This window comes from Macrotis lagotis, chromosome 4 (genome assembly GCF_037893015.1).
Source record: "Macrotis lagotis isolate mMagLag1 chromosome 4, bilby.v1.9.chrom.fasta, whole genome shotgun sequence".
Taxonomy (NCBI): domain Eukaryota; kingdom Metazoa; phylum Chordata; class Mammalia; order Peramelemorphia; family Peramelidae; genus Macrotis; species Macrotis lagotis.
The window spans coordinates 178,055,917-178,200,095 of NC_133661.1; the positions used below are offsets into that span (position 1 = coordinate 178,055,917).

Below are 144,179 nucleotides of genomic sequence, written 5' to 3' on the forward strand. Positions count from 1 at the left end.
TGTTTGGTGTCATTGTATCAAAGAATATGTTTGGGGAGTAATAAGTAAGAAGGCTGGAGAGGTAGGAAAGAGCTAGGTTATGGCACTAGACAATTGTAATGGTCCAGATGTGAGTTGTTGAAAGCCAAGGTGATGGCAGTGTCAGAGAAAAGAAGGGAGTATATTTGAGAGACCTTATGGGATCTTATAAAGTCTAAGAGACACAGAGAGGACTCTATGGGAGTTCAACTTAATTTAACTTGCAGTGAATCTATCCATAGTATTGTATATGATATTTGAATAAAGCCCTATGCTAGCATAATATAAGTGCAAAGAAGAAATTGAGAGCCAATAAATTGGATATGGAGGGTGAGACACAGTGACAAATCCAAGATGACTTCTAGGTTGAGAAGGGTGTTGCCCTCCATAGTAAAAGGGAAAGTAGGATGGGAGGGGAAGATGGCAGGGAGGATTTAGGAGAAAAATAGCAAGTTCCCTTATGGATATGTTAGTTTAGACTATCTTTTGGACAATCTAATTCAAGATATCTGGCAGCTGAAGATGTCAGTTTGGAGGTCAGCTGAGAGGTTCAGGGAGGATTGGTAGTTCTGAGAGTCATTGACAAAGATTAAATCCACAGGAGCTAATGAGATATAGAAGTGAAGTAATATAGAAGGGGAAAATAAGAGAACCCAGGACAGAGTCCTATGGAACACCTAAGGAACACCTAAGGATAAAAGTCCTGATCTGAATAAAGAATCAACAAAGCAGACAGAGAAAGCACAGTCAGTTAGAAGGAAAACCAGAGTTATCCCAAAAGCCTAAAGGCAAGAGAATATCAACAGGGAGAGGATGATCAGTGATGTCAAAGACTGCAAAGAGGCCAAGTAGAATGAGGACTGAGAATTTGGTAACCAAGAGATCATTGGTAACTTTGGAGAGAGTAATTTTGATTTGTGATAAAGTTGAAAGACAGATTGTAAGGAGTTAAGAGAATGAGATGATATTGTCCTTCATTCCCAAAGAAGATCATGACATCAGAGAAGTGATACCATGACAAGCATGTGAATTAAATTTGAGGAGGTTTGCTGTGCTAAATCACCAGCCTCACTTTCTCCTCCTGAGTCATTTAGTTCTAGTGGCCAGATATGAATCAGGATGACTGGAGATGACCCTGGATGTGAGGCAATCAGGGTTAAATGACTGTCCAAGTCACAAAGTTAGTAAGTTCTAAGTGTCTGAGGTCAGATTTGAATTCAGTCCTCCTGACTCCAAGGTCAATGCTCTATTCTCTGCCCTACCTAACTGTCACCAAGAGAATGAGAAGGGAGAAAGTGAAAGACCTTTTCAAATGGCTTATCCACAAAGGCTAGAAGATGGGTATAGATGGATCAAGTGAGAGTTTTTCACGATATGGGAGACATAGGGATGTTTGTAGGGATTAGGGAAGGAACCAGTACATGGACTTTTGCTGGTTGGAGGAGTTAGCCTTGGTAAGGAGTAAATTTACTTCTTCATGCATTACTACTACTACTAGTCCTTTGGTAGAGGACCACACCTAACAACTAAGTGATTTGTGACATGAATTGCACAATTATGTTTATTAGAGTGAGAGGCATGTTGGATCAGACATCCTTCTTATATGTCTTTATCAGAATCATTTCACCCCATTCATTGATAGGAAACAAAACTATTGGGGATGGACTGACTGCTACAGGAGTCTCTTGGCCTTAAATTGCCTCCTGTATCAGTGAGGCATCATGACACTTCATCAACACTGGGCAAGCATCATCATAAAAGACAAGGGTGAAGGAAGAGATAGTGAAGGCATCTAGATGAAATGAGATGAAAAAGAGTAAAGAAGTTCATAATCATATTAACCAAAAGATTTGAGACAAGATTCTTTAAGTAGGAGAGTAAAATCCATGGGAAGTTTGAGATAGGTGAAAAGGTTTGGAAGAACTGTGGAAAGTGGGATAGTGAGTTGACAAGGTAAGTAGAGAATTGACTAGCAAGAGAGAGAACACAATTGAAGTTAGGAAGCAAGTTATATTCTTACATAATCCAAAATCTCTAGTTGGAAAATATGCAAGTATAGGATAAGACTGGAAAGGTAGAATGGTACTAGTTTAAGAAAAACTTTGAATGACAGGCAAAGGAATTTGTATTTTATTCAGGTAATGTTTTGGAGCGGTAATGTGGCATGACCCAATTCTAAGTTAAAGTCTTTTTTGACATAGTAGCAAAGGCAGTTAAGAGTCAGGAGAAAATAATGATACGGAGATATGTTTAGGGTTGTATTAGAATAATCCAAATAAGGTTCAATAATGCATGCTATGTTGGTATCAGTAGGAATTTAAAGAAAAGGACAATTGGACTAACCCCTTATTGGGTTGTGTCAAACAGGCTATTCTACTTTAAGTGCTGCAATGTGTCTTCATCAGACATGGCTATTGCTGCTACTAGCTTTGTGACTTCAGTTGTTAGAGGAATCTTGGAAGTCTTTGATGTATCTCACCTTCTCACCAGAGACTTAGGTGTCCTATCTCAAGATGCACATTCACTTAAGTGCAGGGCAAAAGAAAAATGCTATGAACCATGGCAGAATGCATTCACAGACACATGGCACACAGATGGGGAACCAAAGCAGCTGAGACTGCTGTTCTTTCCACAACTCTGCCATATCAATTCTTCCTCTTCAAAAGCCATCAGGAAAGAGATTTTATCAGCTTTTCTCCTTTTGTATGGACACACAATGCCAGGTAGAAGCTATGTAAAAGGCTTCTTGTTACCATACAGTAAACTAACCAAGATATTTGGGCATACTTTGAAGTAGGGGAAAGGGATCTTCAATATTCATGCTTGGTATCGTACTCCTTCCATGTGGATAGGGCATATCATACATTCCCTAAGGAATGGATCTTCATTAGTCATTCTCCTCATTACATTTTATTTGAGTGTGGGCGCTACGCCATTATATGAGATATCATTACCTGTATTTATAGTTAAGGCCTATGAACTAAGATAGAAGAAAACTCAATATAAATGTGGAAAAAAACAGCAACATTTTTGCTTCTTGCATTTACCTTTTTGGTACACCATCCAGAAGTCATGTGAACCTCCTGTGGAAAATATAACTACTAAAAAGAAAAAAAGGGCACACTACATGACTTAATAGTTTTAAATTTTTTGAATATAAAAACACATATTATGTATGCTATAATTACAAAGTGTAAATTTGTGTGGGGTGGGGATGATATAGACAAAAGTATATGAAAGAATGGAGAATAGATACTCATTCTGCTATCAAGTATATATATTCAATGTTATATAAAAATTGATAATGATCATGTTGTCCTTTATTCTCAAAGAAGACCATCAGGGAGGTGAAGCTATGACATGTACATGAATTGGATTTGAAGGACTGCTGTCCTAAGTCACCTGCCTTACTTTCTCCTTTGGAGCCATCTGGGTTCAGTGGCTAGATATGAATCAGAATGCCTGGAAATGACCCTAGATGGGAGGCAATCAGGGTTAAGTGACTTGCCTAAGGTCACACAGCAAGTAAGTTTTTGAGGCTGAACTTAGGTCCTCCTGACTTCAGGGACAATGCTCTACTCATTACATCATACAACTACCCAATATAAAATTAAACAATTCATCAGTGTATTACTGAGCATCCACTGTATTCCCCATGTGTTCTAAGCATTGTGGAATGATGTAAAGAATAAGAAACAGATCCTTGCCTCCACAGAACATTTGGTTTAGGGAACATGATTAATAAGATTCAACACATTTTTCAGAATGTCATATCATTGTTCTTATTTTTTACAAAGTATTTTTCAGTGTTTGGAAAATTCACAAAATAATTTATTTCCTTGTAAATTCTGAGAATTCCCAAATGATCCTCAGATTTCTATGACAAAATCAAGGCTCCACTCTTCTTTCTCTCCATTATCTCTGCCTCGACAGTTTCTTACTTTGTCTCTCTTGCATTTCTTCTTGAAATTCTTGTCTTTTTTGGGCCTCCATAAATTTAGAATAAATTTGAAACTGCTATAGGAAAGTTTATGACCAAAAACCTTGTGCCGGAAGCATGCTCAATTTTTAGTCCCTCTTCTCTATATAGGTTATAGTCTGAAAAGGGGAGAATGAGAAGACAGTGATGCAATCAGCCTCCCTCACATTTAGGAGCAAAGACAGTTGCTTTACTTTGTTATTTGAAAAGGGAAAAATTGAATGGAAATTAACCTGCTAAAGAAAGCTTTGTAACTGGGGCAGCTAGGTGTGGTAGTGGATAAAGCACCGGCCCTGCAGTCAGGAGTACCTGGGTTCAAATCTGGCCTCAGACACTTAATAATTACCTAGCTGTGTGGCCTTGGGCAAGCCACTTAACCCCATTTACCTTGGGAAAAAAACCCTTAAAAAAAGAAAACTTTGTAACCTCCACGAGGGTATAGACTGCTTATAAGACAAGTATAGACTATAAATGCATAATTTCTCAAAGTTTTGGGAAGATAGTCTCCATTATATACTGTTATATGAGGGGTTATAGACTCTCAAAAAGGAATATCCCAGAGTCATGAGCAAATTATAAAATGTAAGAAGAAACTAATAGTCATTAGCAGAAAATAAATAAGATTGAACACTTGCAGAAGTAATACAATTTATAGATTTTACATTTGACCATTTTTGAAAGAAATAAAAACTAAAGGTAAATGTTAGAGATTAATATTAACCTTGTAAATTCCAGAACATTAATGACAAATGTAAATAAGAGACTGATAGTTTACATAAGGACCCAAAGCAGCCCCAAACTATGAAATTGTCAGTGTTTATCCAATGTTATCTAGGGGTTGAAAATACCTTCAATATTGAGTTGGAAAGATACATCTGGCTGTGATGATTTGCTTCTCCATCCAAATCCCATTACTTCAATTTACTCACAAAGTAACCTGATATTAATTGAATTTCTGAAGTCTATTTTCCTTCCTGCTGGGAAAAGAATGCTGATCATCTCACAAAAACATTTGGATCTACTTGGCAATTATGTTTGTGTTTTTTTTTATTGATTGATAAAGCCAGATGCCAATTTATTCATTTGCAATCCCTTATGAATTTGGTTGCTGTGAATCAGTTCTCTAGAGTCAAATAGTCACTCTGTGAATTGATAAAGATTATCATCACTAATCTGCAAAGCTACATGGGAGGATGCAGTAAGGCATAACAAGAAGACTTGCCAAGAAACTTTCAGCATCTTGGCTACAGTGGTCTGGGCTATTATGCATGTTTTCCATGGACCAGGTGCTGGACTGTTGATCTCATTTGAGTTGCAAATAATATCAGCTGTCATCAAGGCAATAATAACAATAGCAATAATTATAATAATAATGATGTTAAGGTAATATTTATATAGAACAATAAAAATTATACAACCCTTTACAAATATTATCTCATTTCATCTTCATAATAGCTCTATTCACATTCAATTATAAGTCCCACATAAATCCAATTTAGATTACGTTGGTTTCCTCTAGTCTGAACTAGGGTGTCAGAAATGAGGTTAGAGGGAAGTAGCTTTAGATCATTATGTCATTGATGCCCGTCTAATCACTACAGAGTTCCATGGGGACAAAGAATAGGAGTTAATAGTTATTCTGGTTCTTCACATTTTCCTCAATGTATGTCTAAACTATTGACCTTTGTTGCTCATTATGATAATAGACCACATTTATAGAGAAATAATAATCTATGAAGTAGGTCTATGGACAATCATAATTATGGTGGATTAATCTTGGCAACCAATCCATTTCCTTTTTCTAAAGATGTCTTGCAAGTCCAGGTACTCAACCTCTTTATGGCAGCTTGCAGTCCTTAGAGAGTTTTCTGAAGTTTCTTATACCAGGTGTTCTGCACCCTGTTTAGGAAAACTGCACTGATCCAATCTCATTCAATAAATGTAATAGTTTCTATTTAGCAATGATGGTCCAAGGAGATTATGATAAGAATGATTTCATAGTACCTTAAGCAGCAAATAATTGAGTAATCATTTTCTAACTTTATTTTTTCCTTTGAGCCAATAACATGTACATATTTAAAGCATTGTAAGTTTTTTTAGCAGTGACAATTGATCATGTATGTGCTCAGAACTTATGGTATTTGTTCAGTACTTACACCAAACTGGCAAATTTTGATTATGTAATGTGTTCTTGCAGTATCTTCACCTGTGATCAAATTGTTTCCAAACCACCACAAGGATCTGACAAATACAGACCAATTTCCAGAAGTTGGTAAGAATACCCTTAGTTGTTTTCTGTGCACTGATTAAATCACAATAGCTACCTCAACCTCCTCTTTTACAGTGTAATCATACATCAACAGCTGTATAATCACTTTTAAGATTTTATGAATGTTTTGTGTTCTTGATGAATGAATGAATGTTATGATTGATGGACACATGTTTCATAAGTCATCTTATATCCATAGATACTATATATGATCTTAAAACCATCCTGGACTATCACAAATGTTCTGCAGGACATATATTGCTTATTGTTGAAATATTAAGATTTTTTTCCTGACTTATCCTCTATGTTACTAATTAGTAAGTATTCCATCTGATGTATTCTCAACTTAATAGATTGGCAACAATAATCATTAAATAGTATATTGTAGATAGTAAAAGAGAAGGAAGTCATGTCTGAAGAAATTCTTTCCTTACAAAGGTTAATTTATGTACAAAAATTGTAAAAAAAACAATAAATGCAATTGAACTTTAAGTATATTTATCATTTTACATAATACTTGTTATTAACCCATAGAAAAATAATTTGCATCTATTCATTTTCTTTTAAGTGATTAAATTTTTTTTAAAAATTTTAAATGCGGGGTGGCTAAGTGATGTAGTGGATAGAGCACTGGCCCTGGAGTCAGCAGTACCTGAGTACAAATCCAGCCTCAGACACTTAATAATTACCTAGCTGTGTGGCCTTGGGCATTCCACTTAACCCCATTTGCCTTGCAAAAAAATTTTAATGCTACAATTTTTCTAATTACATGCAAAATTTGTTAGTATTCACTTAAAAATGTTTTGTTTCAAATTCTCTCCATCCCTCCCACCCCCTCATTGAGAAGGTGAACAAATTCTAAATAAATGTGCAGTCATATAAAACATTTCCATATTAGAAATGTAGAAAGATACATAAATACATATATGAAATGTTGATGAAGAAAAGGAGAGGCTTGTTTGTTTGTCCCTCTCTACCAAATATAAGTTCAGAGAGAGAAACCCCTCCAGAGTTCAGCCAAGAGAGATGACCTGAATATCTTTTTTCCTGTTTTATTTTATTTTTTTTACTTTTAAATGTATTCATTTTGAATTTTATAATTTTCCCCCAATCTCGTTTCCCTCCCCCACCTCTCCCACAGAAGGCAGTCTGTTAGTGACTAATTTTTTAAAAAATCTCTCTGCAAGATAGCTTGCAAAATTTGCCTTTTACTACCATATATTTGCGTGAGCAAATATTTTCAATTTATTCTTGTTTTAAATCAAAATACAAAAATGAACTCACTGCAGACCCTGATTGAAGACTATATTTGTCTCAGTGAGCCAGATTACAAACTTTTGCTCAAATAAAAAATACAGCATTGAAATTAAATTAAATGTGATTATTATATTATACTAAGCATCTTTCAAGTTATAACTCATTTCATTAAAATATTATCCAATTTAACAAAATTTTCATAGATGTACTACATAAAAATATTCATAATTATTTTATAATTAGCTTTATAATTTTATGCTTAAAGTTTTAATAATTATAGGTAGAACAAATAATTATAATTATATAAGTACACTTTACTTGGGAACTTTTGAATGCAAAAATTACCATTGTAGTTACTGTAAGTCCTTAGGGAATAAATATAAAAGAATGTTGAGTAATATATTAAATTAGCCTGGGGATTTACAATATTTGTTGTTTTGTAAGAGTTTTATGGAATTAAAAAATAGAAACCACAAATTAAGGGTATTATATGATTATAACCACATCAACTCAAATTCTACTTTTGACACCTTAATATTAGTATTTCCTAAAAATGTTTGTGTTCTCTGTCATTTGCTTGGCAAATAAGGACAATGGTTTCATAAAACTACTAAAAAAAATCTTAAGGGTCTCCCCATGGACTCTAAGATAAAATTCCAATCTTCATTTAAATTTTACATTGATAATTAATTTTTGAATAATGAAATGGAAGCAGTAATGCCTGGGGTGCTTGCTAGGAAAGTCCATGGCAGTGGGACATAGAATTGTAATCACATTTTTAAAAACCACAGAGGGTTTGGGGTCAAACAGCACAGGAAGTACAGATGAATAGCTAAATGGGTGCAAAGGCAGACAGTTTGGGGTCAAGTGAAAAAAAAGGTAGGCAGTGGTAGGGAGAGGACAAGAAGGGGAAGAAGCAGAAACAATCACTCCTGCAATCATGGATTAGAGTTGGGAACACTAGACAACAAGACCCTGATAGAGAAGGAAGAGGGCTAGGGGGGAGGGAAGGGCAGGAATTTGAGGCTTCATTTTTATGGGATTTTAAGGGGAAAACAGACTCTCATCTGTGCCACTTTGGGGTGGGTTACTAACATATTCAGAACATTTTAGAATTGTAAGTAAAACTTTAAAATTAACATGTTCACATCATCTCAAAATTATCTTACTATTTCGTAAGACGCTTTCCTGACTGGAATTTGTCTATGATTTTCATATCACAGGACCAAAAGACCCTGACAGCAGTGCCCCATATGGCTTCCCCCATTTTAGCACATATTACCAAGATGTGAATTTTGGTTAATATATGATTAAATTTGTAAATTTAGCTCTTTTGATCTTTGGGATGGTTTGTCCATGACTTACCTGTTCCCCTTTGCTATTACCCCCTTTATACTGGTTAGTTATGAATTTATTATATTAACCAGAAGTGAGGGAAGGCCATGGTTAGGGGTACCAGAAAAAGATAAAAATTTAACACAAGTGAATTAAAGTATCTGCTTTCTCCCCATTGTGTGTCTCCATTAAACTGCATACTCCATTGGCATCTTAAATATAACATGTCCAAAACATAACTCATTATCTTGTCCCCTACATCCACATATTTCCTCCAACTTCTCTATTACATCTATGGGCACCAGCATCCTTCCACTAATTTGGCTTTATAGCTTCAGTGATGCCCTCAAATCCTTATTCTCACTAAATCCATTCTATCAGCTATTTCCCCCATAAATGTTTCCTTTGGACTACATGATCCAATCTCCAGAGAAGACCCTTTGGAACAAACTCCTGTTCCATGGCCCAGCTATCTAGATTGGTGAATCAAGGAGCACAAACTTCCATAGTCAGTCATAATTGACCAGCCTCAGATGATTGGACTATGCATCTAATTGTGCACCCCAGTCACTCTTGTCATCTATTCTGCTAATATGCACATATCCCTTTATCTCTTGCTCAGGGAACTAATTAAATCAATATTATTACTGCTTCTGAAAAGGAATAGCTCCCCAATGACACCATCTCTATGGTTTTCTAGACCAAAATGCCTTTCTCTAGCTATGACTTTCCTATGTGCTGTCTCCTACTATAAAAATGTAAGTTTCTTGAGTATAGGGCCTATTTCATTTTTGTATGTGAATTTTCAACTCTTGCTACAGTGTTTGGCACATGTTGAACACTTAATACTTATTCATTTATTCTTTCTCTCTTCCCACATAGCTTATCATTTCTACCTCAAAGACATTTCTCATTTATCCTGCTCTTACTTCCCACAAAATTGCCATCCTGACTTTATCCATTATCACCCATCATGTGGACTATTGCAAGTCTTCTAAATGATTTTTCCTACCTCAAACTTCATTCCATTTCAATATATCCACATAACTGCCAGCATTTTCCCTAAAGAGCTAATGTGCTAATGTAATAAAAATGACAATTCTACCTAAATTAAACTACTCATTTAGTGCCATACAATCAAACTTCCAAAAAAATTACTTTAGTCAGCTAGAAAAATATAGTAATTAAATTAACATGGAGGATCGCAAGGTCAAGATATTAAGGGAATTAATGGGAAAAAATGCAAAAGAAGGTGCCCTGGCCACACTAGAGCTAAAATTATACTATAAAGCATCAGTTATCAAAAATATCTGGTAATAAGAAAAAGAGTGGAACATCAGTGGAATAGATTAGGTACAAAAGAGAGAGCAGGGAATGACTATAGTAATCTACTTTGATAAACACAAACAGTCCAACTTCTTGGACAAGAACTCACTCCAATAAAAACTTGGGAAAACTGGAAGATAGTATGGCAGAAACTAGGATTAGACCAATGTCTCATACCCTATACCAAGATAAGGTCAAAATGGTTGCAGGATTTAGATGTAAAAGACAATATTATAGGCAAATTAGGAGAACAAAGAATAGCTTACCTGTCAGATCTACGGAAAGGGGAGTAGTTTCTGACCAAATAAGAGATGGAGAACATTATGAAAAACAGATTTTTACGGATTATAAATATTTTGGTTGTTTTCTAATTATATACAATAGTAGTTTCTACTTATCATTTTTGGTATGTTTTTTAATTTTACATATTTCCCCCTTCCTCCCTTTCTTCCCCCTACCCCACCATAGAATGCAGTCTAATAATCTTTACATTGTTTCCAAGCTATGTATTGATCAAAATTGGATATGTTGAGAGAAAAATCATATCCTTGAGAAAAAAAAATAAAATATTACAGAGAGCAAAATTATGTAGTAGATAAAACACCTTTTAAAAAAATTGAGGGTTAATAGTCTTTGGTCTTTGTTTAAACTCCACAGATCTTTCTCTGGATACAGATGGTATTCTCCATCACAGATACCCTAAAATTGTCCCTGATTATTGCACTGATGGAAGGAGCAAGTCCATTAAGGTTGATCATCACCCTCATGTTGCTGTTAGGGTGTACAATGTTCTAGTTCTGCTCAACTCACTCAGCATCAGTTCATGCAAATCTTTCCATGTTTCTCTGAAATCCCATCCCTCCTGAAAATAAGACAATTCTTACTGCATTAAATTAAAAAGGTTTTATACAAACTAAACCATTGTAACCAAGATCAAAGGGAATGTAGTAAATTGGGAAACAATTTTTACAACTAGTGTTTCTGACAAAGAACTCATTTCTAAAAAAATAGAGAACTGAGTCAAATCTATTTTAAAAAAATACTGAACAGCTAGATGGCACAGTGGATAGAGTATTGGCCCTGGAGTCAGGAGGACCTGAATTCAAAACTAGCCTCAGAAATTTAATAATTGCCTAGCTGTGTGACCTTGGGCAAGTCACTTAGCCCCATTGCCCTAAATAAAAAATTAAAAAAAAAACACGTCATTTCCCAACTGACAAATGGTGAAAGGCAATTCTTGGGCAAAATCATAGCTATCTATAGTCATATGAAAAATTGTTCTAAATTATTATTGATTAGAGAAGTGCAAATTAAAGTATCTTTGAGGTACCACCTCACACCTCTCAGATTGGCCAATATGACCAGAAAGGAAAATGATCCATGTTGGAAGGGATGTGGGAAATCTGGGACACTGATGCACTGTTAGTGGAGTTGTGAACTTATCCAACCTTTCTGGAGAGCAATTTGGAATTATGCCCCAAAGGGGAATAAAAATGTGCATACACTTTGATCCAGTAATACCACTACTGATATGATCCTGAAGAGATCATGAAAAAGGGTAAAAACCCCACAAGTACAAATATAGCAATTTTTTTTTGTAGTGGCAAAGAATTGAAAATTGAAGGGATACCCATCCATTGGGGAATGGCTGAACAAACTGTGGTATATGAATATGATGAAATACTATTGTTCTATAAGAAATCATGATGTACAGAATTTCAGAAAAGCCTGGAAAGACTTGCATGAATTGATGCTGAGTGAAATGAGCAGAAGTAGAAGAACATTAGACATACTAATAACAACATGGGATGATCATCAATCATGATAGACTTGCTCATTCCATCTGTGCAATAATCAAGGACAATTTTAGGGGACTTCTGATGGAGAATGTCATCTGTATTAGAGAAGGAACTGTGGAGTTTAAATGAAGACTAAAACTTATTACCTTCAATTTTTAAAAGTTATCTATATAATATGCAATTTTTCTGTATCTAATGTTTTCTTTCTTCCTTTTGGATCTGATTCTTCTCTCATAAAACATTCAATTTTGATCCATGCTTATCATGGATGCAAATGCAAAGCCTATATCAGATTGCCTTATGTTGGGAGGAGGGGGGAGGGAAGGGAGGGAGGGAGAAAAATTGTAAAATTCAAAACTAAAATGAAAATGATTGGTAGAAACTACCATTGTATGTAACTGGAAAACAAATAATATAATAATTATAATAGAAATAAAAAATAAAAATAAATAATAAATATTTATAAAAATAAAAATAAAATAAAAAACTAACATAAAATGGGAAAAAGTCAGGCAGTCCATATTATTATTATTATTTTTTTTTTCAAGGCAACAGGGGTAAGTGACTTACCCAAGACCACACACAGCTAGGTAATTATATTAAGTGTGTAAGGCTAGATTTGGATTCAGATACTCCTGACTCTAGGGCTGGTGCTCTACCCACTGTACCACCTAACCACCCCAAGGCTGTCCATATTATTTCCTTACTTAATAAACTTGACTTCCTCCCCCATTACCTCTAAGAATAGACATCAACTACTTTATTAGGTATTTAAAGCTTTTCACACCCTGTGTTTCCAGTTTCTAGCCATTACTCCCCTTCTCACATTCAGTGGCCTTGTAATACCTTAAAGGCACTCCATTTGCTATCTCTACACCTTTGGCTAGGGTATTTCCCATTTTCAGAAACATTCCTAATCTCTGCCTCTTAGAATTCCTAGGTTTCCTCACATATCACCATATATGTGGAACCTTTACTAACCTTTCTTAACTCCTAATTCATTCCATCCCCACCCTATCATCTTACATCAGTTCTGTATATTTCTGTCTGGGTGGACTGTTGCTTCCTCCAGTAGAATGTAAGCTCCTTAGGGCATGCAGAAATTATTTAGTTTTGCCATTGCATTCCTAGTGCCTACCAAAGCCCAGGAAGAACTTTTTAAGTTGTGCCTGTGAATTGACAGATTGAGTGTACCCTGGAAGCTCATCCTTAATATTCTTGGAGTCACACACCAAGAGACAAGGACCATCAACTTAAAGTCACATGAGGCTTTAGAAATCATCACCTCTTTTTAACATATAGAGAAATCAAGACCTATGGCTCAAGGATGCATGGGTTAAGTGGCAGAGCCTTGTAGCTAAGACCAGAAATCTTTCTTTTAGAGCATTTAGTGAGTCTTGGAGTTCAAAATTCTATTTTGGTTTTTAGTAAGAAGGAAAAGCAATGTTCTTGGAACAGGGAGAGGGAGCAATAGCTTCCACTACCATTCTATATGTAGAGTCAAAGAATGTCCTCCAACCTCTATTCAATAATTAAAACTCAATCACTCCCACCTCTTTGAAAATAACTTCCAAATCTTAATTCCACAGTATTTTGACCAGTTGCCTAAAAATACCTTGCATAGAAGGTGCTAACCAACAGCTGGTTTAGGGAGTTTCTTCACTTTATCCAGGAACCTGTAACCTGCAGGTCTAGTGCTGCCAAGTCAATCTTGCAGGCAGGACTTGAAATACAATAAATCTCATAGCTTTAAAAAGGGATGAATTAAATGTTTGACCAAATATAGCCCATGAATGATGTTAAAAAAAATCCAAAAGGCCCCTGGCAGGAAAAAGGTTCTTGTTCTATACCGATGCTATGATAGATCCAATACTAATCTATAATCATAGTAATTGAGTTGAATATTTAGAATTTCTCATCTGCCTAGAAGATACCTCTACCTAGATGGAATATTCACAGGAATCCAACCTACCAGCTATTATTTTCAAAAAAATGTGTATGGGAATATCAAAGCATCAGTCTCTCAAAATATCTCTAAAACTACATCCATGTCTTATGATTCACTATAATGCTTTTACATATATTTGACTTAATTAAGGCCTCTGAACAAAGTTACACATACACAGAAAAAGATATCTCTAGAGACATAATGGTAGGTCAAGGTGGCATTCATTTAGCATGATAATAAATATTTATAGTTAATGAAATCTTTGATAAACTCTTTTTAATATATGCATGGTTAAACTGACAAATTCTGTTTTTGTTTTAAAGAACCATTTAGACCAGATCAATTACAAATATGTTTGTTAATAACCGAGAAGCAGTGTAGGATAATGGACCAAAGAAGGCATAGGTTGAAATCTGGTCTCTGACAAGTATGACTGGAAAAGTAATTTAATTCCACAATTCTGGGATCAGCTCCCTAAAATGACTTTGAAGAGAAGGTGCTGGCCAACAGTTGGTAGAGGAGTTTCTTCACTCTATACCAATAATATCATAGGTCCAGTCCCTATCCCCTATAATCATAACAAGCAGGATGTGATTGAGTTGAATATTTTATTTTGACTTTACATGCGGTGTTAAAAACCCAAAGTACATAGTATTTACACATCCACAATACAAGTTTACAAGATATCTATACATGTTAAAGTACTCTATAAAACAGTATAGAGTAACTTCAATTTAGGGTTACTTTTCTTATGCCGTACCATTAAAAAAGATACAATCTGTGTTTACCTTTGCACAAATGGATAAAGCATTTTTAAAAAATTAAATTAACAGAATTGAGACTAGATTGAATGTTAGAAATTTCAACATAAATACTGATAGAACTCACATTACACTCTACAAGGCAGCACAATGTTACAGAAAGTTATCAGGGCTCACGCACAAGTATTGTTTCAGTTTTACACAAGTCAGGATTAATATTGGTAAAGTGAATTCAAACAAACATTTTTCGTGGGTGAACTGAGCAGTGTTTGTTGGTGGTGGTTGGTTGATTTAATTCATTATTAATCTACAATAATTTAATTGCGCTATTGAAGTGCTTTAGGAACAAAGACGACAGCTTTGGGGTTGCAGAGTTCTCAGGAAATAATGCTCTTTATCAAGCAATATCCTTTAAGGAAAAGAATAATTGCATAATTCTATGGTGTGTTTAAAAAACAAAAACCAAGAAAAAAAAATCTTGGCCTTCAGCAAATTTTCCTTCCCCAGCCCCCACAACGTATTAGAAATCAACTTTATCTCAAAATACCAGTTGAAGATTTTTTCTTTGTCCTAATAATCTAAGAGTGCTCTCTGCCTTGGTTCTTTCTACATTAGTTTCAGTAAGCAATGTGTTAGCTAAAACAGTCATTGGTGAGGCACATCCTCAATTGCAAGTGGTTTCAGTAAAACCACATAAATGATCTCTTAGAAGATCTCGGCAGGTGTCACATTACCCTGGAAACCACATTTAATTTCACATTCTCAGTGTTTCATCTGGAGGAAAAAGGAGTGGAATGTTCATCATGGCAAAGGATAGGCCGCAGCCATATGGTTGAACTGGTTTCTGTGTGTTTGTGTATAACTTTTAGTCAGTAATTGTTCTGGATCATTTTATGATTTTTTTTATTGAAAAAAATTGTTTCAGGTGCTGGTTGAGAAACGTAACAGAAAATGATGTGCGATAGTGAGAACACCGGATAGATTCTAGTATTTTTACCATTCTCATGAATAAGGCACAAAAAGCACAGATTCAGGTAAACCCACACATAATATTTACAGCAAATTGTCATAACCTGCATGACTTTGGAGGAAAAAAACTTCACATAACACAACATAAACAAAAAAAAAAAATGATTGCACTACTGTTAAATTTTCCAGACTGCTTCTGTATGTAGAGCCAATTGTTGCTGACTTTCTTACATACTTTAAAAAAAAAAAGGAAGAGATGGGTGGACATGACTGGGGATACCAGGGAATAGGATAGGGAAGAATTTTTCTACAGGATAATATTGAACAGAACCAAAGCATAACCTTGCCTTGGTATGTCCAAGAATGTTCTAGAATGACTGGGATTTGGATTCACAGTGGACAGGTAGCTCAAGCTACCAAATACTGGTGGAAAAACCATGTACTCTTCTTTTAATACCTCTATCCCTCAAAACTGGCAAGATCAAAATTGAAGGTTGGATGAATAGCAGCACAAAGTTCCTTAGGATTTTTACATTCTGGCACTGGGTCCCATATCATTCCAGCTAATCATCTGAAACCTGGCTCCATTTTCTATCTCAAAGCTCAACCCAGTGGACTGCTGTACAAAGACAATGGTGTCTGTTGTTCAGTCATGCTCAATGTAAACAATTCCATAGCATAAGATGCAATGGGTACCTAAGTAGATCCTAGTGTATACACAACATACACACACACACACACACACACACACACACACACACACGTGCAAAAGCACGTGCACAGCCACAACACAGTCTGTTGGTGGCACAGACAAAATGCCACACATGAAAAAAAATGCTACAGTTGGGCCAGAGACTGAATTTTCAGCAAATTGCTTGGTAATGTTCATTTCTTGGAGATATTACCATCCTTTTTTTGACATTTGTGCAAGAGGCAAGGTGAATGCATACATATTAAATGTTCACATTTAATGGGAAGACCACACATCACGGCAGTCTAAAATTAACCCATTTTCAAGTATTTGCTTACAGATTCTTCCAAGTACTGTATTTACTATTTATAACATGGTAAAGTAGCCCCATTGCTACACCTCCTTAACTCCAAACAAAAGAAATGGAATGACCAGCACCTTCCTTTGTTTTTTGTTTGTATGTTGGTTTGTTTTAAGCAAGTACTTTGAAGCCTTGCGGTAGCTACATGTGGCAAGTTCTGATGTTGCCAAAGTCAAGCAGTTTCTTTGGCCACTTGGTTCTCTTTAAATACAAGTGAGTCTCTTGTCTTAAGGTACCCACCCCCCGACATCATCCCTACAACCAGTACAGGCTAAAACACCCAGGAATAGAACACACAAGTCTTAGTAGGTGTATTTGTTCAGTGGTCTGACTGATGTAGTCTGAGGAACAAATGAGGGTTTTGGTGGCACATCAGGTTTTAAGGATGGTGTCCTCTTTATTCCCGTCCGAGGGAGGGTGCCATTACTGGTATAACTGCTCTGTCTGGAGAGAGAAGGCTGCAGATGAACACTGACTGGTGTTCCCTGCATGTAGTCCATCTTTGCACCTCCTGTGGTAGGCATATATCCACCACGACTAATACTAGGCTGTCTCGATAACAAAACACCATTTGGTGAGTTTAAGTTTTTAGGCATAGCTGATATGGAGTGCCTCTGGGAGGAATTTTTATGATAGCCCCTTTGTCTTTCCAGAGAGGTCATTGGGACCCCAGGAGTGGTAGGCACATCTACCCGTTTTGTTGGGCTATTCCTTGGGAGAGTAGAAGGAGGGGAATACAATGATGCCTCCCGGTTTGGGACCTTGGGTGGAACCTCGGACATATTTCCCATTGGATCCAGCATTAGGGTCTGATGAGCCATCTGGATATCTCCCATGATGGCTTTGGGGTTACTACTTGGGTCACTAAGATGTTTCAAGAGATCATTGAGAGTGTTTCTGGAATCAACAGAGCGCCGGTGATCTCTCTTGCTTGATTTGGTTAATGGGTGATCAATATTTTGAAGCTTTTTCTCAGCTTTATGAGCATTAGAATTTGAGAAAGATGTGTTATAGTCATGAGTAGCATTAGGAAGAACAATAGCACTAGGAATGTGTCCGTGACTTAGTGGAGAGTGGGGTGGGGGACTAGAAGGGAAAAATTGAGGAGTGTCTTTCCTTGAAGCGCCATGTGCCTTATCAGATTGGCTTTTCATGGACTGTAGGGTCTTCTGCTGGAGCACAGGAGTGGACTCAGGTGTAGGAAGTGCAGCTAGCTCTGGAGGCTGGCCTCGATGGTCCATGATCATGGATTTCGTATCTCCATTGGGTGGTAACTCTTTACGACTAGTCAGGAGGTTGGTGTACAGTTTGGGTGAATCAATGTTCTGCTGATACTCCTTGACAGGGCTATCAAATAAACCATTCAGTTTGGCAAAGCTCCCACTGGAGTCTGTACAGGACTGGGCAGATTCAGCATCTTTGTGGATCTTTCTGGATTTCCGAACAAACAAGTCACGGTAACAATAAACTGCCACACCAGCGATGAAAGCACCCAGAACAAAAGCCGCAAAGACACAAGTGATAAGAACATTCATGTGGACCATTTGGTTGGAATCTCCAGATTGTACTTCCCACCTTACACCTGTAATAGATATGCAGGAAAGAAGTTAAGGATCTAGCAATTCTTCCAGCAAGTAGCTTTGAAAAAGGATTAACATCATGCTTCAAACAGAACCACTGCCATAGAGTTAATAAAGTTGGCTTGGAGTGATAGCTCCCATAATTTTTAATCTTTACTATGGGATTCCCAGGTGAAGGGATTATGCTAGCTGTAGTAAGGACCATTATCAGAATTACACATCCCTGCCAATTCTTAGTTATAAGGCATCCCTAATGATCCAATGCCTGTCTGTCTACCATTTTCCAACTCTTTATCACATAAGCAGTTTATGTAAACTTAGTAATTTTAAGGATTTGTGCCAGAAAATTAGGGTTAAAAGATGTCTATTGTCTAGCTAGGCAATTAGTGAATTATGAATGGAATATTTTCACGTCTCTCTTCCTAATTCCCAAATTCATACAAAAAGGCAGCTAGTATTAAGAAAAACAATGTGTGAACTAACATAAATGCACATACCATGCTAATAAAATCATGATAATTTATCAGGATATTTTTTATAAAGTCACACATATTTTGTTCACACAATAGAAGCATTCATTGGGCAGCTGTGAGTCACTAGTTTCCCCGAGTGCGTTTGCTCTAGCTATCTTTATTTTCCCCCCTTCCTGCTTGAGGAGTACTCTTTAATAATACACTCCTTAAAAAAAATCCACAGAATTTAGTGAAAGGCACTATCTACTACTGAGATAATAAAGTACAAGTATCTACGAGAGAGATATTTAACTTAGACCTAGAAGAAGAAGAACAGATTAGTTGGTAATTGTTGGAATTTTTAATGCAACCACAGACATCCCACAGTCAAAACAACGTTAGTTTAAGGAGGAACCTAACTCTGTTACATGCAATAGACACAACTATCCCAGAGTAAGCGAAGATAAGAGTGAGATTTTAAGATTTGTTTGCTTTTGGTTAGTTGCCAAAGTCTTTGAATATTAGTTTAGGGAGTCAATGTTCATGGTTATTATAGATCTCAGTGGCATTGTGTAAAAGATGCAAAGAGAAGGTAGAATGAAAAGATTACTAAAACAAGAGAAAAAAAGAAACTTGAAAAAAAGAAAAAGAAATTTATGAATGACAGATTAAAAGAAAAACAAAATCCAAAATCAACAAACAGAAATCATAAATGACAATGTACTGACAAAAAAATAAAAAAAAACTGTTTGGAAACCTGATATTATGTTAGATAAATAGAATGGTATGAATTTTTTTCCAATACAATTGATTTAGTAAAAGGATCCAGCAAGCATATTTTTTATTATTTCTTGTAATCAAAATGACAGTCATGGAAAAGGAGTTGCTAATTTTTGCTGATTTTGATAGCCTTACTAGCTAATGCTTTATAGAAACATAATTATGCATATATGTATATATACACATATAGTTATTTAAATAAATATATATAATAGTATTAATATTTTTAATTCATTTCTATATGACTAACTTATAAATATACACATGTAGTTTATATATTTATATAAATAAATATACTTTATGTTTATTTATACATATTTGTTTTTGCAAATCATTAACTAATATTGCTATCATAAGCAAGGAAAATACTTATTTATATATGTGTATGCATGTATATATGTATATCTATATGTCTACATATATATTTCTTTCTTTCTAAAAAGCATTAACTAGCATGGCTATCATAAGCAAGGAAAAGTGTGTGTATATATGTATATATGTGACTGTCTGCATGTGTACATATGTATATTATGCATGTGCTCACATACATATATTTCTTTTTTTTAAGGTTTTTTTTGCAAGACAAATGGGGTTAAGTGGCTTGCCCAGGGCACACAGCTAAGTAATTATTAAGTGTCTGAGACCAGATTTGAACCCAGGTACTCCTGACTCCAGAGCCGGTGCTTTATCCACTGCACCACCTAGCCACCCCCATATATTTCTTTCATTAAAGCATAACAAGGAAAAAGAGTTTGTGTGTGTGTGTGTGTGTGTGTGTGTGTGTGTTTGTGTGCCAAAATAAATATAGCAAGAGTCTGGGCTTCTGGATACAATCTCATAAATGCCTTTAACTTAGTGGTTATCAGTTGGTGAACATTGTTTTCTGGTGTTACTTGAAGGGTCTTACAATTTCTTGCCAGATCTCTCTCAGACCATTATCTCCTTCAGGGAGAAATTCAATGTTTCAAGACCATCCCTCTCTTTATGTGTCATTTACTTCTTTCATCTGTTAAAGAACACATTTAGATTTAACCTAAATAGACCTAAGGACCTGAGAGTAATAGCAGTGGAAGCAAAGATATATAAAACTTTGCCAGTGTCACTTCTCTGGGCCATAAGAGTAAAAGGAATTAAGGCACCCTCAGGATCCAGTGTCCCTGAACTGAGAGTCATAAAATGTCAGGTTTCCACTCAGTTTGTAATGTATTCCCTGGTAAGGTCTTACCCTTTGGGATACCTGATAAAGGATCAGTAAAATCAGAAGTGTTTGGTTCATCTTGAACTACAAATTTCCGGGAGTTCGTCAGTTTGGGTTTCCAGGAATCAACCACTTTAGGTGTTATTTCTGGGATACTTGCCATTGTGGTAACAGAAGATGAGGATACCTCCATGTCTGTGGTGGCAAACAGATTTTTATTAATGTGTGTGATGTATAGGGGAAAGAAGAATACTTCCCCCCCTCACTAGTCTGTGGCATTTCTTGGTAAATTGTAAGTGATATTCAAAGAAAACTTCTAGTTCTTCATACAAACGCATCTGAGGAAACTAAGTCGAATCCCTTCCTTTCAAGGGAAGAACAAAAACAAAAAAGCAAGTATGAAACACCATTAAACAAGTTTAAAAAATAAACAAACACAGGAAGTTCCCATTGAATACCTCGTGGCCATTCATGTGATCCCAGGAGAGAGAAAAAAATCATAGCCCTCTTTCATTTCTATTTACCTTCCCTTGAGAGAATTTTTTAAATTTCCTCCTGTTTTTTTTTATTTTTAAAAGCATATTCATGGAAGATTTTAAAATGCATATTATATGTCCCAGATATGGGCTTATGAAAGCTTAATATGCATTTTTTAAAGCTCAGAAATCTTAAGCAATAGTATAATCAGCTTAGAAAATAGGTGGTTAGGTAGATTTGAAAAATATATTTTTGACCCAGGAAATGAAGGACACCCATAAATTCTGGTTATGGTCTTCTTAGATGTGAATAATTCTTGTTTCTGTAGCTCATTCACCCCTCCCTCCAGAGTGATCAAGGTGCAGGGCAGAACCCTGAAGCAGTGGATGGATGCACTTTGTTCAAGGTTCTCCCCAGATCCCCGTAGATATGTCTTCAGGAGAGTCAAGTGATTCATGCAAAGAGAAATGGAATCAACAAGCAACAATGACTGCTTCCTTATAAAACATGCCCTCCTGGATTAGGTCTGCCACTCTTTACTCTGAGAAATGAAGATGTCAAGGAGTTTTAGAAGTGCCAATAAAAGTAAAAAACTACTTAAATGTTGTAGCATATATAGAAGAGAAGGCAGCTAAGTGGATTTTCTGGAAGTTTAGAAAACAAAACAAAACAAAAGATTGGACTTCTTTTAGGTGAAGACCTCAAGGATCACATTTCAGAAGGGTACATATGGTCCCAGGTCAATCCACCATGACAAGACAAAAGCAGGTGTAGAAACAGCCCACTGATATCCTAATATATCAGGACCTGGTTTCTACCATAATCCATTAGCTAACACCCTCATCAGTCCTTGTGGCACTGATGAGCAACATGATCACAAAACATTATAACATTTCTAAAACTTGTAAATACACATTTTAACAAATGTGTATTTGTTTTATAAGTCTTGAGAAAGGTGAAAAGAGAGAGAGAGAGAGAGGGGAAGGCAATGAAATTCTGCCATCCATTGGGCATAGATGGCCAAGTGAAACATTCACAATGCAGGATAAGGGGGGAAAAAAGCTAGGTTGACTTGCGTGCAGTTGAGATGCAGTCTATGTTAATTAGGCTTCTTTAAAAAAAAATTTTTTTAAAGGATGTGTCTTGGTCAATGATAAACTGTTAACATGCGGCTACGAGGGGGTGAGGTATCCAGAAAGACAAAAAGTCTCTCACTACCATCAGTGGAATTATGAGTCAAAGCACAAAAATGAAGGGTTGCCAAACTGCGCAAAAGGAGGGAGGGGGGGGTTGAAAATGCTGAACTGAAGGAAAGAAAAAGTTATTAATTCAAAAAATTAAAAAAACTAACCAGATGTTGGACCGCCAAATATTTTGTAATCTGGTGTAGTTGAAGTAGGCAAAATTTCTAAAAGAATTAAAGGAACAAGTAATCAGTGCAAAGCAACCAAAAGAAAGCAAAAATTTATAAATTCTAAGTAACTAAAAAAAGTCAAATTAAAAGACTGCAAATTCAAAAAAACAAAAACAAAAAAACAAAAAACAAAAAACCTATTCCAATACTTTTCTGTAGCTTTCCCTAGCAGTTTTAAGAGGTGAAGAGAAAAAAAAGGAAAAAAGAAAAACTTCCCTATTGAATCCCCAAGACCAAATAACTCGGCTTTTGCGAAGTTTTAAGTTAAATGCTAGGTGGTAAGGTGAACAGTGTTTTAATAATAGGTTGATCATCAAGGAAAGTCCACATGCGAATGTGGCCATCGAGAGCTGCAGTAAGAGGCCTGAGTGATCTCGTCTTACCATGGCAGTCCCCAAGTTGTGCTGTGTTGCCGTATTCTGTATCTTGCTCATATCCTCCAGCACTGTGGTTATGGGAAGCAAAGAAGTCCTCAGTTAGCAACCTTCATAGGAATATAAGTGACAATCAAAGCAGAATCAAGAACATAAAACTGGTTAGCAAATATAGAATAGTTTTTTAAAAAGCAAACAACATTACATACAATTTTCCCCTTGCTACAATGATTATTTGTGCTGAAGAGCTTGTTAATGAGAATGCTTAGGAAAATGGAATAGTATTTAATTTTTTCTCCATACCCATATATCTTTTCTAGCTATGGTTTTCCTACCCTTATCTTCATGTCTATGTCCAGTAACAATGGAAGAGAGGGGTTCTTAGGACTTTATTAGAATTCAGGGCTTCAAACACATCATCAAAACGAACACTTAAAAATACTGTAACAATGGGCACTTACAGCATCCCTGGTTTCACTCGGCCACAGGCTCCCTGGCTTAACCAGCCACAGTAAGGGTCACGAGATGCAATGCAAGATCTGTATAAAAAATGAGAATAGAAGATAACGTGGATTCTTCCCATTCCCCAAAGGTCTCCACATGGGCAGTTTCCACATTAAGTAGAAAAAAAGAAAAATCAGCTTACTTTTTACATGACCCATAACGCTCACAGCGACTGAGGGGAATTCTAATAACGCAGCTGGAGAAGGCTACATACAGGGCATGATGATCTGGATCCAGCTGCAGAGATATGACCTTTCTCTCCTCTTCACTCTCAGCATTGCACCTGTTTGGAAGGAAACATTTTGATTTTAAATCAGATACCATATGAGCTGGAGAAAGAAGGCATTTGGAATTTTAGCTGTCTTCTAGAACTGAGCAGGTCTTAAGAATAAATACTTGCTGCAGAAACCTAGGTATATGTCTTCTCTACAAAGTAATAATTCACATATTCTCACTTCTCTGAGAATGCTTGAGCCCAAGCAAGTCAAGTTTAAGGCTGGATAATAATGTTTGAAAAGAATATTTTTGAAAAGAATATGACATGAGGGAGGTGATGCCATGACAAGCACATGAATTGGATTTGAGAGAGGGGGTACTGTACTAAGTCACTTTCTCCTCCAGAGCCATCTGGGACCAGAGGCCAGATATGAATAAGGAAGACTGGAGAAGTCCCTGGATGTGGGGCAAACAGGATTAAGTAACTTTCCCAAGGTCACACAGCTAGTAAGTGGCAAGTGTTTAAGGCTGGCCAGTTCTCCTGAATCCAAGGTCAGTACTCTATCCACTATGCCACCAAGCTGCCCAAGGCTGAATAAAGCAGTTCTAAAAACGTTTAGGAGAAGTTTCAGGATTTAGATGATCCATAATAGCTATGGAATCAGAATTTCTACTAGAAAATAGTGCTTTGGAACAAATTTGTCTTCCTATGTAAAAAATATGAAAAAGGGTCAGATTTAGGATTCAGAGGCTCTGGGTTTGAACCACAGCTTAGCCACTCAATCAGAGTCAACAATTTGGACAATTTACTTAATGTCTCTACTGTGTCACCTAGCTGTTCAATATCTGTGAAATGATGATGCCAAGGTACGTGACATCTGAAGTAGCTTTAAGGTCCAAAACCTATGAACTCACCTCCAGATTTTTCCTTAAGTTAAGTTAAAAGAAAACTGACTCCTCATTCATTGGAAAACTCAAAAAAGATTCCACATAACAGATTAGGAAACATATTTTTACCCATACACCAGAAATGAAACAATATCATCTGCCTTGTCTGCTTGGTCATAGTGTCTGAGATTTTTGCTCAGTGATTTTTTTCCCTCATTGGGTTTCAGTGGTGGTGATGGTGTTGGGATGTCTGTGTGTGTATGTGTGTGAAATAAATGATAATAATTATTAAAAAGATTGACAAAATTTAAAAAACTTGCTTGAAGATTCTTAAAGATTTTCAGTTTTTTCATTTTGGATGATGTGTAGAAGAGAAACACAACTTTTAAAGGGAATAAGAAAAGGAGTTTATACTTCAATGCATATTTAATCTCCACCTTTGGAAGTGAAGCAATGTGAGAGTAAATTGAGTAATGGTTTTGAAGTTTGAGGATCTGGGTTTGAATCCCCATTACTGCTATGGTAAAGGCATCTTCTATCATGCTTTTATCCAACTCTTTTATTCTGATAGTTCCAAGGATCTTATTTCATAGGGTGTTAAAGAAAACACAGAAACAGATGTGTAAAAATTCTTTTCTTGTAACTGTTGGCTAGCATGTGGCATCCTAAAATATCTCAGCAATGTATAGAGGTGGTGTGAGAAACTTCTCCCTTTCCTCGGGTGAAAGCTAGAATGGATCCATTTTTAGCCTGCTCAACAATTTACCTTTCCTGCCTTCATGTACCTAATAAAATGACAACTATTTTTGTTGAAAGAACACTCCCATACCAAAGACTAATTTAGGGGCCTAGGAGGACAGGTTTTCATTTTTCACTTGATTCTTTTTGACCCTATTTGGGCTTTTATTTTATTTTAGGTTTTTGCAAGGCAAATGGGATTAAGCGGCTTGCCCAGAGCCACATAGCTAGGTAATTATTAAGTGTCTGAGACTGGATTTGAACCCCGGTACTCCTGACTCCAGGGTTGGTGCTATATCCACTGCGCCACCTAGCCAGCCCCTATTTGGGATTGGGATTTTCTTGGCAAAGATACTGGATTCTCTCTCTCTCTCTCTCTCATACACACACACACACACACACACACACACACACACACACACACACACATATATATATATATATATATATATATATATATATATATATATATATATTCCAGTAATTTTACAGATGAGGAAGCTGAAGAAAACAAGGTTAAGTGACTTGCCCAGGGTCAAAAAGCTAAGTATCTGAAGCCAGATTTGAACTCATGAAGATGAATCTTCTGATGTTGAGTGGAACTCTATCTATTGCAACACCTAGCTGTCCCCAGAAACAAAGGACTAGAGGGAAAACACTCTAGAAATAATTGATCTGTGTTGGAAAAGAGTTCTGGTAAAATATACCTACTTTGCATGGTTGTAAGCATCAATCTCTTCCAGTAAAACACTGTCATTCAAGGAGAAAGGACTGGTCTTTGCCAAGATCTTAAGTACTACTCCAGCTTCTGAGCCAAGGAATATGACTGTGTAGTTTTGGTAAGGTCCAGCTGAATGATCAACTGCAATTGCTGTCAACCTATACCTAACAAAGAAGAGAGGGAAAATGATGTGGTAAAATTGAGTGGAAAGCCAACAGATAAAAGTAGACAAAGGAATAATTCATTGAACAAGCCTACCTGACCCGAGTCTTTGTGAACCAGGGCTCCTCAATGATGGAAGGGACAGCAGAGTCCATCAAAGGATGCGATTTGATGAAAGCCAAGGTGTCATCAGGAAAATCAATCGAAGTTTTGAAAGTCTCTGCAAGGCCATGCTTTGCACAACAACCAGGCCTGAAAAGACCAACACCAATTAATTTTTCTTCCATTAAAGTCAAAATTCTGGCAAGATAAGGGGTTTAATAAGAGAATGCATAATAGAACAATGAGGATATCATCTTTATTTGAGAAAATATTGCTTTGCCTGGCCTCAGAGGGCAGAACCAGTAGCAATGAGTATGTGAGGCAGAGAGGCATACTGAGGCTTGATACAAAAAAATACTTTCTAACCACTAACACTGTCCAAAAGTCAAAAGGGATGCCTCAAGAAAGGACAGGTTCTCCTATCCCTGGAGATTTTCAAATAGATCCTATATGAATATTTGCAATAAAATATTGGGACCTAGGTATTGAATAGAGTGGATCAGGAGTAACTGACCTGGGGCTCATGAGCTCTGAAGTAGTTTGTCAATAGATTTCAGAAGGTGTGTGACCTTATATTAGATCTAAACTTTAATATAATTGGTTCCCTTTGTAACTCTGTATAATTTATTTTATGAATAGAACAAACATTCAGAGAAGGGGTCCATAGGTTTCATTAGATTGCCAAAGGGGAATATGACTCAGAAAAATAATAAATAACAATCCCTGGACTAGAGGGATGGCTTCAAAAGTCCATTCCAAATGAGAGAGTGTGTGATCCTCTGATTCTGAAAGGACAACAGAGAGAGGAAGGGGAGTACAGAAGAGTCACAAAGGGGAAATAGTATTCTCATTTCTGTGATGATCCTTTTTTATTTCAGTCTCTGAAGATGCAATTCACTAACTAGTTTTATTGACAAGTTATTAAGAATATTATAAAGGAAATTCCAGAACTATGTGGGAAGTTGGGATTTGTTGGCTTCATTTCATCTCTACTGGGGCTAAGATTCTACAATTCTAGGATTCTTTACCATGTTGAAACTCTGAGCATCTTCCCTCAGATTGATTTTTTTTGATTAGGTAAAAGTGGTCACTCTTTGCCTCATATCTTTCTTACCTAGCCTAATCACTGACTTTGCCTCTGTCAAATTGCAGACCTGGGAAAGACCTTAGCTTTAAAAGGCCAGAGTCTCCCAATGTATCCAGGGCCATCTCCAGTTATCTTGATCCTTATCTGGCCACTGGATATATTGATGGCTCTGGAGGAGAGTGAGACATAGCCCCCACTCAAATCCAATTGACTTGCATGTCATGGTTTCACCTCTCTGATATCATGGTCCTCTTTGAGAATGAAGGACAAACAACTGACTGTATCAGAAGCAAGATCCTACCTCAGTTATTTTTTTCTTTTCTTTTTCCTTTTTTTTTTTTACCTTGGCTTTGGGACTTTGTCTTCAGGGACTGCTGTCCAGACAGAGTCCGGGGTCTTCTGCTCTTTAAACCTTCCTTTGAATACTTTTTCAATGTCATCCATGCTGAAAGCACACACAGCTGAACCAGGGATGCTGTAAGAAAAGAAAGATAGATAAAAAAAATCACCGGGAGATTTTAACTAGGAAGTCAAGAACTCTGAAGATCAGAGGCTGAATCCCATACCTGTTAAGCTGTGTGGTAAACACACCAACCACAGTGGGGATGCCATTGATTTGTATGATATCAGTAATGGATTGAAGGACATCAAAGTAGAAAAATGAATCCCCAGGGACAGAACAGTTGAGCCGGGCCTTGAGGAAAGAAGTCCAATGCTTCTCCAGGACTCGTTGGGAGCCACCCATGTCATTTTTACATATACGGGCCACTCGAGAATATACAGCCTAGCCAGGTGAAAAAGGAAGAGCAGAAGAGATATGAATGCAGGGGAGAAAATCAGAAGAAAGAAAATTGTTTTTCGAGAGATCAACACAAAATGAGAAGACTGGTTTAGAGGGAGCATTTTTTTTTTAACAAAACAAATTTGCATCAGAATAAGCGAATCAGAAAGAAAATATAGTGCTTTAAAATTACAAAACATTTTCTAAATATTATTTCATTTGAATCTCACCATAACCTTGGGAGGAAAGTGCTGTTATTATTCCTCTTTTATAGAGTGCAAACTGAGGCAGAAATTAAGTGACTTGCCCAGAGTCACACAACTAGTAAATGTCTGTCTATGGTCATATTTGAACTCAGGTCTTACTCATTCTAGATCCTATACTCCATCCATTGAGTCATCCAGCTGCCAATCCTGGATCCATCTCCTAATTTTTCCCTCCAGATTTTCATACTATTCATGGAATCTAATATCAGCAGGGAAGTGTGTGCATATGTGTTGTTTGTATGTGGGGGTGTAGTGAAGAATAGTAACACTTAAAACTCTTAGTTATTATAGAAATCCTTGTTACTAGTCTACTTTCGAAATAACTTTGTTGTGTCATTCAGAACAAAAGATTGGGTCTAGAGAGTTAAGAAAATAGCAAAGGTGGGGCACTTATAAAAAGGGACCAAAAGAAATAGAGAAGATAAGAATTTCAAAGCTGCTGTTTTCAGTTTGGACATTGTTCCAAGTCTTTCTAGGTGTCACTCTCCTAAGATGGTAGCTGTCTAGCTTGAAGAGACCTAAAGAGGTCAAGTGAGCCCAGTGCTTTACCAAGGGTCTCACAAGTAGAAAGGGGAAAGGTGACTGTGACTCCAAATTCAATACTCCTTTCTGGAGAACCAAAAATCCTCTATGGACTACATGCAGTGCACCCATACAGGAGGAAGGTGTCATGACCATGTCACTAACTCTCCCATATCAGCCTCTCATTCCCACACGGTGCCACATAATATGTCTGTTATCATATACTTGCCTTGCCTAAATTATTATGTTCTACAGCAATTTCTCGAAAGAAGAAATACACATAGTTTCCATATTCTATGGCATGAAGAAAGTGGGGCTCTGAAAGAAAAATTGAAGAAAAACTAGAATCTAAAGGAGAATTCAATTAGTATTAGACACTGAACACTATGAATGACTGACAGATGTCCCTTAGTTACAAATAAACAATTCAACAGGAACTCCAATGTTCTGAAGATTTTAAGGAGTTCAAATATGGGTATATTCAAGCTTCAGTGAACTTGGAGTCTTTAATGTCAGCTAATGGATTGTAAAAAGGCCTACCGGGAATTATAATACAGCAAAAGTCTTTGTTTCTACAGATTTATTCATTAACCTATTTAACTAGGAAAGAAAAAACTTTTATACTAGGAATAAACCCTTGAATTCCAGTTCCCAAATAACAAATACAGCTATATCAATTCTGATGTCTCATAGACATTCACCAAATTCATCCTTACTAGGATTTTCAGCAAGAATTTGCTAGGAATCATATTTTTAAAATTTGTCTGACAGAGGCCAGACTCTTGATGTGAATTCTGGTGCCATTCAAGAGTTCTGCTTCCCAGGAGCAGATTGTGATAGAGTTAAATAAACAATGATCTGTTATTAAACTGCCTCCCTCCCAGGGCCTTTGGCTGGGTCATCTTGGGCTCTAAAATGCCTCCATTGGTCAAAGGTACCTTTTATCCATTTAGAATCATATTTTATGGTTCGTAGGGCAGATCCATCGCCCATACTCCGATAAATGACAGCATCACTTGCCAGGAAATCAGCTACTGTTGCAGAATACAGTTTGCCATCTGAAACAAGAATTTCAGATTTGGTATAGCAAGGGAACAAAACATTAAGCATTTACTATGTTCAAAGTTCAGAGACAGGAACAAAGGTCAATACAAAGATAACCAAGAAATGCTCCTGTTTCAGGGTGAGTTTATGATCTCATAGCCACAATAATGCATGTCTGTCTTGTGGGAAAAGTCTCTTGACTTTTCTATGCCTCAGAGTCCACATCTGAAAACAGGGAATGGCTCAGATGGTTTCTAAGCTATAAATTTATGTTTATACACACAAAAATCCTTTGAGAAAATCAGGGCAAATACTAATAACTAACATTTACTTAGGGATTTGACATTTGCAAACAGTTTATATGTATTATCTCATTTAAACTTCCCAACAATTGTTGGGAGGTAGAGGTTTGTTGTTGTTTGCTTTTATAAGAATTATATGTGGAAAAATCATGGTGGGGGGAGGAACTCCCCCAACAGATGCAAATCAACAGCTCCTCCATAACTTAAAGTCATCTAATATACATCAAAGAGAAAACTTGAATTCAGTCTTCCTGGCTGGATTCTTTTGGTCACTATATTTGCTGCCTCTCATGATGTAAGTCCTGACAGTATTATTATGTCCATTTTATAGATGTGGAAATAGATTCAGAGAAGTTAAATGAGTTGTCCATGAACACACACAGCTACAAAAGGTCAGAAATCAGATCCAAATTCAGACTTATTGAATTCAAATCTGGCATGTAAATCTAGCAAATCTATTCACCAAATCACATCAGAGGAAGCATAGTTAAGAGAATTACTTTTCAAAGTTCATATAGCTAATTAAATGGCAGATCTAGGATTTGAAATAAGACCTCCCAGCTCCACATAGAACAGTCTTTCCATTATAATACAAACCATTTGTTATCACCTAAATAGCCTCTTCTCTTTAAGAATTACTATAACTTTCATTGAAAGGATTTCTCTTTCCGTTATTGTTTTTGGGAAACCTATTTAAAGATTTGACTTTCAGCACACTTGTGTCAAAGAAGTTATCCAAGTGACTCTCAGCTTTCCTATAAAAATCTTTGATCCCTTTTAATGTCAACTGTCATTTGGAATCATGACTAGAAAAGATCTTACCAGCAAAGAGGGCAACATTGGTTTGTCTGGCATCAAACGGGCACCTTGCCAAGCCACTAATTTCTTCCCCATCATACTCTAAGGTATTCAACTGCAGAAGAAGAATAAAGAGCAGACATCACATCTGTTCTGTGTACCAGTGTGAAGGCAACTGTGTTTGACTTCTGTTGTAATTCTATATGACAAATACTGCCTGTCTCTATTCTTCCATAGCATTAGAGAGAAAACAAGCCGCTAGGGTACACACTAGAAAACTCAACTCTGACACTGAAATAGTAAAGTTTAAGAGCCTATAACAATAACAGACAAATCACATCATATCTAATGTACTTACCCTATAGTATCTGCACATGGGATTAAATGCATTTGTGCCACAGACAAAAACCATCTCATCGTTTCTTGGAACAAAAACTTTAATAAAGTTGTGGCACTCATCCTAAAAAAAAAAATCAAGTTACACATTAACAATAGGTTTTTCACATGGCTTTCTGACAACATATGCTTCTAAAAACTTGAACTACTCCAAGTTTTCCACAGCTGAACTCACTTTGTGTTTGCCTTTCATAGCACAGTTTTCTCGATCCTGTTGCCTTGATCTCCATGTCAATTTCTGTTTCAATAAAATAAAAAAATAGATTATTTTTAACCTTGAAAATATTTTCTTAGAGAGGGAGGATGTATGGGGGGGGTGAGATGAATAAATTTAAATCAGTTTCACTATAAAAAATCTGCTTACCTTGCTTGGTATCACTTCTGCTTTGGGAATTTCATTTAAATTTACAGTATAAACTTGATCCCTGTTGGAAATAAGGAAGTAGACCATGTTATCAGAAGGCATAAAAATAAGAAACTTATCTTATTTTTTTAACAAATATGTCTCTCTAATATGTTGCAAAAGCTTTAGTGATTGCTTACCCTCTGAAAAAAATTTGTCAACAAAGGTCATATTTTCATTAGTAAGATGCTTTTGATTAGTTTCATTAGTCAGGGAAAGGTACTGTTATGGTGGTTCAGAGTATAAGGCTAAACATACTTATGATATTTGGTTGGTTCATTCCAAGTTAAGAAACAAGGAAGAATTATTTCCCAGCTATTCTCAAGACTTTTAAGGAAAAAAACAAAAAACAGTCAAGTGTGAGACCTTAATGACTATAGTAACAAAGTGCTGATGAATACTTTGTCTCTGGATGTTGTCCCTGCTATAGAACTCTGGGAATTTTCTGGATAGCTTAGTTTTCCACCCTTTTTTCTTGTCTACTTCTGATTTTTGATCACTATCTACGTATTGCTTTTTCATGAACTAGATGCATTAAAGCATGCACCACCAGAGAAAAGAATTTTAATCTAATAAACCAATGAGAGGAAAATTACCTGCCAGCAATATAAAGTGTGTCTCGAATTTTCAACATCAGCTGAAAGTCCAGCCTGTGTTGAGATTCATTGCCTGAAGGGCGTCCTCTAAAAACTGGATATTGCCTTGAATCTGCAAGTAAAAATGGCCTACACCATCAGTCAGGATTATGGAGTTGGAGGATCAATAGACAGCATTGATTAGCTGTATATACTAGTTGTAGAAGGGTTTTAACTAAATTCCTCTGGTAACGTCCTGAATGTAAATGAATAAAATATGAGAAATGTCAGCAAATGGTCTTTTTTTATAAACCAAAATTACACAATTTATTTCTGATTGCTTTATAAAAGAACACCTGAACAAACTGTCTGATTTTGTGGTTTAAAAAAAAAAGAAAAGAAAAATCTAAGAAATTATCAGGGATAAATTCAAAATTCAAAATGCCTTTTAAAAAAGTAAATAAAAATGCCTATCTCTACAAAGCATGCCGAGGAATTGCGAAACAAAGTACCTCTTTCTCTTGAAAAAAAGAAATCATTCTATGGCATACTTACAGTGGTAATCAACAGTATTGATAGGTTCATCATCCTCAGGAAAGCTGACTGCCCTCAACTGGGAGATGGTTATTAACAGTATATATGCACAAAGCAGGGGGGGCCTCATGGTTGGCCAAGGGGGAGAAAAAAAGAGCAATGCCTCCTCAGAAATCCTGGTTAGCTACCTGCAAAACAGAAACAGGTTGAAAAGATTTCTGTGCTGTGATAAAACTGTTCTCATTTGTAATCAGCTCAGTTTCATCCCCCCTCTTTCCCTCCCCATAAAGGCTGGCAGCTCTGGATGAGGCACCTTTACAAACACAGGGAGAAGGTGGCAGCATTCCAGAACTGATTAAATTTAGCATCTGGGAAGCGTATGGATGTTTGCGAATTTTTTAGGCAAATTCACAGGCTTTTTTTTTTTCTTTTTGAGGTAACTATGTATGTCATCACAGTAAAGTCACAAGAACCACAGACAGAAATGCAGGCTGCTGACTTGGCAAGAAGACAGTGAAAGTTGGGATTAGAATTTTAATTAAACTGCAATTTCTTTCCCTTCCTCCAACTCCCCTGAAAAGCATCCAATACAGAATTTCCCTCCATCCCATAAAATGCCTAAACTGCCCTTACAGATATCCAGAGAGATAATGATAGCTATCACCCTAGTAACCTATTGGCTAGAGATGATGCTATACTGATGCTGTAAGCATAATGAGGAGTTTAAACCCAAAGTTTGTGAATAGTTTTTGTTGTTGTTTTGCTTTGATTATCCTGGATTTGGAAGTAACAAAATATGGCAGTCATGAAATAGATGGGCTTGAGTATAGGTACAGGTGAGATTAAAAAAAAAATAGTTCCCTGTACGATGTAGGTGGAAACGGGTAATAGAAGGAGCAGCTAGGTGACACAGTAGATAGAGCACTAACCCTGGAGTCTGGAGGACCTGAGTTCAAATCCAACCTCAGATATTTAATAATGTATTACCACCTAGTTATGTGAACTTAGGCATGTCACTTAACCCCATTGCCTTGCAAAAACAAATAAAAACAGGATGATAAAGATTAGATAAATGAGTTGATAGGAAGATCATCTAAATATAAATATTTTTTAATGAAAGTCCTTGGATATATGCCATACTAAAATATACTAAATAGAACTGGCATCTTATAATATTAGGACTCCAAGCTTTGAGATCATCTCTTCTGGTTCCTTCATTTTCATATGAGGAAACTGAGTCCCTGAGAGAGTAAGCTACTTGTTCAAGGATACATAGCAAATTATACAGGATCATAGATTGAAAACTAGAACAAACCTTCTTCACTTTATTTTTTTTTCTTGATAGAGAAAATGAGACACCAGAGACATTAGGTGTCTGAAGCAGGTTGTAAGATGTAGAAGAGAGATTTAAATGCAGGTCTTCAACACAAGATCCTGTGCTTTTTCCATAGAAACTAATTAATTAATTTATTGTGGATTTATTTTCTCCTTTTACAGCATGAGGTTGAATGACCTGCTGGGAATGTTAGAGAGGGGAAGCATGTATTGGGCAGGGGCTGACCCACATTTCCCCTAAGGCCCTTGAGATTACAATTCACCAAGTGAAAAATGTTTACCCTGGAGGATGTTATTAAAGCTTAATTAACTTTAAAAACCAAACAGCAACAGAAACCCAAGGGCCCCTGCTCTATTTTTGATAACTCTCAATGGGAAGGATGGGTACATATGCAAAATTCCAAAAGCCCTACTTTGCTCAAATTATTCTGCCAAATTGGACTGCCAGCTACTATTAAAAAAAACACCTGGATTTTCTCCCTGCTGAGAGGCCAAAATGAAGGCATGAGATCATTCCAAACCTCTTGGCCAGAGGCAACAAAATTGCTCCTTACATGATCCTTATAATAATCATACATGTAAATGTGAGTTTGGGGAGTGCTATATTGTAAAGAGAGAACAATACTGGAATGAATATACTGGAGCCCAGATGAAAGGCTAGCCTCCAAAAGTTTTTGCTAAATGGAAGAAAGGGATGAAAATAAATAGGAAAGTGCTTTAGAAAAACTGGATGGGAGTGGGAGTGGGAGTGGGAGTGGGGGTGGGCAGGGAAGGTCAGAAATCAAGATGATTATTTGGGTCTACTCCAAGAATAGAGATTTAGGAAGACTTGAGAAGGTGGGCAAAGATTGGCAAAGACCAAGAAAAGGAGAAAACTAGACCGGAGATGTCTGTAAGTGAAAGGTTAGGGAAACAATACTGTGCAGAACTTGAATTCAGTCCAGTCCAGAATCTGAATATAATGTGTACACAAAGAGAATTTTACTTATATAACATGACAGAGACCTTAAAGAGAGAACTTAATCTGAGCAAAGAGTATAAGTGCTGGGGGGAGAGACACAAGAAGGGAAAACATAAAAATAAATTTATTTTAAATATAAAGATACATTTTTATATAAATAAATATATTAAGGTATTTTAATAATATATATTTAAATATAAAATGAATATTCAGCCATCAAAATATTTCAATATATTTTAAATATAAAATAATTATTTTAAACATAGTGAAATTTAGTATATCAAATATAAAATTCATATGCTGGAGGAATTCTAGGGTTGCAGAAAATAAATATTTTATTTTATGTTTATATAATAGAAATATATATTTATGTATATGTGTTCTATAATTATATTATATATACTGTGACATATTACTTATATATTAAACTGTTTTTAATATATTTTAAATACAAAATTAATAAAATGAAGATGATAGTCTCTGAAAAATCCTACTTAGAATGTTAAGTTAGAGTTAAGTCAAACTGAGTCAAAAAAGACAGGTGGCTCCTAATTTGTCTATCTAGGTATCTACCTCTCTTATATAAATGTGTACCTGAATCTTCTGTAAGGAGAACTAAAGGGGACCTTGGTAGCAACATCTAGGCCTCTCTCTCCTCATTTGATAGATTAGTAAACTGAGTTCCAGAGGACGAAGCTGCTTGCCCAAGGGTTACACTGGAAGTGAATCAGAGAGGTAGGAATTAAATAAAGACCCTCTTACTCCAAGATCCTCTTCAAACAGTTTTGTGCACCTTAAGGCTGAGTATGAGTAATGTTGAAGACATTATGAAAATTCCTACTCTGCTAGGTACTGTGGTAAGCCTTTTCTAATATTATCTTATTTAATCTTCATAAAAACCCTATAGGAGAGAGGTGCTATTATTTTGTAGTTGATGAAACTGAGGCAAACATGGTAAATAAATTACCCAGAATCATATAGCTAGCCAGGTATCTGAGACTGGATTTGAACTTGACTCTTCTTGACTCCAAGGTCCAGTGTTTTATCCATTTTGCCACCTAGTTGAGAGATAAAAGGCCATACCCAGTCCCAGGATGGAGGTCTTTGGTAAAGAACCAGCTCAGCCCTTAAATGGTGGTTGAGCAGTTTTGTATTGGGGGAGCCCAGAATCTTTCATGACAATTCTCTAAAATGGTTTATTTGCTAGGAAAGCTTACTCAGTCTTGCCTTTAGGGTCTGAGGAGGGTTTTGGCTTCATCTAGGGAAAGCAAAAATCACTGCACTGCTCTGGGGCTAATCTAAGTTTATAATACTGCATGAGTCTAATGGTTTGATCAAAATGACTAGTGAAGGTCTTTTACTTTTACTGAGATAAGTTCTTCCATCCTTGCCTTCCTCACAAGGAGTTATCAAATTTATATGGCCTTTTGAAAAGATGAAGCATTATGTAAATATGCTCTGGTGATGATTTAATTATGTTAGGGCACCAGAACTAAGACCTTCTCAAGTATTGATGGAAGAAAGGGGGGAAAAAAGAGTAAATCTTTATGCTGTGTTTTTTTTGATACACTGAGATTAAAAACTGAAAAAAAAAACCTTTGCAATTATCTGCTAGTTAGGAAAAACTCTTTGATAGCATGAGGAAGAAGCTCATTATGGGTCATCATATGTACTATAAGCTACATTCTATTTTTCTCCTGTGTGCTAGTGTTTTATCAAGGAACAAACCTCTCTAAGTATAAAGTATATACAGATACTGTTGAAACATAATTAAAATACATTATAAAGTTTCCCCAAAAAACATAAATTTTAAATAATGAGATAAAGATGAAATAATGTTTGGTCCTAGAGTCTTAGGGAAAAATAAACAAGTTAAGTACCACAGTATTTTTCCCAGGAATCTATTGATATCATGTAGACATGAACCTGCTGTCCTACAGAGAGTCCAACTGGATACCTGCACCTTCCTGGAAAGGATGTCTTTTCAGCAGTGGTGACCCTAACATCAAGGTTGAAGACTGAGTCATTGCTGACTCATAGGAGAGAGGCGAACTGCCTAGTGAGCTATCATTTCCTGTAATTCATTCCTCTGACACTGCATAAAGTGATTTCTCTTCAAATTACAACCCTCCCTACCCCCCACAACAACCACATTCTTCCCCACAGAACCAATGTTTCCTGTCGGTCACAGCACAAAGTCATCTTTCTATCTCTCTGTCTCTCTCTGTCTCTGTTTCTGTCTCTCTGTCTCTCTGTCTCTCTGTCTCTCTCTCTCTCTCTCTCTCTCTCTCTCTCTCTCTCTCTCTCTCTCTCTCTCTCTCTCTCTCTTTCTGTCTCACTACCTCTGCCTATCCTTCCTCTGTTTCTTTTTCTCTCTTACTCTCTGTCTTTCTCACTTTTCTTTTTTTCTTTCAGTCTCTCTCATCTCTCTGCCTTTCTTTTTTCTCTTTCTCTCTCATCTCTATTTCTCTGCTTCTCTCTCACACATCTCTCTCTGCCTTTCTTTTTCTCTCTCATCTCTCTCTATGTCTCATCTCTCTGCCTTTCTTTTCTCTCTCTCTCTCATCTCTCTCTATGTCTCTCATCTCTCTGTCTGTCTCTCTCTCTCTTTCCCCATCTCTCTCTCCTTTCCCCTTCCCCTCTTTTTCTCTCCCTTCCCCTCCCCTCCCTCCTTTCTCTGTGGGCCCTTATTTCTTTGACCTTGATTCTCTTCCAAAATAGTTCAATATATCTCTTCAGAGGCTGCAATGGCTGTGATGGGAAAAAAATCAGGGAAACCTGTTAAGAGATAGAATAGGTTCACTTTTGAGAATTTCAGAAGCCCTGAACAATAGGCTCTTTGAAGAATAACAATAATAATAACAATAGCTAACATTCTTTGAGGGCAGCTGGGTGGCACAGAGAGAAGACTCAATCTTCATGAGTTCAAATCCAATTTCAGATACTTCTAGCTGTATGACCCTGGGCAAGTCACCTCAACCCTGTTTATCTCAGTTTCCTCATGTGTAAAATTAACTGGAGAAGGAAGTGTCAAATGACCAGAGTATATTTGCCAAGAAAATCCCAATTGAAGTCATGAAGAGTTGGACATGACTTAACAACTGAACAATAACAACAAATATTTATATGGTATTCTGGAGTTTGAAAAACGCTTTACATATATGATCTCATTTAATCCTCACAACACCCCTGAGAGGATACATGCTATTATTACTGCTTCCATTTTACAGTAAAACTGAGACTGATTTTTCCCATTGGAAAATGTTTTTCTGTAGGAAATAATAAGCTCTATTATTATTCTCATTTTGTAATAAAACTGATACTGATTTTTTCCATTGGAACATATTATTTCTGAAGGAAATAATAGAAGGTACAATGATTATGTCCATTTTATAATAAAACTGATATTGAAGCATCACCTATCATGATTCTGAGAGGTTAAGCATTTAACTTTTTAAGTTTTGAGCATTAAGGGGAAAACATTCTCTGTCCAAACTCATTGCAGATTCTTCCTATGTCCCCATAAACACTAGCCATGAAAGTTCTGTGGTCGTGGTGAGGAAACAGTCCAGCATGGGCAGTCACATCTTATTTCTACACTGTGTCCTAGTGTTTCATAAAGAAAAAAAAAACCAAAGTATAGAAAGGAGAAAAATCCAAACCCAAGAGCATACCTTATATCCATTCATGATAGGTTTCCCTGGCAGGGAAAGAATTGGGTTTTCTTGCCAAATGTTGCCACTCTTAGGTAGCTATAAGTCCCTTGTAAGATGTTCTCTAAACATAGGATCATTTTTCATTATTTATTATACTTTATTATCTTACATGTACTCTTTAGCCCAACCAAGTTGGCCACATCTCCTTCAAAACTCTGATGAAATGCCACTACCAAATGAGAGCCTTTCTGATCCCCCCCAACTGCTAGTGCCTCCCCTCCCACCTAGAAATTTATTTGCTATATATTTTATATATTTCAATGATTGCATGTTTTTGCTAGTAGAATATAAGCATCCTGAGGGCAGATACTTCATCAATGAAAGGTTAAGTGATTTGTCCAGGTCTGATAGAAGTTATCAGATAGAAGTTATCAGAATCTCAACCCTCACAATCCAAAATTCCAGTCAATGGTCTACAAACTTTTCAGTTCAAATATTCCAACCAAAAAAAATTTTTTGAGCATAACTTCCTAATATATGCAAATTTATTTTTTTATAAAATACATCCATATACTACTGTAACTAAGGAATTAAACACATTATAAAGCTTCCATCAAAAGGGAATTAAAAATAATAAGATAAAAGTGAAATAATATTTGGACCTAGAGTAGCATTTTATTGAGCTAGAATAGCATTATAGTCAAATCTGTTCTTAGGAAAATCACAAGATGGAAGCTGGAATGGAATATAGAGATGAGCTATGTAGAGCAAGCAGCAGGATTCTGAAAAATTCTATACAAAATTTGATAAGATTTTGAACTATCGAAGTTGCTGTGGTGAATAGATATGGGTATGAGAGGGATAAGTAATGGTGGGACTGAAGTTGCATATTAATTGGAAAAAAATGGTGTTATTCTTGATTAATGGAGAAATTCAGATTAGAAATGGTGGTATTAAATAATTTAATGAAAGCTAGAACATAGATTGCAACAAACCTATGCTTGCTTATCCTGAGGAAACAACCATGTCCCCATAAAAAATAAAAATGGTGGGGGCACTAACCAACCACATCCCCTGAATGCAGGGCCAGATGAAGGTTCCTGTTACAATAACAAAGGTGATCTGTGAGCAGAATATGGGTGCAAAGGAGTACGCTATCCTGGGGAAGGTATGATGAGGGCTGTTGTTCATCTCAGTCTCTAATTTGCTGATCTTATTCCTCTTGGAGTCAAATCAAGGCCTCCTAGGGGGATGGGACATCATTCTGTAGACCACTTTGCTATATCACGCAGATTCTTATCAGAAGATAGAAAAAGACAACAGTTTGTCATAGGAAATTTATGTTTTGGATCAACTATATATGGATGGTCTCACCTTCTAGTCTCTTCTGGGATGCTCCAGCTATCATAAATAACAACTCACATTTATAGAGATAGTATTTGGGGAAAAGAGGGATGAGAGATACCTAGACTTGTGCTTTCACTGGGATAAGAAAATTCCTTCTACAAGCACAAATGAAGACCAGCTTTGCAATCTGTAATCTTAAAGGGCTAACCTGTGGCACCAACAGGTTAAGGGACTTGTCCTGGATCAGCCAACCAGTGCATGTTTACAAGGTGATTTAAGATAAAAACAACATATCCATGATGTCAAAATATTTTATTATTAATAACAAATTTAATGCTATATAAGTTTATCTGTTATATCAATAATAGTACTAGTAATAATTATATTGGTAAAATTATTAACAATTGATACATGTGCTTTAAAGTTTCAGATACATTTTCTTATTTTATATGGAAATATAAATTATCCTCATTTTACAGAAAAATGATGCTCAGGAAAATTAAATGACTTGCCCATGGCAACACAATGAGAAGACTTAGTAGTTATAACTTGCATCTAGGTCTCCATACTCCCAAACCCAACACAATTTCCATCATGGCACCCTGGAGGCTTTCCAAAATATCTGTAGTGCATTTGCAAATCTCCTCCCATGCTTATAAATGGTTTCTTACTGCCTACCCACAAAGTCCTAGATATCCCCCAGGTCAGTTATAGCCTCTGGATACTGAAAGAAGCACCTTGATATCATTAAGGTTCTCTATCCACTATAAAATATGTGGTTTTGAGAATCACTAGTTGTGAATAGCCACAATGCTCATACAGGATTATATATGCCAGAAGGAACTGCAGTGCACCATCAGTATTTTAATCTACATTCTTTAAACTCCCATTCAATAATTTAATTCGACAAATATTGATTAGGCATCTGCTATGTATGTGCAGGTGCTGAGGGAGATATACAAAGACAAATAAGACATCTCTATTTGAACCTCTCTTACTGTCCTGTCTCTAGATCTTTCCTGCTCCTCCAAATGAAAAAGTCCATGGTGATAAGGTACTGTATCCCTTATAGCTCTTGCATAAATTTCCTGCTGCCTCTGATAACACAACTGTGGCTCCCTGGGATGAGGAGACATACCTGGAGGGCAGTGCAGAGACATTAGGCTATAAGAAGCATCAGTAACCCTTCTCTTGATCATATACTCTGCATATCTTAATGTGATGACCCTATTTCAAACTTGAATGAATTCTGGTGACTGATGATTTCAAACAGGACCCTGATATTGCCTCAGACAAAAGATAAGCCTCTTTCACTCATCAGAACACTGGTTGATCTCTAGTCAATGTTAACTGAATTTTAGCCTCACTTTTGCATCCTTAATAACCTAACTGTACCTTCCATTCAATTAGGTACCTGGTCTAGCATGGTACAGAGCAGCACCATAAGTATTTTTGCTCTATTTAAGAGCAAGTATTTAAAGAATCAGTACTGGTATATTTATTGTTTCTTTTCAATTTTGGAAGCTATATCTTACTATAATTTGAAGAATTTCCTCAGTATAGTATTTAGAAAAAAATTAAGGGCCACCCTTTGCCTATTTGACTGACAAATTCAATGACCACATATTTCATTCTATTTTTCAAATTAACAAAAATTGATTTTTCTTCCCCTCAAATCCCTTTTCCTTAGAGATAAAAAAAGGAAAAACAAAACCCCTGTAACAAATATATATGGTCAAGCAAAACAAATCCCAGCATTGACCTTATCCAATAAAATAGATGCCTCATCCTGTACCCTGAATCAATTATTTCTTTTAGGAGATGGTAGCATGCCTCATGACCAGTCCCTATGGAGTAACTGTTGGTCACTGTGTTGATCAAAGTTCTTCATGCAAACCCAAAATCAGGAAAGTAAGCCTGCTCAGACAAAGGATTTTGCTGCTGTTGTGGCAAAGCCTCCTTAAAAGTATACTTTATTTTCCTGAATTGAGACTGAGTCAGAAAACCTTATTTATCTTTGAGTATTTTTTTAAAACACTTTTGCACCAAGATTTGCCAGTGGTAGGCTTTTAACAAATATTTGTTGAATCGATGTACCCAACATAACACATACAAATCAATAAATTGCTCATTTGCCCCAAACCAAAAGGCAACAAAAGGAAAACACAAGCTATTTCTTGCCACCCCTTCTGAGGTGCCTTTCCCTTTTCTAGACTTTCCAAGACAACAAAGCCCAAAGCAGCAACATATGTGGGGCTAAAGTCAGTCTTTTGAGACATCAGATGTCTAAAGAGTTGTGATTTCTGGGTTCTGGCCAAATAGAGCCAGCCAACTCTCCCAGATATTAGTAAATTTTTGGAATTGAGATTCATTTCTTTGATATAAAATTCTTTTCCTTTGTTAAAATAATAATATCCCTGGAAAGTTGGCATAATTAAGGCACATCTCAGTTGAGGTATCAATGTTTATTTGCAATTTTCCCCCAGTACAGGAGGAAAATTCTGAGAGGTAGCTACCCTCAAGGGGGTAGCTTTTTTTTTACCAACTTCTAGGAAAGCTAAAACTGTACACAGATAAATATGACACTTTAGAATATAAGTGATTAAGAGAAGGGCAAAGTACATAAGATTAGATTGTAAAAAAAATCACCAAACAAGAGGAATAAGAGGGAAAACTTTTTTGATAGTTCATTCTGAAAGGGTTTGAAAGATCAGAGGAAGATGAGGATACTGGATGCCATAAAAAATGTGGAAGGAAAAATACTATAGAACAGAGATTCTTATCTATTTTGGTATCACGGGATCTAAACCTGTTTAGTGGTCCACTGAACCACTCAGAATAATGTTTTTAAATTAATAAAATAAAATGTGTAGTGATATAAAGGTTGGTGAAAACATATATATATATATATATATATATATATATATATATATATATATATATATGTATATATAAATGCAAGATCCAGGTACTCCCTTAATCTATTTATGAACTGCTTAATGGGGTTCATGAACTCTAAATGCAGAATCCATGCTGTAGGTGAAGGTCTGTTAGGAAAAACTTTGCTTATTTCATGGGTCTGGCCCAGTTTCTACATTGTTTTTGTAATGAACGGGTTTCACAAAAGTTGTGTATAAACTGAATTTTTCTTAACTCATATTTTAAAGAAATTATAGAAGTTGCATATTTAAAGGAACTGCAAAATATTCTTTGTTATATGGAAGGGGTATAAGGGAGTATTCAGGTGATGTAAAAACAAAGGATCTGAATAAAATTTACTTAAATTGAAGAATCCATTGGTAAAGTGAATAAACCTACCCTACTCCCTAGATTTTTGTATCCTGGATTTTCTTAAAGCAAAACACCTACACATTAGAATTATCAGTCCTTAAAGCAAAACTGTCAGTGACTCATTGGAGAACAAGTTTGAATTTAAATGATCCAGGCAAGATTCGACTAGTCCTCTCTAAAATGAATATAAACTCCAGAGGACCCAAGGAGCTAAAAAACTCTGAACAACTCCAGAGAGAACATACACACACAAACACACACACACACACACACACACACACACACACACACACACACACACACACGTACACACACACCCAACACACAAATGACATGGCTCATACAAGTTTCTGCCTGTCCTCCCAAATTCAGGTCAGAAAACGTGTTGAAGCTAAAGTGTCCTGAAAATGAAATTTGATTTAAAGTGAAAATAATGTGGGAAACTAATGAAAGGATGGTCCTCATCTAAGATGGCCTTATCATTTGAAAAGCACTTCCTATTAGGGAAGGAGAAAAAACAAATTCATTTCTAGGGAGATCTCAGGACTTAGGGTTGGTTTTATATGAATATAAGCATTAAGAAGCAGATGTAATCTCCCCCCCCCCCCAATAAGGACACAATACATACTGTGACAGAAGTGAAAACAGATTTATCTGCTTCTTTCTCTGTGAAGGACAGAAGGTCTTTCAAGGTTATTTATTGACTACAGGAATTAAATTCTCTCTCTCTCTCTCTCTCTCTCTCTCTCTCTCTCTCTCTCTCCCCGTTCTCTCTATCTTTCTCCCCATATTTCAAGACAAATCAGGATACTTCTTCACTATCACCCCCATCCCCCATGGACATTCCAAGCAACTGGGTGAATCTAGATAATGAGCTTGAAACTCCAAGGTATGAATGAGATGCCAAGAGATTCAAGCCTGTCTTTGGAACATTGCCTTACTGGGCCAAATGACCTGCTGGGGTTGCCATATGGGCCAAAGCTGACATTCTGTTCAGGATAATAGGGCTCTGGTGCCATGCCTGGTCTGCTCTCTATGCTGAGATGACAGAAGTGGTGTCTGTGTCTGTACCAACTCTGCCAGATTGACTGGTGCAGTCTCTAAGTGAACCCTTAGCCTATCTCCCTCGTACTTTTCTCCCAGGAATTTAAATTGCTTTCAATATACTCTTGTAATAGCAAAAGTTGCAAAATGAGATAATGATATTATTCTCAAGGAATAAAAGAAGACAGACAGTAAGGATATCAGTTGAGTGACTTGTTCACTTAAGTGTGGACTCAAGAGCATGGAATCATCATTTTAGAGATGCAAATTCCTGACCCAGAGTCCAATGTTCCATAACTTATGGTTTATAGTTTACCAGCATTAGCAAAGGCTAGGTCTCCACATGTCAAACTCACCACCCCCTTCTGTTGTTAATGAACTCTCTTCCTTCAAATTATCTTGTATTTATTTTTCCTGTGAACATAACTCCAACCAAGAAGGTAAATTCCTTATGGGCTAAGATCGTTTCATCTTTGCTCTACTCTCAATGACTAGAATTGTGCAATGGTCATAGCATGTATCCAATGAATGCTTGTTGAACTGAACGGCTTTGAATAATACAGAGTCACTTGATTTGTCAACCACATGTGACTTTTCTAGAGAATGATGGATATTAAATCCATATCTTTTTGTGCCACTGAAGGAATAGAATTACTTCATACTATGTAAAGATATTATACTCCTAACTAGAAATCAAGAATCCAGGGTTTAAGTTTCAATGGTACCAATTCCTATTACTGCCTACTACTATTACTACTACCACTAGATACATTGGCACTTTATATGTGTATGTATATATGTATATGTATATATATATGTATACATGTATGTATATATAGTATGTATAATCTTATGCATATATATACATACATATATTATTATATAGTGCTTTTAAAGGCTTACAAAAGTGTTTTTCATTTATTATCTCATTTAATCCTCAGAACTCTCTGAGATGGAGGCTATTATAACTTCCATTTTACAGTTGAGAAAACTGAGGCCAGGCAAGCTTTAGTGCCTTGCCCTGGGTCATACAGTTAATAAGTGGTTAAGGTAGGGTTTGAATCATTAGAAATGCAGTCTCAGATGAAAATGGTCATCCAACTCTATTTTCATATTCCAATAAATGGAAATGGAAATGACTGCCTCCCACCTACCTTATAGGAAGGTCATGGGGGAAACAATTTTCAATAGAAATCCAAAATATATAAAGGATTTGTTTCTAGTTGTCCATAATGATTTATAATCATCAACACTGTCCTTTCAAAAGGAAAACTCACTGAATATTCATTAATAGGAGACTGTCCAAAGTAGTCAGTGAGGAGTAAAGATTGCAATGTACCCGAAGTCAGGAAGAACCCATGTTCAACATTAGCTATGTAATTCTGTTGAAGAAAGAGTAAAAACGCCATCTTAGGTTCAGTCCAAATTGCAGGTTAAAAAATGGAGCCTTGACCAAAATTGCTACAGACTGAATTCTATGACCAGAAAAAAAGCTTAACCTCCCAGAGCCTGAGAGCATGTGCTTCTGAAACTGAATTTTCCATCATTAGTAGTAATGAGACCCAGGATCAGAAGCAATAGGGTTTCTTGAGCTACCCTTTGGATAGATTAGATGGATTTTACTGTTCTGCACAGGAAGAAGGGTGAACACACTAAGGAGATCTGCAAGCACTCCTTACTGGGAGGTCTTTAGTCCTGATGGCATCAAATTTGGGTGCCCTGGTAGTGGAAAAAGTAATCATATTGTATCTTTATCTGTATTTCTTCTCAATTCTCCCCATAAGTCTCCTAAGGCAACATTAATTTTAACTCAAATACTGTATACTCAAAACAAAACCAATTTCAGAAACTCATTGGCTTGCCCAAGATACAATAGTTCAGACTCAATATGTATAATCACTTTCATTTCAAACTTCTAATTATTCTGAAATGCATGAGTTCTCTTAAAAAACAGAGATATCTGTTCTCTATCTTAGTTTTCTTTTTCTTTTTTTAAATTTTTTATTCTCATTTTGTACAAATGTTTTCTTACATTAATAAAATATTCTTGTTTAAGAGTAAATGAAATACCCCCTCCCCCCATGAATATAGAATTGCTTGAGTGATAAAGGGGAGAGAAAAAAATTAAAATAAAAAAATAGTAATAATTGTAGCACAACGAACAAAGCACCAGCCCTGGAGCCACGAGCACCTGAGCCTACATCCAGCCCCATAGACCCAACGATCACCCAGCCATGTGGCATGCAAGCCACCTGATCCCCACTGCCCTGCAAAAACCAAAAAGAAGAAAAAAAAAGACCCAAAATAAAATAAAATAGTAATAATAGTAGGGGTGGCTGGGTGGTGGACAGAGCATTGGCCCTTGAGCCAGGAGCACCCGGGTCCAAATTCAGCCTCAGACACAACTAAGATCATTCTGCTATGTCATCTTAGTTTTCTAAAACAGGAGGAATATAATACCAAAAGCCATAGAATCTCATTTCCAGTGCCAAAATTCAAAGGGGTTTTACACTCAAATTTTACTTGATAGATCATCTTTGAAGACAGATGGTGAAGTACTGGGTCCAAAGTCAGGAAAACATCTTCATGAGTTCATGTCTGGCCTCAGACACTTACTAACTCTGCAATCCTGGGCAAGACACTTAACCCTTCTTGCCTCAGTTTCCTAATCTGTAAAATGAACTGGAATAGGAAACAATCAACCCACTCTGGTATCTTTGCCTAGAAAATCCCAAACAGGATCACCAAGAGTTGAACACACCTTAACAACAACTCCTCTTGTATGTTTGGGATAGGATTTTGGCATGGCAGTGTGATTGGCAGAAATGTGGTTAGAAAAGTACAGATGTTTGAGTTGGTTTTCCTTGCACTGTTGATTACATTGAATGATGACCCTCTTAATTTATTTACTCATCTGTTCATTCTTTCCTTTATTTATATATTTCAGAAGTTGGACTCTCCCTAACTCACCAAGCAGGGAAGAGTAGAAGATTATTATTGACTTCCTTCAAGTCCGGGCAAAAGCCCATCTTATATATGTCTAGATTCTCCTTAGTTCTTATGTCATCACCAATTTATCCTTCTTTTTACAAAGTCATTTGTATGTTGTCTCCCCCCAGTAAACTATGAGTTCCTTAAAATTAGGGGTGGCCTTTTAATCTTCCATAACCATAAACACATATGGATATATACATATATTTCATTTGTGTAATTTGTTTCTTGTATATTTATGGATATGGATATATGTATATTGTGCATGCATGCACACATTGTGTATATACACAAACTTTTTTTTTGTACATAATTATTTGCATATTGTTTTCCCTGAGTTCCACGAGAGCATGGAATCCCCAATTAAATTAAATTAAATCCCCAATGCTTAGTACAGTGCCTGGCCACAGTAGGCACTTAATAAATGCATGCATGCTGACTAACCAGACAGGAGACTAATAAACAAAATGGAAATATTCTCTAATTTTATGTTGCTTCTTAGTGTGACAAAGAAACAACTTTCCCCCAACCATAAGTTGTTTGATTCCACAGTCCCTCCAAAATAGAGGTTCTTAACCAGAGGTCTATAGATAGATTTCAGGGTGTACATCTTGACACCTATATTTCAATATTATTGTTTCAGCTATCAAGGAAAATTCTAAAAAATGTATGATGGAAAATGTCATCCACAGTCAGTCTGAATGCAGGCCAAAACATGCTATTTTTCCTTTTTTAAAACTTGTTTTATATATATTTTTTCTCTTTCTCATGTTTTTTGTTCCTTAAGTTCTAATTCTTCTTTCACAATGTGATTAATATGGAAATGTTAAACATGATTGTACATATATAACCCATATCAGATTACTTGCTGTCATGGGGAGGTGGGTGGGAAGAAAGGGAGGGAGAAAAATGTGGAACTCAAAAGCTTTCAAAAAGATGAATGCTGAAAATTATCTTTCCATGTAATTGAAAAAAAAGAAAATAAAATAGCATTTTTAAAAAGATGATTATAGGAAGCATTTAAGCTACAAGATTTAAGTACCATGGAGGCCTTCCACTATTGGTACCTCTTAGATCGAATGTTCCAACCACATACCCCTACTACTTGTAGCTAATAGCTGAATGGTCCAATCAACTTCATATAAGGGAAAATCTCAAGTTCATAACCACTAATTATATACCTCAATTACAGCTAGTCATCTTGCAAATAAAATGCCTGATAATATTGTACAATCTTCTCCTGAATGTTCTCACCTTTAGTCTCTACCTCTTCCAATCTTTCATGCTGCTACCAAATTCATGTTCCTTATAGTGGGTCATACCTATTACTCTACTAAAAATGATTTAAAGGCTGCCTATTCTCTACTGAAATTCAAGCTTCTTGGTCTGCCATTCAAGGTCCTCTACCATCTGATGCCATCTTATATCTTCTGTCATTATTTCACTCTCCCTCCTTCATAGTTTACTGCTATAATAAAATAGATTTTTTTTGCATGCTTCTAAATAGGATTCAAGCATTTCTCCTTTTGTATTTTTGCTCACTCAATTCCCTATACCTGAAATTTCTCCTCTAACCCTCTCTGATACCCTATCCACCCTTGAAGCCCTAGTTCAGATATCATATCTTCTGTGAAGCCTCCAATGATTCCACCTCCCCTCCACCATAATGATCTTTCTCCTCTCTTGCAGCATCTTTTTTGCATCTCTAATGCAATTTTCATTTATTATAATTATTTATATGTCATATCCAAATATTAGAATGTAAGTTTTATGAGCATAGGAACTCTTGAACTTTTAAAAACCTTGAAACTTCCTTATCTCAAGAGTACTTAAAATATCTATTTATTTGAACTAAATCATAAAAAATAATCTTTTTTTTTTTTAGTTTTTTGCAAGGCAATGGGGTTAAGGTGACTTGCCCAAGACCACACGGCTAGGTAATTATTAAGTGTCTGAGGCCGGATTTGAGCTCAGGTACTCCTGACTCCAGGCCCGGTGCTCTATCCACTGCACCACCTAGCCACCCCCTAAATCATAAGAACCTTAAGGCAAACATTCTGGTCTGTATTGATGCCTAAAAAAAATTGGCTGAAATTCTGAATATCTGCAAAATATCCTAGACATTTTAATTGAGTACAGATACATGAGGAACTCCTAACAGTAGTGCAAGATTATAGCTATACAACAGAGAAGGGTCAACTGGTCCACATTAGATGGAACCTAGGAATACAATCTTGAAAGCTAAGTAGCTCTAGGCTAAAACCATCTGCCCAAATTCCAGCTAGGAGCTTGGTACTTTGCTGGTTGTCACCAAGTTCCAAATTACTTCTAAGGTATATTGCATACCCTCATGATTGTCCTTCTGTTCATATTTACTGAAGAATAGGGTTCATGATTAAAATAAAAATGGAATGGGTTCCTTCTTTCAATTCCACAATCTAGTAAGGCATCTAGAATAGAACCAAGAAAGTCTTTGCGAAAAAAAAAAAAATAGAACTATGAATGCAACGTATGCCATAAGTGAACCTTGAGGGCAGGGGTGCCTTGGAGGTGAAGGACATGACAAGATTAGCTTAGCCTTTGAGATCTTTGATGGGGCCTCATACACACTGAAACCAAATCTAGAGAGGTGGTCACAGCTACTATGTTCCCCTGACGTTTTTGAAATATGTTGCTACTTCAAAATGGAGCTGGGGTATGGGGGTTGAATGTGGAGATAGCACAGGGTTAAGGTCTTACTTTACCCTCCATCCTCATGAGAGACAGGTTGTATAGGATAAAGGCATGTGGAGGCTACTGGGCTAGGCTCTCAACACTTCTTATTCAGTCTGGTCTTAACATTTAAATCCAAGCTCCTTAGAGTTTTCCCATGCCTCATCCCTTCTAGTATTTTCCAAATAAATTTTTGTTTTGTTTTGTTTAGTTTTAGGTTTTTGAAAGGCAAATGGGATTAAGTGGCTTGCCCAAGGCCACACATCTAGGTAATTATTAAGTGTCTGAGACCGGATTTGAACCCAGGTACTCCTGACTCCAGGGCTGGTGCTTTATCCACTGTGCCATCTAGCTTCCCACCAAATAAATTTTTAAGAGTAGAGTAGTTGCTGCTCAATGGAAGCAGCTAGATGATTCAGTGGATAGAACACTGGATCTAGAATTATCTGAATTCAAATGTGACCCTGGATATGTCACATAACCTCTATTTGCCCCCTAGAGAAGAAAATAGCAAACTACTCCAGTACCCTTGCTAAGAAAACCCCACAGACAGTATTGGTGAAATATGGCCCATGGGATCATAAGAGTCATATGTGAATGAACAAGAAGCTGCTAAGACATACACCTACCAGAGAGGGTTAAAAAGCAAAAGCAAGGAAGAAGGTTAAGCATCCTTCCTCTGAAAGCTTCTCTCCTTTTTTAAGAGTTAAAAGAAAAGATGATACCACTGGACACACCTCAGTAATTCAATTCAGAAAAAATTCATCAATCAACTACTACACATATATCATTACATTAGATTTTAAAGAATATTAAAAAGTTTAGTTAAGAGTGAGGAAGTCATGATCTAAGTGACCTTAGAGTCTAGCAAAGGCACTTGATACATACCATTGTCTTTTTGGTTTGTTTTGGATCAGATTTGTGATTTCAGTGGTATAAGGAACTCCCTTTGCTAATGAAGATCTACAATACAAGGGGTAACTTAATGATCTCAGAAAATTGCAGAAAGCAGGAAGAAATTTGGTGACTTGCCCAGGGCCGCAGATCCAGCATGCAGCAGAAGTTAGAGGAGAACTCAAGTCTTTCTAACTGTGCTTCAGTTCACTAGCCATTATACCATGCTGCCTTATCAGAAATGTACACTAATAAATAATGTACAATAATAAATAATAAATACAATAAACATGGGGTAGTCAGGAAGCTGCAAAAGAAAGGCTTGATGAGGCCCTTGGGTAGACAATGGTTCTTTCTCAGCATGAAATCCTGATCTTCAACACTTTTTAGCTGTTGGTTCTTACATCTACCCAAATGGACATTACCCCATTTTACAGATGGAAAAAAAGAAAACAGAATGGATTGGAAGGTTTTTCCAGTGCTAATGGCAAATAGCAGAGTCAATAAGTACTGAATAAAGATACTGTGAGAATGCCCAGGGAGACCTTCCACATCCAAGAACTAATGCTTTTCTCTGACTCAAAGGTGAAAAAAGAGATATGACATATTTCATTTTCATTACTCTTCATTGGAAGGACAAATATTGAAAGTGAAGCTTAAATACTTTGGTCACATAATAAGAAGATGGAACTCATTAGAAAAAACCGCTGATGTTGGAAAAGATTGAAGGCAAAAGGAGAAGGGGATAGCAGAGAATGAAATGGATAGATGGTATTATGGAAACAATGAACATGAGCTTGGATAGGGGCAGATAGAGGGGCCTGGTGTACTATGGTTCAGAGGGTCATGAAGAGTCAGACATGTCTCAACAACATCTACTCTGCAATAATTTATCTTACTAAAAATGTTGGCTTCCTCTCTTAGGGTTTCAGTTTCTCATCTATAATATGAAAAGGCTGGACTAGATAATCTCTAGGATCCCTTCCAGTTTTAAAAGTCTAGTTTTCTATTATTAGTTTTCTTCAGTCCACTCTCCATTCAATTTTTCTCTTCAGGAATTTATGGCCTCATAGCACTTTTACTCTATTCTCCAAAAAAAAGGCAAATCTGGATAGAGAGGTGACGATTAAGTGGCATGTTTTTGGACATGGTCAACATGATAATTTGGATTTTGTTTTTGTTTTTTTTTTACTATGAAAATAAATGAAATCAATGGAAGAATTTTAAAAAGAAATAAAAGACAAAGAAAGTAATGGTCCTTCTCTGGCCAACATCCCTATTCCTGGTTTTAGATAAGACACACTCAGTTTTCCAAATCAGTAACCAAGCAGAATTTTCCACCATGGGGTAGCCTATGAAAGAAAAAAAAATGGAATTTTTTGACAAAATATAGCTAGGGAGATTGTTTTCCTTAATATGTTCTGTACATATACCTTTCCCTGCCTCTAATATTGGTACTAATATAGGAGAAAGATAGCAACAATAATTATAAAGGATAGGGTACTGGACGCTATGGTGTAATAGAGGATAGGGAACTTGCTGGGGTCAAAAAGGTGGTAGGAAAACTAGTCATGGGGCAGGGGTGCATGGGTAGAATATTGGACCTGGAGAAAAGAGAGCAAGATTCAAATCCAACTTTGCCTTGTCTATCTTTCATTAATTATCCTCTGTAACCCTGGAAAGTGGTTTCTGAGTCTCATTTTCTTTAATAAAATGAGAATTAAAGCATTTGTAACTTGATTGTACATGAATAACCTATATATAACTTGCTGTCATGAGGAAGGGGGAAGAGAAAAAGGAAAGGAAAGAGGGAGAAAAATGTGGGACTCAAAAGCTTACAAAAAGATGACTGCTTAAAACTATCTTTATATGTAATTAGGAAAAAATAAAATAAAATGACATTTAAAAAGCATTTCAACTAGCCACCAAGTTTGCTACGAGAATTGAAATGAGATATTGTATGTGAAAACATTTTTCAAACCTTGAAGTAGTATATAAAGGTATATATTATAACATGTATTTTACATCATGTATAATATATGTATCTATGTAGGGAAAAATTATCACAGGATCATGGACTTAGAGTTAGAAAGACATGAAAAGCTGTATAGTCTTTACAATGAAGAAACTTAGGCCCCAAAAGTTAAGTGACTTGCCCAAGGTCACACTGGTACTGAACCTCTGAGGTAGAATTTTAACCCAGTCCAGAGTTCTTTCCTCTATTCGCGTATTGTAGTGTAATAAACTGAGGAGTGGCCTTGAAATTCAAGAAGACCTGCATTAAAGTGTCACATCTGTTGGCTTCATAATCTTCGACAAATCAAGTTCTTATTGTCCCAGGAAGAGCTCTCACACTAAAATTTGTACCTATATTGATGGAAGGATTTTCTTCTCGAAGAGTTCCATACATGAACAAAATATATCTGGTGCAAAATATATTTATATAAATGCCAACTATTAATATTAATTCTCTATTGCTGGGGGTGGTCAAACAGAGACCAGATGACCACTCAGAAAAGCTAGTTTAGATTTTCATGACTTGTAAGTTCTCTTCTAACTCTTTTAAGATTATGATTCTAGAAGCCATTGGCTATATAGGGGATGTTGAATTTGGACAATTAATTACATGTGGTCAGTATCATCAGGGCAATGGGCTGAATCCGATTCTGAACCCTCCTGATCATAGGAGTAGAGAGAAACTGCCCAAATTTTAGAACATCCTCCTGGAAAAGCAGAGTCTAGTTTTCAAGTCTCTTATCAGATGGAAGGACCCCTCTACCCCTCCAAGTATATCCTCTACCCTAGTCTTCTCCAGTTACACTGTCCTGAAATTCTCCTTTTATCTCTTCTCCTAGCTAGACTCAACAGTGGCTCAAAATTAGCTGTCAGAGTTAAGCATACCCAATAGCCACAGGGAGCCTTTGATTAAAAGGCACAAGTTCTAACAATTCCCCTTTGTCTTTATATTGTATAAGTGAGTGTCAAACAGTCCAGTAATTGTCCCTGAAATGTCTGGATGGACCAGTCCAATTCAGCCATTAAGAAATCATAAAAGAAGTCAAATGAACTGGTCTGTGATTTGCAAGGGATGTGCTGCCTCACTATTCCTAACATCCTGTTATTCATCCAGTCTATTTTATACAAGGCTACTCTTGGAGATCCAAGCTATCTCAGGGCTAGAGGTAAGAATGTCTCAGAGAAACAAGACCTCTGTTATAGGAGAGCTCAGTATTCACATGCTGACTGCTCAGTGATCAGTCATGTAATTTAAGATGTTTCTGTTTAAATGAAAGTAGTGCCATCCTGTTTAGTGGAGTCAGAAAATCTGGGTTCAAATCCCAGGTCCCCTGTGATCTAGGGCAAAGAATTGTTTCCTCATTTGCGAGAGGAGTTACTAGATGACCTTGAAGGTCCCTTCTAACTCTGAATCTATGATCCTAGGAGAACAACAAAGTATGGGTTATTATTACTTTCCTATCCACTATCTTACTTCCTTCTCTCCTCAACAAACACCCCTTCCAATATTCTCATTACTAAATTAGACCCTAGCAGCAGAGATTTCTATCATCAATGTCATATTTCTCTCCTCTTAAATCAAGTCAAGGGAGCAATGACTTTTTGCTTCAAAATGAATAGAGTAGGCAAAGAGGGCTGAGTCGATTATGCTATGGTTATTCACACTTTGAGGAGATATGGTCTATGGGATCAGAAGAGCCATACATGACTGAAGAAGAAGCTGCTAAGAGATGCACCTACCAGTGAGGTCAAAAAAGAAAAAGCAAAGCTTCCTCTATACCATCCCTCTACCAATGACAGGGAAATAAAACACTGAGGCAATTATTTCAAGGTGGTGGGTGAAAAATAATCAGCTTACTTTAGTGCCTCATTCATCAAAATATTTTTCATCAATAAATCCACAAATTTCCAATTTTGCTTTAGAGTGAACTGGTAAACTAACAATAACTTTATTAATAAAAACCCTGCATTATTTATATCCCATACTCTCTTGGTGAGATGTGGAAGAAAGAGGAAAAAAAAGAGTTTGAATTAACCCTTTTCTGGAGGGCCAAAAACATCTGGGATAGAAACAGGTGAAAACATTGGCTCTGAGGGAATTTTTTATTTGGCTCAGTTACTAAATGCTGAATGGGAGTGTTCACACACCATTTTCTACAGCTGAGCTCTTTATAATTTACATTGAAAATAAGCTCCTCACTGAAAACTAAATCTGCTTCTGAATTTGGGACCATCCAACCATTTTTTGCTAATTATAAACTAAATCGGGGATAAGAATAGAGCTGCATCTAGTTGTTATGGCAACAAAACTCTGATTTTAAACTATCTCGGTGGATCTCTTTGAAATCTCTTCTCCAAACTAAGGCAAATGTAAGCCAACTGCTTAGGAGCTGAAGAAATATCTTACGGGCTTAAATGTAAACTCCCTTTGGGTTCCAAGCCTTCTAAACATCCCACTGCTACAGAAGAAAAACAGAGGGGAGCCCTGCTGTTGTTCTCCACTGAAATTTTGTTAACCCCTAAACCAGACTGCTTTAGGGATCCCCACAAGCAGGATATTAATTGACTTGGAAAGAAAAAAAATATATAATTCTTGCACGCTATAAAATGAAACTATTTGACTTGTTTTAAAGAATTTGCATTAACACCTCCTGATCTGTGTCAAAGTAAAAAAAAAAAAAAGCCTTCATATTTAAGTGATGAAACCTTCCTACTAAGTATCACAGCTTTGATCTTAATTGGCTTGTGGTTCTGCTAGCTACACTTTAGTTGTTTGCAGGCTTTTAACATTACATAAAGTATTCACCTCCCTTTTCCTAAAACAAGCTGACGGAATGCTTGTAATGTAGAGTGGTTGACTTTTAATGATGCAAACTGCTTTAGGTGGATGATTAGAGAGTTTGAGGATTGAATTCTCTTGTGATCTAAAATTTGCTGAAATAGAAGGTGGCTTCAGGCAGAAAGGGATGCCTGTCCAAAAAAGTGAGGATGGCGATAATCGAATCTTGTTTAATTTGGGGTTGCTTATTTACTCAGAGATGACTTTCATGTTGCAATTTGCAAGTGACCTCAACTTGAAGGAAAACAAGTCAGCATTAGAGGCTTAGATCTGCCATAGAAACAGTTGTATATTCTAAAAGAGAATTTTTGAAAATGCACTTGGCTAAAGTGCCAGATTAACTGAATTAACCATACAGGCTCAATTTGAGAAGGACTAGCTTTTAAGAATATGTAGAAGGATGAAGCAAATATTTGTATCAATTGATGCTCCTGGTTCTTCTAGGGTCAGGTTAGGGTTCATCAACTGTCCATACCCTTCAATGACTGGATCTTTGAACGTCAAATGAAGAAATACTGTATCTTTTTTCTAGGAATCATATTCACAGAGGAATACACCAAACTTCTAAACCAGAAAATTCTCAAGGATGTCAACATTTATATTAAAGTCCTAGATATAGATTTTTTTTTTAAATTGTGGCAAAAGTAAGTTGATTCCCCTGGGAAATTAAAGTTAAATCTATAGAGAAAAAAAGGACAGATTCTGATGAAATGAGCAGAATTATTCCAGTGCTCGATCAATTTGATTTTATATTGCAAAATCGTCAAGATTCAAGCTGGTTATCTGGTGTACAGAATACTGGCTACAAGTCAAGATTTAGATTATAGCACCATCTGCCTTCTTATATTATTATGGGTTAGCTGTGACTAACTTTCCATAACCCCATTTTGGAATTTTCCTGGCAATCATACTGAAGTGGATTGCCATTTCCTTCTCCAGATGCTTTTTCAGATAGGAAACTGAGGCAAACAGGGTTAAGTGACATGCCCAGTGTCATTTACCTAGTAAGTATCTGAGGCTGGATTTGAAGTCACGAAGATGAATTTTCCTGATCAGGCCTGGTGCTCTTTCTGCTGGGCCATCTAGCTGCTCCTACTTATTTATTAAATGGAAATTAGAGGATAGAGTACTAGACTGAGAGAAGGAGCTGAGTTCAAGTACTGACCCTAATTCTTATAAGCTATATGACCTTTTAATTTAATTAGATTATTTTAATTTAATTAACTTAATTTAATTAGGAATCTTTTAATTTCTTTAAGCCTCTGTTTTCCCATCTATAAAATGAGACTGATGATGTCTAAGTAAAATGATGTCTAAGATCCCTACTAACTCTAAATCCAACTTCATACATAAAACTGTTTTGAGTTTGTAAAGAAAAGACATTAAAAAGACATTCTATTATTGTAGGTTTAATCCTATTAATCAATTGGTCAACTGTCAATAGAGAGCTGAACCCATGTAAAAAAATCTCTATTAGGATATATATATAACTATTAGAGAAATGAAAATTAGGGCAATTCTGAAGTTCTACTTCACTGCTATCATATTAATGAAGTTGAAAGAGGAAAAATTACAAAATTGGAGATGATGTGAGAAAACAGGAACATTATTGCAATTATTGGTACAGTTGTGAATTGGTTAGGTCATTCTGGAAAGGAATTTGGAACTATGCCCCTAAAGTTACTAAGTTGTTCATAGCCTTTTACTTAAGAATACTACTACTAGATTTATACCCAAAAGACATCAAAGAAATATAAAAAGGCCCATTTGTACAGATAATATTTCTAATTTGTGGTATCAAAGAACTAGAAACAAAGAAGATGGTCATCATTTGAGGAATAGCTAAACAATTATAATAGGTGAAGGTAATAGAATATTACTATTCTATAAGGCAGGGTTGTCCAAAATGTGGCCTGCCTGTGGGTTTGCTAAATGCTTTAGTAAACAAAACCAAGCTACTGCAGAGCTCTCACTAAAATGGCAAATCAAAACATATTGCCTATTGTTTCAATAAAAACTTTTAAAAGTTAAAAGGAATGATAAAGAGCATGCTTCAAAGAAACTTGGGAAGACTTCTATGAACTGATGCAGAAAGAAGTAAGCAGAAGAATTTGAACAAAGAAAAATAATTCTGAGGTGCTTAAAAACTCTGATGAATACAATTGATCCCATTATCAAAATGTCCACCTTCTGACAGAGGTAATGGACTCAGTGCAGATAAAACCATATATTATTTGGACAAAGTCAACATGGGAATTCATTTTGCTTTGACTTTGCCTATTTGTTACACAAAGGTTTTCCTTCTTTTTTCAGAAGGAGAGAGGTAGAAGGGAGAAAAAAAGTAGATTTTTGCTAAGTTTTTTTAGAAAATCTATTTTTGCTTATTGAAAAAATAAATTTTAATTATAGTGTAAAAAGAAACTATACAATTGTTTCCATGGAATATCTGAACCTCAAAGACTTGCTTGTTTTCATTCAGGTTGAGGTCACCTGCAAACATAAAAGGAATCTGAGAATGTTTTTTCTTTTTTATTGTTAAACAAACATCATGATATAGCAGAAACAAAACACTTGTCTGAGTCAAGAAATTTGAATTCTTATCCCCATTCTACCACAAACTAGCCTTGGGACCTTGGAAAAATCAGTTGACAAAAAATTAAAATTTGATAAGCCTGTATTCACTGTGGACTAAATATAAAACACCACTAATACCTGAGGAATAGGTACTAAGACAAATAATTCCCTACCTTTAAGGAATTTAAGGAGCAGGGGAGTTAAAACATGTTCATGAATTCAAAGTGGGAAGAAATTGATAGGTACAAACAAATAGACCAAAAGAGTTGCAAGGATAGAGGCCACTTCCAACAACAAAGATACAAGAAAGTCCTTCAAGATTCACATCAAATGCTGCCTCCTAGAAGGAATGGGCTGGGACACTGGGTAAGAAGGACAAGGGATATGGTATGAATAATAACAAAGGTGAGAAAGAGTGGAACCAGGTCAGTCATAAGTGAACAGTTTGGTTTGAGATTAAAGTCAATGAAATTAAAGGTATTGAGAAAAATAAGAATAGAAATGGAATCTCTCTGAGTCTTAGATTCTCTCCACAAATGATGAGGTTAAATGACTTGCATGAGGGAGTTGGGATAGTGGATAGTGTGCTGGGCTTGGAGTCAGGAAGACTCCGAAATTCAAATCCAGTCTCAGAAACTTATTAGCTGTATAATTCTGGGCAAGTCACTTAACCCTGTTTGCTTCAGTTTCTTCATTTATAAAATGAGCTGAAGAAGGAAATGGAAAATCAAACAGTATCTTTGTCAAGGAAACCCCAAATGAGAGTTAGGCATGACTGAACAACAAAGCAGGAAGAGATAGAGACAGGATAAAAGTACAGATTCCCTGACTCTAAATCTAGTATTTTCTACTACACTTAAGGCAATGCTGAGTTATTGATTCTGAAGTAGCTAGAAAGACTTTTTAAAATTAATTTTAGTACTAAGTGGTTATACAAAATCTTCTCTTTAGCCTTCAATGCCCTTCACAACCTGCCCTTTCCAACTTTCCAGTCTTCTTACAATTTACATATCATCTTAGATTCTTGTGATCCAGGGACACTTATTTCCTTGCCATTTCTAGAGCAAAATATTCTATCTCCAAACTCTAGGCATTTTCTCTGACTTTTCTTCATACCTGATTTCCTTTCTCATCTCTACTTCCTGGGTTGCTGGCTATGTTCCACAGGAGTCTTTCCCAATCCCTTAATTCTTGTGCCTTCCCTCTACTGATTATTTCCAATTTATTTGAGAAATGCATACACATATCCCTATCATACACCTATAAAATATACCCACATATGTGATATATATATATATATATGCATATATATACAAGTATAAAATATGCTAGTGACATATGTGATATATACACATATAATATGCCTGGAATACCATAGATACTCAATAAACATTTGTTGATTATTGACAGATACATTTTTCAATACTTAAAATGATTTATGATATCCTTGACATGAATATTCCCAGAACCCATTATGCACAAATTTTTTACTTCTTGCTATTAATCAAGAGAATGGACTTTTCTTAAACAGTAGAATCCTTTAAATTCCAGCAGCTAAATGACAATTATATGCTTGAAATTTCTGCTTTTATCTAATAGAACAGATTTGTTTTTGTTTTGTATCTATGCATAATACATTTTAACCTTTTTCATTTTATGTTTCTTTATCTTGAGGTCTATTTCTTTTTTATAACAGATTTTCTCTGCTTATTTTGTCACTCTCATTTTATTGAATGGTTTAATCCAGTCAATTTAAAAGGTCTGCTTATTAGGTTGATATTTTCTTGTTTTGTTTTTTAATTGATTAAATCAGCTTCCTCTTGTAAGTCAGTACTTCTTTACCTTTGTGCTCAGCCCAAAGGAATGTATCTAGGTCCTAGGCCAAGCACCACTTGGGCATTATTTGGCTCTCAATTGGTTCCAAGTGAATGAAAATACAGTTTTGATCATCCTGTCCTCTAGAGAATAATCTCTCTAATATTTTTGCATTACTGGCATAGTCTTTGAGAATTTAAGAATCAGGTATCATGGTTTGAAAAAAGTTTTAAAAAATAATTCAACCACATAGCACAGCTAGGTGACCTGAATGCAGAGACTATGTCTCAGAGGCTTGTGGATAACTACCCTAGCTAGTCCTGGGTATATTCCACTGGGGTATTCAGTGAATGAGAAATAATCAGTTCTAATCCCAGAATTGTTCTTTTCTCAGTTAGTCCATACACTAGAGGCTATCTTTAGGAACTTCAGTACTTAGCAGTTTACAAAATCCATATCAGTTCTTCACTCCTGTAATAAATGGGGCTTGGCATAAGGACCATGAATTTTGAACTCAGAGTACCTGTGTTCAAATTTTGTTATATTCACTTGCTACCTGGATGACCTTAGGCAAGTGACCTAGTCTAACTGGACATGTTTTCTCATCTGCAAAATGAGAAAGTGGACAACAAAGTTGACTGGAAGAAAACACCTGCTATCTTCATGATGCTATACATTTATAGACTGTAGAATAATATTGGTCCTGTAGGCTTTAATAAATGTTTGTTGAAGCTTGTGTGGGAATTTGTTTTGCTTGACTATGCATAATATATATTACAAGGACTTTGTTTTTCTTTTAACAAAGGGAAGAGGGGAAAACAACCATCTGATAGGTTAGCCAAAAAAAAAGGTAAAAAGAAAACAAAGTCATTGGGGCAAGTTGAAAGAATGCACAAAAAACAAGGCCAGAAAGAAGTACAAAGCAGTACAGCTTTGAAAACCTCAGCCTGAATTTATTACTCACTTTAAAGAAAAACAAACTACACACACTAGAACTGAATTTCTTGTACATTCCTCTTTTCCCTAACCCCATTCTACTAGGTATATGGAAATGTTATTTTATTTGGTGTTTGTTAAGGTCAGAATAAAAATAATATTTTTAAAAAGAAAAAAAAGTTTGTTGAATGATGAATGAATGATCTTCTCTGATTTCCTTTGAACTGTTGAGTGTATGTTGATGTGATGATTTAGGACCCTTGTCCCATAAGAAAAGTGATGCAAGGTAGCTCAATATTTCATTTCAGTCCCCAGATTACCAAGCTAAAATAGCCACCTTCACTAGTTACAGGCATCATCATCTGAAAGCTCCAAATACTTGTTCCAGAAGCAAAGACACTGCAGAGAAACTGGTTTCATCAATATCTAATACTTTATAAGACTGATCATTGATTAGGGAAGAAAAATAGAAATGCTTTCTCCTTCCCCATTCCTAAGCCTTGATGCTCTTATCCTACCGTCCCCACACTTTCTCCTTCTATTTCTTCTCTGCACGGGTAAACTGAGGCTTTTTAGCGCATGCATGAAGGACACAGGCAAAGAAAAAATGATTTCTACTATGTTCTTCTACCCGGATTTGTCAGACTCAGCATAGAGGGACACACAGGTAGCTTTAGGTATATGAAGACTTCACATGGGACACTGACTTGAGTCTTTTTTTTTTTCTCACCACTGATCATCTCAGCTTCTTTCAGTTTCAAAAAGGCAGCTATTTGAAAATGATTAATGGTCTCCTCTGGGAAGACAAGGGTGTTGGTCTGGAGCTCATAGAAGAGGATATACAAGGGAGAGATGCTCTTTGCAAGGTTTATGTATAAGAAATCTGTTTACACTTCACCCACTGTAATGAATTTTTCCCTAATGCCCTGAATGTTCCAGTGGCCTGGAATGAAAAGCTTTTAAAAACTTTTTGGATTTGAAGAGCCACATTTGAAATGGATTAGTAAAGCCAGAGGGCAAAGGAAAGGTGAGCAAGAAGAAGATATGATGCATTACAAACAAGGTCTTACAAAGAAGAAATCGGATTAAAATATTATCAAAAAATGGGTTGATAGCCAGGATAGTCAATAACCAAAAGACACAGCACATGGACTCCCCTGGTATTCTCTTGGTGTTAAGAGAAAGCATGGAAAGCCCCCTTCTCTCCCCTCTGCAAATTGGGTGAACTTGCGAATGATGAACTTATGAGATAGTGCAGAGGATAGAACATTGTGTCTGGAGTCTAGTTTGAATTTGACCTCAAATATTTATTAGCTATATGACCTTAGGCAAGTTACTTAACTTATGGGTGCCTCAGTTTCCTCGTGTAAAATGGGGTTAATAACATTGATTGCAACTACTTCCCTAGATTGTTGTGAGGATTAAATGAGATAATAATTGTAAAATGATTAATTAGCCCAGGGTCTGGCACATAGTAAGCTCTATATAGTTGTTTGATATTTGATGTTAATTGTAATGTTTGTTTTGTTATTAATAATAATAATACTAAGACATAAGATGAGTAGGTATTGAAGGTGGTCCTATAAGGAACCTCCACATTATTGAGATCAAAGGTCTTCTTGAGTATTTGAATAAAGACAGATTGAAGGCTAATTCTGACAAACAAGATGGAAACAGGAACTCTCAGAGATCATCAACCTACAGGCAGTAGAAATATCTCCTTCTGTTCTCCAATATTTTTCTCTATCCCATCTAATATTCATTTCTTTCTATCTTATAGGTATTTATATATGTGTTTTATCCCTCTTGGGATAACTAACAGAAACTCAACAAGGGGTTATTGAATTGCTTTGCTGTAGCTCAAAGCATAGAGAAACACTATCTCCATTCTTAGAGTTTACTGTATGGCAGAACTTGCTGATAGTTTAAGTGGTTTGAATTAGGTATGGATGTTTTAAAACTCAACACAAAGGAGAAAGGAAAATGGGATGAAGGGTGGCATTCTTCAGTTTAAAAAAAGAGTCTCATAATGCAATTATAGTACATCATACTTGGAGGTTGCCATTTAGTGGCTCTGTGATCTCAGGCAAAAGTCACTAAGCCTCTTGCATCCTCAGTTTCCTTAGCTATAAAATGTACAGAATAATATTTGCACTGCTTGCCTCATTAGATTGTTATAAGCTAGTATAATTACTAGCATCTATGAGACTATCCTCACAGCACTCTGGGAGGGAGGAGTGAGACTCCTATCCAGTGCTCCATCTTTCATGCCACCTAGGCAACAGATTTGTAAACTTATAAAGCCTTCCTTAAAACAATAACAATAAAACAAACATGGGCTATAATTTATGATAGCAACAAACTCAAATTATGCATAAATAACACTCATGATGGGGCAGGAAAGGGATCTGTAGGACTTTCACAATGGGAATAAGTTAAGTAAATACAACAGAAAAGTAAGAAACTTGCCTTCATGAATTTCAGGAATATTCAAATCTAATACAAAGGTCCTATGAAAGAAGATATTATTCACCTCCAAGAGAAAGAACTGATAAGTATAAATATAGACTGTATAGTATGGTTTTTTTTTTACCCAGAAACTTGTGTGTGTTTGCAGGTGCAATTATATGTGTATGTGAATGTGTGTATGTATATGTGTATAAGTAAAACAATGGTCTCTAGTGCGGGATGAGGAGAAAGTCATCTTGGAATTTAAAAAGCAACAAAGCATTAATTTAATTTAAATAAAAGAATTTTCTTGAAGAAGCCAAGCCATAGTGCTAGAGAAACAATAGGCACTTAATAAATGCATAGTGCTTTCCTAAGTAAAGGTTAAACCATAGAAAAACCTGACTTCCATAATGAAATCCTGCATTTTCAAGATTGAAAAAAAAATTGAAGTTTGTGTTGTTTCTCCCTTAAGGAAGATGAAAACATCTGAGTAATTATATCCTGTATTTAAAAAGTCTCAAAGTGATAACTTGAGATTAAAGGGGAAGAAGGAGGGAGGTCATTTTTTTCTCTTTTAAGAGAGTCTGCAGAGAATATGGAAGCCTGGTGAAGGCAAACCAATTTTCTAACATATTCTAAGTAGTTCTTTTGAAGTACCGCTCTCTGAAAAGACTCCTACATTTAAAAAAAACATTGTCTAATCAAATACAGACTCTGTTCCAGTCATGCTAAATTTTCACATAAAGGCAGAATAACATTTCTTCTGAGCCACCGAACATTTGGATCACATTTTCTACTTTTACAATTTGCATGCGTGCATGAACATGTTTCAGTAATATACACTAAGTGTGGGTACATAACCAGGTGCATGCATCCATGTACACTTGGAGAAGATATACATATGTTTACCTAGGTGGGTACAGTTCTGGATATAGAGACTACTAAAAATACTTTTACAAAACCTTTCTGTATCCTACAGTAAAATGTTGGGAAATAGTTGGAAAGAAAAGATGGTAGATTCACTGCTAGTCCTCCCCATATCAACCATAATAATAACACACAAGATATGGCAAGATCTAAGTACAATGGTAATTATGGTTTTTCTCATCTAGGGCAGCAAGTAAGAGTCTTCTCAAGGGGGAGATTATCGTAGCTCTCTCTTTTCTCACTCTTGGCTTGGGCATTAGCCCAGGTGGCACCTCAGTGTAAGATAACTGTTTATTACCCCAGTGGGTGAGATTGCTATAGGGGAGCTATGCATCTCAGAACAAGACAGTAAGTGCAATGTAGCCACTTATGTGAGACTGCTCTTCAGGGCTAGCATAACTGAAAATTATGGGGATCTTGGGGTGGGTAAAGGAGGGGGAGGCAGTGATACTATAAGTCTATGAATTCTGAGAGAAATGTGATTATTTCCCCAAGCATTTAAGTTCATTCACTGGCTATACCCCAGTCTGGAATGTACCCTCTCCTCACCTCCACCTTAACATCCACCTCTTCTTTCCTTTTTGCATGAAGTCTCTCTCCATTTTATTGCCCTAACTCCTAAAATTATCTTGAATTTAAGTTTTAAGACAATCTAGATATATTAATGTTTATACATATTGTCTCCTTGGAGGCTCCTTGGGGGTAGGAATTGCTTAATTTTTGATCTTTGTTATCTCTAGTTGCCTATACATAACTGGGTTTTTGTTTGATCGGAGAGAGTTGCAATTGGGGTTAAATGACTTTCCCAGGGTCACACAGCCAGTGTGATTTGAACCCAGGTTCTTCTGACTCCAGAATCAGTTGCTTTATCATATCATGTCCCTAGATGCCCTAATAAATGATTTTTAATTGATATATTGATTCAATAAATAGTCATTAAGACTCAATGGTCTGGGGTAGATACTATGAAGTTACAAAGACCTAGATAGATAAGTGGTGCAAGAGATAAAGTGCTAGGCCTTGAGTCAGGAAGACTTATCTTCTCAAGTTCAAATCTATCCTCAGACATATATTAGCTGTGTAACCCTGGCCAAGTCACTTAATCCTGTTTGTCTCAACTTCTTGATTTGTAAAATGAGCTGTAGAGGAAATGGCAAACCACTCCAATATCTTTGCCAAAACCTCAATGGGGTCATAAAGGGTTGGATATGACTGAAACAACAGAACAACATATACAAAAGAAAATCTAGATATGACTTGAACCTATACAATTTCATAGGGAAGATAGGTATCCAAAAGCATCTGTGATTTGAATCTTATGAAGGTGGTCTTCTTTGATTTCCAAAGATGCAAAGTGTCTTCCCTCCTAAGGCTATTTTCAATCAACTTTTTATAGGTTTTGTATAAATTTTTATTTACAAGTTGTCTCCTCCATTAGAATATAATCTCCCTGAGGCAGGGATCATGTTTTGGCCTTCTCCTTGTATTATCAACACTTAACATAGCACCCAGAACATTCTATTTATTTATTTATTTATTCATTCATCCATTTGTTTATTTATTTATTTAAGGCAATGGGGTTAAGTGACTTGCCCAAGGTCACACAGCTATTCAATTATTAAGTCTCTGAGGCCAAATTTGAACTCAGCTCCTCCTGACTGCAGGGCTAGTGCTGCCCCCACACCCAGAACATTTTAAACTTAATAAATGCTGGTTGATTGATGACACCAATATGCCTATTCCCTCCAGTGATGTGGATGAACACCCATCAATGCTTACCCATCCTGGGACAACCAAATTCTCCCAGAAATTCACCACAAGGGAGTCTTATATAAATTACAATAATAAAAACATGTTTGACTAGGAATCTGTATCCAATAGGTAGACTCCAAAGATTAGAATCACTGTGGATTTGAGCCTATTAACTGTCCAATTCAATTATATAGAGACATGGAAAGCATTTTGCCAGAGGTCTTGCATTCTGAAGTTCAGAAGTTCAGAACAATACAAACAGCTCAAAGTTTAACTCAGTGGGGTACAACACCTTAAAAGACAGCATTCAACTCTGTACTGGAATCCTATGTAAATTGATCAGACTCCTTGGGCACATTCCTTTGAATCCTCAATTGGTCTTCAGCAAAGATATTTTGATCTTTCAGTTTAAAACTAGAGATGCAGTATAAATTGGAGAAAGACCCTGGAACAATGTAGCAATATCCATGTCCCACAGATTTAAAGCTGGAAGGAAACTCCAAAGATATCAATTCTTCATTTTACTGAATCACAAAGAAATTAAGTGACTTGCCCAGGGTAATTCAGCTAGTAAGATCAAGGATACTATCTACTGGGCTACTTCCTCTGTCAACTTTTTGCAATGAAAGCTTTTTTTAAAGAAGAGAAATCAGTAGGCTTTTGCCTACTTTAGGCTTTGAGAAGAACCTCCAGCCCCTCTACTCTTAACACTGTCTTTACCTCCAATATCTCCTTGAGGAAGAAATTTTGTATTTTTTCTTAGCCAAATGTTCACCACCTGCCTTTGAATACTGCCTCTGATCCAAAATCAAAAATTTATGATTCTAATATGAGAGAAAGTTTTTTCCCCTAAATGTAATAACATAGGTTGGTTTTTCATTCCCCCATATCTATTCAAATGAGCAGATAATTTTATTAACTAGTAATTCTATAAAAGCACAGTTTGCTATATAAGCATCTGTACCTCATCTGTGTCTCTATGGTCATGTGCATTTGCACATGCATGTGAATGCACAGTCACTCATGTGCACATATAGGTAGTGTGTATACCTTTTGTAGGTATGAATATATGAACAAATACATGCATACCTATTTGGTCTATGTCTCTTTTCAAGTGTAACAAGTGTTCAGATAAAATGATGATGCCCATCTCTTCTGGAAAGCCATTATAGTTTCATCCTAACAGGTGGGGTTCTCCTAGTTCCTTAATGTATCTAGTCAATTGGGCAAAGCATAAAGGGGAAAAAAAAATCCATCCTGACTGGAGCAGACAATCACCTTATGCCCTGAAGCATGAAGTTTGATTACCCTTATCTCAGTTTATCATTAAATCAAAAACTGTTGCTATAAATACTGGCCCAGGACTCTATTTATGAAATTATACAGGCTAGTCAGCAGAAAGGAGTGGCTGCCCTTTTGTTTCCTTAATTTCTGTTTTCCTGTGAAGATCTCTGAGAATAGAAAGAAACCATTTAGCTTGGAGCAGGCTTTATGACTTGATTCCCTCTTTCCAGAGATAGCTAGGGATGTTTTCTCTCCTATAACCGTCCTCCTTGTTAGTCAAAAGCAACAGGCGTCCTAACTGCTAGTTATCTTGCTGCATGAATCAATGAAGATCGTAACTCAGGGGTCCAGAGAACTATGTGTTTTTCCTGACCAGAGAAGCTTGAGGAAAATCTGTGAATTCTGACCTTGTTATTAAGCCTTTCATCAGCTTGCAGTGTCACCTCAGGACTGAAAAGTCTGCTAAATACAAGATGGGAAAGAAAGACCATGATTAATACTATTTTTTTTTCTGTTTCAATTGGATGGGCTGGAAGATGTGGGTTTGTGTCCTGTCTCTGATGCCTACTGTATGATCCTGGACAAATAATTTAACCTCTAAATATCCATGTCAGAACTGGAAGTTGCAGAACAAGTGTTGACGTGGATTAGGAAAGGGAAGATTCTTCAAGTTCACTACTAACATCATTGTAGGTCTGGTTAAAAAAAGTATGGGGTTAGGGTCAGAAAGGTAAATCTAGGATAACAGGCCTGATTTTGCATATGATTTCTTCTGTTTTTTTTTTTCCTTTTGCTTTGGGTGGGGGGGATAATGGTGTTAAAGTGACTTAGGTCACACAGTTAGTGGGTATCAAGAGCCTAAGTTCATACCATTAACTGCCCATTGTTTGATTTCTCACCCCACCTCTGTGATAACCATAGAGAAGAGTTCAATTAACCTTGGAGAGATGGTTTCCCCATCTGTATAAAGGACATGTTAAAACTTGCCTTGTGGAGTTGATTTGAGGAAGAGAGTAAAACTTAAAGCAAGACATAGATATAGAAGTGAGTTCCTATTGTCAGCATCTCTTCCCCACCCAGGTCATCTGAAAGCTTCAGAGAAATGAAAAGTAATCCTTCCTTAAACAGGAAAACAACAGCACCCCCCCCACTCCTGTCCTGTCTTCTCCTCCCCAATACAGACATATATGCCTTCCTCATTCCCAACTCGATTTTGTTCAAAAGCTTTTCTAGGGGGTGAAAATTTAGACCAGTCAGGTCTGTTTTTCAGGACTTGTCCAGAAATGCAATTCTACTTCTGGGAGGGTGAGGCAGTCAGTCAATCAATCTAAAAGGTATTCATTCATGCTGTGCCTAGCACCATTAACTGGGGACATTAAGAGACAATAGGTGTACCTTGCTTTATACAATAGATGTGCTCCTGAAAAGCTGCCCATATTGGATTTTTATAAACAGCATCCTATGTCTCCAAGGCTTATTTTATAAGTTCAGAGGAGCTTTGTCTTCATTTCTGATTGATCTTTATTTGACAGTGACTCAACAACTGGGCAGCAGAGGCTGTCTAGAGAAAGGAACACAGGGCTGGCAGACAAGTGACTGGGTTATCCTCGAAGCGCTGGTCACTGAATTGACAGACTATGTGACCTTGACCTCCAGAGCTCAGCTTCCTCATCTGTAAAAATGCTCTAGTATTCTCTAAGTGTCTCTGTCTTTCTGCAAGTAGTAAAGGATATTTCAAGGACTTTAAAAATTGAGGAGCTTATATTTAAAATGCACTCTGGGCTTATACACTACTTGTCAAGCAGATGTTTTAAGTAATTATCCCCTAATTTATAAATTATTTTTTATTACATTGAATTTTCTTAAAACAATTATAAAGGGAGAAGTGTTCTTTCTTCCATTCTAAAATGGTAAGATTTTTACTACCACCAATGCTGCTGACCACCTCTGAAATGGAAGTAACCTGATTAGACAGTAAGAAAATCAAGGCTAGAGCTTACAAAGTGATAATCTAGAGGCCTAGACCCAAACACAGACTTTGAAGCACCTACTGGCCCATCAAAACTGGTTGCTGCTCTCACAATTTCTAGGAGGCAGAGGGGAATAATCAGGGATATTGTGGGGTTCAAATGAGATAATAATTATAAAATACTTTGTAAACTTTGAAGTGATTTATAAATATCAGTTATTATTATTATTATTATTATTATTATTATTATTATTATTATTGTTAGCCTACATCTCTGGTCTGATGATATCTTTATTTCTGGGCCTTCTACTGCACTCCTGCTAAGTTCAAAGCAATGAATATAGCAATGCAGGTGTGTGCTTATAAATGTTTAACAACCATGTTTTCCAAGAAAAAAAATACATACACTCAAATTTAATTTGCATTATTAACACTTTCTTAAGTCTAGATAATTAACAAAACAATAAAACAAGCTGATTTGTAATGTTTGCCCATTTCTGAGGCTTAAAACGCATACACTGAAAATTTTAATAAGCTCCCACAAACTGTTTAGAATGGTCTCAGGCACATTCCTGGACAGAGAATTGCAGCCTCCTCTTCTTTCCTCGCCCAAAATCTTCTCTTCAGCCTCCCCTTGTTATGCCAGCCTAGACTAGCTATATTGGTAATCTACCTGTTGGCATCCAGGGACTTCAGATTAGGAAAGAAATGCCAAATCATAGAATCTAAGACATGCAAAGGACCTTGAAACAAGGACCCCTGCTCTACCACAGACCCAGAAAGAGTAAACATTATATTTTGGTTTAAAGGTTTTCCAAATTCACTATTTCTAAAGGCAATTCATTATATTTTGGGGCAGCTCTAAATAAGAAATTTTTAAAAATTATTATAGTAAGCCTATTTCCAGTTATGGATCCTAGTTCTATTCTCAAGGGTCAAGCAAAAAACAAAAAACAAAAACAGTCACTCTTTTCCTTCCACCTCTCAATCTTCCTTCTCTTCCTCAAGATAAATATCTTTTATTCCTTCAACCAATTCTCATATTGCATGTCTGCCAAGCTCTTCATCATCCTGGTCACAACACCTTTGGAAGGTTTCCAGCTTATCAATGATTATTTCATTATTAATGATCAAAGATTTGTTTACCATATCATCTAAATTCTGATATATTTATGCAAGACACTTTGTTGGAAGATAGCCTTTGAAGTATTTTACTCAACTGAGTTGCCTGCTTTCTTATAGGCAACAAACAAGACACACAATGCAATTTGTATTCTCTCCATCTCTTTATCAATTGTTGGTAATTGGCAATGATGTGGTCCACTGTGGAATACTTCTTACTAAATCTTGCCTATTCCTTTCTAATAGCCTCATCAAGGAGACCCTCAATGGCTGTATAAACATTTTATATAGATAGGAAAAACTCTTTAATCTCATTTTTATACGTTGCTGTTATATGATTACAAGTCATAGAATATGAAGGCCTCCAAAAAATGAAAATTAAGTTTACTAAAAGGGACAAAGTAGATCTCAACAGAATGAAATCTCCTTAAGAGGAGAGATTTCATTCTTCCCCTCTGTATTCCTTTAGTCTAGCCCAGAGCCTGACTCATATAGTAAGTCCTTAATAAATGCTTCTTGATTGACTCATCAGTCAATCAATAGATTAATGGTGGACAAGATCATGATGAGAAGACATTACAAATGAGATATTACGTAGGAAAAATGATGTAAAGGATATCAAAGAAATGTCAGATCTTGGGGCAATCATGAAGTGAAAGTAAGTGATGACCATTGGATATCCTGCATGCACCATTTGTATTTTCTTGATGTTAAAAAAAATGAGGAAGACCTTCAAGCATACTGGATGTAGTGAACTCACATGAGAATATGTTTAAGAATCACACAAAGGATGAGCAGGCACTTCAATGAGATCACAGACCCTTTTTAGTACTGGAGTTAATTTCACCTTATTAAATTCAGCCCAACATTCTAGTCAATCAAGATATTTTTGGAGTCATTCTCCCTGACATCTAATATGTGAGTTAGCTTATTCCTCCAAGCACTGCATCATCTGTAAATCTGGTAAATGTGCCATCTATATAACCTTATCTAAGTCATTGACAAATTGTAAATAGCTCAAGTCTATGTGGCAATCTGAGAGACCTTCTTCTAAACTCATACTGAATCATCAATGATTTTAGTTTTGGGTTTGAGACTTTCATCCAATTTTAAATCCACTTTACTACACTATTGTCTATCCTATATCATTCCATCATAGCCACAAAAATAGTAAAAGAAACTCTTATCAAATACTTGGGTAAAAGCTGGGCAAATTAAAATAAATGAATGAATGAATGGATGGATGGATAAATGAATAGAGAGATGAGTAAATGAATGAATAAATGGATAGATGAGCAAATGAATGAAGTAATAAATCTAGATAAATGTCATCTCCTGTATTCTTTCCTTTGACCTACCAATCTTAAAAGCCTTGTCAGAATGGGAAATGAGGCTCATCTGAAATAATCCACTCTTGGTAAAGCCAGGTTTGCTCTCTGTGATCACTGCCTCCATATCTAGATGTTCCTTAAACTTAAAAAAAAGTCTGCCTCTCTTTAACCTCTATCCATTGCTCCTGTCTCTGCCTTCTAAAATCAGGCAGAACCAGTATAACTTCTCTTCCCCATGACAGCCCTTGAAATCCTTGAAGACTGCTATTCTGTTCTTAGCGATCTAAGTCTTCTCTTTCCTAAGCCATAGGTTTCCATTTTCCTTCCATTGATCTTTGCACATGTTCTTTTTCACCAGTTTTTTCAACATACTGGGCACCTTCCACTCTGGTGTCTCCAAAAAGTATCCTATACTGAACCCCAAACCAGTAGATGCTTACCTTCCACTTTCTCTTTCCCAACTCTGGTGATTTTGGGATTCAGGGAAATGAAAAGCATCCAGTTCTCATCAAGTACAGTCTGAAATGTGGTTTGGGTGCCATGGTGGGCCACATCTGCAATAAATTCAGGCTACAAATGTGTTTAACTTTCACATGGGGCAGCAGGATAGTGCAGGAGACAGATAGTATTTGACTTAGCAGTCAGGAAGACCTGATACTTGTTTAGTTGTATGGCTGTGGGCAAGTAACTTAATCTTTTGCCTCAGTTTCCTAAAATGGAGATAATAATATACCCTATTTTACAGTGATGTGAAAATCAAATGAGATAATATATGCATATAGATGTGTATCTAAGCACATATATTTGTATATATGTGTATATAAAGCACTTTGTAAACCTTAAAGTGCTCTATAGCTATTCAAATACTACTTATTCTCAAGATTTCTTTGTGTTAGAATTCTTCCCTAAATAAAAAAAACCTAGAAGTGGAGGTTTTGCTGCCTCTGTTTTGACTGCTCCCCAAGTCTGGAATGCTTTCCATCCTTATAGCCAACCACATAGAATTCTTGACTTTCCTTCAAGACTCAACTCAAGAGCCATCTTGAGTTGCCAACTGAAAGGCAGGGGCCTATTTCAGTTCTCCCATTTGCTAGAGCCAGATAACAGCACTGAACCTGGAGTTAGGAAGATTTGAGTTCAAAGCAGTCCTTAAGACACTAGCTGTGTGAACCTGGACAAGTTGCTTACCTGCTCTGTCTGCCTCAATTTCCTTAACTGTAAAATGGGGATAATGATAATGGTTACCTCTCAGGGCTGTTGTTAGTTTAGTATCAAATAATGCTGACTGATGATTGATTGATGCTTGATGTATCCTTCTTTCTCCTGCATCCTTCTTTCCCTCCATCTCTCTCTCTCCCTTCCTTCCTATGTACTTTATAGATGTCTAGATACATATTTTCTAACTCCCTATTAAAACATAAGCTTTTGAAGGGTAGAGACTGCTTTACTTTTTCCTTGTACCCCTCAGAGCTTAGACTTAACAAAAAGCCTTTTGTTAATTTCCTGGTTTGTTAAAGTATTTGTAATTCTGGTCCTTTCAAGTTAAAAAGGATCATCTCTGAAGGAAACGCCAACATTCAAGGCTGGCTTTGCTTCATATCTGTTAAATAGTTGTCCTAATTGGTAATTTTGCCACAGTTATATTGTAGCACTTGAATTGCAGCTGGTTTGGAACTGTGTTTGTCAATCACCAGGCAAATCATCACACCTTACACTAAATCACCCCAAGGTGGATCCCATTCATCCTCTCTTACGGATGGTGTACTTTTAAAGCCTCTGCTGCCGGCTGCTCCATGCCTGGGCATTCAGGCAAGATACAAAAAGGGAATTGCATTTACTGGACAGAGTCACTGCCTGCTCTATCAACTACCTACAGGATTTTCAGGAACTCCACTGCTGATGAATGACAGCAAAGAACAAACTAAAAAGAGCTACCAAAAACCCTTTGAGTAGCACTGAGAGTCCTTGGCCAGCAGCAGGAGCTGCAGTGTTCTTATCTACTGGGTTGCTGACAGCCTAATCCTAGAAAATGAATATGTTATTTTGGTCAGAGCTTCATCTGCCCCAGATCATAGGTGCCCTCCACCTCCTCTGCTCTGCTGCTACATGCCAAAGGAGACACATGGTGTAGCTCAACTCCCTCCTTTAAATTTAAGTACAGACTACAGTAATAGACAAAGTAATTGCAGCTTTTTCTGAGGGTTTATTATACATACAAGACTCCCAGGACTTTTTAACCCATAGTTTTCTTTCCAAAATGTATTTAGGACTTAGTGTGACATGAGACTTAGTGTGGCATTCTGTGTTAGGGTTTATTTTCCAAATACAAATCTTTAATATGAAAGCATCTAACTCTAAAAGTTCCCCCTTCTGCTCCCCCTTCCCCCCCTGACAAAAAACCCAGCCTAGTTGGCAATTTCTCAGAGATGGATCTGATTACTCATGCAGGCAAAAGGACGCTTTCATTCAACCATAACCCAGAAAAATATATGTTGTAACAGAATGAAACTACAGAACTACTCTCTCCATGCTGATGCTACTAATGCTTGAACATCTGCAGCCCTTGCTGTCTTTGCTGATGGGGCCAATAAAATACTCTTGGGAAATGGGACAAGGATACATAATGGATCTTCACCTGCCAAGATCTGGGAAATGAATGTCAATCACACCAGAAGCAAAAACACTTTTTGAAGGAGAGTGATAAATAACGCCATTTGTCCCATGCCACTGTAATCTTGGACAGGGAACCTTAACAAAGAGAAAAATTGCAGGACAAGATACTTCTTTGGAATACTGTGAAGGGGGTAAGATGTCATAATTTGGGGGGCAGAAGAGGAAAATATGAAGGACAGAGAGCAAGAGCATGGCTTACATAGAAATTATTCAATGTTGATGCTTCTGTACATAATCTATAGATTATATTATGTAATATGAATTTATGATAAAAATATCATCTTCACTATCCTGGATGAAAACTAAGGCCATAAAGGTCTTGGGGCCAGGAGATGGTAAAGCTAGATTCTTATAATCAAAGCTGTTTGGGGCTAATTCAGTATGTAAATGTTTATCTAGAAAGAAATGTAACCTGCCTGTTTAAAATAATAAGTATCAGAACTGACTCTAGGAACACATTTTCTTTCTCTATTTCAATATCGTCTTACTTCCAAAGATCTGTGATATCTCATACACTGGTGTAAATGGCAAATCATCCATAACTTTTCATCCTGTGTGACTTTCTATGCTTGTTTTTAATCACTCCTCCATAGAGGATACTGTTGTTTTCCTGTAATCCTTTTACAGTTTATAAGCACAAATGGAGCATCAGTAAAGAAATGGGAATGTCCATCTGTTACTCCCCTAGGATATATACTCTCCATTATCCTTTGGGAACTTGAAATTTTGATTCCTTGCAGATTGGAGCATTCCATAATACACAACCATCCACCATTGCTGGGAAAATACATGTTAAAAAAGAAATGACCTCTAAACTTCGGTTCAGTCTTAAGATGGCTATAAGCTCTGCATTATTTTCCAAATACCAATTCAATCTACTTTCTTCTCTCTTCTTCCCTATTTCAGTTCAGTTCATATTTCATTTACATTTTCTGTCTAAGATATGCAAATACATATATACTCACACTCACATTCAGCCATTCATATATACGCATATACCAACTCTATGGGTCAACCATCCAATTGAATGCCATAGTTGAATAATGGGTATTTTTCATCCATTTAATTATCCTATTTGAATTGTTAGACTGATTTCTTTTGAATATTCTCATATATAAACTAACTAGGAAGCTCAGTAAACATTCTAGAGATTCATGCAAAAAGTACAAAGTCATCCACAAACAGGTGTATTTGGAAGAAAGACCCCATCTTCTATCAAAAATCTTTTCATATAGATTTTTATAGGTCATCCTAGAATTTTGTCAAAAAGATTTGTTGGCTTATATCTACCAATTTTATATATTTCTTGGTAGTAATAATCAGAAAGTCATTAAATAGAGTTTTCTCTTTGGAAATCTAATCTTAGCATACAAATGAGAGAATCCTTACAATTACCATTCTCTCTGCACTCCAGAAATCCTCCACACAAGTTGTCAAAAAGCACAGGTTTGATTAAGGCATTTTCCCCTAACCCCAATTCAAATGGCTTCCAATTACCTTGAGAACTAAATATAATCTCCTTTGTCTGACATTTTTCCAGACACATTACTTCCCTCTACATACTTTACAGTATAGCCTTACTGGCCTTTATACTAAACCTCACATAACATATTTCATTCCTTTCTCCTGCCCCTCTTCCACTGTGAATGCTTTCTATCTGTTTGTATTATCCACCAATCCATACATGCATGCATATATAAATAATATATATATGTATATGTATACATATATAAAAAGAGACAGAGATAGAGAGAAATGAACATGTTAATCATCAAACATTTAATAGACACTTACTGTATGTAAGATAAGACTGGTACAGGATGATAGGAAAAAATATTTTCCCTCAGGCTCACATTCTAATGTCAGAGATAGCATGCATGTATATATATATACATATATATGTATATATATATACATGCAAAAATGCTTTATATTTTGTGCAGTTTTATCTGTGTGTATATATATATATATATATATATATATATATATATATATATACAAATACCATCAGTAGTCTCAGAACCATTATATCATATATGCTTGCTTGTCAGGTTATATACATAATATATATTTTTGTTTTATATAGCTATATATAATATACTGTACATTATCTAAAATATATACATATTATATATACAAAAAGATACAAAGCATTTGTATTTGTATTTATTCAGCATTATATGTATACTATATATGCGTTCATGCTATTTTTGCCATTAGAATGAGATATTAAGGGGAGGAATTTTTTTTTTCTAAATATTTCAGTTCTTAGCACACACTCAATAAATGTTTAATAAATATTTACTGATTAACTGATGTTCTCTTCCAACAACAGGACTTGCTTATTTTAGAAGACTAAAAATATCCCTCAAAAACAGTCAGAAAAGGGTTACAAATAATCAACCTATGAAGAGCTGATTTTATTATGATTCATGCCTTTCATGCCTTAACAAGTAATAACATTGTACTTTTTATATCATTTTATTGCAAAAAGGGGGAAAAAATCCTTGCAAAAAGCATCTGGTGCAACTATTAGACACGGGGCCCAGATTTAGCTAAATCACATGTTTGCCTTTGTGAAAAAAAAGAAAAAAGAAAAAGATGTGGCAATAACATGTGTAGTTCACCAAAGAATTGGTCTGGTCCTTTCTGTTTTCTGTCAAGTGGAACTGCAGGCTATAAACTACTTTAATTTCTTTCTTCTCCTTTTCAAAATATATGGTATTCTCAAAGTCCAGTCTGAGTGGCGTCTGAGCAGCTCCTTTTAATTCCATTACTCAAGTGGTTTAATATTCAAACCTGAAGAGGCTACATAGGAATCTATATTAAGGTTATGGTGATTCCCCATTTTTTAAAATGCCTACAGTTGTCCCTCCCCAAACCATGACTTTTTTTGCAGGTGTGCCCCACAAATTTGGATGAGGGAGGGGCTTGGCCCAGGTTGGCGAACAAAAGAAACTTCCCGTTCTGGATGTTAACTTTAGTTACCAAAACCAGACAATGATGCCAGTAGTGTGGAAGAAAAAATTGCTATAGCCAGCTGTGCTGTTCACAGTCGGATGAATTCTATGTAGCTCCAAATGGTTATGGAGCCAGTAGCCTGTTGTGGCCAAGGACAGAATGATGGATGATATACATACTGTGTCCAAGTCGAAAGAATGGCAGAAGTTCACTTCAGGGTTGTTAAAATGCTAATCTGGGTTAGTTAACAAAAGCCTAATGGAAAAGAAAAGTTTGAGAAAGAAGGACACCTCATGTGCTATATACTGTGTCTCTGGATTTGATTTCACTGCTTCCATAAACACTGTGCCTTTGAAAATAAAGACAATCTAGTTCTTTTCCCAATTGACTGAAGAGAAGTAACTCAGTTTTAGCTGCACTACCAATGCTGTCAGGGTCTGAGGAAAGAAATTCAGACAGTCAGTACCCACAGCATCTGAGGATGGTATTGTCAGTTTGATAAAAGTAATATGATTTTCATTTCTTACATATGACATGGGAGTAAATCAGAACACACTTTCTGCTGAATTGGAAGCTGGCAGCTGTTCTCAAAACAAGCAAGACCTTAATAAAGATGGCTTAGATAGACTTTAACTCTAAACATACTGACTTATGAGAGCCTGGGAAAAAAAAAAAGAACACACCTGTTTTAACAACCCTCATAATGAAAGGAACAATATATAAGTAAGGGTTGAAAACCTCAAGGAGTCTAGAAAGTAGGTATTATTATCCCCATTTTATGGATGAATAAACTGAGGCTCCAAAGTGGCACAACTTGCCAATGGTCAAAAAAATAAGTGGTAGAGACAGACTTCTAACCTAGATCTTCCTAACTCCAAGTCCAGTAAATCCACTGGGTTGGTCCTCTTGGTCTTTAATCTTGTTTTCATCCTACTCTGAGATAAAATACTCATGTGACTTAAAAGGAAGATAGGTATGTACTTTGTATTTATGTGATGGATTAGCATGTGATCACCAACTCTTGATTAAATAAGAAAAAAAAGAAAGCTCATTCATCTGACACCACTATCTAGCACAATGTCTTTGAGACTTACGGATCTGGTGAACTCAAACTCCCCTTCTCCCTTTCTTCCTCTTTTAAAGATAAATATCTACAATATCCAGTCATAAAGAGCATTAATTTACAGCAGCCTGGCATAGTGCTTAAAGAAGAAAGCCTCCAAACTGGGTTTCCAGAATCACTTGTCTGGTAGGGGCTGCAGGTAAGGACTGTAGGTAAGTCATAGTCCCCTAGCAACTACTTAAGACTTGAAAATCAGTTGCCAATTTGAATTAATAGAGGGAGCAACCTCACAGGGAGTTCCATTCACTGATGAAAATCACAGCTTCTGGCTTCACACCCAAAAGAAAAGTGTGTGTGTGTGTGTGTGTGTGTGTGTGTGTGTGTGTGTGTATGAACTATTAAAACAAAGATATAATTTTAACCGGCAATGTCATAACCATTACGCTGACTTTCTATGGTTATACAAACAGATGATACAAAATCATATATGTATTTCCATACACATAATCCCATCTTTTACCAGAAGTCATTCCTAAGGTCCCTAAATTCTAGTGCCTTCCCTCTTTTGATTATTTCTCTTTTATCCTGTACATATCTTGTTTGAACATAGTTGTTTGCAAGTTGTCTTCTCCTTTAGACTGTGAACTCATTGAGATCAAGGATTATTTTGACCTTTCTTTGTAATTCCAGAGTTCAGAACAATGACTGCTCCATAGTAAGCACTTAATAAACACATAATGACTGGTCGACTGTAAGTGATATTCTACATGTAGTGCAGAAACTAAACTGATTTCATGTTTTTCCCTTGCTTGCTTCTTATTGAAAAATCATCTATTTTCCTCAAAAACAGTGACTAAGCTACTTATGAGCAAGAGCTTTCCCTAGGATTATCCTTTCCAATTTACAATTATTCAATAGTAATAGTGACAATCTTTAGATCAAAAGTTTCTGAGGTTTAGTTTATAAAGTTTTCTGCATTTCAAGTAATAGATCCCAATGAATATAATGGAGAAATGGCTTCATTCATACAGACTACAGGCATAATCTAATTACAATAAAGAGACTAACAGATTCAGATAATGATGATTACAGATGATCCCAGTTCAGGACATGAACTTTTTAAGGTTTCTGGATCCCTATACTGTAATCATTTCAAGGACTAAGAAGTTTATTGCTGTCACCTCAAATCATTCCATCCAGTAAGAAATGTCCAGATGGTTCAGTCATGAGGGGAGAGGAGAAGGCGAAGGAAAGTAATTTTAAATCAAATGAGAACTACCTATCATACAATGGGGCAGCCACTATATTCTTGGCACACTCTCCTGCATCACTGAAATGTTTTAGACTAGAGGATGATATGAATTACTTTGCATCCTCAATAGAAACAAGTATAGACAGTAACATCCTACAACATTAATACATATATACATATATATGCATATATATATATATACATATATATATATATATATATATATATAGTTGTTTAAAGTAATTAAAGATCCAAATAAAAGTGACTGGTCTTCTAAATAAAATATTTGAAAATCTTAAGTTTACCTTATATCTGTCTTTCACAAAGTACCTTCCCTTTGAGGTAGGTTTAGAGACACTAGAGACAATTCAAAGTATATATTCTAGGCAAGTCCTTTCTCCCCAGAACTTTCATTACAGCTAATCTATATATGAATTTGTTGAAAAAAAGGTTTAAATTAATGTAATAGAGACCAAAATCACAGAGCTCAACTGGCAAGTTCTATTTATCTAAGCTAGAGTAAATGTTTATATAATATGTCTGTCACTCATTATGTTAAACTTGACTACATACAACTTAATTTGCTGAATTAGATACATGCACTAAGGAGATGGGTAGATTTTTTTTCTCCCCAGCATGAATAAAGCAGCATAAAATTGTATTCTTTCACAGCACAAAAGAACAGCAAACCCTTTCACACTAAGCTTCTTGGGATAAGATTCCTCAAGAAGAAGAAGAAGAGGAGGAGGGAATCTTAAAGAATCCTCTCTACAAATATTTTCCTAGGCTTATATTTGCCCAGAAGTTTTAGACATATTTCATGAAGACCCAAAAACTGAAATGAGGGAAGGACCAACTTTATTATCCAAAATGTTGGAGATAGCTGTTATAGATTCTTTTTAAATTAAAACTCAGGATTCTTCAGAATACTGAGATCTTCAAAAAAATGGCATGATAGTTGTGAAATCACAGAATTTTTGAAGATCAACTAAGACAATCTCATTTTACAGATGAAAAAGCTGAGTTATTCCCCCCAACCCAGCAGACTGACTTGTCCAAGGTCACAAAGATATTTTGTGCCAGAGACATGATTTTATACTCACAATCTTTCCTCCCCATCATATTATAATCACCCCAAATACAATAACATATGTCTGTGCCCCCCCACACACACACTTTTAAACTACAATAAGGGTTAAGTCCATCCCCTCCTCCCCACAGCTACATATTTACAATGATAACGTGTCCTCCTTCCAAGTAAGGATGCCACTACTGACCTACTGTCAGTAGGTCATTGACTTTGAGATATTTTTCCAAAAGTAGGAATGAACTTGCCCTGAACCATCCACACTCCTTCCAATCTTGCCTGCGACCAACTGCACACATTTACAGCTTCTAAAAGCAGGCGTTCTAAAGTTGCACCCCACCCCCTTCCCCCTTTAGACTTTTGGAGTAGAGTAGTAGAGAGCAATATAGTGAGAGTACTACTGTGTTGTTGGAGTTAGAATAAAATATAACATTGCTAATAAGCTGGCGACCATCGAGACTGGTCAAAATGATTTTCTAAAAGGATCCAATTAATATCCACACTTTTTTTTTCCTTCTCGTTCCATGACATTTATCTCCTAAGTCCAGGATTATTTTCAATCACCTGACAGTAACGGTTCTGGGAGTCAATTTGCGAGGAATCTTTCAAACCCAGGGCTCATCTACACCTCCAAGTCCTCTATGACCTTTCATTTCAATCCAAGAGTTATAAATAATAGAGGAGCCTTATTTAAGTCCTTCCAAATTACCCAGTGTGAGCTGCTGTATCAGTTTCTGCAGAGCTGGAACAAATAGATAATCACCGTAAAGAAAGGGGAAAGAAAGTTTTCCTATCCTCCACTCCTCCATCACCCTCCCCTTCGCCCCCCCCCATCTTTGCTAGTTGCCTTCGAAAGAAGAGGCGGCTCCAGGCAGGAGGACGCCCCTCGCTTTCGCGAAGGGGCTCATGCAAAATTGACTCTTCCTTATTTGTTTCCATCCATAATTGATGGGTAGACGGAAACCTAACACATCCCTGTGCCGGGCTCTTACAGCCTAGCGGAGGGCCGGGCCAAGAAGCTTCTGTAAATCATTTCGAGTAGAACAAAGCAATGAAAGTTACAGAGGAGTGGGAAAGGGATGGGGTGGGGTGGGGTGGCAAAGGAAGGGAAGAAGGCTAACCCCCCCCCCCCCCAGGCCGAAGCCGCGGCCGCAGAGGCAGACTTCGGTAGCAGTGGAGGCTGGACAGGAGGGGGCTGCCCCGCTGTCCCTGGTCCGGATCACTTCGGCATCGGGGGTCGGGGCCCCCAGGGATTCTGCGAGGAGGGGCCGCGGGCGTGTTCAGTCGGGCTCCGGGAGCCATCGGGATCCCGGCAGCCGCAGCAGCAGCAGCAGCCGGGGATGCAGCTCTCGGGCCGCTGGAACAGGTAGCTCCGGTCCGGCGGCAGGCGCCGCGCGGGGCCAGGCAGCCCAGCTTCCCCCCGGGCCGCCGAGTGGGGGACCGAGGAAGCTTGTGCGTCCGTGCGTTCGTCCAGACTTCAGTCCCCGGCTCTGCCCCGTCCTACTCTTCCAGCCCGTGCCGTCTGGGGAGCAGGCTGGGGAAGAGGAGGGACAGGAAGGGAGTGGGGTGGGGGGTCCCCAGTCTCCACCGGCCCCGGATCTCGGTCCATCTCTGGAGAAACCATCCGTGCCCAGGCACCCCAAACAACCCCAGCCTGACTGATGGCGGAGCCGAGAGCAACATAGACCTAACCGTGGGCAAGTAACTTTTCCCCTTCTTTCGGCTTTTATTTTTGGGGGGATGGGGGTAGGTTGCGGGTGCGCTAAGAGAAGAGTACCTCTTTCAGTTCCAAGTTTCCCCTCCCCCCCAAACCTCAAGCAAAGCACAGGAGCTGGCCACAGGCGAGTACAAATAACCTCCCCTACTCCGACTCGGTGTGCTCCTTGCACGCCAGGCTGACAGGGCTCCTCGCAAAAGAAATCAACTCTCCAGCGACACTATAAATATCCATCTATCTACAAGCACACATACATGCAAAGAGAGAGGCGCACGGCTACGAATCTGGAGGTTTGGGGGTTCTTCTACCCACCCCTTTTGGATCGAGGCAAAGATTTTTTTTTCTTTTTTTTCCAAAGGAAGCGCTTACCTCATGGGGGGAGGCTGGCAAGGAAGCTTGAAACCCACCAGGGTGTAAGAAAAACAAAATAAGAGGGGAGAAAAAAAAATCCGGTCTTCTTAGGTTTTGGTTTCCTCGGTATAATCCCGAAACTCGCCACCAGCCCTTTCAGCAGCGGGACAGAGCAAGAGCAAAACAAACCCAAGCACGGCAAATGGTGTAATTCGATCCATCTCCAGTCAATCCATCCAGAGAGCCAGGGAGGCTGCTTTTCCCTCCCAACAATCAGACAGCTCTGAAGCTCCAGTCCCACCCCCAAGCACGAAAGAGACGCAGGCTGGGACTGACTGCACGCCCTCACTGGCGGATCCGAGGCTGCCTCCGAGAGACCCCCTCCCCTTCTCTCCGCCCCCGCCCCCGCCCCCTCGGACTGGGCGCCCAGTGACCCTTCTCTGGCCTCCTGGCCTCGCATCCCCTCCCCACCTCCACAGAAGGGCTCCTTCCAGCAACTCGGAGCACCTCGGTTCTCTCTCTCTCTCTCTCTCTCTCTCTCTCTCTCTCTCTCTCTCTCTCTCTCTCTCTCTGCTGCAGTCCTGCTTCCTCTTTCCTTCCCTCTCTTTATTCAGGGTTTACTCCAGGAATCCTAAGGATAAATCATTACCGCCTAATGGATCTGCTTGCGCAGTCGTTGGATAAAGTTCTGCCTAGTTGTTGAATTTTTTTTCCTCTTCCCCTCCTGGGATAAGGGACATTTTTAACACAGAGAGCCACCCCCAGCTGTCACCCCCAAAACACATACACACTGTCTCTTTATAACCACTAAGCAAAACAGCTGGGAAGAGGCAATCAAACATGGCTTTATCTTTATAAAATACAGAAATTGCCTACTAAAAATCCCATTTCTACTTTGAATGAAAGTCGTTCAGTACAGTATAATTTTGCAGGCTAATGAGCCAGTTTTACAGACAAGTGTTTCATGTAAAATGTTGTGGGAGAAATGAAAATGTCCTTGAAGTGACATCCTTTTTAAAAAGTATTAGAAAGGAAAGGGAGGGAAAAGTAACATATTCCAAAACAAGAGGATCTTAATTTACACATTTGTTCTCAGGAAGGGATGTTTTATTAATTTTTCAAATGGATGTTTTATAATTTTTTCAAATGAATTATGACTCTCCCAAGGCTTAAAGTGGTCCGAGTAAAGCAATGGACCCCGTTTGAGCAGGGAAAAAAATGAAAAGGACATTTCCTCCAGATTTTAAAATTTTCATTTCATCCTCTTGCAAGCTAGAAGAAAAAAAAAAGGGATTTCATTTCTCTGCTTCATCTCAAAGTTATATGTTTACATTTGGGAGGGGGGGGATACCTTTTTTTCCCTTCCCGTTCTGAAATTTCATTGGCAGCCTTGAAACTAAGAGAATACATCCTTAAGGAACCGAGCTGCTAAGTTCAGAAAGTTGTTCTTAAAGCAAGAGTTAACACTGGGAAAGAAAGAAAGAGAGGGAGGAAGAAAAGAGAGAATTGAAAGAGACAAAGAGACAGACCGAGAGAGAACTTACCAAAATAAAATATAAAGCTCTCTTCTTGGTGCTCTTCTTGTGGCTTGGGAATACAGGACTTAAAAGTTTTTTTTTGAATCTTTTGTGAGTCCTCTGGTCCCTAGTGTTTTCTGGTGGTGCTGGGTTGATGGCTCTGACATCATTGCAAGTTTCTTGGCAGTCAGAGCCCCACCACAGCCAATTCCTGACCCAGAAAGTTGTGCCTGCTTTCCTGGTATCAAGTCATTCCTTATTTTCTCCTTCAAGGGAGCTACCCCCCACTGCAGGCATAGGAATCTGTGCGCTGCATGATGATGCTGGGGAGGTGATTATTGGCTTGATTAGGAATCAAATTGCCAACCCGAGGGCAGAAAGCTTGTAATTTGCAGAGTGACTGCAACAGCGAAAAGGGTTCAGCTCACTAGATATTTCTGAATTCTTTGTGCTTCTCAAATGGAGAATTTTTTGTTTTTCAGAGACCACTCTCTAGGTGCCCAAACTGAAATCCTAAATCTAATAATGGACATTTTCCCGATTTTGTACTTGGCCAATAGGACATCTTGAGCCAAGAGACTGAAGTGTTTTCATTCAAAACACCATTCTGGACCTCAGATTCAGTGTTTTTCGGTGATGTGCCAGGGAAGGAAAGTCTTGGAAATAAATATGCTTCTGACCTGAAGATAATGGAATCTCTCTTCCTTTTGGTCAGGTTGAAAGCTCTTCTGTCAGTGGAGTTTGGAGGATGTGAGTAGGGAGGACGGAATGGATTTCAGTATTTCTTAAGACTTGAACTTTGGAGACTTAGTGGGAAAACCAGACATCCTGGACCATAGATTTAGAATTGGAAGAAACCTTAGGGACTCTCTTGTCCTTTTTACACATGAGGAATATAGTCCATTGGCGTGAAATGTTCACCAGGGTAACACATTGGTAAAAAAGCGTACAAAAAGTGTGCTTTTAATAATAATAGTCTAATAAGGAAGTTTGTTAAACATGATTATACATATATAATCTATATCAGATTACTGCATGCCATGGGAAGGGAGAGGGAAGGGGAAAAGGGGAAAAATAAGGAACTTTTCAAAAGCTTACAAAAATGAATGTTGAAAACCATTTTTACATGTAACTGGAAAAATAAAATAACATTCAAAAATATAAAAACCTTGTAAAAATATCACCCCTACTCATTTTGAATAGAGTGCTGAATTTTGAAAAATTATGTTCAAATCATTACTCAAATAATTGCTGAATGTCTGATCATAGGCAAATCAGAGACTCTCTCAGTCTTGGTTTCCTCATCCTCAAATTATCACCTGTAGTTTCTACCTCACAAAGATGTTGAAAAAAATCAGATAATGCATATAAACTGATCTGCAAATCCTAAAGAATTATATAATAGTAATAACAACAATTGCTAGCATTTATAAAACTCTTCAAGTTTTGCAAAGTACTTTACAAATGTTATCTCATTTTATACTCACAACAACTCTGGAAATAGATGTTATTATCCACATTTTATAAATGAGGAAACCGAGACAAATCAAGGTTAAATAACTTTCTCAAGACTACATCACTAGTAAGTGTCTAAGGCTGGGTTTGAACTGAGTTCTTCTGGACTCAGCTTTGAACTGTTATGCTGAGAATTCATTTACAATTTTGGATGGGCAGTATGGCACAATAGAAAGGGCACTGCCTCTAGAGGGAGGAGACCTGAGTATAAGTCAAAATTCCAATTATTGACCCTCCTTTAACCTCATTTTGGTCTCTCTGAGTTTCTTTGTACGGAAAATGAAAGGGTTGGACTATATAGTCTACTAAAGTCCCTTTCAGCTCTAAAATCACGATCATCAGATCTCTGGCACAGGGCTGAAATCATGATGGGTTTCAATAATATCATACAGCTGTTCATGAAAGAGAATTCCCTGAAAAGAATTCCCAAGGGCTTAATAGAGAAGATTGCTGCAGAGGCTACATTGATATTATCAGTCTCTATTTTCAGTGACTAACTTGTATACATCAGTTAGTTGGCCTTCCAGTTATAAGATTCTAAGAAATATGAAGGTAACAGAAAGTCTATAGGTGATTATGGGGTTTCACAAAAATCCATGCACCAGAAGAAAAGTCAACATAACAGGACAGATTTATATTTAAGGGACCTAGATCTTCTGGTTCAACGTTCTCATTTTACTAGTGGGAAAACTGAGGTAGATATAAGACAAGTGATGAAGTCACCAATAGCATAACTGAGATTCAAACTCAGGTCTTCTGATCTCTCAATTCAACAGTCTTTCTCCCCATTACAAAGCTGTCCAATCTTTGCTGAACAGTTTCATCATCCAAGATTCTATGAAAACCTTTTTTAGGCATGTACTTAATTGTTAATATTGATTTAATTATTAAGCTCTTTCTTTCTATTTTTCAAAGAAGTTAAGAGAATGCATGCCAAAGGGATTTTTCTCAGCTTGGATATTCAGATGCCAAGGTTTTAAAATATAACAATCTGCAATAAAGATGTCTCCTTTTCAAAAATAAGACTAGCATTTTCCTATATGATGATTTAATATTTTGCAAAGTGTACTATTATAACTGCCACTATTACTACTATTACTTCTACTATGACTACTACTCTAAATAGCTAACATATATACCGTACTTATAATGTGCTAGACACTATGTTAAGTGCTTTACAATTATTGATTTATTTTATCCTGACCACACAAGAGGTAGGTACTATTCTTAGTTCCATTTTGCAAATGAGGAAACTGAGGCAGACAGAAATTAAGTGACTTACTTTAGGACTTTAGGTCACTCAATTACTAAGTGTAGGAGGTCAAATTCAAACTCAGGTCTTCCTACCCCACGTTTTGGTAATACAGTTGCATGTTGAATCCCTGATATTCATAGAAGTACATATTTGTAGTGCTTTCCTCCACTAAAATCCTTCTCTGACACCTCATTGAGATATGGTGAGGATTCCTGTAAGCTGTGCCAACTGAGTACAAACTCTGGCAAGACCGACCAATCTGTAAAAGCTGTTAGTACCAGCCAAGGACAGATTGTGTCTGCTCTTGGAACTAAAGAAGACCATAACCAGATGTCTACAAGATTATGAACTTTCTGGTCACAGTATATCATGAAAATAACTGATGACAGAGTGGAGAGGATATGGTCTGAGCCACCTTTACTGACCATGGATACTTGAAGTGCTAATGTCCAATAATAAATAAGAACATTTTCTGAAGACCACGAGCATGCATTCTTCCTTTTTATTTGATGTAAAATAAAATTTTTAAGAATTTAATGACTGGCACATATTGGGAATCTATATTTCATTTTTTCAAAATAAAACTACAGAGGTATTTAAATTTAAAAGGTGACTGCAGTTCATGTGATTACTTTCATTTGTAAAACACATACAAGATTACTTGTGCATGCACATTAAGAGAGAGCTTTTTGTGGCAAGGGAGTTCTTTACAAACTAATCTCAGCCCCATATAACATAATAAATCATTAATAATATACAGACTACAAGCTCTGCATATACATTGGCCTAAGTGGCCACTACTATGTCTGTAGGCTGCATATGAAAATGACTCTGCCAAGATATTTCAACTTAATAAAAATAATTTGTTATTTTAAATCTTATGTTTCCAAATTTTGCTGATGTAATTTATAACTATTAGTATATATTACAAGAGCATGCTCATATAGTTATACGCTTTTTGAGACAGGCTTTTGAATGAAATTAATTTGTCTGCTCTCATATAAAGAATTCTTATTGGATACCTTATTAAAGAAAACTAATGAGGGTTTTAGAGGAAAAATATGTTAATTGTTTCCACATTCTTTTTATCATCATCACAAAACAAACAACTATTGAATCAAATGAATTTGAAATAACTTGGCTCCTATTATACTTCTGGCTTTGGCCAAAAAATAAAGGGCAAAAATTAGACTCTGCCCTCAAGGAGCTCCCAGTCTAAAGGAAAAGACAACATGCAAACCATTAGGTACAACAAGATATATGCAGGATAAATTAAAGATAATTTGGGATGGAAGATACTAGCATTAAGGGGAAATGATAAAATTTCTTATAAAAGAATTTTAGATGGGACTTGAGGAAGTCAGGTGAAGAAGAGTGAGTATGACACTTTACATAAAAGCAAAGAATCATGCTTTTTAAAGTTGATTAATAGAGCAAGACCCTTTAAAAGGAGTAGAGGTATAGTAGAAAGGGACTAATGAAAAATTAAACCAGTAAACTCACTGATTTTTAGAATTAAACGAAAGCAACTGGGATGCCCAAATGGGCAGTTGCTTCTGTTTTCTCAGAAAAGGATTTTAAAAGATAGTATTGAGGATGTGTGGATTCTGTCTTATATCCTGACAGGAAGGAAACAGAACTGTTTTGTCTTCTATCCTGAGAGAAAACCCTCTATATATTTATAATAATCTGACCTTTGGCTTTGAGTAATTGAGAGAGAAATGTACAATTCTCAATTTGGTGGTGTAAGCTCTCAGAGCCAGAGACTAGACCCAAAAGTAGAAACTGTGACACCAGACAGCAAATTTAGTTGAGCAAAGAGGTGGGCCAGAAGGAGACAGGAACCTGAGGCTTTCTACTGGGGAGGCTGGCACATATAGCTCTCATCTCTGAACCTTGGGCATCCTTGGCACAGGTCCCCAAGATTGGCAATGAAACATAGGCAATCTGTTAGAGTTCGGTGTAGGAACACTGGTGTGGAAATTTTAAAAAAGTCATGTCCTAAGGAAAGGGCATTATGTCAACAGGAGAGAGTAGGGGAGTGATAGCCTGGGCCTGGGCCAGAGAGAAGGTGGTGGTGGCACTGGTGAAAAGCTGGCATGGGGGGAAAAAGTTATAATTTTTCTTCCACATGCCAATATCAGTACCAATATGGGGCAAAGCCCTGCTCATTATATGATAGTTCAGTTATGGAAAGGTCTATTTCTCAATTAGACCTGTTGGTAGGCACTCTAATAGAAGGGTGTTGGGCCTGAAATCACAAAGACTGTTTTCAAAGTTCAAATCTGATCTCAGACACTTACTAACTTTGTGATCCTGGGCAAGTCACTTCAGTCTTTTTGCCTCAGTTTCTTCATCTGTAAAATGGCAAACCAGTCCAGTATCTCTGCCAAGAAAAGCCCAAATGGGGTCACAATGAGGCAGAAACGATAGAACATTTCTTAATTACCTTTGAATCTCTCCTAGCACAATGCTTTTCAAGTAGAGAGCATTAAAGTTAATATGCTGACTAAATGTGTGATCTATCCTAAGGCAAGAGTACAATAATGCTGATGATCGAAAATGGTAGATAAATCAAAAAAAATGGAACTTAATGAATTATATTTTTAAAATTTTATTTGATCTCATTAGATTTGCTTAGGCTAATACTAAAGTTAAAACTGATGGGGAGCAAATCAGTATATACAAAATGGAAAATCCACTTCCAAATAAATGAGAATCAAATTCTTTGAGTTTCTTATTCTTTAGAGGATTTACTAACCATGTACAGAATGATATTGCTAATTATATCCAAATGGACTAAATCCTGCATCCCTTATAAGAATTTTAGAATCTGTTTGTACATCTCAGCAATTGGTAAGTGGTTCGAGAACTGAATCAATTTCATCACATACAAATGGTATTAAAATAAAACTTTTGGCTTGGGTTATATATTCTATTCATGGCCAGAGACCTAATCATATTGAATAATATATATGAAGATGTTTATTTATAATTAGAGCCAGAGATGATTGATTCATATGCTACAACCACTACTGCCACCTGTTGGTTAAAAGACATGAATGGCATTCTGGGTAATTTACCAATTTCCAAATAAAGGTACCAAAAATGATGGTCATTTACCATTGGATCAGAAGTTTAGATCTAGAAAGGACTTTAGAGGTTCTGGCCCACCTTTTCTTTCTATAGATGAGAAAACTGAGTATCAAAGGATTTGCTTATACAAGTAGCAAGGAGCAGGGCTGGTATTTGAATCAGATCTCCCAACTCAAAATTCATTTCCATTGTCTTGCTTGTTCATCTTTTTTTGAATTACAAGAAATGATTCTTATCCTTATGCTTTGTATTCACTTTACAAATGCAGTCTCAAAAAAAATTAATCAGCATGTAAGGGAATATGAAAAATCTTATATTTTGATTTAAGATAAAAATCAATACAAAACCCTATTGGTACAAGATGTAGGAAAAAGATTATCTAAAGGCTCAAATACCCATTAAACTAGGGTGAAGAATCAAGACCCACTAAGATATTTGCAAAATGCATTAGAACTATTAGCCTTGATATTGAAATCTGGGCCTCAGGTAATATATCACCTGAGTCAGCAATGGCAATGAGGAGTCTGAGACAGCAGGTAAAGTTCCCTTTGCTGGTTCTGATATCACTTGTTTTTTATTTGTTGCCAGGAAGGTTGGTTATTGAACTTGAGTTGAGATGAGGCTTATTTCTAGATATCCACAAAGTTCTCTACCATTGCTTTCTATATCCATACAAGTTTGTCCAACAGCAAATAAAGAAACTATGAAGCCTATAAATTTTTATAACAACCAGCTTACCCGGTTTAAAAATAAACTAAGTTAATTTGCACCATATAGTTCAGGGTGAAGTTCATCGTAGCATTCTTGAGGGAGCTTGGATAAGAAGGTAGACTGAAAAAGATAATTTAGTTTTTATATCCTGAAGGAATGGCTAAGAAGGAACTTCACATTATTTGTTTTTGTCTGAATTTATGTTTAAATTAAAAAGTTTAGAGAAAAATCAACGTAGCCAAGGGTACTTCAGGGGCAGGATAGATGCAGGACTACTTTAGCAACTCTGTATTGTGTGACCGCATTACATATACAAATCTTTTAAAGCCAGGATACTTAAAACATTCTGCAATATTCAAAAGTGAGTTCCAGCTCATTTACATATTCCTAAAATTCATGTTTGATCATGGCAATGCCATTTACACACACACACACACACACACACACACACACACACACACACGGACACAAACTCAATAAACTCTTGTGGTTCCTGATTTTTCTCAAAGATTAAATATAAAACCACTTCCACATGTTCAGATTCTTCATAACCTCCCTTCTCCCTCCCCACCCCATCCCACCACAGCTTTTTAGTCTTCTTACCCAAGAATCACCACCCCCTTATACAATGAGAGCCAGTGACTTTGGACTTTTTATCTCTCACCCAAGATAGTCCATTTCTTGACTCCCGTCCATCTTGATTAGAATGCCCTTCTTCCTCATTTCTTCTTCTTGACTTCCTTAACATTCTTCAAGATTCAGCTAAAACCCCATCTTCTACAGGAAACAAGTTAAGCCTATCACTCTGCTGATTACTTCTGATTTTTTCTGTATATTTCTTTTGTAAACATAGTTGTCTGAATTCTGTTTTTTCCATTAGACTGTAAGGTCCCTGAGGGCAGAGATGCCTTTTGCCTGTTTTTGTATCCCCAGAACTCAGCATAAATGCCCAGCATGTACATAGGTTTAATAAATGCCAATTGACTATCTGACAGACCACTGCTAACTAATTTTTGTAACTTTGGGCATGGCTTTTAACCTGGCTAGGTTTTTCAGCCTTCAACAGAAAAATGAAGTTGGGGCGGCTAGGTGGCACAGTGGCTAAAGCACCAGTCTCAGACGCTTAATAATTACCTAGCTGTGTGGCCTTGGGCAATCCACTTAACCCCATTTGCCTTGCAAAAAAAAAAAAAACCCAAAAACCAAAAACCTAAAAAATAATGAAGTAGGTGGCCTAGATTACTGCTAAAATTCTAGGGGCTAACACAAAATTTATTCAACCAGTTTATTCAACAATCCTACTTTTCTCCTAAGAGACTTTGGATGAGAATTTTGTTCATTTACTTGTCTATTTCATGAGCAGAGGATTAATGAATTTTAAAATGTAAGAAAACTTAGAGATAATCTAGGTCAAAGGTGTCACACTTATTCTCCAGTGAAACCCATGCAAGATTAAAATGTGACTGGGAAATGTCTAGCAAAATAAATAAAAATATAATTCAATATAGATAATTTTAAGTTGTGTGTTTCTAAGTCGATATGAGGGTGGGGAGTGAGTAGGATATATTTCTTTTTGTGTTGGGCACAATTGATAAAGGCCAGTTATGGAGGAGAAAACTATGTTTCAAAGAGGTAATCAAATGAGAAGATAAATGTTTCAAAAAGAGTGATATGCCCACCTTAAAGAATTGCTAAATGTTAGATATCCATGCTGCTAAATATTAGCTATTACTCCTTTTTTCTTTCTTTATTCTCAACTTGAGAAATAAAACAAGCACTTCTATAACATAATAGAATAAGAAAGATGATAGTGCATAAAACTGCAAATCTATTATGTTCAACTTGCTATTCCTTTTCAATATATAAAAAGCTATCATGAAACTTTCTTTTTTCTTTATACATATGCATTTATCAGTTCTTTATCTGGATGCAGATAACATCTTCCTTCATAGGAGGAATTTGGGTATTTATAAATAGTCAAAATAATAGTCCCTGAAAGTCATTCTTAAAATAATATTGCTGTTATCGTATTCACCAATTCTCTTGGTTCTGCTCATTTCATTTTTCATCATTTCATGCAAGTTTTTCCATGCTGTTCGAAGATCATCAAACTCATTGTTTCTTTTTTTTTTAAATTTTTTATATATTTAAAGCATTGAAGTTAAATGAATTGCCCAAGGTCACACAGTTAGGCAATTATGATGTATCTGAGTCAAGATTTGAACTCAGGTCCTCCTGACTTCAGGGTTGGTGCTATATCCTCTATGCCACCTAGCTGCCCCAAGCTCCTCATTTCTTATAGCACAGTAGTATGCCACCACAGGGATCATGGTCTACAATTTGTTCTGCCCTATTAAAGAGTGGCACGGGGAGTAAGTATGGGAAACAGGGATTCTATCCAGTTCCTCTGACTCCAATTTCACATAATGCTGCCCCTTCTTCTTTAAATAAAAAGATCCTTACATCAGATTTAGAGCTGCAAGTTTATACATCATTGAATCCAATACCCTCATTTTACAGATAAAGAAATGGATATTCAAAGAAGATAACTCCAATAACACTGATATTAATAATACTGGAATGAGAGACAGATGGGCATGGTGGTTAGAAAGCTAGATTATGAATCAGGAAGTACTGAATTCAAGTCTCTACCTCAGATACATAATTATTCAGTAAACTCCACCAACTCCATATTATCTCCAGGTCCCAAATATAATCTCTATTTTTTTTTTTTTTGGTTTTGCAAGGCAAACGGGATTAAGTGATTTGCCCAAGGCCACACAGCTAGGTAATTATTAAATGTCTGAGACTGGATTTGAACCCAGGTACTCCTGACTCTGGGAGGTGCTCTATCCACTGCGCCACCTAGCCACCCCCTTAATTTCTACTTTTTCCAGTTTTCTGGCCTCTTTGCTGTTTTCCATACTGCATCTCCTGACTCAGACTTCTTCCATTGGATGTTTCCTATGCTTGAAACTCTCACTTCCTGTCTTTGCCTCCTGGTTTCATTGATTTCTTTCAGCTTTCTGCAAGAAGCCTTTCCCAGGAACCCTTAAATCTCCTTATCTCAGCACCTTCTCTTTGAGATGTGCTCTAATCCAAGTCAAGAAGACCTAAATTCAGATCCAGTCTCAACTGTGTGACCCTGGGCAAGTTTCTTAACTCCATTTGCCTCAGTTTTCTCATCTGTAAAATAAGCTGAAAAAAGGAATGGCAAATCATTCCCCTTATCTTCCAAGAAACTCCCCAAAATGGTTCAGGAAGAGTTGGAATTTGACTGAATATGACTCAACAATAACCACAACTAATTGATCCTTTATATAGCTTGTTTATATATAATCCTTTACATGTTGTCTCCCTCATTAGATTGGGAATTTCTTGAGGGGAAGGATTGTTTTATTTTGCTTTGCTTTTGCTTTCCCATTAGTAGAATTCCTGATGCAAAGCAAGCCCTTGTTTTCTGATTTGACTTAACTGGAATCATCCTGGAAAAATCACCTCACCCATTAGTAACTGAGGTGACTAAGACCAGGCTGATGGTTGGCAATGGTAGGGGGGAGTTCTCCATAGCAATTAATCCTCAATTTAGACTGAAAGTAGATGATTCAGTAGATGGAACAATGGTCCTGGACTCAGAAGGACAGGAGTTTGAATCCAGTCACAGACACTTGAGACTTACTAGCTGTGTGACCTTGGGCAAGTCATTTAATCCTGATTGCCTCTCATCCAGGGCCAACTCCAGTCATCCTGATTCATATTTGGCCATTGGACACAGCTGACTCTGAAGGAAGAAGTGAAACTGGTGACTTAGTCCAGCAACCTCTCACTCAAATCCAATTCATACGCTTGTTATGACATCACCTCCCTGACCTCATGGTCTTCTTTGAGAAAAAAAAGGACAAACATCAAGTTTAGACTAAATCAAACAAACCAAAACTCAATTGGAATAAATACACTTGTATATTGACATTCAGGATTCCAGTAATTTAGATACTTGCTAAAGAACCAAAGCTTTTTGATTATTGTTAATGTATTCAAAAGTATGTTTTCTGGAGAGATATTCAATCATTTTAGGTCTCTTCCCAAAGGCTCCAGATAATGTTGCACTTGAAAGTCTTTGACCCCATAGTTTTGATACTAAAAGAAAGAAAATAATTCTTGTCATCCCCCTCACAAATAAGTGGTAAGGATTAAGAAGATAAACAAGGTGTCTATAAAATTTCAAGTAAAACATTGGCTGTAGGTGAAGTTTAAAAAGGTCAAATCATCCAAACTGATTTCAGTACCATGACACTTGCCTTTCATTTTTGAAGAAGACCATGATGCCATGCCAAGAAAGAATTGGATTTTAGTGAAGGGGTACTGTGCTAAGTCACCAGTCTCACTTTTTTCTCCCTATTTTTTTTAGTTTTCCCTTCCAAGAAAATAAAAAAAGAATTATGTGACCTGGGTTTGACTTTGATTTTGAAGCTATTTTACATATACACACCTGGAGGACTTCTGAGGATTCTAATTGTTCCAAAATAAGATGACTCATTTTCTTCTTTGAAGATTCTCTACTGATACTTCTTTGTTTTCTGAAGGTGCTACCTTGGGTTCTTAAAATTATGCCAACAATAGGAGCTGGCAGATTCTACTGAGCTGATAAGACTTTGATTCTGGCCTAGTGAAAAATTATGGCACTCATTTTAAAGCCAGATCACCTTTGACCGGAGGATCTCATTCTCAGAAATTTGATCACCAGACAGACATATTTTTTGGCCACAGAAATGATGAAGATGCTTCCTCCCTTTTGGTAACAAAGTGTTGAATTCCATAATGGAATAAGGCATATGTTTTCAGACATGTCTGATATGTTGTTATATTTTGCTTGACTGTTGCTAGGTGGTAGCTAGGTTCTCCAATCACAGAGCACTAGATCTGAAGTCAGGAAGACCTGAGTTCAAGTCACTGAAGGCCGTTTGCCTCAGTTTCCTCATCTATAAAGTGAGCTGCAGAAGGAAATGGCAATCTACTCTGGCATATTTGCCAAGAAAACCCCAAATTAGACCATGAAGAGTCAGACATGTCTGAAATGACTCAACAACAACAAAAATACTTATTTGTTATGAGAAGGTTCTAATGGGGTAAGAGAAAGGTAGAGTCAGGGAAATTGAAGTGATCTAGGAAAAGAGAGATGAGAAGAGCATCAAACATCAATAAAACTTTTTAAAATAATTTTTTTTTAAAAAAGAAGGCTTTGAAGATCACCTACAAGGTATGGATCATTCAGAAAGAGAGAACTCACAATGATGAAATTACAGATTTTCTCAAAGTAATAGGAGCCAATGCTTGGAGGCTATCAGTTGAGCTACCTCATCTTATAGATAATGAAACTGAGGCTCATAGCCCAAGGTCACATTTAGGGAGTCTTCCAACAATCAGAATTTTAATCAAGATCCTAAACAAATTGGGAGCCAAGTAAGATAGCTCACCTGGGTAAGGGGCCTAACTCTTTGTTTGCTCATCTTAGCTCAAACTCTTTTGGGAAGAAACCTCAGGTTCTTAAGGTGGCATTTATTACTGACTTGCCCAGGAGAATGTCCTCTTGTTGAGGGCAGAGAATGTTTCATTTTGTATCAGGGCCTACTGGACTACCTTTGACTCAGTTAAGATTTAGTAACAGCAAAATTTAATTAGTTTCCAAGTGCCCAGCTAAGGGGGCTCAGAAGAGAAAGAAATGGCAAACCAACCCAGTATCTTTGCCAAGAAAAGTCCAAATGGGGTCAGAAAGGGCTGAAAACCTGAAAATAACTAAACAACAAAATAAAGCAAATATTTAAAGAGTTCTGACTCTCTTCTAATCTTTAATTCCTTTGTAAAATATATGTTATTGTTAATGTATTTTGCAGCTGCAAGGAAAAGTGAATTTAATTCAAATTCTGACTCAAGTGACTTTGGGAGAATCACTTTTCTAGGCTGCAGTTTCCTCTGGCTCACCTTTAAAGTAAATTCTAGCTCTAAATCTATGATTTGATGAACATTGGACAAATTATTCAAAGCTCTCCAGACCAAATTTTCCTCATCTATAAAATGAGAAAGGGTGAATATTTGAGTGAGGTGAATTCACTACTAAATGATCCCTGTAGACCCTTCCAATTCTAATATATATAACTCTAAAATACATACAGATATTTTTTAAAAAATAAGTTTTCTGTTTAATTAGTGAAATTAATTTGGCTACCCTCTTGAGCAAACTAGCAAAATGTCCTTAGGGATATTGAGAGAAATAAACATTTCCTTGCCCATATTCCTGGAATCTTGACTCCAATCAAACTGAAGAATTGTATAGCCTAGAAATGCAATAAGAACAAAGAAATAGAGAATAATTTTGTCCCCATTTACCTCAGGGTGAAAAAAAAGACAGCTTTAGTATTTCATCACATGTTCACTAATAACTGTTCAATAGTTGTTTGAAATCTCCTACTTTTTCAAATATGCTTATCATTGCCATTAAAACTTTTCACAAAACTATCCAAAATCAGTATTAGCTAAATGTAAAGGGAATTAATTCTAGGCTTTATTTTTTCCTAATTCAGAGGGGAGACATTTTTTGATATACAACTGAATGTTATTTTTGCAAAACTACTATTGAACAATGGAAATGAGCATCTAGCTACAGGAACAGAAAAAATAAAAATTAAAGAAATTCAAATAGACTATATTACTTTTGGACCACAAAAATATATGGTACACATACATAGAGACATACATATGTACACATGTGCATATATATATATATGTGTGTGTATGTGTGTATAAAAGTATATATATATATATATATGTATGTATGTATGTATGTATTTAACAGAAATTCTAGTTTACTTATTTGGAAAACTTATTTGGAAAGAGTTGCTTAAAAGACCCCCTTACTCAACCCAAATTCAGTAAACTCAGTCCTTAAAGAGCAGGGTGACCACATTTTATTGGAAAAAATTTTCTTAAATATTGCATAATCTTGGGAAAATATTTAGTGACTTCTCCCAAGGACCTAAAGCAATAGGAATATCTTCATTCTGTTTCATTTTAATTTTTTAAGTGAAATTCAATAAAGATTCTTCAGCTTGTGGGGGCTAGGTGGCAGTGGATAAAGCACGGGCCCTGGAGTCAGGAGTACCTGGGTTCAAATCAGGTCTCAGACACTTAATAATTACCTAGCTGTGTGGCCTTGGGCAAGCCACTTAACCCCATTTGCCTTGCAAAAACCTAAAAAAAAAGATTCTTCATCTTGCTGTAAAGAAATGGCATCTTGACTTGGAGCCAGTAAAAATTGCAGTGATTTGGTAATATCAATTCCTTTCTAAGGAGAAATCTTTAAAAAGAAGCATGGTTTTCATTCTTCAAATGAAGCCTAATTTTCATTTGAGGGGGAAAAAAAGATTTTGAAAAATGAGTAAGAAGAGTGTCATGGATGCTATAGTATTCTTTTATGTTAAACGTGCACTTTGAATAATTGTACATTGAAGGGATCTCATAATAGAAATGTCTATAGGAATGACAGAAGGGAAAGAAACTTTCTTTTCTAATATGGTGATTAGCTTCTCCGTTTACTTTATGGCATTTACTTATCATTTGATGGAGTTTGCTCCTAACATCTATTCTAGAGTAAAAAGAGAGAAAGAAAAGCAAGGAAAAAAGAGAAAAGACTAATTAAATTTAATGGCACATTTCCAAGACAAAGATAAAGTCTTTAGCAACATCTGCAGTTTCAGTTTTTGAACTGCAGGTTCATATGTTGGCAGGAATATTTCTCTACTTTTTAAAAATCATTCATTAATGGAAGGAAAATTTAACAGATATGGGCATTTGTTAACTTTCTACAAACCTTTTCAAATTATACAAGATATCACAGAATATATGCTTAATTACAAATAGCAACCTTTGTATTAAAAAAAATCACTTTATTACCCTCTATAAACATTTTATGATTCCGTTTAGTTTATGGTTGAATTAAAAGAAAATGAAAGCCTAAGACAAACCTCATTGAATTCTTCTCTTTCGCTTTTAAACTGCTTTCATTAGAACCCTAATTTAATGCTTTCTGTAACTGGGTAAAGAGATGGGACAAATCTACTTTTATTATTCAGTCAAATGTTGAAAAGTTGCTCTTGGTTTTTGATGCATTTTTAATATGCCAGAGAACTCTCTAGATCCCACTTTAGCTATGAGATCTGGGGACAGCTTCAGCATGGATTGAATTGCTGATCTGCCTCTGCTGAATTTTCTTTAATGTTTTCATCCTCTAAGTTGCAGAGGGGCAGGGAAATACGATTTCTCCATCCCCATCTCAATCATGTAAGAAGCATTCTTGAAAAGCTGTAGTTGAGAGGAATCTGCAGCCTAGACTATACCTGCTTGGGACAAGGCTGGGATGCTCCCTTTTTCCTGTCTCAAAAGAGAGAATAAAAACAGTATTTTAAGATATGGAGCTGAAAGGCTCAGAGATTATGCAGTTCATTATATTTTCCAGATGAGAAAACTGAGGCCCAGAGAGTTTAAGTGCTTTTTGGAAAAATATGGTTTTTGCTTGAAAATGGAAATGTAGAAAATTTCTCTTTTTCTCTTTTATTTTTGCTTGCCTTTGGTCTACTGTTTAGGATAAGTGGCATGTATCATCATCATGATACATGGCTCAAAAGAGATGGACTGTGATGTAGTTAGAACAAAGGATGACTAATGGCTAGTCCATTTGATATACTCTAGGAAATGTCAAAAGATAAAGGACAAGGGTTCTTAACATTTTGTGGTCATAGAGCCTTAAATCTACTGAAACCTATGGACCTTCACAGAATAATGTTTTAAATGCATAAAATGAAATAAAAAGGAAACTATTGATATTGTAAATAATTTTACATGTTATAAATAGGCAATAAACTAATTTTTAAGGCATTCATTATGGGTTAGGGGACATATATTTAAGTAGAACACCTGACTTGAAGTCAGGTTTACTCACATTCTTAAGTTCAAATTTACCTTCAGACACTTACTAGCTGTGTGAACCTGGGCAAGTCTCTTAACCTTGTGTGTCTCAGTTTTCTCTGTAAAAATGTGCTGGAAAAGTAAATGGCAACCCCTTCCTATATAGGCCAAGAACAAAAAAACTAGACTGAACAAAAACAAATCTCCACCCTGGTATTGTCTATCTCACAGACCACCCAATTAACTTAAATGCAAGGTGATTCAATCAAAGCTGCAGCAGACACTGCAGCAGACTACATCATGTCTGCAAACTAAATTCTATTACTGAGAATTATTCCCCGTAATAATGACCATCAACCTCAATTTTTTGTTTGTTATTCACTTCTCTCTCCTGTCCTACTCTTCATATCCCTAGGCAAATCATTTAATCCTTCTTGCCTTAGTTTCCTTATCTATAAAATGAACTACAGAAGGAAATGGCAAATCATCAGTATCTTTGCAAGAAAACCTCAAATGGGGTCACAAATAATTGTAGATGACTGAACAACAATATACACTCATAGGCTCATAGATTTAGAGCTGTTTAGAGATCTGGGCATGTTATGTGGCATTGTCTCAAAGCTCTTGGCCATCCTTTGAACCCTTCTTTGGATGCTCTCCTCCTTGTCAATATCCTTCCTAAACTGTGCTGCTTAGAATTGAATGCAATAAACCCAATGGGATCTGACAGTAAGATCATTAGCTCCAGTATTCTGAATCTACCTCTTTTAATTCTAAGATTTTGTTATCTCTTTTGCTTCTACATAATACTATTGGTTCATGTTAAGCTTTCTCTCACCAACATTCTGAGATCTCACCCACCTCCCATCCCCCACAAAAAAGCCTGTCTACTCTTCTGTTGAATATTGATGAAGTTGATTTTTTGAACACAAGTTTAAGACATTTAACTCTTCAAAAGTTCATCTTATTGCATTCAATCTGTTCTCTTAGCTTGTCAAGATCTTTTTGGATACTAATTCCATCCTGTTAGCTGCCCCTCCTGGTTTTGTGTTGTTTGCAGATTTCATAAACATGCCATAGACCTTCATTCAAATGACTGATAAAAACACTGTATAGCGGAGTACCATAGATTACATTCTTTGGCTCTTTACTAAGCATATATCTCCTCCAAACTGACTTCGGATCTCATTGTTCAATTTATTCTAATTCCAATTCATAAGACTATTTTTCCATCTTATTTGCAAAAAAGAAAAATCATAAGAAACTAGTTATATCCTCTACACTATTACTTCAAATGGTTTTACTGAAATCTAGGTAAATGATGTTTACAAAAATTTCCCTTATGGACTGGTCTTGTCAAGAAAAGAAAATGGAATCAGAATGACATGACCTCTTCTTGATAAAGCTATACTAGCTCTTGGTGATCTTTCTCCTTAGATGTTTACAAATTACACATCTCTTAAAAATATATCCTAGAATTTTATTTTACAAGTATAAAAAAAAACTCACTAGTCTAGAGTTTACAATTTTGACTCTTCATTCTTTTTTTTTAAAGGTCAGGCTATTTGTCCACTGTGAATTTTGTGACACATCTATCCTCCATGTTCTTTCTTCTCATCTTCCTTCCTTCCTTCCTTCCTTTCTTCCTTTTTACTTTCTTTCTTATGTTTCTTTTTTTAACCAATATAGCTATTAAAAATCCTTTTTGAGGTCATTCAATTCAATATAATTCTTTCTAAGCTTAGGTGCTAGTTTTGCTATTTTTGAAATTATAATTAAGGACATACATCTGTAATATGTCCCTTTCATAACTTATCCTTGTTCTTTCTTCTATACTTGTCCCTTAAAAATCAAAATTATTAAATGAGCTCTCAACATATCTATGTTGATCTCTTTGGTAGTTCCCCATTTTTCTTCCTCATTGAAATTGTTTTTGTACCTTTGGCATTTCATTCTTCAGAACTTTGTATGCCTCTTGGACTAACTTCCTTATGAAGAATTTTCATCCATGGGATTCTGCCTCTTTTATTCCTCTGAAATTTTTGAAATCTGATCTTTTGAAATCTCAAGTCCAATTTTGGTCCCACAGAAGAGATAAAGAATGGCAGTTAGGTGGCGCAATGGATAGAGCACTGGACCTGGAATCAGGAGAAACTGAGTTCAAATCTGACCTCAGACACTTAATAATTACCTAGCTGAATGACTTTGGGCAAGTCACTTAACCCCACTGCCTTGCAAAAAAAGTCACAAAAAAAAAAGAAGAGATGAAGAAACAATTCCCTCTTCTAGATAGGGAAGTGGAGAACTGTGGTTTTGGAATGTTGCATCCGCTGTCTCACACACACACACACACACACACACACACACACACATTTTTATTTGTTTCATAGAATTGTTTTTCTTTGTTACAAGGGATTGCTCATTCGGGGATAGGTGGGCTTTTTTTCATGACATGTAAAAACAAAAGCTATCAATAAAACATTAAATATCTGGGCATTCAGATCATACTGAGTTTGACTTTCCTTACCACTCATATTCAGTCTGTGTCCAAGTTCTGTCAATTTTACCTTCATAACATCCCTCACACATTCCTCCCACCCTTTCTTTCCTCTGACACTGCCAGCACTCTGATACAGCTCCTCAGCACCTATTGCCTGGACAATTGCTTGCTCCCTAGGTCAGTTTTCCACTCTAGGGGTATCCTCCTCTCAGCTGTTCCTAATGGTCTTATCATGTCATACCATCCCCTCTCATTAGACTCACATAATTCCCCATTACCTCCAAGATCAAATATAAAATCCTCTATTTGGGTTTCAAAGCCCTTCATAAACTGGATTCTTTCCTACTTTTTCAGTTTTCTTACTCTGCAATCCAATGATTATGATTTCCTGATTTCCTGACTGTTCCTCCCATAAGATACGCTATCTCCCATGTATAGAATTCTCTCTTTTCTCATTTTCAGCTCCTGATTTACATCACCTCCCTGGCTTCCTTCAAGGCCTTGCTAAAATCTTTCCTTCTACAGAAAGTCTTTTCTGGGCCCCCCTTAATCCTTGTGCCTTGATTATTTACAATCTATCCTGTATACCACTTGTTTGTACATAACTGCTTGCATATTGTCTCCCCAATTTGATTATGAGCTCTTTGAGAGAAGGGTCTATCTTTTACCTTTCTTTGAATGCCCAGAACTTAGCACTGGAAGTAGTAGGCACTTAATAGATGTTGACTGATCCTATGATTTAACTATCATGAGCTCTGGAGTAATAATCACTTTAAACCAAGGTTCTCAGTGTTTCTCTCCAAGTAGCCAAGTCCTTGTTGGTGAAAGGCAAGGTCTTTGACTTCTCTGACATTTGATGAAAGAAATTGTCATTAAGGCCAACCAAGAATTCATTAGTTGTTCACTTTTTGAAGAAGAGAGAATCAGAGACAGAGACAGGAACAGACAAGAGACAGAGATATAGAGAAATAGAGACAGAAACAGAGAAACAGACAGACAGACAGACATAGAGAGACGGAGAGAGAAAGGGGAGACAGAGAGACAGAGATTTACTCATATGTATGAATCATTGAAAGAAATCTCCTGTTAATTTATTCTTTGTCCATATCCTCTGTCTTTGCCAATCCTTCAGTTACCAAAAGTGAGGCAAGACAATCATTTAAAGCCTACTATGTTCAAGATTAGTTTAGGCAGAAATAGAAAAATGAGACTTAACTTGCTCTCACACTGAACCTTTTAACATTCAGTGTAATCATCCATGTAATGGGAAGGTTATTTACACAAACAACTTCAAAGGATTGTAAAGAGGAGATTGTTTTGTAAGCCTTGAAGCACTACATAAGTGTGAATTTTTCATAGATCTGTTTGAGCTAGAAGGTAGGCTGGAACCCTTTTGCGAGTCTCCTGACCCTAGATCCAATGTACTCAAAAAATAAATAAATGAACAAACAAACAAATCAATGTGGAATGGGAAGGCTGGAGAAAGAGAGACTTAACAAATTCCAGAAGGTAAGGTAAGAATCAAGTTCATAAACATTTCTCATTAAACAGAGTCAAAGTTTTAGGTCTTCTCTCTAGGGCAACAGTTTTTCATTTTCTTTCTAAGAAGTTTTCCATAGTAAGAAGATCTCAGTAGCCAGTCCCTTGAAAAAGGTCTTAAGAGAATTTTAGTTTTATTGCTAGAGGTTTTGCAGTAACTGCATAAACTGTTTATAAAATTTCATGCTTGCCCTTGGAAAGTTCAATCACTTCCTCTATTAAATAATATCAAGGTTCAGAATGACCCTTTTTATTTTTGTTTGCTCACTCCTTCCCACAGTGATATCATATTGGAGACTCAATACCTGAAAGAGTTTTCATTTAAATATTCACTGTCCTCCCACTGAACCCTGTTAGTGTGCCAACTTTTGTAGATTGGGCACAAATTATGTAATGCCAGAGGGATGCACTAACCACATAGCTACATGATGGGAAATAACCAGTTGGAGAAAAACATAAAACTTTTCATATGGTATTAATGACATGTCTTAATGATCAAAAATAATATCAGAAGAAACACTTTACAAAACCATGCTTCCCGGAAGTCATTTCATTCTTCTAAATTGAAGGGAGAGTTTCAGTTAGATGAAATGGAATTAATGTGAGTTAATTGAAAACAAAATGTTTGATCTATCTATGCTCTAATCCATGCTCCCACATAGGATGTCCATTGCATCAACCTGACCTTCCCTCATGATGCCTCCTACGTGACTTCTGATTTCCCTCTTCTTGGCTTGTGTTTCCCCACCCACCCACCCCAACTTGACTTGCTCTCAATCAGCTAAGTCATTTTCTCAACCCCAGAACCACTTACCAAGTATAATATCTAATGGGAAAAAGGAAGCACTTTTTTTTATTTTTTTGCAAGGCAATAGGCTTAAATGACTTGCCCAATGTCACACAGATAAGTAAGCATTAAGTATATGAGTTCCTCCTGACTCCAGGGTCAGTACTCTATCCACTTCACCACCTAGCTGCCCCAATAAGTATTTCTTAAATACTTAAAATGTGCTTGGGCTGAGTTTTACAAATATTTTTTGGGGCTAAGAGTTTTACAAATTTTTGGGTGGGCTAAGAGTTTTACAAATATTTTCTCATATGATTCTCGCAACAACCCTGGGAAGTGGGTGTTGTTATTATCTTCATTTCATAATAGAAGAAACTGTGATTAAGTAATTTGACCCAGGGTTTGCATAGCTAGGGAGCATCTGAGATTGGATTTGAACTCAGATCTTCCTGAAGGTCAAGCTCTCCATTCACTGTGCCACCTAGATGCCTCTTGTTTAATCCAATGAGCAAAAGTTTAAAAAAAAAAAGATTGAGCAAGAAGGGACCTTAATGACTGATTTATCTAATGCTCTCATTTTTACAATTGAGGCTCAATGATCAGATGACTTATCCAAAGTCTCACAGTTGGAAAGAGACAAGATTTGAATCTAGGTCTTCTAAGAACTTCAAGTCTAGTATTTTTCATTAGAGCCAGAACTTTGGCATCCTAGATCCTTATCTAGTGTTCTTTTCACTGAACCACACTTTTTAGCAACCACCCAGGACACCAGCAAATAAAATAGCCAGCTTGTCCCCCTTTTCTCTTCTTCTCCTCACTCCTGCTAGTTCCTCTTCACATGTCATTGGCAGCCTACTACTTCACTTTGCCTTTAGCAACACCACAAGCCCAGAGAAATAGGAAGAACAAATATCAGTATTAAAGCTCAGAGGATGGAACCTTCCCTTGAAGTTTACAAGTCCTTGAGTGACCATAACCCCACACTTCCAGCTCCTCCAAGCCTATGATTGGATGTCTGATTGAAGTATATGAGGTAGTTATCCATTTCATCTTTGAGCTATAATATATCATAGAGATAATCTAGACAAATACTCCTTAGCCTGAACAAAACCTTTTGTTGACATTCAGTGACTTGTAAGTGCTTTATTTCTTCCCAGTCATTCAGGGCCATCTCCAGCCATCCTGATTAATATCTTTTTCACTGAACCCCAATGGCTCTGGTGGAGAAAGTGAGGCTACTGACTTTGCACAGTTTTCTTTTACTTGAATCTAACTAACCAGCAGGTCAACATCTCCTTCCTGATATTAAGATGCTCTTTGAGAATGGAGGACAAACAATAGCAACAACAATTTTCCCAACCTGAACTAATAATATGCCAACACATAACAGTAATCCTCACATTATCCCTTTTAAACAAAAAAATAAAACAAGAAAGAGGGGCAAAAGGCATTCTAGTTTAGTCCCACTTCTGCAAAGAAGAAAGGGAGGTACATTTTCTAATCTCTTCCTCTGGGACAAGTCTCTAATACTCTCTTTTAATAGAGGAAGAAATAAAGTTCCCATGTCCATGGTCACCCAGCTAGTAGGTATCAGAGCTAGGGCTCAAACCCAGGTTTTCAGTGTACCCTCCATGAATACTGCCTCTCTGAAGTATCCTATCAGAAATAGCAGTGAGTACAGGTGCTACCTTATCTCAATAAAACCCATCCTTACAACACATGATAAGAGGATCAGACAAACCTTCACAAGAGCTTATGGGATGAAGGGTTCTGGATTTTGCATTTTCATCTCACTGATAATCATTCAATTCATTTCCTAAAATCTACCCCATCCTGTCCAGTTTTCCTTCCTCACCACCCCCTTGCTAGTTCTACAACAAAGAAAGTAAACTTCTTTATGACTCATGTGATTCTCTCATAACAGCTCTACAAAGTCATAGGCAGGTTGTGATTTGCTCGCATGAAAAGAAAGCTGTTTTTACTGACTTTCTCCCCCTTCCTCTTCCCCCCCGCTTTTTAAAAAAATATTTGTTGTAAGGAATGGCTTTCTGGTAGGGGAAAGGGGCTTATGGGAAGAAACCCTGGAAAGACAAATATAAAAGATATTAATAAAATCTATTTAAAAAATCCCAAGTCCTATGGAAAAGCTAGATTGTAGGCTATGAAAGAATAGTTTTCTTCTTCAATACCTCACCTAAACTCAAGGGGAGATTGTAAAAGGAAGAATAGAGGATGCTTTTCTCTTCTGGAAGTTCAGGAATTCTAGGTTCACAGAATCAGAAAATAGAAAATAGAACTGACTGGGAATCTAATTAAATTTTTCTTTGCCTCAAGTATTTGCAAATCTTGGCATTAAAATTACCAGCAGTTGATTATATCAATGGTTGCAAACATGAGTGGTTATCAGATGTACCAAATGTTCACTGGTTACAAGGAAGTTAAATTAGCTTTTCAACAGGTTGCTCTCCCATTATATGTGTCAGCATATGTGAAATCTGATATAAACCAGCAGGCGATCAAATCTCCACATTCAAATCCCATACCAATATTGACTTCTGATAACATTCTCCATTTGTCATGAGCCTTTCTTCTGTTCTCCATCCTACACTAGTACCCCAAGTGCTTTGGGATTTTAAAAGTGTTTTATATGTTGTTGTTGGTAGAGAAAATAAACACTAATACCTATGTTTCATTTTCAATAAGAAGCTTTGCCAGCTAATATTAAAGACATTTAATAACTTGAAAATTTTATTGTGTGAGTTGTCTTTTACATCCATCTTCATCTTCCCCAAACCCTACCCAACTCCCCTCCAATTTGTAACCATATGTGTGGCTAGGAATCAAACCAGCAGAGCCTTGGTAATTGAATCTCTTCCTGCTGATTTTGACTAGGACCATGATACCTCCCAAGAGGTATGGCAATTCCCTTCTGTGATGTTTATACCCATAACCTGTTAGGGTCTGAACAAACCCAGAACTAAAGGGTACATGGCTAATACAACAGCAGGCAAATTTAAGTAGGCAGTCACATTACTATCTTGATTTTCATCTTCTATGCTTTAAAAATAGAATTTGAGGGCTTGGCCTTAATAGAATCAATCAGTCTGAATCCACACACTTTGATTTACAACATAATTTTCATTTAGACACAGAAGAACATCAACTAGTTTGCTCGCCTCCCCACATGAATGTGGATGTGCAATACATTTGGCATCTATCTTTACAACTTAGGTTTCAGTACTTTAGGGCAGACTAGTCACCTAGTTATCAACTCAGTAAATAATAAAAGTTATCATCAATCTTAATTTAAATTATTGCTCTGGGCAAAGTTCAATAGGCTACCTGGTTTGGGTGTTCTGTTTTCTCTTCCCAATCCTACCTCTCTCTATATAAATCACAACCTGCTTCCTTAATTCTTATACTTGTTGTAATTGGCCCCAGATGTATCATAACTGCTGACTTCCTCTGTCCTGACTTTCATTTTTGCGACTTCCATCTAAAAAGATTACGCTGATTTTCAAAAAATAACCGTCTTCTTCTAATGTCTCTTCATATACTACTGTTAAAAAATAATTCACTATTAACTGACTATATCAGACACATATGTGCCCTGATCTTTTCACAGTGGGACTATTTGAATCCATGTGAAATCAACATATAGCTATCTATCTATCTATGTATATAAAGAGAATATATAGAGACATATCTATGTGTGTATATCTCTCTGTGTGTATGAGTAGTCACAATCCTACTAAATTTGGTTGAATGCTTGATAGTCATTGGTTACAAGGCAGATAAATCAATTAAGTAGCCCTAGCATTTGGAGGTCATAATAATAAGGGGAGAAAATCTAAAAATTTTCCATGGTGTCTTTGAATTCAAACTCATGCAGCTATCTAAATGCAAATCCTAAAACAAATTTCCTTCCTTCTTTCCTTTTTTTCTTCACTCTTCTTACTTCTTCCCTCCTTTCCTCCCTTTCTCCCTTCCTATCTTCCCTCCCCTTCCTCCTTCCCTCCCTCCTTCCTTCCTTCCTTCCTTCCTTCCTTCCTTCCTTCCTTCCTTCCTTCCTTCCTCCCTTCTTTCCTTCCTTTTTTCTTCTTCTCTGTCTTTCCATCTCTGTCTCTCTCCCAACTGTTCCCCCGCCACACACACTGCTTTACCTGTTCCATAGAAACTGTCAACATCAGTTTTTCATCTGTCTGGAACTGTTGTATAATCTCTAGCTCTGATAACTTGATTTCTATTGGGACCATGTAGTCAGGCTCCAGGTTATAGAATAACAGGATATCAACTGAAGGGATGCTTTCACTTTCCATTTTTTTCCAGGGACTTGATTATCCCTCCAACTATGGGAACTTCAAATAGTGCTAGTTTGGAAGATAGGAAGGGTCTATAACTCCCCCCCCCCCTTCAAACCACCTTGTCTTTTGGATCCATTTATTCCTCTTAAATGCTCCATGAATGAACCATTCTAATGCATTTCATGTTCTCTGTAGTCTCAATAAATTCCAGTGTTTTCTCTTGATCTTTTCAAGATAATAACAACAACAAAACTACATTTTATTTGGTGCTATATCATACACTAAGATTTGAAAAACACTTTAGATTTGCTAACTTATTTGATCCTCAGAATTGATTTCAATGAGGTTTCTGTGAGGAAGGAATTAAAATTATTGCATTTTTACAGATGAGAAATCATTTGGGAGACAAGTTAGGTGACTCACTCAGGGTCCTGTAACTAGTCAATGTCTAAGGCTACATTTGAACTCTAGTCTTCTTGACCCAGAATCTAGCATTCTGTTCATGGCTCTATCTTCCTACCTCTAAGATGGAACAGGAAACTGACTAAATCAGAGCTTCTGTCTCTCATGGAATCCTTTGATAATCTGGATTCTTTCTCAGAAAGATGTTTTTAAATGTACGAAATGAAATACATGTGATTACAAAGAAAATCAATAATATTGAATTATATTTTATACATAATTTCTCAACATATTAAAAAACTAAATTATAATATAATTATGATATAATTATATATATAAATCTGACAATTCAATATCTATAATAATTTTGAAATATTGATGAGTATATCAAGATATTTGTACCAACTATAATATGAAATTAAAAACTATAAATATTTTCAAATCATTAAATAAGTACTGCTATTTCAAAACTGAAAGAAAAGTTGAATTTTAGTTAGGTAGGCAATGAAACTAAAGAGTTAATTTTATATTTATACAAGTTCAGGAACTCCTTGAAATCTATCCATGGAGCCCTTGGGGGTTCCTGGACCCCAGGTTAAGAATCTACATTTAAATGAACCCAGAGTAGTCTTCATAACCAAAAAAATTCCTGAAGAGCAGATATTTCATTTCAACTCACTTTTATTAATCATTGACTATTCATAAAACTGTGCTGAGACTTGGGGATACAAAGATGCAAAAGCAGCCCCTACCCTCAGGGAGTTTCCTTTTTTATTAAAGAGTTCCTTTATGTATATAGAAAACACAAGCTAGGTAGTGAAGGGGTGGGAAGCAAGTAGATATAACAGAAGTGGTATAGGAATAGTTGAGGGCTCTAACATTTGAGACAAGCTGTGTGGATGAAGGGGCTCTTCCATTGAGAGTTGAAGAAATTTAAGATCAGACTGTAAGAATTTGGGGAAACAGCCAATAAATAGTAGTTTGGCCAAAATGGAGATAGTAAATGAAATTAAAAAGATAAATTGGATACAGAGGTTCTTCAGTGCCAAAACCTACTCTGCCAAACAAAACCTACTCTAAAGTTATTTTACCCAAGAAAAGTTCTAGCATATCCCTTACACCCAATAGGTACCAATTCTGACTCACTAGACTTACATGGTTCACTTTTCTGCTTGAAGGGATGGAGAATCAGGCTTAACGTATTTTTCACATAACATCAAAGTATTTAAGATGCCAGACAATCTTGTCTCACAGATGAACTCTCTGGGCTAAAGGTTTGCCATGTTTGTGACACAAGCCTAGGGACTTCTAGCAGAGCAAATTGTATAATTGGCAAGTGGACCTTGGCAAGATCATTACTGGGTCGGCTGAACAGTATCTGGCTCAGGAAAACAGGGAATGAAATGTGGGTGCAGCCTTAATATGTTCAAATGCTCGTAGCTAAAGAGGAAAAAACTAAGTGGAATAAATCATAGAAAACTACAGCTTTGAAAAGAAGTCTGTGATGGAATGTTTGCCTCCCAACCCCAATATATATATATAAAGGGCAAAATCCATAGTTTTGGGGTTTGTCTTGTTTTTGGAAGGGTGGGTGCCATCAGGTACTGAGAAACCTTTAGCACTGAATATCTCAAGTCAATAAGGGTTCTGAAGCTTCATGGTGCTGAATACAGGCATTTTTCCAACTTAAAATATCTAATTTACCACCATTCCAAAGAAATAAGCAACAATCCCTCAAGAATAGGAAATATCCCCTGAACCACTACTCCCCCCCTCTTACCGTGTGACGTGATGATTGGCATATGACTGAGGATAAAGAGAATATTTATTCCCCTGAGAGGGGTAGGTTGAAAGGACAGGAGTTGGGGGAAGGATGGAAGAAGTCAGTCAATCTCTCTGTATGTGGACCATTTCCCTGTCCAATTTCCTTCCCCCCAATTTTCCTACTAAATTCCCTTCGTGAGTCTTCTAAATCCTTTAAGTTCCCTGAAAATCCCAAATTCAACTCATTAGGTGCAGCAGGGGAAGAGATGATAAAGCTTCCTGAAACCTTTCCTTTGAAAGCATTTTGCCATCAAAAATTGCTTTTTCTGGTAGCATTGTTTTTGATGACTTTTGTTGTTATTTATGTATTTCAATTACATTATGGATTACATAGGATTTTCGTGGGCTACTCTTAGACTCCAACCACTTTTATAATGTTATTTTTATGGGAAAATATGTTCCTGAACTCCATATATCCAATTTACAACGTGATTTTTAGAATGCAACCTCTTTATAAATTGGGGATTCTGGCTATGTTGGGCAGTATTGCTAGAAATACATATTTGTGATGTCCTTGGCTTTTGCATTCTGTATTCACAGTGGGGCACTGGTTTGTATTTATTTTGTCTACTTATAGGAAATTGAAAAAAACCCTGAAGAACCACAAGAGTTTTCATTGTGGGGTCTATGGGTCTTTTCACATGTGAATAGAAGAAGAAATCCTAAAATGACTTTCCTGGATCTCAAAAATATTCAAGGGGAAGTTGACAAATACTTAGTTTAGCAGAGCATTTGAGAGAATTAGCTCTTCTCTACAGCTAGGGGAAAAAAAAAAAAACAAGGTCACAAATACCTATACAATATCTGAGCTATTTACTAAAATTTTGTGAAGTGTCCCCTACCAGAAATGAGAGCAGAGGAGACCCAGAAAAATGAAGAAGAGATACCACTTTTTTATTAACCCATCAAATAAAACTAATTAAAGAATTTTCTTCTCTTAACATACATCAAAGAGAGACTTAGAATGATTTAAGAATAATACTGTAAGGTCAGTTTTTAATGTTTCTCTATAATGTGTATAGTAGCACTTTTTTGTGGTAGCAAAGAATAGGAAACAAAATAGATGCCAATCATCTGGGGAATGACTAAACAAATTGTGCTGTGTCTTGAGTTAGGAATATGAAGTCCTGTGTTTAAATCTGGCCTCAGACATTTACTAGCTGTATGACCCTGGGCTAGTCATTTTAACTTCTGCCTAACTCAGTTCCCTCAACTGTAAAATGAGGATAATAATAGCACCCACCTTCCAGGATTATTGTGAGGATCAAATGAAATAATATTTGTACAATGCTTTGCAAACTCCAATGTGTGATGTAAATGTTTGCTATAATTGTTTTTGTTGTAAAAAATATGATAGGCTTGATAAATCCAGAGAAGCAAAAAAAAATTTATATTAACTTATACAGAATGAAGTAAGTAGAATTTGGAAAACAATAAAATCAGTGACTAAAACAATGTAAATGGAAAGAACCACCACAAAATAATCACTATTCACTATCTGTATATTGCAAAATTATAAACAACATTTGACCCTAAGAAGAAGCATGATGACATCTATCCCTGCTCCTTTGCAGAGAACAGGGTCCATGAATGTAAAACACTTTTTATAATGTCAGATATTTTTCAATATATTAATTAATTTAGCTGAATTCCCCCCTCCCACTTTTTCCTCTTTTTTCTTTCTTTTTTAAAAAATCATTTGTTATAAGGGATGGATCTCTGAAAGGGAAGAAGGGGAGGGATTAAGGATGAAATCTAAGCAATATCAAAACAAAATATATAAAAATGTATTTTAAAAAATTTCTGTGCTGAAAGAAGCATCTTAATGGAGACTCACCTCTATTTTGTAGGCTTCTGGATAGCTGGTACCCATTTTCAATTGCAGCTGGCCTCTAACCTCATACGTGGGCACTATGCCATCATTGCAGATGGGCAGTACAGGATCTAATTGATAGAATGAGCCTGGATTTTTTTCTTTCTGTCCATATGACAGTACCACTCCATTTAAGAGAGAAATAGATGCCTATGGGCATAGAAGATGCTTTTTAACAGTACAACACGGCTGCTCAGCTATTGTGTTTCAGGGAAACACTTTGCTCTAAATTCCTGTTTTCCCAATTCTGCAGCCAATTTTTTTGGTGCCCAGGAAATCCCCCAGGAGTCTTGAACAGAAAAGTGATGATGATGTACAAACTAAGCATACCAAAATGTCCTGTGCCCCAGTGAGCCTGCTTCATCAGACTACTGTGGAAGTCAATATTCAAGAGATGGGAACTGAGAGATTGCCAGAGAAATGGTGGAGATGAATGGGAGAGAATGAGTTAGCAGGTAGCTTGAAATGGAGAATCCTCAACCCAGAAAATGTAATTTACCTGGTCTGCTCATGATTCTAGCGTTAAGCTATCCTGAGTATTGTGAATGTGTTTGAAAATATAATAAAATGGTCACATTCTTGACCATGGTTAGTATGAGAAAAGAGAGGATTGAGGGAGGGGATTAGGAGACAAGTAGAATATTTGAGAGGAGGGACTAGCTTTTCTCTGAATTATCTAGAATGGTCTAGATTAATTATGAAGGTGAGAAGACAGAAATTGCTGATGTGATGTTTTTGCCTAAAGTGAAGATCCCTCTCTCCTCCCTCCTCCCTCCTCTATAGCCCTTCAACCCACAAGATTTTATTAAATACCCATTATGACTACTGTAATGCCCGGGAAATACAAAAACAAAAAAGAAGCATCCCATTCCCCAAAAGAGGAAATAATATTGTATAATTTAGTATAAAAATAGAGCATAATATAATAATTATAACATTACATAGTATGAAACATTATACAGTATTAGGTAATGTTATATTATATTGCATTATTAGCATATGCAGGATATATACACAATAAATTCAGAAAAAGCCAGGGAGGAAAGACTCTACCAGTTGGAGGATGAGAGGAATCAAAAAAAGTTTCAAATAGGAAGTGGCACTTGAATGGAGTTTTGAAGGAAGATTAAGAATCTAAGGAGGGAAAGGGAAGAGGGAAGGAATTCCAAAAAAACAGTACCCCTATTTTCAGGACCTAGATCAAGAGTTGAAGTATGTTATGTGAGGAACAAGACAGCATGAAGGATAGTAAGTTCTCAGAGTGAACCCTGGTACTGTGGCCTTTTTAGGAAGGAATCCTTAGATAAGCCAAGTCCTAAATTTTCCTGTTGCTTCAAATTTTCTCATCTCCATTTTGCCAGTCACTAGGTTGGAAAGTTCTTTTCCTCCAGACATGGGACCCTGGTCATCTAAGATGTCACCACACTGATAAACATGTTAAATTGTTATGTGATCAGCATATATATAGAACTAATTCACAAAATAACCAGGAGACCTGCAAAGTTGGATTTCAAAATAAATGTTGGTTCCTCAGAGCCTTCTTGGGATGTTTTCCAGGAATCCTGCCCAAGTGGGACAGGCTATCACAAGTCAGAACTATATTATTAATTTAAAATTTAAAATTAGATGAGGGGATTAAAAATAAAAACCCCCAAACCAAACATTTTGCGAAAGAGTCAAATTTAGAAATCTTGAATCTAAGTTCAGTAGCCAAACACTCAGATCTTGGAGAAACTTTCCATATTTTATGGGGTGAAAGCTGAGATGGAACTTTCCTGCAGGATGGGGTGGACACATTTCCTCTTCTCATGGACTGAGGTCTACAGGAACATCAATCAAAGCAAAGTTTTTATCTCCCATGTGGATTTATATACTCTCAGTGCTTTTCCCAACTAAAGAACTGAGTCAGAATCTCCATTTTCCTATCCATTCCCTTAAATTATTTTTCTTCTTTTCTTGCTCTCTTCATCTTGTTATTAAGACATGTTTCCATGATAGGTGGAAACATCTTACAAACAGGTTTGTAGCAAACAATCATCAATCAATCAACATTATAATTACTAAGTGTTCACTAAGCCCTGTATTAGGTGCTACACATAGAAAGATAGAAACAAACTATGCCTGCCTTCAGGGAACTTGTGTTCTAATGGTGGAGAAAATATATAAGCATATACAAAATAAATATGCAATAAATGAGGGAAGAGAGGGACGTTGATAGTTGGGAGAGAAAGGGATCAGGAAAGGACTCATGACAGATGTAATACTTGAGCTGAGTGCTGTTAGGATTCAAAGAGGTAGCAGTTAGACCTACTTAAATTTCAGGCATGGAAGGGAATGCATAGGCCTGGAAAATTTGGTTGGAATCAGTCTACAGAGGAAGTTAATTGCCAAACAGAAGAGATTTTATTTGATTTTAGATGTAAAAGAGTCAAGATATTATAGTAAAGGGCTTAATAAGATAATTCATTCTAACTTCCTTACTTTACAGATAAGTGCATTGAGACCCAGATAGATCAACTTACTCTAAGATAGTAGTTCCTTAAGTGTGGCTTAGACTTCCATGGAAGTTCTCAAGAACTTTTCAGGGGGTCCATAAGGTAAAAAATATTTTTATAATAACTAAGGTTTTTTAATTTATAATATAGTAAATATTGATAGATATAAACAAATACATACACATATTCTCTCTCTCTCTGTCTATCAACAAAAGCTCTTTAGGGTGGTGTTTTTCAAGAAAAATTTGAAAACCACTGCTCTAGTCTATACAATTTTTATAAGTAGGACAAGAATTCAAGACTTTGAGGCAGGAATGCTTCCACCAAGTCACACTGTCATGCAGGTGTTTCTCTGACATCTTACTTAAATCTTCAAAGCGCAGTTTCTTAGGTAGGACCAGAGAAGGGGCAGATATTCACCTTTTGGTCCATGTCAGCATCCAGTTCTGAGTTAGTTGGTCGAGTTTTTGCTCAGCCTGAAGATTAGGAATCAGATCAGGTTAGAAGGACTGGAGAAATACTGGGACATTCAAAGCATTTGCAGTCCAAAGGATTCTGAGGATACAGGGACATTTCCATGGCAACCTCTGGGATATATGGCTGCTTTATGTTTCTGGAAAGTAGTTGTTTCAGACTGATTGCATATCTAGGAGCCATTTCTGTTTCCCAGAGCCCTGGAGAGAACAGGGTATTTCTGGGTCTTTCCTGGGGTAGGCCCTAAGTTGAATTGAATCAGATTGGACTAATGCCATAAGGGTCCTGGATAATGAGACTATAAGTAAAGGATATAATTGACTTCCTTAGCTTCTTATCTTTGCTCCAAATAAGGAACTTTTGCTCCATAGGAACTGTAGAGTTCTTCCCATTAACCTTCTTCCCCTTTCCTTAGGCTTGGAATCCCAAAGTGAAAGATTCTTATTTGATTTTCAAAAGTTATCCTCCTCTGCCTTTGGCTTTCATCTTGATTGATGGTACTTAATTCTTCCAGTAAAAGTGTATGCTTTTCCACCTCCATAAATTCAACACTTTCTCACTTCAACTCAGATCTGTCCTTTTGTCATGACTGAACTGACTTGAAACAAAGCTGAATTCTCTAGACTTCTGGCTATTGGTGGTCAAGCAACAACCATTGCCTGGGGCCTACATTTCTATGGTTCTCACATCTTGACTTTCCATCCCTGATCTGCTCCTGATCATCCTTCACCTTCCCTGAGGCCTGTAACCTCAGTGATTCATTTAAAGATCCTTAGATTGTTCAGTGATAAGAGTGTTGGATTTTGAGTCTGGAAAAACTGAGAATGAATCATAATAATCACTTTGCAAATTTCAAGACCCTATATGAGGTGTTCCACATGGTATTTCATACTTAAAACTGTCCTAAGACTTTTGGGATACCCTGTATAAAATGCTAGCTATCACTGGTTGTGCTCACCTAACTTATTAACAAACAAAACACTATATATCCAATGGACATTGGTCATCTTTCCTTAATTTTGGTTATTTCCCTACTGCAAGACAAATCATTCCATCTGATGCATCCTCCCCATAGTAGAACAAAATAATTCACTGGGCATATCAAAACATCAATATACTATAAATCTATTATGTTCCCCTCCTTACTCCAATAATCCATGCAATTGGACAGGGTCATTTGAACACAATTTTGAATGAACACACTTTCTTTGAAATGAATACTTTTTTTCTGATCTAGTTTTTATAGGGGAATTTTCTCACTATTATGTTAACAATAATTTGATTCTGATTAATGAAAACTGAACATAGTTTTATTGAGAAGCAATACAAAGTAGGTTGATCTATAGTCGAAGAATTCGAGTTCAGATCTCTCTCTTCCCTTTACTTTCTAGGTTTCAGTTTCCTTATAAAGAAATGTGAGTGAGTGGAACTAGATGACCCCTAAGGTCCCTTCCATGTTGCAATCTGTAGATGAACCAAATCATACAATGAAAATGGAATTCCTTTATAAGCATCAGTTTTTATAAAATGCTATATAATTAAGAGTTAACTTAATTATCTGGAGAGAAGCAAGGAATTGTATAATCCCAAATCATGAATGAACCTAGATTCATCAATTAAGGTTGGTGAAATAAACTCTATTTATTATAAACATATATTATATACTTCAATAAATTAACTTGAGATATATATATATGCCCATATTTTATGCATAATATAGTGCAGTGTAAGATCCTTGAGAGTAGGGACAGTTTTCATTTGTCTTTGTCTCCTCAGTACTTAATACAATGCTTCACATAGTGAATGTTTGAATACATTTTTGTAATAAATTAAGTTGAACTGCACATACTGAACACAAAAGATTTACTATTTGATTATTTTCCTTTGGACCCATATTAAAATGTGTTTGAATTTCAGGAACTGCCCTTAGATATTGGGAATAATGGAATATCTGTAGTGAAGACAGGCTGTGATTACAATTTTGTTTGCTAAGGAAAAAACTCAGGTAAACCATATACAGTTAATCAAGAATTGACCCTAATGTTAAAAGACAAGAAGTCATTGAAAAAAACCCTGCAGCAATACTTTTTTCCTTCAGCTGGCATGGTGAAAGTGAATTTAACTCTCCTTCCATCAAAACTGCTTGGGTGTGAAGGCCAATGGATCTCATCCATTCTTGGGATGACTACATATCAATTGATATAAAATATCTGTGCACTTAAGAATTTTGTCTCATTATAACCTGGTGCAGCTATTAGTTTTGCTATCATTAGGTATAAAAATTTAAAAGGGTCACCAAATGCGGATTGCTAGAAAGAAACAACATTACTTACACATTACCAGAACCAAACTAAATTAGGAAATGGCTCATTTCCTTTGAACCATCAATATTTTACCCAGTCATAGCCTAGATGCTGGTCCTCATGGGGGAATTAATCATTCATAAGTTCTAATGTGCACCCATTATATTTAAATTGTCACTTAAGTAATCATTTTGTTTGTGTCCAGATGTGTGATGTCTTATTTATAAAAGGGCAGTGAAAAAAAATCAATCCAAATTAAATAAAGTGTGAAAGGTTAATTTCTTCAAAAAAGATGTCCTAAAGATCATGCAATTAGAAATTTCAAATATGTTCATGTAAGAGCTCTGATAAATTCCAGAAGGTACTCTCCTCTTTGAAATGCAAAGATTGACTAATAATTTAAAATATTATGGAAATTTAAGTGCTTTTAACTTTCTGCAGAACATTTCCAAGTTTGAATTTATCTGAAAGAACTATATACCATAGCTTCTCTGTGTCATTCCTAAAGTATTAAAAATACTTGCTACACCCTTTGATCCTTTCCCTTCATGTTCTACTTTTTGGAATCTCAGTAGGCTATGGTAATTAAACTGATAATGGTCTCCATATTCAGAAAATCAATCAACAGTTTCAGGCACTTAACATCAATGTTGAAATTTCCTCTTTTACTAATGAAGACTTTATCTCTTACCTTCCTTAGTCTTTGTGTTGCCTCAGTTCTACTTTCATTCTCTTTTCAAAGAAAATTTATGGCCAATAGTTCACATATGTCAAACTCTATTTTATTTAGTAAGCATGTAGTAAGTAATATGTTCTATCAGCTGTTTGGACTCACATGTGCAAAAATATTTATAGCAGATTATTTTGTGGTGGCAATGATTAGAAATTGAGGGGATGTTATCAATTGGGAAATTACTGAACAAGTTGTGATAAAAGAACAGAATGCAATATTATTGTTATATAAGAAATGATGAGCAAATGGATTTCAGAAAAAATCTGGAAAGACTTTCATGAACTGATACTGAGTACAGTGAGGAGAACCAGGAGAACATTAACAGAAACACTATGATTGACTTAGTTCATTTCAGCAATACAATGATCCAAGACAATTCTAAAATACTCATGTAGAAAAATTTTATTCACAGTCAGAAGAACTTTGGAGTCTGAATGTAGAGCTAAGTATACTATTTTCATCTTTCTTTGAGGGGTAATTTTTTTGGTTGTTTGTCTTGCATGGCTTTTACCTTTTGTTCTGTTTCTTCTTTCACAACTTGACTAATGTGGAAATATGTTGCACATGTATAACCTAAATCAGATTACTTACTATCTAAGGGAGGGGGCTGGAGGGGGGGGTGAAGGAAAAATTTGGAACTCAAAAAAATACAGTTGAAAATTAGCTTTACATGTAAATTGGGGAAAAAATAAATCTATTTCAAAAAAGAAAGGAAAACTTTTGATACTAGAGTTTTTTAAATTTGGAGAAATAAAGAATGTTTTCTGAGCTCTCTATAAAAATGTAGGCAGTGAGTTTACTGGAGATTACTGTAATTATTGGCTGAGAATCTGGCATCCATCTTCTGGAATGCTCTAATTGGTTGAGACCAGGACACTTAAGTGGCAAAAATCCAAATCTAGCTCCAGAGATTTGCACATGTCTCAAAAGCCAAATTCTTCCCCTCTGATAAGAAACAAAATAAATGTCAGAAGGCTGAGTCTTGGCTCTTGGTACATAGACTGAGTACTCTTTAAAGCAATTACTTTGAAAAAAATCACATAGCTGGAATGTACCTTAGAGATCAGCGAGTTCAATCCCTTCATTTTACTAATGAGAGAACTGAGGTCTTATAAATTAATCAACTTGTTCCATATTAGACCCCTGTCTGGTGGCAGAACTAAACCTAGAATCTAGGTTTCATACCTCCCAGTCTAGAATTCTTTTTCACTTCATTAGATCTCAAAAAACCCTTTCCCAAAAATATAATTTTTATAACTATGTATTTGCAGACAAAAGTCTTATCTCTAACAAGTCATCAGATTCTACCTTTTTTCCTAACTCTTAATCATCAATCTAATCCTTTATCCCACCACCAGTTTCATCTCTGTGCATCAGTGAGGGAGATAGTACTTTGCAAGGTGTAGTCTAAGGGGTGCTTCAAAACCTTTCTTGCTTTAAAAAAATTGCCCTGTTTGGTTTCTGAAATTCCTATCATAATATCCACTTGCTCTTAGAAATCTGGGCTTAAGTTCAAGTCTGTCCTCAGATAATTATTAGATGGATAACTCTGGAAAAGTTACTTAAGCATGTTTCCTTCAGTTTCCACATCAGTAAAATGAGTTGAAAAAGGAAATGACAAATCATTTCAGTATCTTTGTCAAGAAAACTCCAAAGGGGTTAATAAAGTGTCAGACAGAACTGGAAAGTGACTGAACAACAAGTATCTGTATTATATATCTTGGAATAGTTTGAGGAAGCTATTCCTCACAATCCTGTCAGTTAACTGTTACCTCACCATGAAAAATGAAACAATATTTCAGCCCCTGCAAGGGACATTTATTTTTATCAGTTATTCCTGATAATAATGATAGACAATATTTATATAGTACTTTATGGAAATATGTGTACTTGTCTATAACATCTATCTTTATGCCTCATTTGGCATTCATCTTTCAACTCTCTATCTGGAGGTAATGATCAGCAATCTGATCATTGTCTCATGGTATATCTAGATATATGCATATGTCTATAAGTAAACATAGACATATTTATATATAGACATCACATTTATATCTTTCTTTTGAATGTATATTTTTCCAGTTTCAATTAGAAATCCCTTTTACTCGATTATACATATTTGTGATAGTTTTTCTTTTTTTTCTCAATAAGGGGAGGGAGAAGTGGATTTTAACTAATTGAAAAAATTTAATTAAAAAAAGTATCAAAATCTTAGGATAGTATATTTATCAAAGCTTTTCCAGGATGAAATTATTGCTCCTAGGGAGATTCTCCTTTAGGAAAGAAAAATACTTCCCACTTTCATCCCTTTTCTAGATAGGAGGCTTTAATTAAGTGAAATTATAAAGCCTTTTTTGTTAGAAGTTTAAAAATTGGTTCTATTGATAGGGATCAATTCTGATCACACAATATCTCACATCCTCTCTCTGTTTTTGCCTAAAAGACATAATGCAAGGAAATCCAAATATGATAGTTTTAAAATTATATGTTTAATTTATTATATATTAAGAAGGAAAGATATATATATATATATATGTAAAAGAAATGTACGTTTTTCTGAACAATTTTGGGGGGCTCTAATCTACATGTGGAAATGCTCAATTTTTGATGCTTGTTGAAAATTTTAAAAAAATGATTCAAGAACAAATAAAATAAATAAAAGATATACAGTGAAGTCCTGGAGGTGATCTTTGACACTGTGGATAACCAGAATTGATCTAGTCACCTTTATAGCTAGATGGGATATTAGATAGAGTCATAGTCCTGAAGTTAGGAAACCTGAGTTCAAATCTAGTCTAAGATATTCACTATCAGTGTACCTATAGACAAGTAACTTAAACTTTGCCTGACTCTGTTTTCTTGTCTGTAAAATAGCATATATTTTCTGGGGCTGTTGTGAGGATCAAACATGATAATATTTATAAAGCACAGCATAATATCTAGTATGTAGAAGGCACTGAATAAATGTGATCATTTATTTATTATTATTATTATTATTATTATTGTTACTATATGAAGTAAATAGGACCAGAAGATTAACATACACAATGACTACCCCAAATGTAATAAAATGTTAACAAAAATACCACCAAAATCCTGATCCTGTAGAGAGATGCCTCATTTTGACCTAGAGGCAAAAGATGATAGGTTTCAGAATATTGGATATGATTGGCCACTGTGTTGATTTTACTCAAATAATTTTCTTTGTTAAAAAGATCTTCTTGGGGAGGTAGGAAAGGACATCTAAAAATAACCACTTTGTAAAAACTGAAAAAGACATTCAATACAATTTTAAAAATAATAATTAAGTGAGATTCCAAGGTCCTGGAAGGTCATCTTGTCAGAACTCAGAGTTCACTTACTAAGGTGCAGAGCTGACCTTCCCCTCATCCTTAGCAGTGCATTCCAGTTTTCATTAAGACCAAACAATTGCTTAATATTTTAAAGGCTATAATGGAAGCCTGGGATTCGGAGAAGACTCTGAGCCTGACAGAATCCCTGGTAATTTAGATGTCTGAATCAGAGCTCTGCTTGGATTTTCTTATAGCAATGCCTGGGTGGATACCTTGTGGGTGGGAGGCATGCTGTCCATAATGAAACAGGTTTGTTGGGGGAAGATGTTTTGGTTTACTGTGAAGAACTAGATAGTCTTTTCAGGGTTGCAAGGGAAGACTGTTGCTTAGATATAATTGGAGAGACATTTGCAATCCCTGAAATCACTGCAGCCTGGGTTACTGGCTGTATACAAATCTGACTGTAAGAGATATAGAGTTTATTATCGTCATCATTATTTTTTTTAAGAAGCAAGGTAGGAGAAGAGGATGGCAAGAGATCAGAAAACAGAGGAAAGTGAATTAACCCTTGATTAACTATGCAAATGGTAGGAAGCAGCTGTGAGAACAATACAAAAGAATAAATAATCAAAAATTCCATTTCATTTGACTGGTTTGTACAATTTATAGTTTACATTTGAAATCTGACTTTTTAATGTTTGATGGCCCTTTTTTATGCACCATGAGAGTATTATACAATACAGTTCAGACTAAATATACTTGTCCATTTTGTACTAGTTCTTTTACTTTTCATTTAAAAAATTGTGGGGGCAGGTAGGCACACTGAACCTGGAGTGAGGAGACCCTGAGTTCAAATATGACCTCAGCCACTTAATATTTACTTAGCTGTGTGGCCTTGGAAAAGTCACTTAACCAACCCTATTTCCTTGTAAAAACCAAAAAATAATGTGCATCTTTATATTAGAAACATTAGACATCAATACAAATCTTTCCTTACTTAGTGATTGTTTACACTTAAACTATGCATTAATTTCAATGCATAACATCATGTTACACTTTACCAGTACCTTTCTCTAACTACTCCTCATAATTCTTTGCTCATTAATTCTTATTCATTTTTTCCCCCTAAATAATTACTTCATTTTTCTGTTTTTACTTTATCTCATTATTTAATTAAAGGTCATCTGATTTCTTTGTATTCTTCATAATTGTCCATCTTAATTGCTTTATATCATTGCTTTTCAAGAATACACCACGGGTTATCTAACCATTCTCCTATTGCTGGGCATACAAGTTGTTTTCAGTCTTTTGCAATTGAATAAAACAGATATAACATGTCTGAACTTATAGTTCTTTTTATTCTTGAAATAACAGCCAGGAGATGGTCCCAACAGTGGAATTATTAGGTATTTTATCACTTTTTGCATATCCTATGTCCCAATTATACTTCAATAACATCTCAGGAGAATTTAAAGGAAAAACCAAGTAAAACAAATGGCAAATGAGGAAACTGCACATGATAGTACCAGTGATATCATGGATCCATAAAACTATTGTGTCCTTCTATTTGGAGAATTTCTCTAAGCTTGTAGTCCATGTGACATATCTTCCCTGGGGAGGTAGTTAGGTCAGTTCCCCAAAGCTAAGCCTAAATGTGAAAAAAAGGAATTCAAATCTCTTTCTCCTGGGCTTCCTGTGCAGAATAGAAGAAAACAGTGGAAGTGACAATAGCATTAATGGAGGTAAAAGTTAGCTGGTGAAAATTTCAAATTAAGATTGTCTCTCATAAACTGCAGAATAGTCAATGGATTGTGCTCATTACGAATCCAATTTTTCTGAACCTTTGAATTTTTCAGGTTACTTTCCTAGGGTCTAATATAGTGCCACATACTTAGTGGATATCCCAATAATATCTGAAAACAATGGTAAATCATACATGAATCATACACACACATATATATGTATATATATAATATATCCTTTCTATATTCCTCCTTTCCCTCTCCCAATCATTCTCCAATTTGTCTAAGAAATACATGCCAGTATTTTAAGTGGCTTAAAGCTCATTATGAACTTGTAATTCTTATCTGGAATTGGTTTGGTTACCAGTTTAATGACTGGCTAGACAATATGGGACACTTAACCTCTCAATATCCAAGGCAAAGCTGAGTTTTGAATTGAAGATAAAATTCCTTATATTTTCTCTTTCCTGTTTATATTTTATGCTTCTCTTGAGACTTGTATTTAAAAATCATATTTTCTATTTAGTTCTGATCTTTTCATTAGGACAGATTAAAGTTCTCTTTCTCATCGAATGCCCATTTTTCCCCCCTGAAGGTTTATACTCAGCTTTTCTAGATAGGTGATTCTTGATTTAATCCTAGCTCCTTAACCTTCTGGACTATCATATCCAAGGCTATTTAATGTAGAAGTTGCTGGATCTTATGTAATTCTGACTGTGACTCCATAATATCTGAAATTTTTCTTTCTTGCTACTTGCAGTATATTTGCCTTAACTTGGGGACTTTGGAATTTGCCTATAATATTCCTGGGAGTTTTCATTTTGTGATCTCTTTCAGATGATTGGTGAGTTTTTCAATTTCTATTTTACCCTCTGTTCTAGGCTATCAGGGCTGTTTTCCTTGATAATTTCTTAAAATATAATAATGTTTCTTTTTTTTTGGTCTTTGCAAGGCAAATGGGGTTAAGTGGCTTGCCCAAGGCCATACAGCTAGGTAATTATTAAATGTTTGCGATGGGATTTGAACCCAAATACTCTTGACTCCAGGGCCGGTGCTTTATCCACTGTGCCACATAGCTGCCCCATAACGTTTCTTTTTTAAAAATTTATTTACTTCTTTTGAACTTTACAAATTTTCCCCTAATCTTGCTTCCCTCCCCCCAGCCCCCACAGAAGTCAGTCTTAGTCTATGCATTGTTTCCATGTACGAGAGAGAAATCATATGCTTAAGGTAGAAAAATAAAGTATAAGAGATAGCAAAATTATGTTCTAAGATAATTGTTTTGGTTTTATTTTTAAATTAAAGGTAATAGTCTTTGGTCTTTCTTTGAACTCCATAATTCTTTATACATTACTAAAATATTGTTTAAGAGTAAACATAATACCCCCAACCTCACAAAAATATAGACCCTCATGAGAAATAAAGTAAAAGAAAGAGAAAAAATGTGTTTCAGTCTGTGTTCTGATACAATCAGTTCTGTCTTGGGTGCATCACATTCTTTGTCATAAGTCCATCACAGAAGTTACTTCCATATTTTTCCACAGTTGCTGTTGCTAATTTTAATTCCCTCCATCCATTCCTCCCCACTACCATATATTATATTTTATCTCTCCTTTTACTCTGTCCCTCTTCTAAAATGTGCTGTAGGGTAGCTGAGTGATGTAGCAGACTGAGCACTGGCCCTAGGACCAAGAGGCCCCCAAGCCCATAAAGCACCCCAGAGACCCAGCAAGCACCTGGCCCAAAGGTCCCAGACAGGCCACCTAATTCCAGTACCCTGCAAAAAGTTAAAAATATAATGTGTTATATCTGACAATTCTCTCCTATGATCTACCCTCTACTCTATCACCTAAATCCCTCCTTCCTCCCATCCACCTGTTTACTTTAGATGTCTAAACCCTATTGAGTGTGTTTGCTGTTTCCTCTCTAAGCAATTACTGATGAGAGTGGATTGCCTCATTCCCCCTCACCTTCCCCCTTCCATATCACTGCAAAAAATAATCTTTTATATGAGGTATCTTAGCCTATTGTACCTCTCCTTTCTCTTACTCCCAGTGCATTTCCCTTTTAGCCATTGACTCCATTTTTACAATATATTATATCTTCAAATTCATCTCTCCTTTGCTTTATCTATGAAAGTTCATTCTACCCATTCTATTAAATGAGAAGGTTCATATGAGCATTATCAGTATCATTTTTTCTATGCAGGAATACATGTAATTCATCATCATTAAGTCCCTCATAATTTACCCTTCTCTTCCTCTCTCTATGCTCCACCTGAGTCCTGTATTTGAAGGTTAACCTCTCTGTTCAGTTTTGGTCATTTCAACAGAAACATTTGAAATTTCCCTGTTTCATTGAACATTCATCTTTTTTTTTTCCTGGAAGAGGATGTTCAGTTTTGCTGGATAGTTGATTCTTGGTTGCATTCTGAGTTCTTTTGTCTTCTGGAACATTATATTCCAAGCCCCAAGAGCCCTTAATGTAGTTTTTGCTAAGTCTTGTGTGATCTTGACTGCAGTTCCATGATATTTGAATTGTTTCCTTCTAACTTCTTGTAATATTTGCTCTTTAACTTGGGAGCTCTGGAACTTGGATATAATATTCCTGGGGGTTGGGTTTTTTTTTATCTCTTTCCGGGGAAGATGAGTGAATTCTCTCAATTTCTATTTTGCCCTCTGCTTCTAGGATATCAGGGCACTTTTTCCTGTAGGAATTCTTTGAAAATGATGTCAAGGCTCTTTTCCTGATCATGACTTTCAGGTATCCCAATAATTTTTAAATTATCTTTCCTGAAACTGTTTTCCATATCAGTGTTTTTTTTTTTCTATGAGATGTTTTACATTTTCTCTTAATTTTTTATTCTTTTGGTGTTGAAGTATCATGTCTTGATTTCTTGTAAGGTCATCAGCTTTCTTTAGCTCCATTCTAAATCTGAAGGATTTTTTTTTTCTCAGAGTTTTCTTATCTCCTTTTCCATATGGCCAATTTTGCTTTTTTAAAGCATTCTTCTCCTCACTAACTTTTTGAATTGTTTTATCCATTTGACATAAGCTGGTTTTTAACATGTTATTTTCTTCAGCATTTTTGGACCTACTTGACTAAGCTGCTGACTTTGTTGTAATGTTTTTCCTGCATCTCTTTCATTTCTTTTCCCAATTTTTCTTCTATCTCCCTTACTTGATTTTCTTTTTTTCTTTTTTTTAAGATTTTATTTAGTTTTACAATTTTCCCCCAATCTTCCTTCCCTCCCCTCCTCACCCCCCCACAGAAGGCAATTTGCCGGTCTTTACATTGTTTCCATAGCATACATTGATCCAAATTGAATGGTTTGAGAGATAAATCATATCCTTAAGGAAGAAACATCAAATAAAAGAGATAGCAAGTTCAGACAATAAGATAGTTTTTTCCTCCATAAATTAAAGGTAAATAGTCCTTGCTGTTTATTCAAACTCCACAGTTCTTTCTCTGGATACAGATGGTATTCCCCATTGCAGACAGCCCCAAATGGTCACTGATTGTTGCACTGATGGAACGAGCAAGTCCATAAAAGTTGATCATCACCCCCATGTTGCTGTTAGGGTATACAATATTTTTCTGGTTCTGCTCATCTTGCTCAGCACCTGTTCATGCAAATCCTTTCAGGCTTCCCTGAATTCCCATCCCCCCCAGTTTCTAAAAGAACACTAGTGTTCCATGACATACATATAACACATTTGCTAAGCCATTCCCCAATTGAAGGACATTTACTTGATTTCCAACTCTTTGCCACCACAAACAGGGCTGCCAGGAATATATTTTGTACAAGTGGTGTTTTTACCCTTTTTTATCATCTCTTCAGGGTATAGGCCCAGTAGTGGTAGTGCTGGATCAGGGTATGCACAATTTTTGTTGCCTTTTGGGAATAGTTCCAGACTGATCTCCTGAAAGGGTGGATGAGTTCACAGATCCATCAACAATGTATTAGTGTCCCAGATTTCCCACAACCCTTCCAACAATGATCATTGCCCTTTCTGGTCATATTGGCCAGTCTGAGAGGTGTGAGGTGGTACCCCAGAGATGCTTTGATTTGCATTTCTCTAATAAGTAATGATTTAGAGCAATTTTTCATATAACTATGGATCACTTTGATTTTCTCATCTGTAAATTGCCTTTACATATCCTTTGGTCATTTTTCAATTGGGGAATGGCTTTTTTTTTTAAAATTTGACTCAATTATCTATATATTTTAGAAATGAGTCTTTTGTCAGAAATACTAAATTGTTAAGATTGTTTCCCAGTTTACTACATTTCATTTGATCTTGGTTACAGTGGTTTTATCTGTGCAAAAGCTTTTTAGTTTAATGTAATCAAAATCATCTAGTTTGTTTTTAGTGATGTTCTCCATCTCTTCCTTAGGCACAATCTGCTTCCCTTTCCATAGATCTGACAGGTAATCTAGTCCTTGATCTTCTAGTTTGCTTATAATATTGTTTATTATGTCTTATTATTATAAGATCCATTTGGATCTTACCTTGGTATAGGGTGTGAGGTGTTGGTCTAATCGAAGTTTCTTCCATATTAACTTCCAATTTTCCCAGCAGTTTTTATCAGAGAGTTTTTATCCCAATAGCTGGACTCTTTGGGTTTATCAAACAGAAGATTACTATAATCATTTCCTGCTATTGCACCTAGTCTATTCCACTCATCCACCACTCTATTTCTTAGCCAATACCAGACAGTTTTGATGACTGATATTTATAATGTAATTTTAGATCTGGTAGGGCTAAGCCACCTTCTTTTGCACTTTTTTTTGAATTCCTGGAAATTCTTGACTTTTTATTTCTCCATATGAATTTACTTACAACTTTTTCTAACTCATTAAAGTAATTATTTTGAATTTTGATTGGCAGGTCACTAAACAGGTAGTTTAGTTTTGTTAGAATTTTCATTTTTATTATATTAGCTCAACTCATCCATGAGCAGTTGATATTTGCCCAGTTATTTAAATCTGATTTTATTTGTGTGAGAAGTGTTTTGTAATTGTTTTCAATTGGATCAAGGAGATATAGACCCAGAACTAATTGGAAACCGAATAACCTCATTTTAAAGAATGAATAGATCAAACAAATTATATAAGTTTGCCTTGGCAAATAGACTCCCAGGTATTTTATATTGTCTGAGGTTATTTTGAATGGGATTTCTCTTTCTAGCTCTTCCTGCTGCTAGATATATATATATATATATAGTTGAAGATTTATGAGGTTTATTTTATATCCTGCAACTTTGCTAAAGTTGCTAATTATTTCCAGTAGCGTTTTGGATGATTTTTTGGGATTCTCTAGGTATATCACTATTTCATCTGCAAAGAGTGAGAGTTTTGTCTCTTCCTTCCCAATTCTAATTCCTTCAATTTGTTTTTCTTCTCTTATTGCTGATGTTCTAAGATGATACTGAATAGTGCTAATGGGCATCTTTGTTTCACCCCTGATCTTATTGGGAATGCCTCTGGTCTCTCCCCATTGAATATGATGCTTGTTGATAGTTTCAGATAGATACTGCTTATTATTGTAAGGAACAGTCCATTCATTCCTATACTCTAGTGTTTTTAGTAGGAATGGGTGCTGTATTTTGTCAAAAGCTTTTTCAGCATCTATTGATATAATCATATAATTTTTGATAGGTTCATTGTTGATGTAATTAATTATACTAACAGTTTTCCTAATATTGAACCAACTCTGCATTCATAGGATAAATCCTACTTGGTCATAATGTATTATCCTAGTGATAACATTTGTAATCATTTTGCTAAGATTTTATTTAAGATTTTTGCATCTATATTTATCAGGGAGATAGATCTATAATTTTCTTTCTCTGTTTTAACTCTTCTTGAATTAGGTATCAGCACCATACTGGTGTCATAGAAAGAGTTAGGAAGAGCTCCATCTTTTCCTATTTTTCCAAAGAATTTATATAGAATTGGAACCTTAAATGTTTGGTAGAATTCACTTGTGAATCCATCAGGCCCTGGAGATTTTTTCTTAGGGAGTTCAATAATGGCTTCTTGAATTTCATTTTCTGAGATAGGGTTGTTTAGATATTTAATCTCCTCTTCATTTAACCTGGGCAACTTATATTTTTGTAAATATAGGTCCATTTCACTTAGATTGTCAAATATATTGGCACAGAGTTGGGTAAAGTAATTCTGAATTATTACTTTGATTTCCTCTTTGTTGGTGGTGAGTTCACCTCTTTCATTTATGATACTAACAATTTGGTTTGCTTCTTTTTTATCAAATTAATCAGAGGTTTATCAATTTTATTGGTTTTTTTATAAAACCAAATCTTGGTTTTATTTATTCATTAAATAGTTTTTTTGCTTTAAATTTTATTAATTTCTCCTTTAACTTTTTAGAATTTCTAATTTGGTATTTAATTGGGTTTTTTATTTTTTTCTCTAATTTTTTAGTTGTATAATTAGTTCATTGATTTCCTCTTTCTCTAATTTATTCATGTAAGCATTTTTTTAGTTTTTTTTGCAAGGCAAATGGGGTTAAGTGGCTTGCCCAAGGCCACAGAGCTAGGTAATTATTAAGTGTCTGAGACCAGATTTGAACCCAGGTACTCCTGACTCCAAGGCTTGTGCTTTATCCACTATGCCACCTAGCTGCCCCATCATGTAAGCATTTAAAGATATATTATATCCCCTGACAACTGCTTTGAGTGAATCCCATAGGTTTGGGCATGTTGTTTCATTATTATCTTTATCTAGGGGAGAATATTTAATCCTTTCTATAATTTGTTGTTTGATCTATTCATTCTTTAAAATGAGGTTATTTGGTTTCCAATTAGTTCTGGGTCTATATCTCCTTGATCCAATATTGCATATGATTTTTATTGCATTATGATCTGAGAAACATGTATTCGCTATTTCTGCCTTTCTGCAATTGATTATTATGTTTTTATGCCCTAGTACCTGATCAATTTTTGTGTAAGTGCCATGTACTGCAGGAAAAAAATGTATATTCCTTTCTATCCCCTTTCAATTTCCTTCATAAGTCTATCATATCTAGATTTTCTAACAATCTATTTACCTCTTTAACTTCTTTCTTGTTTATTTTATGATTCAATTTATCTACATCTGAGAGTGGGAGGTTGCGGTCTCCCACTAGTAGCTGTCTATGTCTTCCTGTAGTTCTTTCAACTTTTCCTCTAAGAATTTGGATGCTATGCCATTGGGTGCATACATAGTCAGTATTGAAATCACTTTATTGTCTATGGTACCTTTTAGGAGTATATAATTTCCTTCCTCATCTCTTTTAATGCTATTTATTTTTGCAGCTGCTTTGTCTGAGATAAGGATTGCTACCCCTACTTTTTTCACTTCAGCTGAAGTAAAATATATTTTGCTCCAACGTTTTACCTTTACTCTATATGTATCTCTCTGCTTCAAATGAGTTTATTGTAAGCAGCATATTGTAGGATTCTAGTTTTTAATGCAGTCTGCTATTCACTTATGTTTTGAGAGAGAGTTCATTCCATTCACATTCAAAGTTAAATTTACTAACTCTTTATTGTCCTCCATGCTATCTTCCCCCATTTGTATTTTCCCCTTCCCATCTTTATCCATATTCCCCAGCATTTTGTTTCTGAATACCACCACCTTCAGTGTGTTTGTCCCCCTATATCCACCCTCTCCCCTTTCTTTCCCCTTTCCCCTTTTCCCTTCCTTTCCTTCTATTAGTTCCTCTTTTTCCTCCTCCTCCCTGTCTCTGTCCCACCCTCCCCTTTTCCTCCTTTAATACTTGAAAGGTAAGATGTTTTTTAAGTTAACTGAGTGTTGGGTGGCTAGGTGGCATAGTGGATAAAGCACCAGCCTTGGAGTCCGGAGTACCTGGGTTCAAATCTGGTCTCAGACACTTAATAATTACCTAGCTGTGTGGCCTTGGGCAAGCCACTTAACCTCATTTGCCTTGTAAAAAAAAAGTTAACTGAGTGTGTATAAGTTGACTTTATGCCAAGTCTGATGAGAGGAAGTTTCAGGTGTTTCTCATCTCCTCCTTTCTTCCCCTCTATTACAATTTTGTACTTCTTAATATAATGAGATTTACCCCATTCAATTCCCTCCGTACTCCCATCTCCTTCCTGTCCCCCCCCCTTTTTAAGGAGGAAATGCTTTTAAATCATTCTATCTGAGTCATAGAAAATCCTGAGTATCCATTGCTTCTGGCTAAGTATATTCTCTGTAATAGATTTACAATTCTTGAGACTTATTAGAGTCTTTCTCCCAAGTAGGGATATAGCCAGTTTCATCCAATTGGGTAGCAGTCTCATAGCTAAATCATAAGTGTCCATCACTTGTGGCTAAGTATGTTCTCTCTGATAGAGTTACAATTCTCAAGAGTTGTAAGAATCTTTTCCCCCATACTGGGATATAGCCAGTTTCATCTTATTGGATAGCAATTTTTTTTTCTTTACCCTCTTTTTTTGTTTGTTTTTACCATTGTATGTGTCTCTTGAACCTCCTGTTTGATGTCCAAATTTTGTGTTTAGCTCTAGTTTTTTCAACAGGAATTGTTGGAAGTCTTCCATTTCATTAAATGTCCATCTTTTCACCTGAAAGTGAAGGTTCAGCTTTGCTGGATAGTAGATTCTTGGCTACATTCCAAGCTCCCTTGCACTTCAGAATATCTTGTTCCAGGCCCTTAGATCCCTTAATGTTGATGCAACCAGGTCCTGCATAATCCATACTGTGACTCCTTGTTATTTAAATTGTTTCTTTCTGGCTGCTGGCAGCATTTTCTTTTTTAATCTGATAGTTCTGGAATTTGGCCAAAACATTCCTTTTTATTTTCATTTTAGGATCTCTTTCCAGAGGAGATCAATTTATTCTTTCAATAACTATTTTTGTGCTCTGGTTCCATGATATCAGGGAATTTTTCACCACCTAAATCCTGTAATATTAAGTCTAGGTTTTTTTTCCTCTTCATTGTTTTCAGGAAGATCTATAAATCTCGGGTTACCCCTTCTCTATCTGTTCTCAAGGTCAGTGGTTTTGTTGATGTATTTTACATTTTCTTCTATTTTTTCTATTTTTTGACTTCGTTTAACAGACTCTTGCTGTCTCATGAAGTCATTAGTTTCCACAGACTCCATTTTTTTTAGAGAAGAATTTTCTTCATTTATTTTTGCAACTCCTTTTCTATTTGGTCAATTCTATTTTTGTCAGTGTTTTCCATTTTTTCAGTTGAGGTTTTGAGAGAATTGTTTTCTTGTTGCAAGGTGTTAATTTTCTCTCCCAAGTTTTCCAATTGATTTTAAAACTCCTTCCTTATTTCTTCAAGGAAGTGCTGTGCTGGAGACCATATCATATTCTCCTCAGAAGTTCTAGGTCTCTCTGAGTTAGTGTTTTTTCCTTCCAAGAATTTTTCTATGGACTCTCCTTTTTCCCAGCCTTTCTTCATTATCCTAAGACCTTGTATTGGTGAGGGACTGGTTCACAGAGGTTTTGTGTTGGGATCCCTAGAGGTTTTGCTCACTGAATGCAATATCTCCAGCTGGCTAGTAGGGGGTGCTGATTGCTTTCCTTAGAGTGTCTGTGACCTTGATTGAGGCCCTCCCCCTTGGCCTGGAGGGAGTGGTTAAAGCTGTTAAATACTTTTGTCTTCTATCAATATTGGGCTATACTCTGAGGTGAGGTACTCATTCTCCTTATGGATAGCTGAGGTGGTCCTCCTGCTTACACACCTGTATCTGGGGCAGAAGTAGTTGGCAATTGTGTTTATTCTGGGAAGAGGCTTCAGCTGAAATGGAGGTGTGGGCTTTGATTTCCTCAAGACCACAGGAGCCCAGGGATCGATGTCTGAAACTTTCCTGCAGAGGAACTCTCCCTCCAGCCCTGCAGGCAAGCTCTAGAAGGTCAGTACCATAACCAATGCCTCTGTTCCCTAGTTGGCCCAAGCCCCTGTGGCCGACCAGGCTCTAGCCCCACTGCTGATCAATCCAGTCTGGTTCTCAGGCCCTCAGGCTCCCAGGTTCCTGTCCCACTGTCAACAGGCTAATCCAATGCTGATTCAGGCTCCCAGTCTTACCTGGTCCCATGCTCCCAGCAGAGTCTGCCCTCCATGCCCAGACTCACCCACAATCTAAGAAGGCAGATCCTGAGGTGGATGTTCTTCTTTTGGCTTTTCTTTTTGGGTTTCATCAATTAGATTTTTGTTAAGAGGTTTGTTTCATATTATTTATAAGGGAAGATCAGGAGACTCTAGAACTGTGCCTGTCTTCTCTCTGCCATCTTGGCCAGAAGTCCCCTTACTTGATTTTCAAAATCTTTTTTGAGCTCTATCATGACGTGAGCCCAACTTCCATTTTTCTTGGTCTTTAGATGCAGAAGTTTGTGCTTCCTCATCTTCAGATTGAGTATTTTGATCCTCCTTGGGATCATAGACAAAGTATTTGTCAATGGTCTGGTTCCTCTTTTTTTCTCTGATTATTCATTTTCCCAGTCTGTGCCTGGTTTTAGGATGTTTCCTGAGCTTTTGAGTATATAAGGACCTCAGTGTGTGAGGTTCTGACTGCTCTTTTGGTCTGTGAATGTCTACAAGTTCACCCCTCTGCCATGGGGCTGAGGGGGGGGGTCCCTGTTCTATGGGGGGGCTAGACTGCAACCCAGTTCTGAATGTGGTCAGAGACCTAGAGTCCTGTTCCAGGGACAGAGGACAGACCTCAAAAGTCTCCCTCCCCTACCTTCAGTGGACTGAGCACTCAGAGCATAATTGCCTGGTGGCTCTTGCTTGCTGGCTCCTGCTTCCATTTCCTGGGTCCTGGCAATCTGACTGCTGACTGCCATGGCTGTGCTAACTGTGCTGACTGCCACAACTGCTTTGAGGGCCTGGTCTTTGGGCTTGCTCTGGCAGAGGTCTCCCTGCTGATCCTCAAAGTTGTGCCCAGTACTCCTCGGGGTGCATGTTAGGAATATGCTTTTGCTGTCGGGAGCTTCAGCTCCCAGGCACCCTGGCAGTATTCCTGGGAGGCTGAAGTTTCTTTACACTGGTGGGCCACCCATCTGACCCTGTGGAACTGAGTGTTTCCACTATTTTCCAGGTTGCCTTGGACTGGAGAATTGCCTCACTGGAACTTTCTGTGGGTTCTGTATCCCAAAAATTTACTTAGAGTCCTAATTTTAAGATTTTTGAAGTATTTTGGAGAAAGCACCTAGGAGAGGCTCTTCTCTGCTGCCATCTTGGGTGCACATCTGCTTTGGTCATTTTTCAATAATGTTTCTTAAAATAAATTGTTTATTGTGGCTTTCAGGTAATTGAATAATCCTTAAATTATTTCTCTTGGGTCTATTTTTTCTTTTAGGTTTTTGCAAGGCAAACAGGATTAAGTGGGTTGCCCAAGGCCACACAGCTAGGTAATTATTAAGTGTCTGAGACTGAATTTGAATCCAGGTACTCCTGACTCCAGGGCTGGTGCTTTATCCACTAGGCCACCTAGCTGCCGTTGGATGTATTTTCTAAGTCAGTTTGTTTTTCCAATGAGTTATCTCATACTTTCTTCTATTCATTCATTCTTTTGTTTTTATTTTATTTGTTTCTTGATGTCTCATGGAGTCATTATCTTCCACTTGCCCAATTTTAATTTTATGGAATTGATTTCTTCAATGATTTTTATATACATCTTTTTTCCATTTTTATTCTTCCTTTACCAAACTATTGAATCTTTTTTTTTTAGGTATTTGCAAGGCAAATGGGGTTAAGTAGCTTGCCCAAGGCCACACAGCTAGGTAATTATTAAGTGTCTGAGACCGGATTTGAACCCAGGTACTCCTGACTCTAGGGCTGGTGCTTTATCCATTATGCCACCTAGTTGCCCCCAAACTATTGAATCTTTTATTATGATTCTTTTGCATCATTCTCATTTCTTTTCCAAATTTTTCTTTTACTTCTTTTTTTGATTTTTAAAGTCCTTTTTTGAATGCTTCTGGGAATTCTTTTTGGGCCTGCAAACAATTCACATTTTACTTTGAGATTTTAGATGTAGCCATTTTGACAGTATTTTTTCTTCTGAATTTGTGTTTTGACTTATGTTTTCACCAATGGAGAAATTTTTTTCTTTCTTTCTTTTTTCAAGCTCATTTTCTAGTCATGACTTTAAACTTTATGTTAAAGTTGGAAGCAGTTCCTAGGGTGAAGGAGGTGCTATTTCAAGTATCTTGTGAATCTGAGGCCAGTCATGAGGTCTCAAGAGTGTAGCATCTCCCTGCTGGTAGTGTTGAATTTGAATGTCCTACTGTTGTCCTAGGGGCATAGGACTGTGTCACTGGCTTGCCATGACATTGTGTTGGACTTCACTCCCCTTTAACCACAGTGAGACAGATTTTTTCTACTTTCTAATTTGTCTTGTTATACCCTATCCTTTTATGGGTTCTACTGTTCCAGAATTAGTTTTGAGACACCGTTTTATAGTTGTTTGAAAGTGAATTTGGGAGAGATCAAGTTAATTCCTGCCTTGTTCACTATCAACTCTCCTCTTTTTAGATATTATATTATTTAGTGAAAAGAACATTGGCTTTGAAGGACTTGGGTTCAGATCTTATTCTGTCCTTTATTGTGTGTTCAGGCTTCATTCCCTTATAGCAAAAATGATCCCTCCTGTTTGAATGCTATGAATTCTATGATTATCATTGCAATGAACAAGAAAATGAAGTTTTGAAAGACAAAAGAGAGCTCTCCAACATGAATAAAAATTAGTGATACTGTAAACAAATAGCAAGTAAGACTTCATATTTTATGCGAAAGTGAAATTTTCTTTTAAAAGTTCATTTTTATTACTTATGAAATAATAGATAACTAGAATTATTATACAGCATTTTAAAGTTTGCAGAGCACTCCACATATGTATCTAATTTTATCCTCATGACATCCCTGTGAAGTAGGTGTTATTATCATCCTCATTTTACAGATGATGCAAATGAGGTTAAGGGAGAGTAAATGACTTGTCTAGGATCAACTAATGTTTTAGGCAGGATTTGAACTCATGTCTTCCTGACAAGTTCAGCACTAACTTCTTTAGTTCTCAAAAGCTGGTTTTCCAGTAAGAGCAAGCTGCACAGAAGCTGGAAAGGCCATGAGTGCATTTTTAATAACAAACAGTTTACTGAGGAAAGGCCTACCTATTTGTGGAAAGACTCATCAGAAAGTTGGCCATGAAAGGATTTTTTTCTTGACAGAGGAAAGAGACAAAATCATCCAAGAAAAGTAGAACAAAAAGAAACCAATCCTTATACATCTGTGGCCCCCTTCCTGTGATGTAGGTGCATTGGTAGAAAGGGTGTTCAGAATTACACTTTTCTGTGATTGCTTACAATCATTCACAAAATTGCAAATTAGACCACTTATTAGAAGTTATCACTTCAGTTTCTAAAAGGCAAAGACTAATGTGCTGACAACACTATTGAAAGAACTGAAAAATAAATTCATATTCACATCCTCCCTATATCTAGAGCCAGAAGATATATAGATGTTTTAGTTTAACAAAAAGATGACAGATAACTCTCCTTGGAAAATAGAATAAAGGATGTGGTAATTTAAGTTTTACATAAGTAAATTAAAGAAAATGAAAGAAAATCATCATTTCATTGAATTGTTGTTCATCTTGTTTTTCTGTGCTCATAATTTGTAGAAGCAAACAGATCAATATAAAGACAATTATAGATTATATGTTAATATACTTTTTCAGAGGATGAAGAAGTAGAGAAATCCTATGGAGAAAATGACAAAATTCTTCAGACTATTATCTACCTTGATTCTTAGATGCTTTCGTGGCAAGGAAGACACAAAGGAGAATGATGAAATCTGTATTGAAAAATGTTGTGCAATCATCTTCAAGAAAAATTCTACTATGTTATGTAAATACTTTTCCTAAATTAAAAATAAAAGTCTTTTAAAAAGAAAAAAAGTATTTTTCAGAATCAAGTGGAGGCAATGGATAGTGACTATACACTATACACTATTCACAGACTGAGTCATATTCCCAGCAAATGCTTTATATGCCAGAGCCTCAGTTTCTTCATCTGTAAGGTTTGGGGGTTGGACTGGATAAACACTTAAGTCACTTCTCAAACTAAATCTTATGACCTATGATTTCAAAATTTTGTAAAATACATCATTAAGGACCTATATGTCTGGAAAAGGAGAGAGGAACTGATCATGGAGAGAGAGGTTAGGAAATGAACAGTCTCAGTGTTGAATTTATGTCTTTGAAATATTATAAGAACTAAAGGAAGGCCTCCAAGGAGTCAGTGTCGGCCATTGATTGGTAAATACCTCTTTCTGTAGGTCTTTGTTTTCTTATTCAAAAAGGAATTAATTGAATTAGATAGCCTATAAGATATTTTCCATGCTGTAACTCTATGAGACTATGAAGATTTATAGAAAAATATGGATGAGTCATATTGAATGAAGAACTGGATAGATCTTATGATTTACCGTGATAAGACCCACTGACATATAGGATAATTGAAAACATAATTTTTAATCTTTTTCTTATTAATAATATCTGATATCTAGGGCAGTTTATTGATACAGTAGCCCTAGAGGGGGGCCTCAGAGTAAAACTTGAATTCAAATCTAGCTTCAGATACTTACTAGTTGAGTGACCCTGGGCAAGTCACTGAACTTCTCTCTACCTCATTTTCTTCAGTTGTAAAATACATTTAGCACCATACTCAGCACATAATTGACACTCAATAAATGTTTATTGGCTAATTATTGATTAAGAACACTTAGTATTCAAGGTGGTTGTAAGAATAAAATGAGGTAATATTTATAAAGTGCTTGGAAAATTCTAAAATACTAAAAATTTTAGCTAGTATCTTACTAAATTTAATATATTCTTTCAAAATTAATAAGAACTATACAAACTAAAAGCTCACAATTTTATATAACTTCCCCTCTCAATCTACAATACCCACAAATAAATTCCTTATTTAAAAATAAGTTTTACTAGACTATTGCTTTTTAGTATCCTATACATAGCAGTTGATTAATAAATAATTATGGATTGATTTATTGTAACATTTATTAATTACAATGTTGTAAGATTGCATTTATTATAATACATATTATACTATTATAATAAATTTATCATTAAGACCCTATATGACTGAAAAAGAAGAGGGGTTTATTTATTACTTAATTTACATTTGAAATTTGAATATTTTATTTCTTTTCTTGCTATTTTAAAATACTGAAATAAAAAAGAAAACAATTAACATAACATTTTTTTAGGGTTCCTTCCTTGGCCCTCTATTCATTTTTCTCTATTCTCTCTCTAAGAGAAATAATTTTATCATTCAGTTTTAATGTGTTTGCAGATGGTGATTAAATATTTTCTCTCTCTTTGCCTGTCTTCCAAATTTTAGCTATGAATATCCAACTGCCCACCAGACATTTTCCCATGCGTCTTCTACTACTACCTCTAAGTCATCTGCTTTAAAACTATATTCTTCATCCACCCAACAAAATTGGTTTACTTTCCTTATTTCCAAAAACTGAGAACTAATTGTAGAATCTCAGATTCGAAAAGACCACAGAGTTCATTATATATGACTTGCACTTGAACCTTCCATTCCTCTTTCCATCATCCTTGATAAGTGATCTTCTGGAAAATTATCATGAGAGATCTTTGTCAAATTTCTTAGGAAATTCAGGTTTTCCAGTTCTCCAGAATGACCTATAATTTAGTTGTCTAGTACTGGATGCTTCAAAGCTTTAAGAAGTAGACATTTCATGGATGTGATTACTTTCTCATTTAAGGCAGTACAACTTAGTAGATGATCTTCAAGAACTGTTTTCCCCCATAATTTGTTATCCTGTTACTCTTCTGTTTATAAGCCTCCCCCCAACTTTGCTAATTTATTTCTCAAAGAAGCTTTCAGTACATTACTTGTCCTGTTTTCAGTTTGACAGATCTTGACAAATCTTATATTCCAATGGTATAACTTTCAAAAAGTCAGGGTCACTTTCATGCCTTATTGAGACATCAGAATAGTGCTTTAAGTTGTGTGGTCCTACTTTCAAGAAACCAATCAAAAGAAAAATACGATGAGGCATGTTTATCATCCCTCATTTTTTATGAAGTGATTTCTACTAGTTATCAATGGTTACCTTTCTAAAGGCCCACAAATTATTTCCTTTAATTATCTAATCTAGAATTTTGCCAGGAATTGTGATTTAGATTAGTTTATGAGCTGCTCCTCATTAGCCTGTGAATTCCTTGAGGGATAGTTCTGCTTTTTACCTCTCTTTGAATCCTCATCTCTTAGAACAGTATCTAGTATATAGCAGGTGCTTAATAAATATTTATCAACAGACTGACTAGATATAAGAATCTACATTTTTGAAAACCAGAGCTTTTATTTTTTCTTGTTCCATGATTTTTCTCTTTTTCTATATCCCTCCCACTGTTCAAAAAAAATTCACTGCAGCAATGGCAAGACAATGATTTCTTGTTTGGACCTCATTGAGGGTAGCTGGGTAATATCTTGCTATCTCCTCACTTATTTTGGGCTTCAATTCTTTGGTAATAATTTTTATTCTCTCCTTCCCAGTCTAAAGACCATCCTTCTTTATAAAGAGAATGGAAGTTAAGTACAATGTCATGAGAGCTATATGCAAAGCCAGATGAGCAAGAGTTCTAAGTTAGCAGTTCTAGGAAATAGGAAATCAATAGTTACACAAAAATGGAGAGTTAAAATTTATACCTTCATTGAGTAGAAAGACAGAAAGAAGTCCACATACATAATTCTGTATAGAGGAGTTCAGGATGAAGCACTGTCTGAAGTTATACTAAAAAATTATCTGTTATTAATTAATCCTCTGTTGGTGAAGTGGTATACTGCTACAACTGTTCTGTAGAGCAGTTAGGAACTATGCCCAGTGGGCTATCAAACCATGCATTTACTTTGATTAAACAATTGCCAAGATCTGCATTACAAAGATTTTTTTAAATGGAAAAGAATACATATGAGCAAAAAATATTTATAGCAACTCTTTTAGCAGTGGCAAAGAAAAGAAATTGAGGAGATGGTCATCAATTGATGAAAAATGCTATCCTTTTCCCAAGAAAGAACTGATGGTGTCTGCAGGCAACTCAAATCATACTTTTTCTTTATGGTATTTTCCTTTTTTTAATCTGTATTTTCTTTTACAACATGATTAGCATAGCAACATGTATGACTTCAAATGAATAACATATACAATTGCTTGCCTTCCCAATAAAAAGAGAGAGAAGATGAAAAGGAGAAAATTTGGAACTCAAAAATTTTATAAAATGAATGTTTAATTTCTTTTTATATATAATTAGAAAAAAATAAAATATTAAATTTTTAAAAGTCTTTAAAAAAGTAATTTGGAACTTTGCAAATAAAGTGATTAATAGTATATACTCCCAAAGAGGTCATTAAGAAGAAAAAAGACCATATAAAATATTCATAATGTTTTTTTGTAAATTGTCAAAGAATTGTAAATAAAAGAAATGCTACATATATGGACAATGTATTTTCAATTTTAAAAAAAGAATAATTATCTGTTATTGAAACTCTTAAAGGTAAAGGAAGCTTAGGCATAAAGTAACTTTCTAATAAATGCTTGCTGTTGATTGGTTAAATAACCATTGGTAAATGTCTGAATTTAAGTTCTTTTTGGCTTTTTTTTTTAGGTTTTTGCAAGGCAAATGGGGTTAAGTGGCTTGCCCAAGGCCACACAGCTAGGTAATTATTAAGTGTCTGAGACCGGATTTGAACCCAGGTACTCCTGACTCCTGGACCAGTTCTTTATCTACTGTGCCACCTAGCTTCCCCTAAGTTTTTTTTTTTGATAGCCTTCAAGGCAGTACTCACTTCTGTAATTCTCAGTAGATACTTTGGGATAATCTCTTGATATCACATGAGATCTGAAAGCCAACTCCCCTTCCTCTACTTTCCAGTTTCCTTCTACTCATTCTCACTTTATCTAGAGATCTACATAATTTACTTCCCTTACCAATCAATAACAGGGCACTTACTTCTACAGAACCTTAAATTATTATTTAGCTTCTCTTGCCTAGATGTCTTACCTTGTCAGTAGAATTAAAATAGCCCCAAATTGCTACTTTTATATTCTCTATGACTCCTAACAAGTTAGAGAGTATACATAGATGCATAGTAAATATCCAGAATTGGATTCAGCCTAGACTGCTAGCTTCATTTTTTAGTTCCAGCAATCACTGTTCTGAGGGTTATTATGTACAATGTGCATAGACAGTCCATACTCATGGATGAGTTGTATGCCAAAAGTTTATGTGTAAATTGAATGTTTGCAACTCAGAATACATTTTCTCACCAAAGCCTGGAGCTAGAAAGACCTTAGACCTGTGCTCACCTTACCTTATCTTGTTCAACCTGCTCATTTTTACAAACAAAGAAACTGAGATGAAGAAAGGGCATGTGACTTGGTCAAGACCAATCAATAAACCAGCAATTATTGATCAAAGTATTTATTATGAGCTAGAAGAGATGTGGGAGTGGATTGTTACTTGTCCTTAGTTCTTTTTTTTTTAATTTAAGGCAATGGGGTGAAATGACTTGCCCAAGGTCACATAACTAGGCAATTATTAAGTCTCAAGTCATATTTGAACTCAGGTCCTCCTGACTCCAATGCTGGTGCTTTATCCATTGTGACACCTAGCTGTCCCCTTGTCCTTAGTTCTTCTTCTTTGTATTTTTACAAGACAATGGGGATAAGTAACTTGCCCAAGGTCACACAACTAGGTAATTATTAAGTGTCTGAGGCCAAATTTAACTTCAGGTCCTCCTGACTCCAGAGTCAATGTCTTTCCATTGTGCCACTTAGTTACCCCCCATCCTTAGTTCTTATAGAAGACCGTGATAAGCTTGGTTTAATTGAGGGGTGCTGTGCTCACCTTACCTTACCTTCTCCTCCAGAGTCATCTGGGTCCAGTGGCCAAATATGGCTCCAGTGGCCAAATAGGATGAATGGAGGTAGCCATGGGTGGGAGGCAATCAGGTTTAAGTGATTTGCCCAGGGTCATACAGTTAGTAAAAGTCAAGTGTCTGAAGTCATATTTAAAAGCCAGGTCTTCCTGACTCTAGAACTGGTGCCACCTATCTAGTGGGACATATATTCAAAAAAGAAACCTTTCCTGCTCCCAAACATGTTATATTCACACAGCTATTAAGTGGCAGAATTAAGACTTCAGATTGGGTATTCAACTTCTAGGTCCATCATTCTTTCTCTTCCAGATTTGTTATCTGTGCCACAACCATGAGATGTATGAAAAAAAAATGACCTCTACTGTTAGAAATAAAAAAAAGAACATCTAATATTCCTTTCACAAAAGCCAGGAGTATTGTAATAAAATCTTTACAGAAGTGTATTCTCTGATAGTGCTGGAGAAATTGTGGGAAGACAGCACATTAGTGCATTATTGGTGGAAC

At 36.3% G+C, this 144,179-nt stretch overlaps 1 protein-coding gene across 11 annotated transcripts; it reads right to left on the reverse strand.

Annotated features, from left to right (window-relative positions):
- Positions 1–13,139: 13,139 nt before the first annotated feature.
- Positions 13,140–83,742, reverse strand: SEMA6D (semaphorin 6D). Of its 11 annotated transcripts, none has more exons than XM_074234759.1 (19): positions 83,397–83,742; positions 33,049–33,215; positions 32,515–32,626; positions 31,880–31,940; positions 31,691–31,753; positions 31,478–31,579; positions 31,144–31,234; positions 29,914–30,033; positions 29,205–29,293; positions 27,973–28,190; positions 27,750–27,881; positions 26,314–26,469; positions 26,046–26,219; positions 23,635–23,775; positions 23,450–23,527; positions 22,998–23,059; positions 22,552–22,608; positions 20,763–20,918; positions 13,141–18,295 (listed from the first exon to the last, which is right to left on the reverse strand). In XM_074234759.1, the coding sequence occupies exons 2-19, from the start codon at positions 33,155–33,157 to the stop codon at positions 17,016–17,018; spliced, it is 3,201 nt and encodes a 1,066-aa protein (XP_074090860.1). In that variant the 5' UTR covers positions 33,158–33,215; positions 83,397–83,742; the 3' UTR covers positions 13,141–17,015. The 11 variants fall into 11 exon arrangements, with proteins under 11 accessions (XP_074090864.1, XP_074090860.1, XP_074090859.1 ...); XM_074234758.1 differs by having other exon boundaries at positions 20,751–20,918; XM_074234757.1 differs by having other exon boundaries at positions 22,998–23,098.
- Between the last annotated feature and the right edge of the window lie 60,437 nt (positions 83,743–144,179).

Bases quoted from the DNA above. Each gene is read 5' to 3' on its own strand.
- SEMA6D (XM_074234756.1), bottom strand. From the start codon at position 33,157: ATGAGGCCCCCCCTGCTTTGTGCATATATACTGTTAATAACCATCTCC. The intron at 28,191-29,204 runs GCAAGTATATGA...TCACCTGGCTAG, and splicing joins AACATAATAATTTAGGCAAG to GCTGTATATTCTCGAGTGGC. The intron at 23,776-26,045 runs GTAGGTATATTT...CCTTCCAAACAG, and splicing joins GATGCTTACAACCATGCAAA to GTGCAATGCTGAGAGTGAAG.